The sequence below is a fragment of the Mya arenaria genome, chromosome 14, assembly GCF_026914265.1.
Source record: "Mya arenaria isolate MELC-2E11 chromosome 14, ASM2691426v1".
Classification (NCBI taxonomy): Eukaryota; Metazoa; Mollusca; class Bivalvia; order Myida; family Myidae; genus Mya; species Mya arenaria.
Genome location: NC_069135.1, coordinates 53,026,617 through 53,128,729, shown reverse-complemented (window position 1 = coordinate 53,128,729; position 102,113 = coordinate 53,026,617). Strand labels below are relative to the sequence as shown.

Here is a 102,113-nt window from a genome sequence, read left to right as displayed (position 1 = left end):
TTTAGCAAACTACAATTTCCGACCGCCGACTTTTATTACATAAAATAAAAAGGGTTGTAAGTTATGCGTTTTGACCCGGTCAATTGTATTTGATTCGACAGGATTTTTGCAGAATCGGATTTCATGAGGCGTAAGCCGAGTGAAATAAAAATCTTCAAAATCCCACGAGAGTCTATTACGACACTCCGGATCAAAACACATTTACTAAAACCCTTTTTATTGTATACATTACTTGTTAAGATACATGTTTTCATATCAAATGTATTTTTAATGACGGACTATTTTGTTTTATGACGTCATTTAAACATCGCACAACGATACTTAATTGTTTATGTCGTGACGTAAGAATAGTGGAATACGGTCGCATTGCACTGGAGTGTAATGCACCAGTCAATTGTAACCACGCCCCCCCCCCAGGTCCGGGGAATAGCGGAGACTTTGACTTTCGGCCCAGCCAACCCCGGCTAAAATCCCCGCCAAAGGACAAACAGATGGTAAAATCCCCGCCAACCCGGCTAAAATCCCCGCCAAAGGACGAACAGATGGTAAAATCCCCGCCAAATTCCCCGCTATATTTAAAGCGAAGACAAAACCACCGCATTCACCCGGCACTGCGGGGCCACCTGAAAGGTAAAAACACGGCCCATTTCCCCGGCTATACCCAGTATACCCCAGGACCTGTGGGGGGCGTGGTTACAATTGACTGGTGCATAATACGGACTACCATATTTTGCGATATGTATTGCGTGTTGATTTATGATGTTCAGCAGTGATTCTATCTACGAACTACGTGATGTTTAATATCAATGATATCAATGGGGGGGGGGGGCTCTTTATAGTTCTTGTAGTTCAGTATTTAAAGTTTGGTCAATTGCAGGAACATGTATTTGATACAATGAATGGGGTAATTACCAGTTTGGTGGATTTACCTTTATGTTGAAATAGTTTTAACACTGGAAGGAAGTTCCACTTGGCTGCTTACTGAAGTTCATGCGGGGTTTCCATAAACCTGGATAATTAACCTGGATATTATTTTATTCAACATACTTTTGTTGTGCAGAGTACGCCGAGTTCCAGACTCGGATTCCATACAAAAAATGTCGACGTGGAGTGGTAAGCTTGGGTGATTATTGTCTGAATCCAAAGACACTGGTTTGCCATCCTAAAAACTAAATTCTATTAAAATAAAGAATTCAGTTCCATCATTTTTTAAGATCACACAGAAAATGAGCATCCGATCAATAGTCGGGTTGTGAGGGCCAAGCGGTTGATTATGAAGGACTTTTTTCATACATGGAACAGAAGTGACCTGGTCCGCCCGGGAATCGAACTAGGACAACCCGGGTTCGATTCCCGGGCGGACCAGGTCACTTCAGTTGTGATTGGTTATGAAATCCTTTCTACGACCATTCGCACTGTTCCACTGCCCCTGGCATGGACAGATGTTGTTAGTTCCTTGCAGAGGTGAAGCCACCTAGTACTGGTTAACCGCCAAATAGTCTGCCAAAAATAGGTGTGCGGTGGCCAAGTTAAACTGTCACTCTGGGACCCTTCAATGTGCTCACGCCGGGACCCGGAGTATAAACTACTAACACCACCACCACCCGTGGGGCATTTATAGGTATGGTTGCTTATGTCGTACACGCTCTACGATTGCTAGATTCATGAACTTTTTATGTATAGATCAGCTGTGAATTCTGCACCTTTCTTTCAAATTAAACTCGGTATCCGTTATAGGAATAATTATTTTCGACATTTATTCATCTTTTTAGTACATTAAAACAATTGTAGTATTTGTGCTTAATCATTTTGGGGAGTAAGAGTGAATCTTTAATTAAAGATAGATAGATGGTATTCAGAACGTCCTACATGGTTCAGGGGAAATAACTGCTGATAATAAAATATCTAAAAAATGTTATCTGTTGCGTTTATTATCTTTAAAACTGTTGTCTGCTGCAAGTTAAAAATGGAAAATTAACAAATTAGCACCATTTTACGAAAATCAAGAACAGAAATGGTAAGGTATTAGTTGCAAAGAAACTTATTACGAACCTTTTATCTCAAATGATCATCTGCTTACATAAAAACTCTAACATTTTTCTGGAAATTGTATACATTGACATAATTGATTTCGGACAATGTTATCACGATGTCAGACCAAAATAAACCAAAAAATAACTAAATATAATCTAATAATTCTAAGAAAATGTTACCAACACATGATTACATTACATAGTTACCATGAGTTAAGACCGTCCAATGGTGATTATCAATCAAAATTTAAATTTGGATTCCCCTAATGCTAATAATTGATTAAAATAACTAATCATCTAAAACACGACTTTAGGAGTCATTAATAATTAACTTAGAAGCTGCTTAACAACATCCTGTCGTCAAAAGTAAAATGATATAACCCATGTTTGGCATGCACTAATTGGTCAAGAAAAAGCAAGCAAGTAATTGTACATGACAGATTTTTTTTACGGTTTTTGATATGGCAAATCCTACAAATTGTTTTGTACCAAAAGTGGGTAGTTATTCCAGTCAGAATTCCGTGTTAAAGCATATTGCATTCATAAAATATCATAAAAACAAGAAATATTACTAGATAATGTTATTTTATATCAGTTCCATACATAAAAAATAAATATATATAAATAAGTGTCCCTGAAAACCTGCACAATATTTACTCCATTTATATTTTCATGGACAAAATCACACAGTACACTCCTTGTGGAACTACCACTTTCCGTTCTTCTCATCGGATTTTCATCATCGCGAACACGAAATCCAATTTACCCAAATCTGCATTCCTCGGCGTTTTCACCCTCATATATCCGCTTTTTTGATTTGACTGCTTACATCTTACATCTTTAAGCAGGCAGTCACTTTAACGTCTGTATAAAAGCTTCGGTTAGTGACACTAGTGTTGGGAATCGGTTGCAATTTTACTATCGATGATCAATTCCACTCAAGTAACCAATTATCGATAGTACAATCGGTTTTTAAAATACTAGATAGTACCTGAGTTGTAGTTTTATTCATGTACAGTATTAAACTCTTAATCATTATATGCATATACCTTATGTCTATGATTGAAGCTATTAAGTGTTGTTGTATAAAAAATAGTTCATTTTATTGCTCATTGTGGCGTTCATCAGCCATTTTGTTAAAGATAACATCTGAACACTTACTAATTTTTTTATATATTTTTTTTTTCGTTGATCGATTATAACTAAATACTATCAATTGTTGCCAATTTCAGGCCCAAGCAATCGATTTTCGATTATAATCGATCATCGGAACATCACTAAGTAACACATTTGCTTTTTATTTCAAAATATCCAATGGCTCCAGCCCTTGTGCAATTCTTATTTGTTTGGATTGAAGCTGTAAGCCAAAAGAAAGATGTGTTTTTTTTACATTGATGAAATTGGGTAGTTGAATGGTTTGCTCATTGAAATGAAACTTGATGAAAAATCAAAATTTTAGACTGATGTAAGGTATCATTCCATTTTGTAAATTACAGTGGTGTAAGTAAACAGCTTAACCCTTACTTTCAGAAACCATGAGTTGTTTTGGAGGCCTTATGAAGGAGTATGACCGGGTGTCACTGGACAGGTTTGATGGCAGGAATCTCCAGTCCACGGTCTACTTTCTCTCCCATCTGCATGAAGGTACAGAACTATTTAGCTCCTTTCGAAACATTTTAACAAATTAAAATGATTTTGACATGATTTTTCCTTTCTAATTCAGTGTCCAACTTTTTACCAAACAATGAAAAAATCTTCATTTTTGGTGACGAATGTAATGTGATATAAAAAATAATCTAAAAGTCCTTGCCATTTAATACAATTTTTTTTTTTAAACTTGTTACAGAGAAGTTAAGTTTGCCTAAGCCTTGTTTTATAACTTTTCCTAAACTGTTATGGTTTCATAAATGTTTGTATGAAATGGCAACTTATGTAAGATCCTATATATTTAAGCTATATGAGACAGTACTCATTTTTTCAGCGATCATATTGTATGCTCTCATTTTTTAACAAGTAAATCTAACTAGTAATATTATTTTTTTCAAAACAAATGGATTTTTTCCCTCATACGACACAGCTATGGTAATAACACTTTGAATTATATAAGTGGTCATAACGCAATTCTTAACTGTCTCGATCTTACAATATTTGGTTCTTAGCTCGATGATAAGATGGCTTCCATGTGTTTTCAAAATGAACTCAAAAAAACTGAAATTCACTATAATGACTAAACAAACAAGCTTTTCTTCAACTGGATTTATTTTTCCACATTAACATTCAAATTAACTTGTTCAAATCATAATTAAAATTAAATTAATGTCTTCTGTTGATACATGTTTTAGCAGATGTACATATAATTAATTTATCATACAAATGAATATATATATAATAACAAGTCATGATACAACATAAGCACTGTTCATGTTTCTTGTATTGTTATTTGGTCATGTATTCACATGGACTCTATCATTAAGATTTATTTTTGTCAAGTATGTAATTGTTCTTGTTTTGTATTTTTCAGATCATACGAAGGGACTGGGTGTGCCAATATTGTTCAAACGATTAAAATCCAAGTAAGTGGACCAATTGACTCCCCATTTCATTGTTCTTTACTTGTAATTCTTAAGAACTGTATTGGTAGCTCATCTGTTTTTCAAAATAAGAAGTCACTGTATTGTCATAGCCTTTGTTTCGTTGTCATCGGCGTTCAACTAGTTGAACAAAAGTATCAAAGTAAAAACCTCTTGAAACTCCTGCTTTTGAAGAATATTAACAGGATATGATTGCATTTAAAAATACCTGTGCTACAGTATTTTTGTTAGGGTTACAAAAAAAAGACTAACTATATTGGCCAAAATTGCAGTTATCATTGGTGTTTTTGCATTTGTTATTTTGTTTTCAGTAAAGACATATTCCTATACTGCTCAGAGGTGACACAGGTTCTGCTGCTGGCCAGCCAGAAGTACAGACATCTCAAGCCATATATTGTAAGTCAATCAATGTTTGAGACTCTTAAACTTTTATTTCACTATTCGCTTCCAAAAATCTTAATTATAAGAAACATATTTTGTGATTCTTTAACTTCGGCAGATTAAAAAAAAAATCATCTGACAAAATCCCCATCAGACAAAATCCCCCCTCAAGTTTTACAGGGGCAGAATCCCCAAAATCCCCACATATGATAACTTTTCTTTCAATTTTCTGATAAATTTTACTGAACACTTTAATCCATTTGTCCAATTACCCAAACATGTTTGAAAAAGGCTTGTCCCTGTAGTTTTCATTGTACAATCAAAACATCTACACACAATAGGTGATTTTTTATCTTTCAGAAAAGTTTGCCCATCAACACCCCAACAATGATAGAAATTCCAGATCCTCTATATGAACATGTAAGTAGCTTTGCCTCTTAGAGTTTAAAATTGCCGAGTTGTGTCGCGGACCATGACAGACCATCCAGGACTATCTTGGACTGTCTAGGATTGTCCTGGATAAGCCAGGACCCAACCTGGATCCAACATGAATCGGCCAAATTTCAGTCTGGGACAGTCCTGGAGGTCTGTATGGCTGGTATTTAACCCATAGTTATGTAAGATTTATTTCATGTCGCAATGAAGGATGAAGTTTTACATTTATTATAAGCTCTATAGAACTTGTTAGCAACAAACAGGTCTTTTTCAGGACTACTTGTGTGTTTTTTTATAATAATTGTAAACTAGGTAATTTTAAAAATTGAATTTGATATTTAACTTGTGATTCTGCTTTTAATTATGCATTAAATGTAATCTAAAAGACATCCTTTGCAAGTTAAGTAATAATGAGACTTTGGAGAAAATAGAGAGAAGGTACTTTAAAAGTACTTTTTTTTTTCGGATATTGAAAAATGGAACAAATTTTCATTTGTACAGTTGTTTTTTTAATGTGCAATGTACATGTGGTAAAGAACCATTTTACCATTCCTTGGTGATAACCAGTTCCTTTTATCAATAAAGCTTAAAGTGGGGATCAAACTCGAAACCCTCTGATTCAAAGTCTGGTACGAAAACAACTTTGCCATTGCCCACCGATAAAGTAAGTGACCTATGACTTGACTGTGAGTCTGTCAGATGCAAGTCAAACTCCATTTGTATAATCAAATGTATGGACTGAATTTTCAGAATACGACGATTACAGTCACGCTACTTCCAGCCTTCCACTGTCCTGGCAGTGTCATGTAAGTATTGATGCATAATAAGGCCAAAAAATAGATTTGTTTCTGGTTACCAAACTAACTGTTTTTATTTTGCACCAACTTTAAAAAAAGGACTGCTTAAAATGAAACAGAAAATCTCTTGCAGCAAAAAATTTGGTATCCAAAAACATAGTGAGGTATATGTGTTATAAATGTCAACATACCAAAAAACTAGATCTTTAAAAAAAGGGTGTTGATTGGACTTGTCTTTGGGCAATGATAAGAACAATATTCAATATGCCCCCAGCTATGTCTTTGAATGAGAGTACTTTTTTTGCTTTTTGCGGTTATGTGAACACATCTGACAGGATAATGTCCGGACACGAGGACATTTGATCTAAAGTTTGCTCGCAAAAAATGTTTGGCATTGAAAAACCTCCAATAAAAATGCCAATCCGAGTTTGCAGATTTAAATTCTAAGTAAAAGTACCGTATATCACAAAATAAGGAAAATTTGGATGTAAACAAAATAAATTCTGCGCTTCCAATAAATATGTGCTGGCACAATTTTTATATATATATATATATATATATATATATATATTTAAGTTTGGCAAATTTGACAAACGATTGCTTAACTTGTGGCTTAAATTGAAATATTACATGAGCATTATTGATTTTTTCTCCTACTTACCTTAAAAGAATCATCGTATTGCAGGTTTTTGTTGGAGGGGGATGAAGGAACGGTTCTCTACACAGGCGACTTCCGATGGGAACACTTTCACATGGAGCACATGCATCATCTCAGATCTGGAGAGGGGTAAGGGTTACCTTGAATTAAAAATAGCTTAGTATTCAGTGCCAGTAATAGGCATACAGGGACTTCCAATAGGAACACTTAAAGTTGCACTCTCACAGATTGACCAGTTTGACAACTTTCTTAAAAAAAAAATCTTTGAATGAGCCAATGTTTGCATAAGTGTCTGGAAACCAGTAATAAAAGATTGCTGACAAAAGATCTGATCACAGTTTTATCATATTCATGTTGGAAAATTGATATCTTATGGCTAAAAGTGTTACAAAGGCTTTAAGAAAAATGGAATTTTTCGACAGTTACCCCAAACCATTAAGATCTGTTCTGTTGTTAGTTAACTTTTTGACTGAATTGAAGGCATTGGTGCTAAAATCAGCTGATTCTGAGACAAAAACTACAAAAATATGTCCAAAACTGTCAATCTGAGAGTGCAGCTTAAATATTGAACATAACTATGCACTTCATGATCTCCATCACGGCTCTTGAGAAAGGTAAGGTATGTTGTACTATAGATAGCATATTGGGTAATAGAAATAGGGAGACTTCGATAGGAACACTTTAATATTGAACATATGCGTCATCACTTTGTGTTAAACTAAAAAATATGTGAATTCATTATGGCTTGAAAAGTAAATGGCCTGTTTATGGTTGCAAAATGTTAAATTCAGTTGTAAAATATGTAATATGATGAAAAAATAAAATTAGTATTTTTCACTGTTTTGAAATTTTATCCCGCTCTCAGTTCAGAATCAAATGTCATTGCGCACAGGGCTGAAAAACAATTTCAATGATGTCATTACTAAAATGATGTAACAAGCGCATACATATTGCCAGGCATGTTTTCCTAAAAGAGTGTAATTAAATGACTTTTGACTCCAATTTTAGTCATATAATAAAAAGAAAAAAGTTTCAGTGCTAGGCCACTCGTGAGATATATCTTTTGGTGCTCACTTGGTGAAATATATTATGATCTTACACTGAATAAAAAATGATTATCCTCTATATGTCTGATAGCAGTTAGAATCACTGACCGTGTTCATTTTCGATTTTCAGATAATTTTCTTAAGCAAAAGTACTTGAAGTGAGAATTATATCCATAGTGAATTGAGAAATATATCCATAGAGAATTGAGAATTATATCCATAGCAAAGATTACCATAACACCCTGCGCTCAGCTAGTTTATAGCATGTGGTAAAAATAGATTCCTGTCACATGACTATCCCAATTTTTTGCGCGGAGATAAACATTCTTCAATAGCACTTTAAATTATTATTACATTTTTTCTTCATATCTGTTCATATTTAAAAAAAAAATCCTGACAACTTTTAAACAGTTTTAGAATGCATTTATAGAGAACTAATTATAAATTAAATTATTAAAAAATAAAGTTAAAATTTTGACATTGGTCATTCTACTAGTTTAAGTGTGTTAAACTATCTGTGTTAATAAAGATATCATTGCATTTATCAGTCTATTCACTTTGGTATCTCCATATCCAATGACAGTAAAATAAAATAAATACAAATTTATATGGATAAAGATAGCATATAGGTGGAAAAACCCAATGCCTGTCTTGGGTTTCCCACAGTTTTCCTATTTTTGTCAGCTGTTCTTGCTTAAAGGGGCATTGCTGCTTTGGCATTTATATTAAGGAATAGAAAAATAATAACAGCTCTTGAATCCTTCTCATTGTCTAACTACCTAATACTAGTAATAGCAAAAAGTGCTGAAATGAAAAATATATATATATTTTTTTTTTTGTCTTCTGACTACACACAACAGTTTTACCAACAATAACAATAAACATTCAAATGTTGATTGCTTTTGATTCAATTTTTAACTGCAATTATTTTTCTTACAAACAACACTCTGAAAGTTACTGTGTACAGTGGTGTGATGAAATCAGTACCTAGGTTTAAATCCTACTCACGGCTGGAGTTTTAACTTTCTATTTTATTTTCTTATTTGCCTCTTTTATCATTATTTTATCATTATATTTATAATTTATTAAATTAAGTTCATGTCTAAACTTAATACCTTGATTTTTTTGTAGAAATTTTCAGATTTGAATACATAAAAATCCCAGCATGTTGTGGGCCTTTAATACCTCTATGTTGAATGGAAATCCAGCAAAATTGCCCTACTGAATATACATGCAATGTCGATATTTATTGCGACTTCGTTTGATACAATCTTTTTCGAATATTTTCTACCCATAAGTTTTTCTTGTCTCTTAATTCTCAGAAGCAAGGTTGTTTCAAGTTCATTTAGTTAAAAAATCAGCAAAAATTATTTTTAATTTTGATGTAATTTTTATTTCTCAATTTACAGTTAGTCAAACACAAACCGTCAGTTTATGTAACTTGTGCGACTGCTTGATTTATTCATTTTCAAAATGCCAAGGAAAAAGAAGGCTGGCCAGTTCACGGTATATATATGAATGACTGGATACTCACTATTGGATGGTCCGGAGAGAACTGGTTATCTATGAAAGACAATGCCCCCCAGTTCTCACCATTCGACCATCTGTTTTGATTTTGTTAATTTGAAAGTTTTTAATATAATAATCTATTGCTTTAAATCTCTATATTGATTTTTTTTTATTCTTTTATTATTATTTTTAATGTTATCATTATTATTATTATTATTATTATTATTATTATAACTACTCTATTTTTTTTAATAATTATATTTGTTATTATTATTCTGAAGTGTTTATTTTGTTATTATTATTTTTAAGTGCGTCATGTTATCGGAGTAAATAATTTTTGATTGTAGCTCCAATTTGTTTATTTTGTTTATTTATGACTATATTAAATATAAAACGAGCAAAAGCAGTGATTCCTGCAAGCTCCCGGCTTGTCAGTTATAACTCTATAACAATTTCATTTTTTATTAACCTTTTAAAATCCTTTCAGAAGTCACTTGGATGCATTTCAGTTTTTGTATATTTTCCTAAATTATTGTTGTTTTTATGAAGATGGATGAAATTCCAACCGGTTTTCATCTACTTCCAGTAGATCATTCTATAACAAATTGTTAACATTGTGTTCAAGTTGCATACATAAGATTTAAATGGCTGAGACTTATATTTGAAAAAATTGTACAGACAAATATGGAAACCCACAGATATAATATTGTCTGACATTGCGTGGATATTTAGCGATGCTTGGCTGATTGTAAACTGCTTATTTCAACTGTTGATGTTGTTTTTTGTGTGTAGTGAATTAAAAAAAGTTCAGCTTTTTCTGCCTCTAGAATATTAAAAATACACCAAAATTATCCTATATAATGATATATTTTTCATGCTATAACTTATAGTAAAACCACGAAAAACCATTAGCAAATGAAAAATGAGTGACTGCTAGGTTTATTCATTTTCCCATTACCATGCTTCAACAAAGCTGGCGAGTTCAGACTATACATATGAAGGACGGGATACACACTATTGGATGGTCCGGAGAGACACTGGTTATCTAAGAACGACTATGCCCCCCAGTCCTCACCATTCGACCATCTGTTTTGGTGTTTATTCATTAATCATAATTTTTATTATTATTATTCTTATTAATTTTATTATTATAATTATAATAATAATTATTATTATTGTTATTATTATTCAATTGTGTTAATAACTTTCAATCTCAGGCCATATTGGTTATAATCCTGTAATGATTTGAAAATAAGTGTATAAAGGTTTTTTCAGGGAAACTGTGCAGAAGTCACTTGGAATGAAAAAAAAAATCTATATTTTTTTATTTTATTTTTTAACTTAATGCAATCTTTCTTTTTTTTTAATTTAATTCCAGTAGAGTTTTTGGTCTGATAATGCATTGTTTATATTGTATTGAAGTTACATGTATTAGCTTTTTATGGCTAAGACCTAGATTTGAAAAAATTGTATGGCCGATATATGGAATCCCAGATACAATATTGTCTGACATGAATACTTATGTTGCGTGGATTTTTAGCGATGCTTGGCTGAATATAAACCACTTATTTCAACTGTAGGTGTTGTTTTTGTGTGTACTTAATTAAATAATGTTCAGCTTTTCCAACCTCTTGAATATGAAAAGATATGCCAATATTATCCTATATAATGATATATTTTTCATGTATTACTTAAAACTTAAACTACGAAAAACCATTAGCAAATGTAAAATGAGTGACTGCTAGGTTTATTCATTTCCCAAATACCATGCTTAAACAAAACTGGCGAGTTCAGACTATATATATGAGGGACGGGATACACACTATTGGATGGTCCGGAGAGACACTGGTTATCTAAGAACGACTATGCCCCCCAGTCCTCACCATTCGACCATCTGTTTTGGTGTTTTATTTATTAATTATTATTTTTATTGTTATCATTGATTATTATTTTTATTATTATTATTATTATTATTATTATTATTTATATTTTATTAATATTGTTATTATTATTTTTATAATTATTATTATTATTAAAATTATCATTTTTTTAATTATAATTATTATTTAGTAATTATTATTATTTTGACTATTATGATGATCATGATGATTATTATTATTATTATTATTATTATTATTATTATTATTATTATTATTATTATTATTATTGTTGTTATTATTATTATCATTATTTTTATAAACTTATTGAGCCAAAGTTATTTTACAGGCATGTATAGTGTATACTAGATTTTTTCAGCTTTGTATCAAAACTCAAAATGAGGTGTCTTGAAACATTGTCCAGTTTCTTTTATTGGCATTGCTACCCTCTCCATCATGTCAGACAAATTTAGCATGCACGGTTACAGTTCATATAACAATATTTGTTGTAGAATTAACTTCAGATATGCAACAATCATCCAACTGTAAATGTGTTATAATGTTTCTTCGTTGGTAGCCCAGACTGTGTTTTTTTTCTGGCAAATATAAAAATCTAAAGTTAATTTATAATCTTAAATATGTTAGATATTTAAATACAACTTGGTACAAATTTTGCCATAGACAATTGGCACCAGTTAAGTAAAGCCCACAACTCCGGCTTTAATAGTTGTAGAGTTACGCCCCTTTTTTGACTGAAAAACAACAACATACAAGCATAAGTTCACTCTCTGTTGCTCTGTTGATATATATAGAGTTACGCCCCTTTTTTGACTGAAAAACAACAACGTAACAAGCATTGGTTCACTCTCTGTTGCTCTGTTGATATATATATATATATATATATATATATATATAAGGTTTTATAATAAAGTACAAGGCCAGATAAATTATTCAGACATGCAATATATGGGTTCCCAGCATTGTATCATTGTATTTTTAGTATAAGCTAGGTTAACCCATTCAAGTGCTATATTTAGAATTCAATATCATATGGACATATTTCAGTAAAATTTGCATGGGTTGATTATCAGACAAACTAATGAGTATGCAAATATTTTGTTTAGTTTATTTGGGGCATGATTGTTGACATTTTGTCACTAAATTAATAAATAAATAGTATCACCTTTCCTTATAGTATCACCTTTCCTTTGGTTGGTAACTTGTACCTTGCCTTTAAAAATGAGTATTTCAAATGTAAGTATTGTAGCCCCTCTTAGAATTTCATTTATTTTATACTTATAATACTCATTTTTTAAGGGAATAAATTCATACTTAAGGTTTAGGTTTCAAGGTTTATTAAAACTCATGGCTTGGTTATAAGCATAAGAGTTGTAAAATAAAACATATTAACAAATAAAGTGAAGTAAATACCAAATTAACTTAATAGTACATGTTCTAAAGTCAAAACAAAACATCAAATATCAAAACATCAAATGTAAGTTTATACTACTTTTCACTATTAAATCTTATTTCTTAGAGGAAATGACTGAGCAGAGCATTATAAAATCAACATTTATTGGAATCCCAGAACAGATTGTGGATTTTCCAGCCAGTTGCTATTTTTATCACTTTAAGTATTCAAATATGTCTTCGTATGAAGATTTTTTTGTAGCATTATTGCTATGAATCACAACATAGATTCTTATTCAGAAAATGACTTCATGGAGAATTTGCTTCTAAGCTGGCAGAGTTTTATTACAATTTGTCTTTTTTGATTGTCACAATGAAGAAAACAAGTGTCCTGTAAGGTTTCCTGTTTATCGATATGCAAATATAAGGTTCCAAGGTTTGCAAAAACAATGAAGAACAGCATATATATATCAAGATGTCGTTCATACTATCGGTGGTCCGAAGAGTGCTGGTTACCTATGTCACACATACCCCCAGCTCTCACCATTTGTCCACCTTTTTGCCCCCCCCCCTCAACATCCCTACCCCCTTCTCTGTCCCTCCATCTCTCTTTGGCACCCTCCCCCTCTCATTTTTACAAATAAAGCTGGTTGTTAATATACCACACCACACCACAACTCTCCATTGAGAGAAACCTTTTTTTAATGACTTTAGAGGCAGTTAAGGCCATTGACTTGTCTAATATATTTCTTCTAAGAAATATTTTTTTAATGCTAGTGTAAAATAATTGCATATGACATATACTCATCACTGTTTGTCTCATAAAAAATGAAGTGATTTAAATAGAAGTCTAAATAAAATACTTCTGGACGAAGAAAAAGGTATAAAAGATTCTATGGTCATTAATCAATATCTCCTGGTCTAATGTCAAAATCCCCTGGAATTTTGAACAAGAATGTCAAATTCCCCTGAAAATTTTAATAAAAGCATCAAAATTCCCTGAATTTCTTAACAACAATGTCAAATCCCCTGAAAGTTTGCACAAAAATGTCTAAATCCCCTAAAATTTTGAACAAAAATGTTAAAATCCCCTGAAATTTTAAACAAAAATGTCAAAATCCCCTGAAATATTTAACAAAAATGTCTAAATCCCCGGAAATGATCTCCAGAAATATGGCATGTATGGAATAAAGCATTCTCATTCATCAGAGGTTTGATCATGATAAATTTATGCATATAAGCATCATCACACTGGTGAACGAGAATGGAAATAAAGGGGCTAGGATGTAAAAAAAAAACCTACACACATCTAAAATGTTCAGAGGAAAATGCTTAAAAAGTTTTTTAGTAATCATATTTTTTATAAATATATTAAACATTTATACTATTGTAGGATGCAAATCTCTCTTTTGTAGAATAAATTGTGTTAAAAATACAAATATTGATTCAAATTCATCAGTGTTGGTCTTGGCAGGGTGGTTTTCAATATTCAACTTAAGTCAATCTTATGGGCATACATCATTGACTTTTTTCATTCTATTGGTCAGTTATTAATAACAAGTAATCAGATTAGCTACATCGTTCTTAGATCCAATGAAGAACAATATTGAAGACCAGTCCAGGGCAGCAATGAAAACAGGTTGTCGTAAAATCATTTTGTGACTACCAATATTTTTATCTTATGGAATCCCACAATATTTGTACTATTAAAATAGAACACAGTTGTGAAATCCAATACATATCTATTTATATATTAACTGATGTTTTTCCCTTGAATATTATTAAATAGAACTTAAAACATAAATGCATTGTAGAATTTAATTGATATTTAATTAGATCAGCACATCAGTGATTATTTGACTATAATTTCATGAAATTTATCATATAAACAATGTTTTGATTGGTTAACTTTTCCTTAACATTACTGAAAAATAGTGACTAACTTTTTAGTTTATCGGGTATGCAAATGTTCGAAAGCAGTCTACGATGTTCGTTGCAACTTGGGTGTTTATGTATGAAAATATAATAATCATTGTTGGGTGGTCCGAACAGCTGCTGGTTACCTATTTCAATACCCCCCAGCACTATTCATTAGTCCACCTTTTTGCTGGCAAAATCATTTTCTTTTTCAATTAATATTTTGATTGAAGTGTGTGTGGGGGTGGGGGCTGCTGGGGGGGGGGGGCCTTTATTCATTAAGATTTCTAGGACCAATATCCTACCTAGGTGTGATTTTAACAGTGCAGTTACTGCAATACTACTGTTTATATTGCTCTGTAGGAGAAGTGACTTGATGGAAATGCCCCCCCCCCCCCCCCCCCTAAAAATAAATAAATAATAATAATAATAATAATTAAATAATGATAAAAATAGGTAAATAATTGAATAAATAAAAACATAAATAAATAAAAATATAATATAAACGAATGAATGAATGATGATATAACCACTAAAAAGGTAGACTTATATTATATTTGAGTTTATGTATGGGTTGTTATTTTCATCAGTTTGGGTGATGGTATGAAATTTTGATATTATTTTTAAAAATAAATGACTTATCAAACATAATGCTTAAAGAACTTAAACATTAGATAATATTGATTAAAAGAATTATAACCATTTGATCTATAGAACAATTTATCAAAAAAATGCTATAATCATATCCTTCATTCATCAGTGGAAATCGATGCTTGCCATGAATACTAATTGTAGTAAAATCGTGAAATTGAAAACCATTTGGAATCCCAAGAACTTGTACCATAATAGAAAACTTTCGGAAATCCAACAAGTATCTATTAAATACTCATTTACGTTTTCCCATCAATATTATAAAAAAGAACTTAAAACATAAATGCATTGTAGAATTTCAGTGATATTTGATTAAATCACCACATCAGTGATTATTTTACTAGAATTTCATGAAATTTATCTTATATACATGGTTTTGATTGATTAACTTTTCCTTAACATTACTGAAAAATAGTGACTAACTTTTTGGTTTATAGGGTATGCAAATGTACGAAAGCAGTCTACGACATTCATCGCAACTGTTGTATATATGTATGAAAATATAATAATCATAGTTGGGTGGTCCGAACAGCTGCTGGTTACCTATGATAATACCCCCCAGCACTATTCATTAGTCCACCTTTTTGTTTTTTTCAAAATATGGAGTTCTTTTTATTAAAAGAATTGATGTACCCTTTTCTTTTTCTTTTTTTGTTCTTAAGCATTAATCATATGCTTTGATCAATTCCTTAAGCTGAGTGGGTTAGGTTTGAAATCCTTGATACAGTGGGAGTAGTCTAGTGATATATTTAAGGTGTCTTACATTGATGGATGCTGAATCCAGCATCACCAGTTGTCATAGCCTCTTTAAAATTACCCCTGCCCTGAGTTTAGTTAATGCAACAGTCAATTGTAACCACGGCCCCTCCAGGTACGGGCAATAGCGGGGACTTTGACTTTCGGTCCAGCCAACCCCAGGTCAAATCCCCAACCTGTGGAGACTAACTTATGGTTAAATACCTGCCAAATGCCCCCACATCCCAGGGACCCTAGGTAAGGCACATTCCCCGCTCTATTATGCGCAAAGAGAAAATACCACTGCATTCACCCGGCACTGTGGGGCCACCTGGAAGGTAAAAACACGGCCCATTTCCCCGGCTATCCACGGTATACCCCCTGACCTGGGTGGGCCGTGGTTATTGAATAGTGACTGAACAGTTGGTCAGAAAAGCTAACTATTTGATTTGTTTCCCTGTTACATCGCAGGGCATATACTGCAAGGGGGTGGGTGTGTGTGTGTGTGGGGGGGGGGGGGTCACAATGGTTAGCATTTGCTGAATCTAGGGCTGTATATCGCTTGCTTTCAATCCATAAACCAGACTAGAGCAATTCATATCAGCTTACAACCGTAAATAAACCTAGAGAACAATTCCCCTGTAGCCATATTAAAATCTTTTGCTGACTATTAAGAAATCTGAAGTGGAAGAGGGGAGTAGATTTATTCCATTTAATGAGTTAAATTTGCAGGAATTAATCCCAAATGCCAATGCAAAAAAATGGTTAACTGCTTTTCCCACTATAAAATCATAACATTGTTTGGAATCCCACAATTTTTTGTACTATTGTAAAATCCAATATTGATCTATTTATATAAATCTATTTATATTCTACTTTTTGTTTTTCCCATTAATATCATGAAATAGAACTTAAAACATAACTGCATTGTAGAAGTTCTGTCATATTCAAATTAATCATCACATTAGTGTATATTTGACTTTAATTTGAGGAACTTTGTTTTTTAAACAGTGTATTGATTGGATTAACATTTCTACTTTAGCACTGACAGCTATTGACGGAAGTTGATAAATTATGCAAATGTTTAAAACCAAATCATGATGTTTATTGAAACTTGTGTGTATATGTATGAAGTCATGATAATCATTATTGGGTGGTCCGAACAGCTGCTGGTTACCTATTTCAATACCCCCCAGCACTACTCATTAGTCCACTCTTTTGTCTGCAAAATATGGAAAATACTTTTTATTAAAAAAAGTGGCGTAGGCTCTTTTTACTGCTTTTTGAAATCATATGCTGTGGTAAATTCCTTAAGTTATGGGATTAAGGTTAAAATACTTGTCAACATATTGAAGTACTTTTTATCAAAAAAATTGTCATTGGCTTTTTTTCTGTTTTGTTTTTTTGAAACATAAATCATAAGCTTTTGATAATTTTTAAATTTGAGCGGGTTATGGTTAGGGTTACTGTGAGAGTGGTTTAGTGATATATTTCAGGAGTTCGTTTCTCAGGTTGTTGGTTTAAGCCTCGACCAGCATTAAAGTTCTGTTAGCCTTTTTAACATGGCTGTTGCCCGGAGTTCAGTTAAAGCTAACAGTGTTGCTCATTTTAGCTTACTGTTTTGTTTTGTATTCCTGCAAGCGGAGAAAATATGCACAAAATTTAGCCTCAAACACCTTAAGTTATTATGTACTGAACCCAGGGGTTGATTTCTGGAAACTTCTTAAATCTACGAGTATTATCATACAATTAGGCTAAGCTTACTATTTTTGTTCTTCTAAAGTTTTTGAAATAGTGACTTTTTTGGAAATTTTCACTGTTTATTGAAGTTATTTGTCTGATGATCATGAAAAATAGGTTTTCATTTAAAAAAAAAAAACAGGATAAAGTAAGGAATTTTGCTAAATGAAATAACCTACTTTAGTCTGTTAAGTAAAAAAAAACTGGACAAATCAGGGCATGAGCTGTACTGTTGCCAATTTAATTAAAACTTGGATAAAATATATTTAGTCTGATGTGCACTTTTAAATGATATTATATTTTATAATTAATATTAGAAATTTTTTGACAATAAACATTTTGGTTTACATTGACCAAACCAAAAATTTAACCCATTTTATACAACAGTTTTACTGTTTGCTGGTTTTCCCTTTTGAAAAAGACTTGAGTGATTTATATCATTGTACAACTGTCTTACATTAAGCAAAAATAAACAAGTTTATCCAACTTGAGAACAATTGCTCTGTCATGATATTAAAAACCTTCACTCAAAATTAAGAAAATGGTAAAGAGGAAGAGCATCAGGCAAATCATTATTGTGATATATTGCAATACGCAATATATTATGTCAGATTTAGCTTGGAATCCCACAATTTTGTACTTTACTAAAATCCAATATCTATCTATTTATAGATAAACTTTTATGTTTTCCCTTGATTATATTGAAAAAGAAATTAAAACATAACTGCATTGTAGAAGTTCTGTCATATTCAAATTAATCATCACATTAGTGTATATTTGACTTTAATTTGAGGAACTTTGTTTTTTAAACAGTGTATTGATTGGGTTACCATGTCTACTTTAGCACTAAAAGCTAGTGACGGAAGTTGATAAATTATGCAAATGTTTAAAACCATATCACAATGTTTATTGAAACTTGTGTGTATATGTATGAAGTCATGATAATTATTATTGGGTGGTCCGAACAGCTGCTGGTTACCTATTTCAATACCCCCCAGCACTATTCATTAGTCCACCTTTTTGTTATCAAAATATGGAGAATACTCTTTACTCAAATTTTGTCATATATATGCTTTTCTTCTCTGTTTTTCAAACATAAATCATGACCTTTAGTTAATTCCTAAATTTGACCTGGTAAGGGTCGCAATGCTTAAGAGGATGAGAGTGGTTTAGTGATATATGTGATAATATAAAGTCAGTTGGCCTCTTACCTAAAAGGTTGTGAGTTGAAGCCTCACAAAGGGGTCACCTTGAATCAAGTTTGTTACCTATGAAATACTGTACACCCATCACTTATCATTAGTCCACCTTCTTACTTGCAAAATCATTTAATTACTTAATTTAAACTTACTTCTTTTTATATTATTTTTTGGGGTGTGTGTGGGGGGGGGCGAGACAATTACATGGAGAAAACTTGGAGTTTAATACCAATGAGACATTTCTCACAGTGCAGATACTACATTTCTTCTGTTAAAAATCTCCTAGGTATACAATTGCTCCTAGAAGTCTTTATAGAAATGCCCCCCACCCCAGCCATTGACATATCATATTCAGTTTTGTTCTTACTTTTCTCTTTATATTCTGATTGGTTAGATTAATTATATGGATGATGTATAGTCAATTATAGATGCATGTAATGATATAAGATAATAATTAGCATTCAATATATTTTAAATAAATGAGATAAAACACCAGGCTGTTAAAAGTTTGCATCTTTAAAAAAAATGTAATACAATAAAACACTTGTTGAATACTAGCTGGGCTATTGAACATGATTTGATAAATTCACTAGCAGGAAGTCATATTGACCTTTGCTACATCTAGCTAGGGAATATCTGATTTTATTAAATGGCTCACTTGTCAATAATTGTACAATATTGCAGGTTATATTCATTTATAGTTAAATAAAAAAAATTGGTAAATGAAATTTGGTTTTATTTGTAAAAATGAATGCCTTTTCTAATATGGTTTTGCCAGAAGGTTAAAACATTATGTAATATTGATAAAAATGATTAAAACCAGTTGATTTATGGCCCAATTTATCAGAAAAATGCTATAATCATACTTCGTTCATAATGTTAATAAAGCTGGACATAAAAGTACAATTTGTAGTACATTTTTCTTACGGAATCCCAAAATCTTAAAATAGAACACTTTTGTAAATTCCATAAATGGTATCTATTTATATGCTACTTGATGGTTTCCTTTGGATAAAGTAGAACTTAAAACATAACTGCATTGTAGAAGTTCTGTCATATTCAAATAAATCAGAACATAAGTGTGTATTTGACTTTAATTTGAGGGACTTTGTTTTTTAAACAGTGTATTGATTGGGTTAACATGTCTTCTTTAGCACAGACAGCTGTTGACGGAAGTTGATAAATTATGCAAATGTTTAAACCAAACTACGATGTTTTGTGAAACTTGTGTGTATATGTATGAAGTCATGATTAGCATAGTTGGGTGGTCCGAACAGCTGCTGGTTACCTATGAAATCTATACCCCCCAGCACTAATCATTAGTCCATCTTTTTGTTTGAAAAACATAGTATATTTTATTCAAGAATTTTTAAGCATAAATTATTTGCTTTGGTTAATTCCTTAAGTTATGGGGTAAGGGTCAAAATATGGAAAGTACTTCTTATCAAAAAAAATTCATAGGCTTTTTTAGTTCTTTTTTTTAAAACATACCCCCTGGTAAATCATATGCTTTGGATAATTTCTAAATTTGATGGGGTTATGGTTAGGGTTAGATTCTTTGAGAGGATGGGAGTGGTCTAGTGATATATTTCTGGGGTCCGCTTCTCAGCTAGCCGGTTGTTGGTTCGAGCCTCAACCCCGCAAGAGTTCTCTTACCCTCTTTTAACAAGACACTTATCCGGAGTTCAGTTAAAGCTAACAGCGTTGCTCATGTTAGCTTACTGTTTTGTTTTGTATACCAGCAAGCAGAGAACAAATTCACAAAATTTAGCATCAAACGCCTAAAGTTATTCTGTACTGAGCCCAGGGGTCAATTTGTGGAAACTTTTTAATTCTATTATCACACAATTAAGGTAAGCTCACTGTTTTTGTTCTTCTAAAGTTTTTGAAATAGTTACTTTTTTGGAAAAAAAAATACAGTCTATTGGAGTTATTTGTCTGATTATCACGAAAAATAAGTTTTCCTTTAAAAAACAACAACAGGATAAAGTAAGGAATTTTGCTAAATGAAATAACCTACTTTAGTCTGTTAAGTAAAAAAAAAATTTGGACAAATCAGGGCATGAGCTTTACTGCTGCTAATTTAATTAAAACTTGGATAAAATATCTTTAGTCTGATGTGCACTTTTAAATGATATTATATTTTATTATTAATATTTTATTTTTTTTGACAATAAACATTTTGGTTTACATTGACCAAACCAAAAATTTAACACATTTCATACAACAGTTTTACTGTTTGCTGGTTCCCCCCCATGAAAAAGACTTGAGTGATTTATATCATTGAACAACTGTCTTACATTAAGCAAAAATAAATAAGTTTATCCAACTTCAGAACAATTACTCTGTAGTGAAATTAAAAACCATCACTCAAAATTAAGAAATTGGTAAAGGGGAGAGCATCAGGCAAATCATTATTGTGTTTTTATGCTATACGCAATAAATATGTCAGATTTGGCTTGGAATCCCACAATTTTGTACTTTTCTAAAATCCAATATCTATCTATTTATAGATAAACTTTTATGTTTTCCCTTGATTATATTGAAATAGGACTTAAAACATAACTGCATTGTAGAAGTTCTGTCATATTCAAATAAATCAGAACATAAGTGTATATTTGACTTTAATTTGAGGGACTTTTTTTTTTAAAACAGTGTATTGATTGGGTTTACATTTCTTCTTCAGCACAGAAAGCTATTGACGGAAGTTGATAAATTATGCAAATGTTTAAAACCATATCATGATGTTTGTTGAAACTTATGTGTATATGTATGAAGACATGATAATCATCATTGGGTGGTCCGAACAGCTGCTGGTTACCTATTTCAATACCCCCCAGCACTATTCATTAGTCCACCTTTTTGTTATCAAAATATGGAGAATACTCTTAACTCAAATTTTGTCATATGCTTTTCTTTTCTGTTTTTCAAACATAAATCATGACCTTTAGTTAATTCCTAAATTTGACCTGGTAAGGGTCGCAATGCTTGTGAGGATGAGAGTGGTTTAGTGATATATATGATAATATAAAGTCAGTTGGCCTCTTACCTAAAAGGTTGTGAGTTGAAGCCTCACAAAGGGGTCACCTTGAATCAAGTTTGTTACCTATGAAATACTGTACACCCATCACTAATCATTAGTCCACCTTCTTACTTGCGAAATCATTTAATTATTTAATTTAAACTTACTTCTTTTTATATTATTTTTTGGGGTGTTGGGGGGGGGGGGGGGCGAGACAATTACATGGAGAAAACTTGGAGTTTAATACCAATGAGACATTTATCACAGTCCAGATACTGCATTTCTTCTGTTAAAAATCTCCTAGGTATACAATTGCTCCTAGAAGTCTTTATAGAAATGCCCCCCACCCCAGCCATTGACATATCATATTCAGTTTTGTTCTTACTTTTCTCTTTATATTCTGATTGGTTAGATTAATTATATGGATGATTTATAGTGAATTATAGATGCATGTAATGATATAAGACAATAATTAGCATTCAACATATTTTAAATAAATGAGATAAAACACGAGGCCGTTAGAAGTTTGCATCTTTAAAATAAATTGTAATACTATAAAACACTTGTTGACTACTAGCTGGGCTATTGAATATGATATGATATATTCACTAGCAGGAAGTCATATTGACCTTTGCTGCATCTAGCTAGGGAATAACTAATTCTATTAAATGGCTCACTTCTCAATAATTGTTCAATATTGCAGGTTATATTCATTTATAGTTAAATTAAAGAAATGGTAAATGAAATTTGGTTTTATTTGTAAAAATAAATGCCTTTTCTAATATGGTTTTGCCAGAAGGTTAAAAAATTATGTAATATTGATTAAAATGATTAAAACCAGTTGATTTATGGCCTAATTTATCAGAAAAATGCTATATTCATACTTCGTTCATTAATGTTATTAAAGCTGGACATAAAAGTACAATTTGTAGTACATTTTTCTAACGGAATCCCAAAATCTTAAAATAGAACACTTTTGTAAATTCCATAAATGGTATCTATTTATATGCTTCTTGATGGTTTTATATGGATAAAACAGAACTTAAAACATAACTCCATTGTAGAAGGTCTGTCATTTAAATTAATCATCACATTAGTGTATATTTGACTTTAATTTGAGAGACTTTGTTTTATAAACAGTGTATTGATTGAGTTAGCATTTCTACTTTAGCACAGACAGCTATTGACGGAAGTTGATAAATAATGCAAATGTTTAGAACCAAACTATGATGTTTATTGAAACATGTGTGTATATGTATGAAGGTATGATTAGCATTATTGTGTGGTCCGAACAGCTGCTGGTTACCTATGAAATCTATACCCCCCAGCACTATTCATTAGTCCACCTTTTGTCATCAAAATATGGAGAATACTCTTTACTCAAATTTTGTCATATGCTTTTCCTCTCTGTTTTTCAAACATAAATCATGACCTTAAGTTAATCCATATATATATAAAGTGTCGGCCTCTCACCCAAAAGGTTGTTGGTTCAGGCAAAAGGTTGTTGGTTCAGGCCTCACAAAGGGGTCACCTTGAATCAAGTTTGCTACCTTTAAAATACTGCACTTATCATTTTTCCACCTTTTTTTCTTGCAAAATCATTTAATTTTGTCTTGCTCCATTTTTTTTCTGGGGGGGGGGGGCAATTACATGAAGAAAACTAAGAGCAGTTTCGTATCGGTGAGATATTATTCACAGTGCAAATACTGCATTTCTTCTGTTAAGATTTTAACTTGCTCCTAGGAGTCTTGATAGAAATGCCCCCCCCCCCCCCCATCTCCAAAAAAAAAAAAAAATGATTAAAAAAAATAATGATTTTAATAGTAAATTGGTGGACTTCTGATGTCTTATTATATGACCTATGAACAGATAGACTTTGATCGGTTCAGACAGCCAACGACGAAGCAAAGTTGATATCATATTCGGTTTATCTTAAGTTTTCTCTTCATTAATGCTTATTGATTAGATTTAGTATATGGATGATTTAAGGTGAATTATAGAACCATGTAATGATATTAAGATAATAATTAGCATTTAACATATTTTAAATAAACGAGGTAAAACACAAGGCTGTTCAGTGTTTGCATCTTTAAAATGAATTGTAATGCAATATAACACTTGTTGACTTTAAACTGGGCTATTGAATTTGATTTGATAATTTTTATATTCACTAGCAGGAAGTCTTTTTTTTATGGCAGGAAGTCATATTGACCTTGGCTGCGCCTTGGTGAATATCAGATTATATTAAATTGTTCACTTGTCAATAATTGTACAATATTGCAGTTTATATTCATTTATAGTTAAATAAAAAAAAATGGTAAATGAAATTTGGTTTTATTTGTAAAAATGAATGCCTTTTTCTTATATGGTTTTGCCTAAAAGGTTAAAACATTATGTAACATTGATAAAAAAGATTAAAACCAGTTGATTTATAGACCATTTTATCAGAAAAATGCTATAATCATACTTCGTTCATAATGTTAATAAAGCTGGACATAAAAGTACAATTTGTAGTACATTTTTCTTACGGAATCCCAAAATCTTAAAATAGAACACTTTTGTAAATTCCATAAATGGTATCTATTTATATGCTACTTGATGGTTTCCTTTGGATAAAGTAGAACTTAAAACATAACTGCATTGTAGAAGTTCTGTCATATTCAAATAAATCAGAACATAAGTGTGTATTTGACTTTAATTTGAGGGACTTTGTTTTTTAAACAGTGTATTGATTGGGTTAACATGTCTTCTTTAGCACAGACAGCTGTTGACGGAAGTTGATAAATTATGCAAAATAATGTTTAAACCAAACTACGATGTTTTGTGAAACTTGTGTGTATATATATGAAGTCATGATTAGCATAGTTGGGTGGTCCGAACAGCTGCTGGTTACCTATGAAATCTATACCCCCCAGCACTAATCATTAGTCCATCTTTTTGTTTGAAAAACATAGTATTTTTTATTAAAGAATTTTTAAGCATAAATTATTTGCTTTGGTTAATTCCTTAAGTTATGGGGTAAGGGTCAAAATATGGAAAGTACTTCTTATCAAAAAAAATTCATAGGCTTTTTTTTGTTCTTTTTTTTTAAACATACCCCCTGGTAAATCATATGCTTTGGATAATTTCTAAATTTGATGGGGTTATGGTTAGGGTTAGATTCTTTGAGAGGATGGGAGTGGTCTAGTGATATATTTCTGGGGTCCGCTTCTCAGCTAGCCGGTTGTTGGTTCGAGCCTCAACCCCGCAAGAGTTCTCTTACCCTCTTTTAACAAGACACTTATCCGGAGTTCAGTTAAAGCTAACAGCGTTGCTCATGTTAGCTTACTGTTTTGTTTTGTATACCAGCAAGCAGAGAACAAATTCACAAAATTTAGCATCAAACGCCTAAAGTTATTCTGTACTGAGCCCAGGGGTCAATTTGTGGAAACTTTTTAATTCTATTATCACACAATTAAGGTAAGCTCACTGTTTTTGTTCTTCTAAAGTTTTTGAAATAGTTACTTTTTTGGGAAAAAAAATACAGTCTATTGGAGTTATTTGTCTGATTATCACGAAAAATAAGTTTTCCTTTAAAAAACAACAACAGGATAAAGTAAGGAATTTTGCTAAATGAAATAACCTACTTTAGTCTGTTAAGTAAAAAAAAAATTGGACAAATCAGGGCATGAGCTTTACTGCTGCTAATTTAATTAAAACTTGGATAAAATATCTTTAGTCTGATGTGCACTTTTAAATGATATTATATTTTATAATTAATATAATTTTTTTTTGACAATAAACATTTTGGTTTACATTGACCAAACCAAAAATTTAACACATTTTATACAACAGTTTTACTGTTTGCTGGTTTCCCCCCATGAAAAAGACTTGAGTGATTTATATCATTGAACAACTGTCTTACATTAAGCAAAAATAAATAAGTTTATCCAACTTCAGAACAATTACTCTGTAGTGAAATTAAAAACCATCACTCAAAATTAAGAAATTGGTAAAGGGGAGAGCATCAGGCAAATCATTATTGTGTTTTTATGCTATACGCAATAAATATGTCCGATTTGGCTTGGAATCCCACAATTTTGTACTTTTCTAAAATCCAATATCTATCTATTTATAGATAAACTTTTATGTTTTCCCTTGATTATATTGAAATAGGACTTAAAACATAACTGCATTGTAGAAGTTCTGTCATATTCAAATAAATCAGAACATAAGTGTATATTTGACTTTAATTTGAGGGACTTTTTTTTTAAACAGTGTATTGATTGGGTTTACATTTCTTTTTCAGCACAGAAAGCTATTGACGGAAGTTGATAAATTATGCAAATGTTTAAAACCATATCATGATGTTTGTTGAAACTTATGTGTATATGTATGAAGACATGATAATCATTATTGGGTGGTCCGAACAGCTGCTGGTTACCTATTTCAATACCCCCAGCACTATTCATTAGTCCACCTTTTTGTTATCAAAATATGGAGAATACTCTTAACTCAAATTTTGTCATATGCTTTTCTTTTCTGTTTTTCAAACATAAATCATGACCTTTAGTTAATTCCTAAATTTGACCTGGTAAGGGTCGCAATGCTTGTGAGGATGAGAGTGGTTTAGTGATATATATGATAATATAAAGTCAGTTGGCCTCTTACCTAAAAGGTTGTGAGTTGAAGCCTCACAAAGGGGTCACCTTGAATCAAGTTTGTTACCTATGAAATACTGTACACCCATCACTAATCATTAGTCCACCTTCTTACTTGCGAAATCATTTAATTATTTAATTTAAACTTACTTCTTTTTATATTATTTTTTGGGGTGTTGGGGGGGGGGCGAGACAATTACATGGAGAAAACTTGGAGTTTAATACCAATGAGACATTTATCACAGTCCAGATACTGCATTTCTTCTGTTAAAAATCTCCTAGGTATACAATTGCTCCTAGAAGTCTTTATAGAAATGCCCCCCCCCACCCCAGCCATTGACATATCATATTCAGTTTTGTTCTTACTTTTCTCTTTATATTCTGATTGGTTAGATTAATTATATGGATGATTTATAGTGAATTATAGATGCATGTAATGATATAAGACAATAATTAGCATTCAACATATTTTAAATAAATGAGATAAAACACGAGGCCGTTAGAAGTTTGCATCTTTAAAATAAATTGTAATACGATAAAACACTTGTTGACTACTAGCTGGGCTATTGAATATGATATGATATATTCACTAGCAGGAAGTCATATTGACCTTTGCTGCATCTAGCTAGGGAATAACTAATTCTATTAAATGGCTCACTTCTCAATAATTGTTCAATATTGCAGGTTATATTCATTTATAGTTAAATAAAAAAAATTGGTAAATGAAATTTGGTTTTATTTGTAAAAATGAATGCCTTTTCTAATATGGTTTTGCCAGAAGGTTAAAAAATTATGTAATATTGATTAAAATGATTAAAACCAGTTGATTTATGGCCTAATTTATCAGAAAAATGCTATATTCATACTTCGTTCATTAATGTTAATAAAGCTGGACATAAAAGTACAATTTGTAGTACATTTTTCTTACGGAATCCCAAAATCTTAAAATAGAACACTTTTGTAAATTCCATAAATGGTATCTATTTATATGCTTCTTGATGGTTTTATATGGATAAAACAGAACTTAAAACATAACTCCATTGTAGAAGTTCTGTCATATTCAAATTAATCATCACATTAGTGTATATTTGACTTTAATTTGAGAGACTTTGTTTTATAAACAGTGTATTGATTGAGTTAGCATTTCTACTTTAGCACAGACAGCTATTGACGGAAGTTGATAAATAATGCAAATGTTTAGAACCAAACTATGATGTTTATTGAAACATGTGTGTATATGTATGAAGGTATGATTAGCATTATTGTGTGGTCCGAACAGCTGCTGGTTACCTATGAAATCTATACCCCCCAGCACTATTCATTAGTCCACCTTTTGTCATCAAAATATGGAGAATACTCTTTACTCAAATTTTGTCATATGCTTTTCTTCTCTGTTTTTCAAACATAAATCATGACCTTAAGTTAATCCATATATATATAAAGTGTCGGCCTCTCACCCAAAAGGTTGTTGGTTCAGGCAAAAGGTTGTTGGTTCAGGCCTCACAAAGGGGTCACCTTGAATCAAGTTTGCTACCTATAAAATACTGCACTTATCATTTTTCCACCTTTTTTTCTTGCAAAATCATTTAATTTTGTCTTGCTCCATTTTTTTGTGGGGGGGGGGGGGGCAATTACATGAAGAAAACTAAGAGCAGTTTCGTATCGGTGAGATATTATTCACAGTGCAAATACTGCATTTCTTCTGTTAAGATTTTAACTTGCTCCTAGGAGTCTTGATAGAAATGCCCCCCCCCCCCATCTCCAAAAAAAAAAAAAAAATGATTAAAAAAAATAATGATTTTAATAGTAAATTGGTGGACTTCTGATGTCTTATTATATGACCTATGAACAGATAGTCTTTGATCGGTTCAGACAGCCAACGACGAAGCAAAGTTGATATCATATTCGGTTTATCTTAAGTTTTCTCTTCATTAATGCTTATTGATTAGATTTAGTATATGGATGATTTAAGGTGAATTATAGAACCATGTAAAGATATTAAGATAATAATTAGCATTTAACATATTTTAAATAAACGAGGTAAAACACAAGGCTGTTCAGTGTTTGCATCTTTAAAATGAATTGTAATGCAATATAATACTTGTTGACTTTAAACTGGGCTATTGAATTTGATTTGATAATTTTTATATTCACTAGCAGGAAGTCTTTTTTATGGCAGGAAGTCATATTGACCTTGGCTGCGCCTTGGTGAATATCAGATTATATTAAATTGTTCACTTGTCAATAATTGTACAATATTGCAGTTTATATTCATTTATAGTTAAATAAAAAAAATTGGTAAATGAAATTTGGTTTTATTTGTAAAAATGAATGCCTTTTTCTTATATGGTTTTGCCTAAAAGGTTAAAACATTATGTAACATTGATAAAAAAGATTAAAACCAGTTGATTTATAGACCATTTTATCAGAAAAATGCTATAACCATACTTTGTTATCAACATTATTCAAGCTGGCCATAAACATGCTATTTGTAAGACTGTTTCTTTTGGAATCCCAAAATCTTAAAATAGAAAACTTTTGTAAATTCCATAAATGGTATCTATTTATATGCTTCTTGATGGTTTCCTTTGGATAAAGTAGAACTTAAAACATAACTGCATTGCAGAAGTTCTGTCATATTCAAATTAATCATCACATTAGTGTATATTTGACTTTAATTTGAGGGACTTTGTTTTATAAACAGTGTATTGATTGGGTTAACATGTCTTCTTTAGCACAGACAGCTGTTGACGGAAGTTGATAAATTATGCAAATGTTTAAAACCATATCATGATGTTTATTGAAACTTGTGTGTATATGTATGAAGACATGATAATCATTATTGGGTGGTCCGAACAGCTGCTGGTTACCTATGAAATCAAGACCCCCCAGCACTAATCATTAGTCCACCTTTTTACTGCAAACATTTGTAGTACATAATTATGCAATGATTTTGGGTTGGGTTGGGTGGGGTGGGGTGGGGCGGGGCAATTTTGTCCAAGTCCAAATAATGACTAATTTATCTGTTTTTGTCATAGACTGCAATTATTTAAAGTTTTTCTGAAATATTTAGGTTAAAATTGTTGGTTAATTCCCAGTTTGTATAGGGTTACTACTGTAGGTTTAGAAGTTAAAACCCTTAAAAAAATATTATCTTTAATGGTAATATTAAAAACTCATTTAGTATTAGGGCCTTTTTGCTCATCGCAGTGTTTCGGGGTGGGGGAGGGGCGGATATTTATCTCCTATGGTTTAATACATGATCCGAGTTAGCAATCTTGGCCAACACAACTTTTATATAAGATATAATAATCTTTTAAAGAGAGCATTTTGCCCAATATTTAGATGACTTAAATTAAAATCTTAATGATTAAGAATGGGTAGAGTGAGCATAGCGATCAAGCCCTTCTTAATGATTAAGATTTAATTCAGGTCATCTAACTGACTTAGATTACAACCTCATTGGCTGACACATTGTCAACGCAAAATCTGATGAAGGCATTGTATATCAGATGAGTGGCAGTGGGTGGACCTTTAAACACAAAGAGAAAGTTGAAATTTTTAATGATTAAGCTTAGTACTAATGATTGCCTATCTGCAATTTCATTGGTTTTAAATGTAGGTTGTATTCCACTGTTTATTAGTGTAACTAAAACTCAAGTAAAAAACTTTATTAAAAAGCTCTGCTTTCTGTTTTAATCTGTTTCAATATACATGTATCATGTACATGTATATAATAATATATAAAATATTGTTGCAATCTGATGTTTAATATATTTATACGTTGAATAAAGTATGTTTAAACTAAGCTGACTTAGTTCATGATAAAATTACCTTTGGCAAAGAACCTTGCTTCATGTAAAAAATATCCAACACAAAATATTAGTGTTATACTTTGCCCATTGTTTATTGCAGTGGTTGAAATTAACACAAGCCCACAAGCCCTGCACTGGTAAACTGTTGTCCGGGCTTGCTTAAATTCTGAATTTTATACAGCAGGGTTTGTTCAAAAACTCGATGCCGAGCAATAGTATAAGAATTCAGGCTTGTTCATCCAATTGTCTAATTTTGATGGCTGTTATTGTAAAACTTCATAATACCAATATTTGATTGCTTTTCTTTCCAGGGTGAAGAAAATCAAAAGCTTGTACATAGACACAACATTCTGTACGCCAGATACTTTACACATTCCTAGTCGACATCATTGCATTGACGCGGTGTACGAGCTGGTGCGAGAATGGACGCTACTGAGTCCGCAACACGTCGTGTACATCTACCTGAGGGCACAGTATGGTCACGAACCATTGCTGAATGCCGTGGCTGCCAGGTTGAATAAGAAGGTATTGTAATGCAACCAATATCAATGGAGCACTCAACAGTCTTGAAGAAAATTCTTTCTTTTTGAATAAATCGGGATCCAAGTTGCATTATAATGAGAATTGCAATTTACTTAAATTGACATTTGTATCTAAAATCAATACATATGTATAACAAACATAAATTTTGAGTGATAAACATTTAACTACTTACTATATAATGCATTTATGGAAAATATTAATTACTGATAACAAGATTGTAACCTTGTATTTAATAGCTAAAAATGCACAAACATTAATTGACTGGTGGGTGGGTCCTTAAAGGTTTACAGTGACCAACTGTCATCTCATAAGGTAGAAATACCATGTTTTCTGCACCTTTCTTATAAATTAAACACGGTTTCCTTAAAAAAACAAACATTTTTAGCTCTACTGGCTTATGCGATGGTAATGTGTACGTAGTATGTGCATCCGTGCGTCCGTGCGGTCGTGCGTCCGTGCGGTCGTGCGTCTGTAAGCAATTGCTTGTGAACACGATACAGTCTTCAGTTTTGATTGTATCTCGATGAAACTTGTACAGTATCTAGATATCCATTAGAGCTCGGTTCCTTTCGAAAACCAGCCAGATCTGCCCATGCATGCCTAGATTATGGCCCTTGATAGTATAAAAAAATGCTATTGTGTAAACAATTGGTTGTGAACACGATACAGTCTTCAGTTTTGATTATTATATCTCGATGAAACTTGTACAGTATCTAGATATCCATTAGAGCTTGGTTCCTTTCGAAAACCAGCAAGATCCGCCCATGAATGCCTAGATTATGGGCCATGAAAGTTTTAAAGAAATGCTTTCTATTTTTAGTCAGGTCTGCATGAGCGAATTCTATTTTTAGCCAAGTTTACATGTATATGTTAATTCAAGTCTAGAGTTAAGGGAGACAATTTGCAAGTCTAGGATTTTGAGAGACAATTTGCTTTTTGCTTCTGCAGTTGATTTTGTGAAAAACTCTGCCTTGTTCTTGTTGAAAGCCCAAAAGCCATTTTTTAGCTTTAAGTTCTGTAGTTTGCACATTCATCTTAACAAAATTGGTTGTGAGTGTTTAAGTTATGCACCTGGTGTCATTACTGGCCACACCCAGGGTTCACAGGTTTGGTAAACATAAATCTGGAAAGGTTTGAAAATCTTTTTGTGTGTTCGTGCATCCATCTCAGCACAATTGATTGTGAATGTTTGTTCAAATTGATCAATGTTGTCCTAGGATGCCCTTGACTTTGACCTTTTGACCAACTTTTTTTAACTTTTAAAACTACAGAAAATTTTACTATGAGTACAGTTTTGAAAGCATTTTTTTTGTCAGATGACTTTTACTTGGCACATATTAAAGTAGTTCATGCAACTAATCTGCTTACAATACTTTCTGGGCTCAGATGTTGAACGTGCTACGTTTTCAGGTAACCCAAACACAAAACATAAACTATATGTCTGTTGCCTTTTACCCATACATACATGCTCTGGATTGATATGACCAGTAGAGCCAGTAGAGCATAGGCCCTTTTGGGCCTCTTGTTTCAATATTTATTCATCCTTTTCTGTAAATTAAACAATTGTATTAATGTGGTACATCTTATTTGGAAGTAAGAGTGCATCTTTAATCTGAGACCGAAAAATTAAAAGTGTCAAAACTTACAATCTGTGAGAGTGCAGCTTTTAAAGTATGGTTTTCATATTCTGGCACCGTTGTAAAGCGGCATACATGCCATATCCCTCGGCGGGGGGGAAAATCCCCCGGAATTCCAACCCATCCCCTGGTCCAAATCCCCTGGAATATTTTTTTTTTTTTTTTTTTTTTTTTTCCAAAACTTGCTTAAGGTTGACAGTGGAAAGCATCAATAATATTATGAGTGTGAAATTCCATGAAGGGCCATGATGACTAAGTCCAAAAATTATTGTAATTTGAGTGTATTTCTGTATTAATTCTTATATTATAAATGCAGATATTGCGTAAGTTTTCGCTGCGTAAAAATCCCCTGGTGTAATATCAAAATCCCCTGAAATTCAGACCAAAATCCCCTGGGAAGCCTCCCAGAAATATGGCATGTATGAAGCGGTGATCTGCTTTAAGAATACACAGATTAAACTATAAATATAGTTAATAGCCTTTTGGCAATTGTGAATATTTTCTGATGAATGCAACTTCTTCGGATATGTTCGGATTGCAAATTGTCACAACAATATACATATAATTTGAAAATTGTTCATCTTGCTATTGTTTATATTGTGTCAGCAGGCCCCAAAAAACTGAAGTCAACATGTAAGAAAGTGTTAATTAATGATATGTTTAATGTATGGTTGTCATTAGTGTTTCAATTTTATGTTTAAAAGTGATTTGAAGTGATTCCTTTTTTCCGCGTTATTGTGACATAATATGGTAGACTGTTTCATGACTGGGTCATACTTTTTACAGAATGAGTGAGAAAGAATTACTTTAAGGTTTGATTAAATGAGATGAAGTTTTTTTTTAACAATTCTTGTTTGAATGAAATAATCAGTTATTAGTATAAAAATTAGTAATGAATTGTGTGACTGATATCATTACCGTATCAGGGGATATGAATGCAGTTGGGCTGGTTAAAATGCACATGGAGTCCTTTGGACTCAACACACTTTAACCAACCCAACTGCATTCATACCCTAATAATGACATTAATCATGTTATTCATTCCTTAAAATACTGCAAGATACGTTTAATATCATAATTTAAATTGATTGGGGGGAATCTTGTCCGCCAATTAAAAAAATGGTGGGAGACTTTGTCAAGGGATTTGGCAAATATTTCTTCGATATGAATATAAGTTTTAACCTTTTCTTTTTGCTTTCAGGTTCATGTCAGTGGCCATAAATTTGAAGTGTATGAGAATATTATCGAGTTTGCTGGGAACTTCACCAACAAAGGGCGTGGAACTCAAATCCATGCATGTGACAAAAATGTGAGATGCTAAACTATTTTAAAAAGGAAGTAAACTAATGAAGACATTATTGTTGAAGGCTTTTGTCTATTCTCTGTTGTAAACAGGAACTTCATACAATAAAGAGTTTTTTTGACAATACACCGTTTGCTTTATGATAATACTTGTCTTAATGAAAGGAAAATGCATAAAAATTATTTTAATCGTATTTTACAGGGAAGCCAATTTTCCTCTTTTCAGCTGATTTCCTCTTTTTTGGCCACAAAACTTAAAAACTAAAATTGTTGCCTTTTGTCTCATCTATACATGTATATAGTGTGACGGAGATACTTCTATTTCGTACTAGTTTCCTCTTTTACAATTTTGCATTGGAATCCCTGATTTTACTGCATATAAATAAGTATACTTTTAATATGTTTTAAACACATTCCTTTTGTAAATATTATGCTATGATTTTTGTGTAGTACATAAAACGTAGCATAATGTATAGGAAAGGATTGAGCCACACCTTTTTACAAAGTTAAAAATCAACCCTACCTATTTACATAAGAATTGAAATAATTTTATGTGTTCTTGACGTTACCAGTGCATACTTATTTTGCTATGATGCTAGAATCTTCTTTCAAAAAACCAATTATTTCCTTTATGTTTACAGTGCACAGTAGAAGTTGATGGCTCGATCATCAGTTGTAAGGACCAGCATGACCCGGACAAGGTCCTTGTTATTCTTCCCACGACGATGTATTTCACTCAGTACCAGCACATAACGCTTGACAAGATGATCAAGGTAATATAATTTTAATTACATATTCATTAAAATAGGAATAAAGTGAATAATAATTCCTTTATAACTCAGGCTCTTCCATTACTCCATGAAGATATAATTGATCTCAAGGTGAAGGTCAAAGGTCAAAGGTTCGAGCCATAGATTTCTTGTCTGCTCCGTATCTTCAAAATCCATTCAAGGATTTTCATGAAACTTGGGTAAAATGTTCACCTTATCGAGACGACATGCAGAACCTACTATCCAGGTGTGCCAGCTCAATGTCAAGGTCAAAGTTTAGAGAAATAGATTTCATTTCGGGTCCATATCTCATAAACCCATGAAAGATTTTCTTGAAGCAGATGTCCAATGTTCACCTCAGAGACATCACACCCTCAATCTGCTCCATATCTCCTAACGTCAAATGTCATCGACGGAATGAGACAAGCATGAGGGGGAGACATAAGTTTCTAAAAACAACTATCTAGTATTGATAAATGAATTTATGATTTGCTTTTGTTGATACGATTAGAGTGAAAATTTATCTTTTTCAGAAAATGGGAGACAACTTCTACAGAGCCTGCTACTCGTTCCATTCCTCTTATACTGAAGTGAAGGATTTATTGTCTTACTTAAAACCGGATGCAGTTTTTTCCAATGTTAAAACACTGGCTGATGCAACTTTAGCTGAGGTTTGTGGTAACTTGCTTGGTATTAATTTCATCATGATTTCATTTTAATATTAATTTGTGGTAAGCCTTGATGTTCATAAATTTCAACAGCGTAGTTTTATAGTTTGAGCAAGATGTATATTTTATTTGAAATTATTTTGTTTGACTAAATTGAAGTTCCTATTCTGTCGTAAGCATTTCTTGGTTGTATAAACAGGTATTCACTTTGTTTATCAAAATGCATAGCAATATCTAGCACTATATCTTGATTTTTGGATCCATTTGTAGAACTTTTTTTTTTTTTGCCTTAGCTCGATTGTGACGAAAGCTGATAGCTTAGACAAGCAATCCCTATCAAGTCTGTTTCCTGATTAAAAACATGTACTAGTGTCCTTTTTTAGAGTCCATGAGAAAGTACTCTCAGGTAGGGATCAAACCCACAACCTCTTTGATGAGAGGCAGACAGCTATACCACTAGATTAGTCTTACATGAACCCACAACTTCTTGGGTGAGAGGCAGCCATTTATACCACTAACCTAGTCTAACCGTATGGAGGCTCAAACTTACAAACTCTTAGGTCAGAGGCAGACAGCTACACCACTACACCTGGTGGGGCTCAAACCCACAACCTTTTGGTTGAGAGGCAGTAAGCCATACCATTTGACCAGTCTCACCCTGGTGGGGCTTGAACCTACAACTTCTTGGCTGAGAGGCAGACAGCTATACCGCTAGACTGCTATACCGGTCTCACCCTGGTGGGGCTTGAACCTACAACTTCTTAGCTGAGAGGCAGACAGCTATACCGCTAGACCGCTATACCAGTCTCACCCTGGTGGGGCTTGAACCTACAACTTCTTGGCTGAGAGGCAGACAGCTATACCGCTAGACTGCTATACCAGTCTCACCCTGGTGGGGCTTGAACCTACAACTTCTTGGCTGAGAGGCAGACAGCTATACCGCTAGACTGCTATATCAGTCTCACCCTGGTGGGGCTTGAACCTACAACTTCTTGGCTGGGAGGCAGACAGCTATACCGCTAGACTGCTATACCAGTCTCACCCTGGTGGGGCTTGAACCTACAACTTCTTGGCTGAGAGGCAGACAGCTATACCGCTAGACTGCTATACCAGTCTCACCCTGGTGGGGCTTGAACCTACAACTTCTTGGCTGGGAGGCAGACAGCTATACCGCTAGACTGCTATACCGGTCTCACCCTGTTGGGGCTTGAACCTACAACTTCTTGGCTGAGACGCAGACAGCTATACCGCTAGACTGCTATACCAGTCTCACCCTGGTGGGGCTTGAACCTACAACTTCTTGGCTGAGAGGCAGACAGCTATACCGCTAGACTGCTATACCGGTCTCACCCTGGTGGGGCTTGAACCTACAACTTCTTGGCTGGGAGGCAGACAGCTATACCGCTAGACTGCTATACCAGTCTCACCCTTTCTAATAATAGAATTTGACTTTTCACTTTTAGACCCAGCAAAGACTCACAGAAATGCTGTCAGATTGTAAGAACTCAGAATCTGCTGATGTTGATGTTGCCATGGAAACTAAAGAACTAGGGACCTTAAAGACCGTTGGTCGCAAAGCTGCTCAAAAGAGGAAAACGAGAGGTTCTTTTATTTCTTTTATTGCTTCTTTAGTCCATTTTAAGTTTTCTCTATTAAGGAAAAGAAAAAATGTTGGGTTGTTGTAACTTTGGCGCTATTTTTTTTACTTGGTGCCAATGTTGTAAAAAGAATGTTGCTTGCAAAATAAACCTGTTTTAGGGTTGATTAGTGATGTACCGATGATTGATTATAATTGAAAATTGTATCCAATCAGCAAGTTGTATTTCTTCTTTCTTCTTATTATTTGCGTTAACAACATTTAACAATTTCCAACATCTTATATAAGCATTATTACGGATTACAAGTTATTCTACGAGAATAAAACTATAATTACATGGGTGAAAGTTTTCCGTAGGGGGTGGGGGGGATGTACCCCATACCCCATCATCAACATCGCGGTTTACTCAAAATTGCGTTGCCATAAGTGATAAATTTCTGTGGGGGTATGAGCCAAACGTTTCCGAAAATAGTCGTTTCTTGTCGTAAAAAAGCATTATCATTCCGATGTTCTCCGAAAACCTCGGCAGTTTCCGCGCCAACAAAAACTTGGATGGCGGAAAAAGATGGTTTTCGCCGAATATTTAGTATCCTGTACGAGTTTTACAACATACCGCAAATTGGAGGCAAAAATAAACAAAGAAATAAATTGAAATACTGCTGTCAAAATTGAACAATGAAGTTTCTACCCTCAGGGTTTAATACTAAAGAGCTTAAACAGCCTGCGAAAAACAAATGGAGGTGACAAAAGCTGCCAGAAATATCAAAAATATACAACATAGATTTGATTGAATAAAGGTCAGGAAAGGTTTTGAAATGTGTTTTAAAATGCTTAATTCCGGGAGCTTCCGGGGGCCTCTGGCCCCCAGCATCATTTTTCAGTTTTTGGAAAATTTCCAATTTTCACCCATGTTATTAAGGTATTGTCAAAAACCGATTGTATAATGGATAATTGGTTACTTGAGTGGAGTCAGAATAAGTTAGCCCCCCATCTGAGGTAATAATTCATTAACCGTTAGTAATGTTGTAAGCCATAAAACATTAATTTTTTGAACGGAAATATGAAAATCTGCAATCTGATCTTTTGTCAGCAATATTATATCATTGGTTTGCAAATATTTAGGTAAAAATTTGCTCTTTCGAAGACAAAAAAATAAAAAAAGTTGTTAAAATGGTCAATCTGTGAGAGTGCAGCTTTAAGTTTTTGACAATTTTTTTCTTGCAATTGTATTATCTGGTGTCTAGTCCCTTTAATATCAGAATGTTCCCAAATCTTCAACATTCTAATGTCATCAAGTATCTTCTGACATTGACCCCACACATTTAATAAATGATTTTGTACATCATATGTTTTGAATTCATGTAATATAAATGTATTTATATTCTATGACTACATGTATGTGTACCTTGTGGGTGGGTATACGTCAAATAAAACTATGTTCTTTTCTGTTCTGTTCAGCTCAAATAGTTGTCAAATTATGCTTTTTAAGTAACAGCATTTGTACAACAGTCTGTGCTTTTATCATATGAAGCATTATTGGATGGTAATTTACAGAGAATTTTCTATTTCCTTGCAGTTTCAACCAGTGAATCAGAGAGCCTTGACTTTGGTACTCCGGTAAAGCAAACTAGACAGTCCCTCAGTCAGCCAGAAAGTCCCTCCCCCTCCGTGACAGCTAGACGAGGGAAGGGGCGGGGCAGAGGTCGTGGCAAAGCTGAGTCTCAGGGTACAGTGGCAACAAGGAGAAGCACGAGGAGGTCAGCGGTAGCTGCAGCTTCGTTAGAGTCAGAAGAAGTTAGCCCCCCTTCTGAGGTAATGATTCATTTGAATTCCCATTTGAACCTGAGCCTAACAAAACACGTGTTTGTTTAGGCTAGTTTGTTTTTCATACTCCCGCTAGCGAAGTGGGGGCTATATAGGAATCTTGCATGTCGCCACGTCTGTCTATCAGTCTGTCTCGTATTTATCAAATGCGGAGCGTTCTCGGATATTATTTCTGATTACTTAGCCAGACTGGCATTCAAACCCTGGACCAAATCTTCCCCTCAATAGTGTCTAGATTTGTAATGCAACATACACCTCTTCAAATTTAGAAATTTGTTCTAAGATCTCAGAGGGTTTTAATATTTATTTGCTTTAAAGGGCTTGTGGCTTAAAATGCTAGCATTCACAGTCCCACAATCTGGACATATAGTATATTTGCCCCCAAAAATCCTACTAACCCTTTCTAGTATTTTGGTGATGAAAAAAGTAAAGTTATTGTCAAAGTTTTGGTGATGTTGATAACATTATTATGCAAAAACCTTATCCTTGGTCAGAAATAATCAATCTTTAAGGAAAACTAGTTATCTTGGGCAAAGACGTTACCCAGTCATTTTACTCGAGCCACTTGAGAGAGATCGCCCTTTAATTATAGAAAATACATTGAATAGGTCTTGTTGGATCAGTTGCTTTAGAAGCTTTTTTCTCCCAGATAAGTAGATCCAATAATTTAACCATGCTAGATATTCTTATCTTGCCCACGGGCGAAGATAAAATGCCCGTATGGAACTCCTTTTTAACGGTCATCACATTATAATTACCTCCCTTGTTGAAGACTGTCGTCTGAAGCATCATGGAAACCTTGTGTTGTGGCAATATTTAGAACGCTAATTAATTATTTCTCGCTTCAAATGTCACTATGAAACAGTTTTTACGCACATTTCAAGAAATAATGCGCCACTCTCCTCCGAACTATTTTAAGATCGAATTGACTGTTTACATAACCGAATCACTGCACGCATATTCATGACAACCACGTGCTATCGCATATCCATACGCAATTATTTTCACTAAGCACAAAAGAGTTCCAGCAATAAATACATTTTTACTTAATTTTGTTTAACTGAGGTGGGAGAAAAAGCATCTACCATAGCCGCTCGTGTAAGATAGTTTCATCCCGACCCTTGCACAGGGTGTTTTGCGGAAACTCGGTAAACCTCGTTTCCGCAAAACACCCTATGCTCGGGTCGGAATGAACCTATCTTACACTCTCGGCCATGGAAGATACTTATAGTCTACTCATTATCAATTTTTATCAGTATGTGTTTGTGTGGCAGGTTTGATTACCATCCATGTGGCCTCATTCACTCAAGAGTTATGACCCTTGAATTGGCAAAAGCTGTATTTACAGTGTCTGCTCTATACATGTCTAAACGTCCAACCAATTATCACCAAACTAGGTACGCTTAAATTAGGGAAGGGCGTTTTTTGTGACAGTTTGCTCTTCTGTACATTATGAAATAAAAGGGTATGGAAGAAAAAATAAAAAATAGCACCCTACTAAATTAGTTAGCCACCACTCAAATGTGGGTCGGTAGAGCTATGCAAGTTATTTCTTAATTGTGGCCTTACACTAAAACCTTTTACGAGTATTAAATAATATTGTCACCTAAATGCAAGAAATCAATAAATGATTCTATTTATAGTTATTGAGTTATTGCACTAGCTTGACATTGTAATGGTTGTCATTATTACAACATTACCATGACTCAAATGCAGCAACATAATTAATATCTTATAGCCAGGGCTTCAAAAAATATTGACAAGTTGTCGGTCTGGAACGATTTTGACCAAGCCGGACCGATATCATTAACAGGAAATGGGTTAAAAAATTGGTGTGAAATTTGTTTTAGCTATATGATTTTTATCAATAATGATGATATAAACATCACATAATGCAAATGAATTACCATATATTAGTACCTATTTTTATTTCTATTGATATACCATGAGGGGCTGACAAAGTATCATGATATGGCATTACATTTTTTTGGCAACAATACCTATCCATTATATCTTCTATTGTAGACCACCCCAAAGAAGAAAGGAAAAACTGTGGACCGATCACCGACCCCTGACCTGTTCCCTACCCCCATGAAGAGTGAACACAGTGAAATAAGTGAACCGCATTCCTCATATGATGGAAGTTTTAGGAGTGATAGCGAGCTTGACCTGCTGTCCAGTCAAAAAAGCTTACAACAGACTAGGTACGTTTTTCAGAGAGTATTTGTATTTCGAAATTGGAATTGATGATGATGGTTTAAAACAATTCTAATTTTTAACATCAATGTTTCAGTGAGGTTCCCAGCTGGTCTGTAGGCAGTTTCCTGGCTGCTGTGAGTTCCAGCAGCGAAGATGACACCACCGCCCACCGAGTGTGTGTGCTTGATGATGATGAACAAGGGGATGAAGACTTTGAAGATGTCAGCCAGGTGGATGGTTTGGTCGAGGACGATGAAGAAGAGTTGGACTTGGAGGCTATTGTAAGTATTTATTTTGAGGTTAATAGGTCAAAGGTCACAATGGTGATGATCTTTAGTAGAAAAATCATGAGTGATACATCTGATTTGTGAGATTTGGGTAATTGGATGATTTGTAGCCACATTGCTTATATAAATGATCTTTGGCTAGGCTTGGATAATCTTACCTTTACTGAGCAGGTTAAAACAAAATGGTTTCTGCTCAATAACTTAATCTATTGTTGATGATCAGTAATGAAGTTGGTGTGTAGGTAGCTTATGTGAAAAGGGAGCTTGGGATTGATTTTCAGGGGTCAGGGTCAAGGTCACAATTACTGAAAACAGAAAAATGTTTTCTGCCCAATAACTTAAGCTATCATTAATGGACAGTTATAGTTGGTGTAGGAAACTTATGTGAAAAGGTAGCTTTGGATTGCTTTTGAGGGGGTCAGGGTCAAGGTCAAAGTCACTATTACTTAAAAAAGAAAATGTTTTCTGCCCAATAATTTAAGCTTGCATTGATGGATAGTGATGAAAGTTGGTTTGTAGGTAGCTTATGTAAAAAGTGAGCTTGGGGTTGCTTTTGTGGGGGTCAGGGTCAATGTCAAGGTTACTGTTACTATAAGTAGAAAAATGGTTTCCGCCCATCAACTTTAGTTAGAATTGAAGGAAACTAACATATGAGATACTTAACTTCAGTAAGTTAAAGTTTCATCTCTTTTTGATAAAAATGAAGATAAAGGCTGCTTCTTTTTCCCTACTCTTGCAAGAAATTAACTGGCTATAATTTCTGATTGCCCTTATTAAAAAGCAGATTCCGTCGCATTGCAGCACTTCTAGTTTCGTGACTATACTGGAATAGGTCTGCTCCCCACTAAAACCAGTTTGTTTTTTATACTCCTATGTTTTTTTTCTGCAATTTAGGTATCAAAGTTAAAAATGGTAATTGTTTTCTGGGACAAGCCAAAACAAAGCCACAAATTGGTCATAAAAATCACTGCCACCCCACTTGATTTTTATCAATCCTGTAAATTGTTCTCTGTTTTAAACATTCTATCATTTGGAGCCTTTATTAAATCATCCTGTGATGGATGTTACTGTATACGTTTGGGATTTGTTTGAATGGTTTCAAGGTTTATTATATATTTAATAATACCTAAGGACATGCTCTGACTTATGATCATGTTTACTCGGTAGGTATGGCCTTTCATGTCATAACATGTACTTTTGCATATCACTTGGTATGACTTATGCTTAAATTTATTCATACCTTGTTAAAAACTGATCTTTCTTTAAAAAAGTATATCTGCTTAAACTTAAGTATTGGATTTTTTTTTTATCTTTTGAATATTGGACTGTTTTTCAGAATACCATGTCTGAAGCTATAGCTGAAAAGACTACTGAGACACAATCTTCTGATTCTGCAAATGGGGCATCACCAAACATCGCAGTTGAAAGAATAGAAACTGATGATTCTATAAAGGTAAATTTAGGCAAAGCAGAACCTGATAGTGATGCTACAGGGCAAAAGATTGAAGAAACTGTAAAGGACGATCAAATTCTTGAAATAGAACAAAATATTAAAGAACATGTTGCTAGTAGCAGTAATGAAGAAATAACTAAAAGGACACAAAAACAGAAAAAAAAATGTGATGGAAAAAATGAAGATGGTTATGAAAATAGAGAGACTACTGAGCATGGGCTTGACAAACCAAGTGAAGTTAACGCGACGGGTGCTTCTGGGAAGTCAAAAACAAACGATGTGTTATCAGATAAGAAAGCAGAAACTCTCGAACAGATGAATGAATACAGCTGTGACTTATTTACAGATGAGAACCATTCCATTGCAAATAACAGTGAACATAAGGTGAAAGACACACTTGTAATAACTGCAGTTTCTGATTATGATAATGGTAATATGAAACCCAATGAGGGTAACAACAGTGGAAAAATTGAAATTCAAAATAGTTCAGAAAGTAGCACACAGGAATTAACTCCGAACTTAACATTACATTGTTCAGAAAATAGTGCTATAACAATATCTAGCGGTGTATCCACTTTGTCTCAGAAAATTAACTCTCCTGGTCAGTTGGAGGATGATAATGCTATTATTATTAACATTGAAAGTGATTCACAAGATTCTGTAGATGGTATTGACAAAAATGAGTCTGACAATATTAATAAAGAAGTCACTGTTGTTAATGTAGTAACAGAGGCAGAGAGTAGAGAGAAAGATGATGCATCAAACAAGAAAGAAGTTGCTAGAATTTCTAAGAAAATTGAATCAAATGATGTTCCTACAGGTATTGTTGAAGTGAAAGAAGCTGCTGAATCATTAACTGTCACAATAGACGTACGTCCAGACCAAGATGGAGGAAATGCTCTTAATGTTGATTTGGAAAATAGTAAAGACAATGGTGTTGAATTAGTAAATTTGGAAAAAGATGAAAGTACTGTTCCATTAGAAGTCAGTTTACAAGAAAGTGCCAGTGATGATTTAAAACATAAAGTAGATGATGTTGCAAATGAAAAAGAAATAAAAGAAAACTTGAAGGAAAAAGAAATTAAGGAAGAAAAACAAGATGATGATGCTGTAATTGAAATCGTAGATTTAACTGGTGATGATTTTGGAGTTGATAGACATGCTATTAATACTCCACTTTCAGGAAAGAAACCTATCAAAATTTCATTTGGTAAAAGCAAAGATCAAATAATGAAAGCAAAACAAGCTAAAGAGACAAACAAGAAGATCGTTGTTGAAGAAGTCATTGAAAGCTCAGATTCGGATACTGAATGGTTGTCTTGTTCTAGAGGAAAAGAAACTGATGCAAAGAAGCCCAGTTTAAAAAGAACAAGAAGAAAGGATAAACATTATTACAAAGAGAAACAACACTCCAAGAAATCTGAACAAATGGAAGAAACAGCAAAGGTTTTAACTGAAGAAGAGGTGAGAAAGCAGAAGGAAATTGAAGAATTGAAAGAGATTGAGAGGCAAGCTGTTGGATTTATGTTAGAAACAGACAGTGAATCTGATATAGAATCATCTGATCCAGAAAGTCCACCAAGTCAAGCTCTCTATGATGATTATGTGGAGCTAAGTAGTGGGGATGATGGTGAAAAAGATGGGGGTGTTGGTGGAAACAGTAATTCAAGAAATGGAAGATCAGGGTTAGATAGAAGTGGTACCTCAGGTGACCATGGATCAAACAATGGGACAAACTCAGGAGATGGAGGATGGTTGAATACAAAGAGATGTGGTGGAAATCAGACAAGAAATTCTGAGAATTATGTTGAAAATGTTCATGTATCAGAAGTCAGTCCTAATACTTCAGACAATGTAGATGAGGGTTTGCAAGACACTGATGTTGCTTTGATGGCAGGCTTGATTGAACCTTGCTATGATGCTAGTAGTGTGATGGAAAGCACTATTAATGAAAAAACACCATTTAAAGAAAACATAAATAAGCAACCAGAAGACACTAATGTTGTCAATGATAATGCAGAAACCATACAAAACGAAACCATTGCTTCTCCTTTGAATGATTTTAAACAGTCTCATGATGAAAATGTCAATGAAGAAATAAGCACAAGTGCACATTCTGAATTTGAAGAAATTAACACGGTTTCAATACCAGGATTTGGTGATATACCAGAATCTGACATTGTGCAAGAAAACATTGAGATTGAGAACATGGTAGAAGATAATTCATTGTGTGAAAGTCTGGTTCAACATACAGGTGAAATAAGTAGAAATGGGAAAGATGCCTTGTCTGAAAGTGAAAACACACAAAACGCTGTAGTACATGGTGACGAAGTAAATCTTATTCCTAATATTGATAAGGCCAAAACTGATGAAAAGGTAACAGAGGAAGACAACCAAAATGTAGCCGCTGTTATAGATGATGAAAATATAACTGATAAGGAAACAGTATTAGAAACAATTGAGAATAAAAAAGAAACATCACCTTTGGTTTCAAAGATCAATGAAGCTCGTGAATCCTCAGACGTCGTTGAAGTGGATGCATGTGATGATAAACAACAAGAAAAACAAAGTAAAACTGGAAAGAAATGGTCAAGTCTACAGATGGTCAAACAAATAGAAAAGCAAAATATAATTGAAAAGGAATGTTCAAGCATTGACAAGATTTTAGAAGATCAATCTTGTTTTGATCCGTCACAGCCACTCCCACCTGGTATGGAGGAGCTACCTCCATTGGTTTCTAAGAATGCACAAAAAAGTAATGCAATTGAACAGTTTCATGACAGTTTCTTTAACTTTAAAAAGATCGAGAAGAAAAATGCTGCGATGGCAGCACAAGAAAATAACCCTGTTGATGATGATAATGGTAACAAGGAAGCAAAAGATGCAGAACAATGGGAAAGAAATGTTGATGAAGATGATGATGTGATTGTAGTTGAAATGGACTTGGATATAGGAAACGAAAGTGAAAGAAGTCGGAAAAAGAAGATAAATAGAAGTAGATCTAAAAGTAGATCTAGCTATAGTCGGAGCAGGTCTAGAAGTAGAGGAAAGTATAGAAGGAGATACTCTAGAAGTAGAAGTAGAAACAGATATAGAGATCGTTCGGGCTCTGAAAGTAGTTCAGAAATGGGAATATCAAGAACAAGAAGAAGCAGAAGGGAACAAACGAAATCAGGAGAATACAACAAGCAATCAAGAAGTGGAAACGAAGAAAGATATCAGAGAACAAGCACTGATATTTCAGACAAGCCGAACTGGTCAAGCATATATAGAGGACATTTCTGTAAGAAACGGAAATTATATATCAATAAGATTAATTCTAAACATAAAAGTTTACAAAGATATGGAAAATATAGTAAAACTTTTCAATCAGACTATGAATATCAAAACACGAATAAAAACCAAACAAACACAGCTCCTGGGTTGAATAGATTTCCCCCAAAACAAAACCGAGCACAGCGGCCATCCGAGTCTACTTACAACCAACACCAATTTGGACCCACGCCTCAAGACAATATCCAACAAAATGAAAGTCCATTGTCTATTCAATACTATATGCAGCATCCACCACCTTCTGGCAATCCTCTTCCGAATCATGAAAGCGTTTCTCAAGGAATGTATTCGGAACAACAAAACCGTCCTTTCCCCGCATCTTCAAACATTACTGCCCCTGCAAATTTTGACATTTCCAAACTTAAAGCAACAATTCTTTCATTAACTGGATTAGCATCAAGTTCAGCAAGTGCGGCATCAGCAGTACCAATCGCAACTTCTGAAAAATTTACTAAAGAGACATGGGGATTAAATAAGGCAGAGAAAGTCAATCCAGCCGCGAAAACTAATATATTCAACAAATTTAAATGTTCATTCAGACCCTTAGAGGCTGGTCAGGAAGGCATGGTAGAAGACATGAAGGAGTCTAGTTACATCACAAAAACGTCTACACTTTTCACCGGGCCGCTAGTTTCACCAGTAGTGACTGAGGCGCATACAGTTGCAGGTGCTATCAATGTTTCAGGACTTACCGAATCGTTGCCGCAGTTGATAAATCAGTTGCAGAGCGTACAAAAGCTCATAGAAAATGTAAAGCAGGGAGAATCGCATACTCCAAGAAGTCAGACTTATGGCGACAGGCCGTATGACCAAAGAGATCCTCATTATGAGGATAGGGCATACGATCGAAGGGAGCCTTATTTTGGGAGAGAATATCACCATGGACCAGAAATTGAGCGCTTTGAAGGAATTAGAAGGGACAGGCCCCACTATCCGCCAGACCCTTATGAAAGATCAAGGCGTCCTGAAGAGTATGATAGACCTCAGCCCTATGGGGAACCGAGGTCGTATGGCCAAAGTAGAGAGTATGACACATTCGGTCCAGAACCAAGATTACGTGACCATAATTCAAGATATCCTGAAAGCGATCCGTATTATGCAGATAGATATCCTCCCGAATCTGCAGTCCCTGACAGATACAACCCAATCGCCCCGCCCTTTGGTCCAGGTAATCCCCCACCCCCGACCCGACCACTTCCGCTAAGGGATGACCCATATGCCCCATCTCGACCTCTTCCCCTCAGGGGTGACCCCTATCCCCCTCCACCTAGAAGAGGGGATCCTGGGTACAGTCAACACTATGGGGTAGGTGAGAGAGACCCTTACTACAGATGAACTGACTAGGAAAGTTTAGTTTGCCTAGTTATCTTGGATGAAAAATGGAAATGGCAATTACTAAACATATCGTATGGAATGTGAGGGGCGGGGCAAAGTGGGCTACTGTAGATTTCATTGGTTGCATAAGGGCTGAATTATATTCCTGTGTTGTCTGGGTTTATTGTTGAAGCTGGACCAGATATGGACATAGCAGACAATGAAATATTTTTAAGAAAAAAATGGATTTTCATTTTTTAAAAAAATCATGTTAACGAACTGTGATAATATCATTTTTGTTAAAGAAATCGTAACAAAATAAATAAAATAATCAAAATATCAGCTGTATATTATTTCTTGGTTGAAATTTTTGAGAAAAAAAACAACAAGAAAAAGACTTTTAAAATTATTTTAAAGGATATCAAACATTATAAATCATATAATTAAACTATGATGGTATGTTAAGCTTCGATCATAATAGCTTGATGTGATCATTATTTTGATTGCTTGTTGTAGATCTAGTATGATAGTAGGGTAATGGCATTTGGCCCTTGCCTTGTGTCTCTAAAGAGGGTTTATTTTTGAATTGTCAACTACTGGGCTTGTCCCAGTATTTTTCATTGTATTATTGTAAATAAAATTGGAAGAATTGTGCATTTGCGGTTTTTAATGATTTTATCTCGAACGGTATTTTTGTATAAATATCATCTGAAATTATTTGATGACGAATGCATGAGATGTTATGTATGTCGAACATTTATAATGTTAACACTATTCATGAAAAGGTTAACAGGTTTGTATTGTTTATATATTTTATATACCATGTATGCTTTAGTATTGTGTATTAAAGCGATTGAAAACAATTTGAATAAAATTTATTGCATAGTTGTGTTGTAAATATGTAGACTCTTCCTATATTAAACATGTATGAAAAAAATATTAAAAAATATGCCTGTGTTTCTTATCCTTCTTTGTGTTTGAAATACATAAATGTTGTTGTTTTTGAAAACTATAATTTTGAAATTCTTGTCGTTGTTGCGCAATTGATTGTAAATATGCATTTATTCATTAAAAGGTAGTGTTTCAGCATATAACGCTTACATGAATTATGCTTTGATATAATTTCTATAATGTTTTAAGTATACATAGGTACTATGTCAACTATGTTGACATTTAAAGCGAAATATATTTACATCTACTCCGAAATAGGCTTACATTTTCTTCGAAATATGTTGATGTTTACTGCGAAAGGCCACATTAAAGAACATCGTTCAAGCCTTACTGTTTTCTAGACAAATCCTATTAAAACATTTGTTAAGAATAATATTATGAAATATAAGAGCCGGCTTGGTTGTTCGCCTATAATATTGTTTGCTCTTTTTGTTTGCTTTTAATCTTGTTTGTTCATGAATTACGATGCGTCTCTGCTTTTGTTTGTGTTTTGCATTTTGTTGTCTTTGATTTTGAACTATGAATAAACAACTGAATTATGAATAAACGAATTTCCGCTGATTTGTGTCTTAGTGAAACTTTTCTGCATTGTATCAACGTTTGTTAAGAATGTAATAAAGTAGCTTTAAAAGAATAAGTTCGTGTTTTATTCTTTTTCCTGTACACTGTTACAAAAGGTAATCATGTGCTCGTGTAAAAGAAATATCACATTGAGGTTGGTATTGATGTCGAATCATATAACTTGTCGTTTGAAACAAGGTATACCCCAACGATGTTGGGTACTAGGGTCGTTGAATGCCCGATGTCAACAAAATTGGTTTGATAACTCTAGATGCCATAGCTTTGGTTCAAAATCAACTGAACTTGGTAAGAGTGTTTCGCTCTAAAAATAAGTCTAGTTCGAAATTGGAAAGTGTAGGGTCATATAGAAGGTCACGGAGTCAAATCAAATATAAAAAAACTCGATAACACTCGGTGCCACAGTTTTTGCCCAAAGTGAAAGAAACTGGATCAGAATATTGTCTTCTAAAATCTAGCTCAAATAAACAAAAATAATTTAACAGTCTAAAAAGCTATTGTAAATACGCTTTTTTCCATTTAAGATACTTTTACTAGGGTCAGGCATCGAAACAATTATAATTGTGAAATGTGAACAAGATGCTTGTTACAATGATCAAATATCATCAAAGGTAAGAAACAAGAGTTCTATTGTAAACAGTTATTGTCGAGTTATGGGTCATTCGGGGTTCAAATTTAGATCACTATATGTAGGTCAACTCAAACATGTTAACGGTCTTGGTGCCACAGTTGGTCCCAAATCAATCCATTTGGACTTGGTATGTTTTTCCAGTTCAAATTTGATCTTGGTTTATGTGCGGTCAAATAGTAAATCACTTGGGTAAACCAAAGAAAAATGTTTTAAACCTCTTCGGGCCACAGTTGCATATAACAAGAAACCATATACACAGTGAAAAGTTTGATGACATACTTTTGCGGAAGCCTTGCACGTGCTTAATACAATGACGATGGACAAGTTCTAACTTTCTCATGTCATTTGCCGAGTGCTAATTCCACATTTCACATCCATATAGCGCTTTTGGAAGGTTTTGACACTGGTATATTGTCCTCAATGTTATAGTTCTGAACTTTTCAGGACAAATGCCACTACTACAAATGCTGAAGTAAGTCCCTCTTAGCTTAATACACGCTTCGTGCATTGATTGTGTGGCAGATAGATGTTCATCACATACAACACACAGGTGCATGTATTTACTAACGGCAGAAACTAAAATCTGACCAAGTGAACATGTTTGCTGTGGTCTGGTAATGCTGCTTGAGAAATTACACACAACGACTGAGCATTTAATTGGGTTGTAAAAATACCGCCACCGTCTAGAATAGTCCCAACAGATGTCTAGCATGTTATCCAATCCCGTTTTAGGAAAAGACACCATCAAGATCAGCTAGTTGGATTCGGGTGCAAGCAGCTCCCCTCCCCCCTCCCCTCCCTCCAAGTGGGAAAATATTTAACTTGAACACTTATTTTGATTGCATTCTTGGCTATTATAAAAGCATTTAAGAACACACTATTATTTCAAAATAGAAGTGATATAAGGTTTTTCCAAGTAAAAAGGAGGAGAAATTAGGCACCTTGCAAAAAAGATAGGAACAGTTTGTATAGTAGGAATAGTAGACCCACTTGAAAGCCTGGACTCACTGACGGTCATCAACATGTAACACACCTGAAAGATGAAATTATTGTCTCTCTAAGTGACGTGCAAAACTCTTGGCGGTCAATTTTACTGGACGTTACTCATGGTAGAACCTTGTAATGTCCAGATCAATTATACCGGACGGAATTCATGGTAGAACATTATCAGGTTCAGCGGGCATATTTCATGGCAGAACCTTGCCATGTCGTAGTCAATTACACCGGACATAATGGTAGGAATAACAATGTCAAGGTCGTTCACCGAACATAACTCATAGTAGAATCTTGCAATTTTGTGGTCATTTTCACAGGACATTAGTCATAGTAGAACCTTGTCATTTTGTGGTCAATTTCACAGGATATTACTCGTGGTAGAACCTTGCCATTTTGTGGTCATTTTCACAGGACATCACTAATGGTAGAACCTTGATAGGTCGTGGTCAATTTCCTGGGACTATCTCAGTGTAGAAACTTTCCATGTCCAGGTAAGTTACACCGGACTGAAATCATGGTAGACCCTTGTCCGGTCTTGGTTAATTTCAGGAAACATTACTCATGGTAGAACCTTGTCATTTTGTGGTCAATTTCACGGGACATAACTCATAGTAGGACCTTGCCAAGTCTTGGTTATTTTCACGAAAAATGACTCATGGTAGAACCTTGCCACGTCGTGGTCAAATTTACAGGCCTAACTCATGGTAGAACCTTGTCAGGTCGCGCTCAATTTCGTTGGACATCACTCATGGTAAAACCTTGTTATGGCCAGGTTAATTTCACCAGACATAACTCATTGTAAAACGTTGCTCTTTTGCGATCAATTTCACAAGACATTACTCATGGTAAAACCTTGTTATGTTCAGGTTAATTTCACCAGACAAATCATTGTAAAAATGTGCTCTTTGTGATCAATTTCACAGGACATTACACAAGGTAGAACCTTGCCATTTTATGGTCAATTTCACAGGACATTACTCAAGGTAGAACCTTGCCATTTTATGGTCAATTTCACGGGACATTACTCATGGTAGAACCTTGCCGTTTTGGTCAATTTCACAGGACATTACTCATGGTAGAGCCTTGCCGTTTTGTTGTCAATTTCACAGGACATTACTCATGGTAGAAACTTGCCATTTTGTGGCCTGTTTTACAAGACATTACTCATGGTAGAACCTTGTCATTTTGTGGTCAATTTCACAGGACATAACCCATGGTAGAACCTTGCCGTTTTGTGGTCAAATTCACATGATATTACCCATGGTAGAACCTTGCCATTTTGTGGTCAATTTCACAGGACATTACCCATGGTAGAACCTTGCCATTTTGTGGTCAATTTCACAGGACATTACCCATGGTAGAACCTTGCCATTTTGTGGTCAATTTCACAGGACATTATCCATGGTAGAACCTTGCCGTTTTGTGGTCAATTTTACAGGACATAACTCATGGTAGAACCTTGCCGTTTTGTGGCCTATCTTACAGGACATTACTCGTGGTAGAACCTTGCCATTTTGTGGTCAATTTCACAGGACATTATCCATGGTAGAACCTTGCCGTTTTGTGGTCAATTTTACAGGACATAACTCATGGTAGAACCTTGCCGTTTTGTGGCCTATCTTACAGGACATTACTCGTGGTAGAACCTCGCCATTTTGTGGTAAATTTCACAGGACATTACTCATGGTAGAACCTTGCCGTTTTGTGGCCTATTTTACAGGACATTACTCATGGTAGAACGTTGCTATTTTATTGTTAATTTCACAGGATATTACTCATGGTAAAACCTTGCCGTTTTGTGGTCAATTTCACAGGACATAACTCATGGTAGAACGTTGCCCTTTTTTGGTCAATTTCACAGGACATTAACCATGGTAGAACCTTGCCATTTCGGTTGTCAATTTCACAGGACATTACTCATGGTAGAACCTTGCCGTTTTGTGGTCAATTTCACAGGACATTACTCGTGGTAGAACCTTGCCATTTTTGTGGTAAATTTTACAGGACATTACCCATGGTAGAACGTTGCTATTTTGTGGTTAATTTCACAGGACATTACTCATGGTAAAAACTTGCCATTTTTGTGGCCAATTTCAAAGGACATTACTCATGGTAGAACCTTGACATTTTTGTGGTCAATTTCATTTTCACTGGCCATTACTCATGGTAGAATCTTGATAGGTCGTTGTCAATTTTACAGGACATTACTCATGGTAGAATGTTGCTATTTTGTGGTTAATTTCACAGGAAATTACTCATGGTAAAAACTTGCCATTTTTGTGGTCAATTTCAAAGGACATTACTCATGGTAGAACCTTGACAGTTTTGTGGTCAATTTCATTTTCACTGGCCATTACTCATGGTAGAACCTTGCCATTTTGTGGCCAATTTCACAGGACATTACTCATGGTAGAAACTTGCCGTTTTGTGATCAATTTCACAGGACATTACTCATGGTAGAAACTTGCCGTTTTGTGATCAATTTTACAGGACATTACTCATGGTAGAACCTTGCCGTTTTGTGGTCAATTTCACAGGACATTACGCATGGTAGAAACTTGCCATTTTGTGGTCAGTTTTACAGGACATTACTTATGGTAGAACGTTGCTATTTTTGGTCAATTTCACAGGACATTTCTCATGGTAGAACCTTGCCGTTTTGAGTTCAATTTCACAGGACATAACTCATGGTAGAACCTCGCCGGTTTGTGGTCAATTTCACAGGACATAACTCATGGTAGAACCTTGACGTTTTTTGGTCAATTTCACGGGACATAACTCATAGTAGGACCTTGCCAGTTTTAGTTAATTTCACGATACATAACTCATGGTAGAACCTTGCCAGGTCGCGGTTAAATATACCGGACTTTGCCAGGTCGCGGTTAAATATACCGGACTTGATTCATGGTAGAACCTTGCCAGGTCGCGGTTAATTTTACCGGACTTTACTCATGGTAGAACCTTGCAAGGTCGCGGTTAATTTCACCGGACTTAATTCATGGTAGAACCTTGCCAGGTCGCGGTTAATTTCACCAGAGTTAACTCATGGTAGACCCTTGCCAGGTCGCGGTCAATTTTACCGGACTTATCTTATGGTAGAACCTTGCCAGGTCGCGGTTAATTTCACCGGACTTACCTCATGGTAGAACCTTGACATGTAGTGGTCAATTTCACCGGACTTAACTCATAGTAGGACCTTGCCATGTCGAGATCAAATTCACAGGACGTAACTCATGGTAGAGCCTTGCCAGGTCGCGGTCAATTTTGTTGGACATACATTATTGTCATTGGCATTATAATTATTTGTAGGGATGAAAACCGGATAGCAAATTGGTATTCGGATATTCGTATCAACTATCCGAATACTATCCGGATACTCGTATGAAATTGTTGTCTAAGAATGTGTACACCTTGTTATGTAACGTTTACCCTCTACTATGTACACCCTTTATCATATCATATGAAATAATAGTACACTTCAGATGGTATCCGTCGTAAGCTTGATGTGTTTTTACTAATCTGTTTTACGTCATTATCGTTTTAAGTCGTAAACAAATACGTTACATCCATTGTGCGTCATATAAATGTGTCAAAATATAGGCATACCAATGAGTTTTCTAGAATAATGTACATGTGCCCTTGGGATGTTTGTAAATGACGATACTCTGTAATGTACTGATTTAACACTTTTAATTCACCTCAATATTCGTTATTGACTTATTGTTCATTTCATTTCCTTGTCATTTCAGAATTCAAAAAAGAGAGAAGACGTGAATACAGATGATTTCATTCATTTAATTTTTACCTACATGCCTTTATTTAGACACAAACGTGTACAAACATAATAACATGTAATAACATGCAAATACATTAATTATAAAAATAATATACATACTACATACTTAGAACTAGACGCACTAAACGTGAGTAGTTACAAAACGTTCTTGCATTTACATGCAGTTATTTACTTTTCAGTATTCATCAATTATTCACACAGTTCCGAATACACTATGCTTTCATTAACAATGGCAATCACTGTTCATCATATCTCACACAGTGTCACACTTCACAGAACGCATGTTCTTGTTTAGGAACAAGATAGCATCAACAATGTCACTGTTAAGTCTGTTGCGCAACTTGTTCAGAACAAGCCCGGCGGACGAAAATACGCACTCCGATGGCACAGATGTAGCGGGAACCGCGAGGACGCTACGGGCCACGTGCGCGACCTTCGGAAAACGGTTCTCGTTGCGCCGCCACCACTTGAGGGCTGGTGTTGCATCATCCATCTTCTCGGCAAGGTACAACTGTAGATCGTCCTCCACCGATGACTCCGGGAATGTGACCATGAACTCAAGCCGTGGTCGCTTAGCAGGTGTGGCACAGTCACCGTCATCGCGCGAGCTGACCTTGAGCGGGACATCGTCAAGGCGGCCCTCCAGCATGGTGTGTGTCCTTCGTCGTAGCTGCCTGGGCAGGAAGCTTAACTTCTTATATCGAGGGTCCAGAAGTGAGGCGAGCATCGGGAGGGACTCGGCAGTTTCATCTCGTCCTGGCTGGAACCTCTCCGTCATCTCATCCCGGAGAGTGGTCTTCATCGAGGCGACCAGCGCTGTGTCATTGTTGCAGGGCTGCAACACTGTCCCAACCAAACTATACACGATGGGAAACATCTCCCCGATGGATACGTCCTTGTCCTTACTCATGAAGGTGGTCACGTGGGTGAACGGCCCAAGGACTGTGGATATGTCGGCAACGATGCCCCACTCGCCGTCTCTCAGAAGGAGATCGCGGTCGGCCTTCTTCGTGACGTCATCGTCAAGCATGATGTCAGTGACCACCCGGCGTAGCTTCTCGAGGCGGCTACACATCAGCTGCGTGGAATTCCACCTCGTGGGGACGTCCTGGATGAGTGCCAGTGTCGTTGAGTGCTTGAAATGCCCTACCAGCTTTCGACACTTGCCCAGGACCTTGGAGACAGAAGGAAGTTCGAGGACTGGCTTGATGCAGAGCTGGAGGGTGTGGGCGAAGCAGGAGTGGTCTCCCCACTCTGGAAAGAGTGTGCTGGCCTTCTGTATGTTGCGGGCGTTGTCATGGACGCAGCATTCCACCTTGCCCGTGAGACCGAACTACCTTACGCATTCTTGTAGGCGGGACGCGATGTTCTCGGCTGTGTGACGCTCTGGCATTGCTCTGGTCATCAAGACGTCCGAATGGAGGATCCATTCGGCGTCAAGGTAGTGGGCTGTCACGGTGATAAAACTCTCGGTAGAGTTGGACGTCCACGTGTCTGTCGTGAGGGAGACAGACGTCGCCTTCTCGAGCCGGGAGATGAGGTTGGAGCGTTCGTCTGCGTACCTCTTCTCAACCCTCGCACGAACTGTCGGCCGGGTAGGTACCTCAAATATATCATAGTTATAAAAGTTGCTTCATTATCCTGTACCGGAATCGTACAAAAGCCTACCATTATCATATGGATCGTCCCTATTGTTCGTTTCGGCTATTTGAAAATAGATCTTACCGGGATAAATCATAGATTTGGTCAACATGAATTTCCAAAAGCTTTGGTACTGGCTGGTCAAGGGTTCAAAATAAGATCAATAATTCAATCGATTTTACAAGTAACACGCTTTCACCATTCGGAACTCCTCGGCCATTTTTATCGCAAACAACCTCGGATGTATTTTGTCTGTTTACAATGTTAGAAATCGGGTAGTTTTAAGTCCGCTGCAGCTAGATGGCGTACTAATTTATTTTAGCAGTTAAACTTAAGTGACTTAACTCTTGGGAATCTTAATTATGTTTGCATAAGACACTTCACTGGTAATCAAATTAAACTTATAGCAACAAATACAAGCTAATACACTACATTTAATTAGTTCTTTAATTCAAAATTTTACGAACTACTTTTACTGATGTACTGTCATACATGTACATCTGAGGTTGTTTTCGATAAAAATGGCCGTGGAGTTCCGAATGACGCTTTCCCGTGAGGAGTTGTGTTTTCATGATCACTCTTGCTCTCTATGTTCTGTAACTGGAAATCGTGTTGCATTTGAAATGATTGGTCATTAAATATGGATTGATTGTAATTATAATGTCTTACTCAATGTGTTGTCCATTTAAGGAAAAGTATATAAATGACTGCAGGTTCACCCATAACTATTAAGAGACCGCAATTTGGCCCATAACTTGTTATGAAAAGAGCCCATTGCAGGTTCACCCATAAGTATAAAGGGAGAGACTGCAGGTTCACCCAGTACAATAGAGACTGCATGTTCACCCATAATTAGAGAGAGAGAGAGAGAGAGAGAGAGAGAGAGAGAGAGAGAGAGGGAGAGGGAGGGAGGGGGAGGGAGGGAGGGAGGGAGGAGAGAGACTGCAGGTTCACTCATAACTAAAAAGAGAGGGACTGCAGGTTCACCAGAACTATAGAGACTGCAGGTTCACCCATAACTATAAAGAGAGAGACTGCAGGTTCACCCATAACTATAGAGACTGCAGGTTCACCCAAAACTATAAAGAGCTTGCAGGTTCACCCATAACTATAAAGAGAGAGACTGCAGGTTCACCCATAACTATAAAGACTGCAGGTTCACCCAAAACTATAAAGAGAGAGACTGCAGGTTCACCCATAACTATAGAGCTTGCAGGTTCACCCATAACTATAGGGAGAGACTGCAGGTTCACCCATAACTATAAAGAGACTGCAGGTTTATCCATAACTATAGAGACTGCAGGTTCACCCAAAACTATAAAGAGCATGCAGGTTCACCCATAACTATAGAGACTGCAGGTTCACCCAAAACTATAAAGAGCTTGCAGGTTCACCCATAACTATAGGGAGAGACTGCAGGTTCACCCATAACTATAGGGAGAGACTGCAGGTTCACCCATAACTATAGGGAGAGACTGCAGGTTCACCCATAACTATAGGGAGAGACTGCAGGTTCACCCATAACTATAGGGAGAGACTGCAGGTTCACCCATAACTATAGGGAGAGACTGCAGGTTCACCCATAACTATAAAGAGACTGCAGGTTTATCCATAACTATGAAGATAGACTGCAGGTTCATCCATTACTATAAAGAGACTGCAGGTTTACCCATAACTATAAAGAGACTGCAGGTTCACTCATAACTACAAAGAGAGCACATTGCAGGTTCACCAATAACCAGAGATAGTCAGAATACTATAGAATACTACTTTTTCATAATATAAAAATTCATACATGTACAGCGATCCCATTGGTAGTCATATCAACACAGACACTAAATACTGTTACGAAAAACAACCCAATTTATATACTTGTTTTTATTTTATGTTTTTTTTTTATTATGCTCTATCTGTACAAAGAGTACAATAATAACAGGATGAAGTAGTTCAGTAGTAATCACAGTGATGTTTTCTAGTTAAACAATTCATATAGGTAAATTTTCTAATTGACCAGTTGGGTCCTTATTTAAAAATGTTTGCTTGGGGTAACCCTACCCACAATTGCTTGGGGTAACCCTACCCACAATTGCTTGGGGTAACCCTACCCACGATTGCTTGGGGTAACCCTACCCACAATTGCTTGGGGTAACCCTACCCACAATTGCTTGGGGTAACCCTACCCACAATTGCTTGGAGTAACCCTAACCACAATTGCTTGGGGTAACCCTACCCACAATTGCTTGGGGTAACCCTACCCACAATTGCTTGGGGTAACCCTACCCACAATTGCTTGGGGTAACCCTACCCACAATTGCTTGGGGTAACCCTACCCACAATTGCTTGGGGTAACCCTACCCACAATTGCTTGGGGTAACCCTACCCACAATTTTGAGAATGTGACGGTAAGTAAGGATTGTTTTCTGTAGTATGCATCTTTTGGCTATTAAATCCCTTGTAGAAAATATGCAATTATTGAAAACGGGCAGGCCAAAACATTTATTAGGCTGGGCTGAGTTGGTCAGGTAGCCGCAAACAAAGATGTTTTTAAGGATAGCCTTCAAGTATGGATTAAATCAAACACAGTGTTGTTTTCAAGTTCACAACTCATACAAGTTAAATGTACTTAATTAAACATCATTTTAACCTGTTGGGGAATAATTCATTATAGGAAGAGTTTGACAAGTAGGGGTATGCTTCAAGTTTTTAAGTTCATAATTAAGGCATCCACTTCCTTATATTATATCATCTCGGCTTACCCTAATTGATATTATTTAGTTTGACAAAAAGTAAACAATCTATCTTAATCTTTGATCAACTGAAAACATAATACTAGTGTAGCTTAATAAATAAATGATCAGGGTAGATTCATCCAAAATATACTTGTTATAAAGATGGATAAATTGACACAGATAAAATTTTGCAAAACTTTAAAAAAAAATTGAAATCTGTGTTCTCTGCAATTTCACAATTTTTTACCTTATCTACAAAATGTTATACCATTTTTGTCCTAATAGACGCTCATCTACAAAAAATGTAATATCATGTTTGCCCTTATAGGTGCCCCTGTACATGTCCCCTTTAAGACCACCTTGCATCAAGAATATTGTCTGCATATATCAGTAAACAATGATGGAATGATTATTACTACTGCAACCTCTTTAAAAGTAGTGCACCATGATATTGGTTTTTAGTTGGCAAAATTACTCACAAATAGACTGCCTTACAACAAAATAAGCTTTAATATTTTGAGGTTTTGAATCAGAATTAGCATTATTAAGGGCATAGAATCAATGAAAATGCCCAGGAAAATACCACAGTGCATCTATTAGGGTATGTGCCTCAATAAGAACAAATACGGTAACTCCGTTTTTATAAATTATATAAAGGCAGTGGCAAAAATCTTGCAGTAAACCCTCTATATTCAAAGAGCGCTAGCTATAATCTAAAAGAATAAAATGTAATAAAACTTATCACAACAGAAATTCACAACAACAGATGATAATAATAATAACAATAGGCCTTTAAACTGGTCAATTCTATGGCTGAATATTTTAAACCTCGATTTGAAGTTTCAGTACAGGAAAACCCCATAAACATGACAGCTTGTCTATCAAAATATTTGTTGGGCAATTTTATTATGCAGGCAAATACAGCCCATCAACAATTACGGCTCAAACAATTTTATTGCCCAGTTTGTTATACCGCAAAGATTGGCAGATGATAGAGATCAGTTTGAAAAACATTATGAATCAAATTAGGGCCGTATGTTCAGCCATTCATTTTGGTATAGTCTTTCAATCTGGTCCATATCATCTCCCAATTTGGAAGGTATAATCGAAGGGCAGTATTAGCTATTGGCCGTATTTTCCATCATTCAGGATTTTGTAGTACGGCATTTTGTTCCACACCTGTTAAATTCGGACATAAGAATATCGTAGGTGAAAAATACTTTTCTGATTTAAAGGTGGAGAATTCAGGATAAAATATTCCAACAATACAATTACCATTTTCACACTTCACAACAATAAAAATATACAAATAATGTCTTTAGAAGGTAAAAAAATAACAATGACAATATAAGAACACAGCTTGTGAGCACAAACAGTACATCAGGATATTTCACATCGTCAGAACCCAATCTTTATTATTCTGATTACTCTACAGAATGTTCTGTGGGAAAGGGTTACCCTAACCCTAACCTTAACCCAGCTAGGGAAGTTGGTAATGCATGAATATTCATAATCAAATAAACTTCTGGGCTATTTCCACATTGCATGATGTGTGTCTCAGGCATCCAATCAAATGACCTGATTTCACCTCATTAATATTCATGAGTATGAGGTCTCTGCAGTATATTTTTCAAGGGTATTTATTGGAGTTGTACATTATGAATTAAATGGGTTCTGAGGATGGATTTTATCAATGACACAACTATGTATAACTCGTATTTCTAATCACATGTCTGACTTTAACAATACATTGAGGGTTGCCATTCAATAAATACAAATGTCATATTGTATATTCTTACGATAAAACAATATACAACATGAAGTCATGTTCAATATGAGAGATCATACCATTCTACTACACAAGTTCTATCAATATTTTGGGGGAAACAATGAAAGAAAATCGAGCAATGAAAAACTGGCAAAAACCATCTGGCCCCAACTTCTTAAGTCCCTTATAACAGGATTAAGCTTAGCTCACTATTCTTGTTTTTCTATAATTAGTATTGAATTTATTTCTTTAAGACTGTTAAGACTTTAAAAAGTAATTATCTTTATAAAAATCCCAATAAACCAGTTTTTAATTACCAAAATCAAATTTAAGTATGTATTTTGGCTAATTGAAATAAGCTACTTAAGCCTATTGACCTCAAGAAGTTTCGAGAAATTGGGGCCTGGTTTACAAAAATATGTAATGCGTATTTAGCAATTATTTTTGTTCTATAATCAAGCAAGTTCAAAACAGTTTTGTTTTGAAATTCTCCATAATATTTGGTTTGAATAGATATATTAATATAATATGTAGCACCACAAACAAGATGAAAAGGCAAAATGAACACAATTTTGTCAAGTGAAGGACTAGAAATATAGGGTTTTTTTTCACTAGGAGTGATTTCCATGAGAGAATAAAAACTGTCCAAAATCTCTCCTAGGTGCAAAAATTCTCCTAGGATTTCTGCGGAAACTGCTTCTTAAAAAAGGTCCATGACATCAGGAACATCGCTAAACAAGTGGCCATAGATATAAAGCTCCTTAATAGGGAAATTTGTGAAAAAGTTCTTATGGAGGGTATCTAAAATATTCATTATTAAAAATTCACAATTTTTCACTCAGTTAAAAATAAATTACTAAGGGTACAACATTTCCTGGTTTAATACGAATACGGACGGCCCCTGTATTGATGTGCAGGCCAGGTGTGCTGGGGCTGGGAATGGTCATGCTCTCCCATGAATTTTGTTACAGCACGATGATCTTACATGATTTTTCACCTTCATCTTGGAATAAAACAAATAAAAGCAAAAAAAAAATGCTTAAATTTTTAAATGCTATTTTTTTACTATTTAAAAATACCATTCTTTGAAAAATCTTGTGCTGGCCCAGGACTTAAGTGCCTACATGGAGCTACACCAGATGATATGTTGACTTCATGAGAAATAAAGGTGAGAAAATGAGAATGATGTAATGCTGAAGAAATCAAGACTAGAAATAAATTGTGAAAACATAACTGAATTATGAATTATAAGATAATTTTCTAGATTACGTGAAACCATTAGTTTACGCAACAAAACATTATAACACTGAAATCTAGAATAGATTTAAAACAATGTCTCAGTTTAATAGTACTTAATTATTAAATAAATACTTTCAGAAATAAGATATACATATAATTTTGTACATGTCTCTATTGTGGTGAACCTATAATTCATTTTCTTTACAATTTATAAAGATCCTCAACACATTTCATAAAACACATAAAAGAATTGAGAAATTTAACTATGCCAAATAAGAATTTTAAATGTACAATTATTGCATTGGAAATGTTTTAAGAAACTTACATATTTTTGAAGTCAAATAAAGCATTAAGAAATAAAACTGATATTTTATTCACAACCTTCAAACAATTCCAACTTTAATAAACTACACAGAATTTTAAGGTAAGCCATCCATCATTTATTAAAAAGGTTTCATTTCAAAAGAACAAAACGTTTTATAAATAAAACAACATTTTATTTTTATATTTTCAAGTTTTCACCAAGAGCTTTTGTTCATAGATGCATGAAGATATTTAAGAAGTTTTGTTGAATTACCTCCCTTTAATACATCATATCATAATAATAGTGTCATTATGGGGAAAATAATAGAATGATTAATATAAATTAAACCTAGAATTAATCTTGATGGTAGTATCTAAAATGAATTAGATCATTTCTGAATCCTAATGATGGATGCCTTACTTTAAATAGTTATAATTGATTTTTTTCAGACCTGACAAAAATAGAAGTATTTTTATAAATGCACAAATACTGAATTGAAAAATAACAATAGTGTAAATAGAATATAAGCAAATAAATGCATTAACAACCCTGAATAACATATAACTTTCAATATTTTCTACACCCTTCAAAAATAAACGGAGCGCCACAAATCACACACCAACCCTTGTCTTTAGTTGTTTTTTTCATTCAAAAAAGGGGCATAACTCAAAAACCATTCAATCCAGAGCTATGGGCCATGGTGTACATCATGGTGTATTGTGTCTGTCATAATTTGTACCAAATTTCAATTGAATATCTTAAAAAGTTGTTGAGGTTTGATTTTTTTCAAATGACGGCAACGACACCGAGGTCGCCTTTTTTGCAGAAAAACATGCAATCTGAAAATCTTAAAAAATCTTAATTCCAAATACACAAGACATAGTAAATGGCAAGTATAAGCTAAATACTTTACAACGCCCAGAAGGATTTTAAAAAAACTGAATTTACAACCTAGAAAAAGATCTAAATGAACAACTGCACGTAGGAATATGTTTGTAATAAACCATGAAATATTACCCAACAAAAAGGCTAATAAATATACACAGGGGTCTTAAGAAATATCTTCTATTTCAGCAGGTAAATAATATAATGCACTGGCTTCATTAAAAACACAAAATCACAGTAAAATGATGTCTTAATTTTGCAAAAGAAAATAAACTTCCGAATTACTGGTAAATGGCCTACGTGTATTTGTTCCTTTTAACAATTTATAAACCATCGAACATGATGCTTTGTAAGTTTATCATTGTAGAGATTGATTTAAAAGATAATAATATTAAATCTGCACCAAAAAATCATATTTGTAAGTTATTTCTCAACTTAAAGATAACACAAAAATAATCTTGCATCTCTATTTTAAAAGCTATAATCTTCATGTGCAAGTTTAGTAACAGGAAGATAAATAATATGAATTTAGTACAAAAAAATCACAATATCATTCACAACAAAAATATAAATAATTTCTGACATTTTCAATGGCAATCTTTATATGGATCATGGAAATTTTCAATATGGCAATCTTTTTAAAGCTGCTCTCTCTCAGATTGACAGTTTTGACATTTTATTTTATTTTTGTCTCAGAATAAGCTGATTTTGGTATCAATGCCTTTAATTCAGTCATAAGAGAATATGAACAGATCTCAATTGTTTTAGAAAATGCCATAATTTTTATTTTTTCTTATCGCTTTTAGCCATAAATTATCAATTTTCGAATAAATATGATCTGATCTTTTGTCTGCAGTCTTGTATCACTGGTTTCCATACATTTTCGAAAAAATTGGTTAATTCCAAGATAAAAAATAAAAAAGACGTCAAAACAGTCAATCGGTGAGAGTGCAGCTTTAAGGATCATGGAAATTTTAAATGGCAATTTTTTTTACAGATCACGTAGCTAACACGAACTGAAGTCCCAGAGTTTCACTGTTTTATCGTAAGAACCGGAGACGATAATGAAGTCATTAAACTGCAAGCACGTAACCCCGTCTGTGTGATTTCGTAACGTCACTAGTCGCTTTCCAGTTTCCAAGTTCCAAACCTGTAAAAGTTCACTTTGACATTATCACATACATTTAACAGTCATAAATCATTCTTGACCAATATTTGTTTTTAAAGCAAACCATAAATAAAGTGTTCCTATCTTGAGAATAAAGTAGGTAGTAAGAATGTCATCAATCATAAACAGCTGACAAGTAATGCTTTTTAGTTTTGATCAACAAGTCAAAATTTAGGGGCAGAAATAACAAATTTATACACTTCTATTTGGGAAAGTTATAACATAGTTATACACTGATACCTGAGGAAGACATAACAAATTTATTAACTACTATTGGGGAAGGGTACATGTATAACCAATTTATTAACTACTATTTGGGGAAGGGTACATGTATAACCAATTTATACACTACTATTTGGGGAAGGGTACATGTATAACCAATTTATACACTACTATTTGGGAAGGGTACATGTAAAACCAATTTATACACTACTATTTGGGAAGGGTACATGTATAACCAATTTATACACTACTATTTGGGGAAGGGTACATGTATAACCAATTTATACACTACTATTTGGGAAGGGTACATGTATAACCATTTTATACACTACCATTTGGGAAAGGTACATGTATAACCAATTTATACACTACTATTTGGGGAAGGGTACATGTATAACCAATTTATACACTACTATTTGGGGAAGGGTACATGTAAAACCAATTTATACACTACTATTGGGGAAGGGTACATGTAAAACCAATTTATACACTACTATTTGGGGAAGGGTACATGTAAAACCAATTTATACACTACTATTTGGGGAAGGGTACATGTAAAACCAATTTATACAGTACTATTGGGGAAGGGTACATGTAAAACCAATTTATACACTACTATTTGGGGAAGGGTACATGTAAAACCAATTTATACAGTACTATTGGGGAAGGGTACATGTAAAACCAATTTATACACTACTATTTGGGGAAGGGTACATGTAAAACCAATTTATACACTACTATTTGGGGAAGGGTACATGTAAAACCAATTTATACACTACTATTTGGGGAAGGGTACATGTAAAACCAATTTATACAGTACTATTGGGGAAGGGTACATGTAAAACCAATTTATACACTACTATTTGGGGAAGGGTACATGTAAAACCAATTTATACACTACTATTTGGGAAGGGTACATGTATAACCAATTTATACACTACTATTTGGGGAAGGGTACATGTATAACCAATTTATACACTACTATTTGGGAAGGGTACATGTATAACCAATTTATACACTACTATTTGGGGAAGGGTACATGTAAAACCAATTTATACACTACTATTTGGGAAGGGTACATGTATAACCAATTTATACACTACTATTTGGGGAAGGGTACATGTATAACCAATTTATACACTACTATTTGGGGAAGGGTACATGTATAACCAATTTATACACTACTATTTGGGAAGGGTACATGTAAAACCAATTTATACACTACTTATTTGGGAAGGGTACATGTATAACCAATTTATACCCTACTATTTGGGGAAGGGTACATGTATAACCAATTTATACACTACTATTGGGGAAGGGTACATGTAAAACCAATTTATACACTACTATTTGGGTAAGGGTACATGTAAAACCAATTTATACACTACTATTGGGGAAGGGTACATGTATAACCAATTTATACACTACTATTTGGGGAAGGGTACATGTATAACCAATTTATACACTACTATTTGGGAAGGGTACATGTAAAACCAATTTATACACTACTATTGGGGAAGGGTACATGTATAACCAATTTATACACTACTATTGGGGAAGGGTACATGTATAACCAATTTATACACTACTATTTGGGGAAGGGTACATGTATAACCAATTTATACACTACTATTTGGGAAGGGTACATGTATAACCAATTTATACACTACTATTGGGGAAGGGTACATGTATAACCAATTTATACACTACTATTGGGGAAGGGTACATGTATAACCAATTTATACACTACTATTTGGGAAGGGTACATGTATAACCAATTTATACACTACTATTTGGGGAAGGGTACATGTATAACCAATTTATACACTACTATTTGGGAAGGGTACATGTATAACCAATTTATACACTACTATTGGGGAAGGGTACATGTATAACCAATTTATACACTACTATTTGGGAAGGGTACATGTATAACCAATTTATACACTACTATTTGGGGAAGGGTACATGTATAACCAATTTATACACTACTATTTGGGAAGGGTACATGTATAACCAATTTATACACTACTATTGGGGAAGGGTACATGTATAACCAATTTATACACTACTATTGGGGAAGGGTATATGTAAAACCAATTTATACACTACTATTGGGGAAGGGTACATGTAAAACCAATTTATAAACTACTATTTATTTATACAAAAAATCATAACAATCCTATGTCCATTTCTAACTTCCAGCAAGCCCAAAAAGCATATTACCAGTGCAGGGTGGCTTTTGCCTATTTTAACTTCTGCAGTTACAGTATGTCTAATCCACAAACCTTGATAGTTTTATCATCTGCCGCACTGACAAGACGCCAGCTGTCTGCCTGCAAGCAGCGAACAACCCCAGTGTGACCTTCGGCAGCCTTCCAATCGATCGTGTTGATACACTCGCCGGAATGAACATCCCAAAACTTCAGGTTACAGTCAAGGGACCCGCTGACAATTCTCGTAGCATCAAACTGTAGGCAAGTGACAGCATCTTGGTGCCCATTCAGAGTCATGATGCATGCTCCTTGGTAGTTCCAGACCTTTGCGATAAATCAATTCATTTTATTATAAGCTTTTTGGTGAAATATCATGTTATTTCCCTGCTTTATTCTCACTGCAATGAAATCATCAATTTTGATATTTTATGCTCTTTTTAAGGATTGATTCTTACTTTTTGTGTATGCATGCAGTACAAGTCCATGAGGTGTGCTAGTGCTTCATAGAACACTTGCTAAATCGCACCTAGAGTTCATACTGCATAAACACATGTAAAAATAAGATTGATGTTTTCCCATTCTCATTACATTATTTTTTGGGGTAATAATGATTTTGGTTGTAATTATTTTTCAAATAAGTTATCGAGGTTTTTTAATTAATGTTTTACATAAGCTTGACCCAGGTCTTTCCTGCAAAACTACTGACGTCACAATTTAACAAAAGGTCAACTGGTTCAATGAAAATGAATGCATTTTATCTATACAGAAAATTAAGTATTACTGTAAAAAATATATTTTGATTCCGATTTTGCTTTAATTATGCTTGGTTGAATATTTTTAAATAATGTCACAAGAATGACATCACAACATTATGATTTTTACACAAATTTCCCATTCATGCCAATTAAATTGACAGTTTTATACAATTCTAGCGTAAAAAACCCAGAACAAGCGTTTAATTTTGATGCAAGATGGACATTTATACACAAACCACAGAAAATGAAACAATCTCAAATATTAATTGCCTTTGTGTTCAATAAATGTGGTGAAATAAATATTGATCTTACACTGTTAGAAAACAAATATCGTCTATATAGAATTTGATTATTTTAAATATATATCAGGGGTTCTAACACCTTATAATTGTCAATCTTATAAAACAGCCAGGTTTGTTTGTGTATGAGGGATTTATGCCCAAAAACAGGGCAAAGGGGCTTATACTCCTTTCCGAATTGATATCAAGTCCTTTATATTCATTCATGTTACTTCCTAGGTACTGTTTTTGATGCAAATGTGGATGAGGAAAAATCTATTCTTACAACTGTACAGAAGTCTGCAGTTAAAAGCTCTCAATCTTGATTCTAGAATTAATCCTGAACTTTAGAACCCTGGCTATATATAAACCTTGGTTTTAGAAAATAAATATCAGATAAATTATGTCATTGTTAATTTAAATTTTATAGTGGTATGTTACCCAAGATAAGTACATTAGGGTACAGGCTTAAATTTCTCAAAACAAAGTTAAATCCCTTATAACAGGATAATTGAACAGTCTGTTTGGCAAGTTGTTATATTATGATTAGAAGTGATCAAAAATAGCCCAAATCATTAAGCCTGAATAAAACCTATACTTCTTAATAAATATGGGTTTATTAATAAGTTTATATATTTGGGCATGTGGGTTTTTATGTAAAAGTATTTCATAGTACTTTGACTTGTTCATGAGAATCTGAATTTTGATAAGTACCTTGATTGTCTTGTCGCAAGACCCAGAAACAACCTTCGTGTCATTAAAATGAACACACAACACGGCAGCATGGTGTCCTCTGAAATGAAAATAAACATTCCTTATCTTCAATTCCATTGTAAGCGAAGAGGTTAGCACACTCGCTTCACACCTAGATGAGATTGATTCCTGGCCTGGAGGTAAGAGAGTTTGGTTTGTTGTCACCAAGCAAAACAAGTGGGGTTCTTCCGGCTTCTCTGGACCACACTTTTGTGAAATATCGTGCCAATGAGAGTGATAAATAATTATAATGTTGTAATAACTTGTTTCGAAATCACTGTAGAATAAATAAGTTAATACTTTAACTTCAATTGTTCTCAAAATTGTCCTGTTTCCATGCTACAAGACATACAAATAGAGTCCCACGTAGACAGCACATACGCTTGTTGATTTTCTCAAAGTGACGAGGGGCCATAACTCAAAAACTATTAAAGTGTGAGTTTAAGGAACCCGTGAATGAGGCTAAACTACCAAAGTCATTGTGCTATGGCATTGCTGCTATACAATATTTATGTACATCTGAAATATTTCTTTGAAACACTTATAATTGTTATGTATATTTGTAAGTGTTACCAGCGAGCGCCTTAATCCCTGGTAGCACATAATATGTTTTGGGGAGAATAAAAGAGACTACATTGGAGTCTCAAAAAGGATAAAAAGGCCGCAGGAAGGGGCTTTGCTGCACATATTGTCTCTTGCAACAAGAAATTTAATTTTAAGTTTTTTAAATAATGGCCGAGGTAAAATATTTTGAGCTGCTACAACGAGCACTCGAATGATGACAACTGAGAATATTACAATTCCATATGTTTGTTTTTTTCAAAACTATGGACAGCAGAAAAGCTCATAGTTTAATTTGCATCGCATTTCATTCCCACACATTCTGTTAATGGATGAAATGGGATCAATTCCGCTCCCACATCAAGCTTCACAGCTCGAAGTCTAGACTACACTCACTGTTTGCAGTAGGGCATCCACAGACATGTCACTTGATGTAATAAATATCGTGGGCTTATTTCCACACGGCCACAAGTTGACTGTTGAAGTTTTGAGAAAAACAGCTTCAAAGTTTTTAATTTGAACACTTGGTAACACAATATCAGACTTGGAGCTTTGTGAAACTCTGATTTACCTTTTTTATGATACTTCCACATAGATATTATAAACATCATTGGGTAGATTTTTTCCAGACAATTCAAACGGTACCAATATCTCAATATTTTCAAAAAGTAACTTATGCCCATGTAGAAGTAAGCCGAAGGTATGTATCTTGATTATAAATTTGGGCTACAAAGATGAAAAAGATTTCATCCATTACTTGTGGCCTTGAAAACATAGAAGGTCACAAGAAATGGAAGAGATCTTTTACATTGTTGTCGCCCAAATTTAGGAATAAAAAAGTTCATTTTAATAATAATATGTGCGAAAATTTTTCTTCAATTTAGGGGTCATTCAGACTCACTAAAAATAGATTAATCTTTGAATAGTCCAGAGATTTTTTTTTGAAAACCCATATATTCTTACTGATTGTGAACAGTTGTAGGTTTAAGACCCCCTTGGATAAAATCCCCCACCAGTTCTCCAATAGGTGGGCAATATCCCTCAATCTTTGTTATTGCTTCAGAGTAGAAGTATTGCAAAACAAGAGCTGTCGTAAGACAGCGCGCTCGACTTCACCGCTTTGACTAGGAAGTGAATACAATAACAATGTAATATTCCCACGTTTGGTCTATTTATGTCAAACCTAACTAAAATTATTCAATACATAAGGTAACTTTGATGCTGTTCTCCCACCACCCGAAAAATGACGCAAGTCATTCAAATAACTTGATTTCCCATGAAATGTGGTAAAGAATATACAAATATGCCTTTCAAAAGAAATTAAAATAATAAAAAAAAATTCAAGGGCCATATAGTATAGCCCTCCTTGTTTTTCCTTGGTAAAAAACTGGTTAAGAATGTAAAAATGTGCCTGTCAAAAGAAATTTAAAAAAAAAAAAAAAAAAATCGAGGGACATAATTTGTATTTAGGGTTAAAATGGAGTTATGTTTCTTGTTGTAAGATGGTCGTAAATAATTTTGAATTTTATTAAGTGCATTGAATGAAAGGTATAGAAGTTTTTTTTATTAAAATGTCAACTTGCCCTTAACTTTTACTTGCCTAAAACTTTAACCTAAGTCAATCAGGGGCCATAACTTGTATTAAGGATATGGAGTTATGTAACCTCATTGTGTGATGGTCCTGAACAACTGTGTGAAGTATTAAGTCAATTGAACGAAGGGTATAGAAGTTATTTATGAATATCCCAACCTGCCCTAAAACTTTAACCTAAATTTCTTAGACAATCAGGGGCCATAATCTGCGTAAAGAATAATATGGAGTTATCTAACCTCATCATGCGATGGCCCTGAACAACTGTGTGAAGTATTAACTCAATTGAATGAAAGGTATTGGACTTATAAGTGAACATCCCAACTTGCCCTAAAACTTTAACGCCGACGCCGGGGCGAGTAGTATAGCCCAACTATTCTTCGAATAGTCGAGCTAAAAATGTAAAAAAAGGACAAAATAATAAATCTTTAAGGGTCAAAGAGGGTGAAGCAGCCAGCCGCAGAATCCAAACTGGCTTTAGAAGCCCTTTTGATGCCTCTCCTGACTTCAAATTTGAAACAAACTGAGTGTCAATACCAACAACAAGTAAAGTCACAACAAACAGCAACCTTTTAAGTTCTTTTAATCAGTTGAAAAAAAAAAACAATAAAAAAGATTTTTGGTCCCTGAAGGCATTAGATACTCAGAAATGAGCAGACAAATCACATTCCTGTTGTCTGTCTTCTATTGACAACAAAAATAAGTATATTCTTACCTCAAAGTCATGGTGCATCTGCCGGTGTAGAGATCCCAGATTTTCAATGTCTTGTCATATGAGCCACTGATCACTTTAACATCGTCCACCTGTATCAAACGGAAGAACGTACAAAATCAAAACCTCCATATATTTTAAAAAACCTTAGCTCTTACTCCCGGGAATAAATCTTATGATTGTGATAGCTAATATAAGCAACATTTTTTTGCAGATAATACCAATTGATTAACACTATATTTTAGCCTGAATAGTTCAACTCCTCAATCGTAATTCAGACTATCCGGAAATGGTAATCTTTGTAGCAATTTTTGTGGAAACTTTCATATATTTTTAAAATCCACTGATGTGACTCCAGGCAAGATATCCAGATTATTTATGATCCCTATAATTCTTTTTGCAGAAACCACCAGTTGTTTTATAGTTTTTGGTAACAGAAAAATCTCAAGAAGGAACAATTGCATAAAAAAAAGAAGAAAAAAAATTCCGACTTTAACCTACCCTGTTTTTTGTGGCATGAGACAAAAAACCAACCCTATATTTACACATGTTACAGGAAAATTTTATTTATTTTTCAATATCCGTATTCAGTATTTTTAGATTTCAGAAGTAATTGTCATATTAATCCAACAAACTTTTGAATCTTAAAAAGTGTATTAACCCCGCTAATAACAGTCGAAACATGTTGGCTCAATAGCGCTTTGCTTCATTTCCTTGTTGGCTCAAACTTGATGTAAAGGATCAATTTTAATTCACTCTATGTAAGTCCGGTGTATGTATGGCTGGTCCCTGGGATATTGAGCAAACATGTTTCAACTCGTGGTTAGCGCATTCCCTTTTCATCTAGGGGACCCGGGTTTGTTCCCAGCTTGGGTGCATGTGAGTTTGGTTTGTGGTCACCAACCCAGACAAGTGGGTATCCTCCAGGTACTCCGGTTTCCCCCACAACACAAAACCATACTCTCGCATAAAATCGTGCCAACAAGAGTGATAAATATAATGTTGTAATAACTTGTTTCACAACCATTGTAAAATAAATAAGTTTAAATCAAGTTTCAACTGAATTATTAGAATGAAAACAAAAAAGATTTTACCTGCAGGCATCGCACTGTGTCAGAATGCCCTGTCATGGTAACTTTGCAAGCTATACTTGACCAGCTTTCCTGTGTAGATAAATCCCACACCTGCAAATTCAACACAGTATTAAAAAGCTTTTACTCCAAAAAACCTTTGCCCTAGATTGTATTAAATGTCCAACAAAGGCACGTTGATGCCATGATGATCAACAGGTCAAATTGCCGACATATGACATTGTCACCAACGTCAAATAGTGTCTATACTGACCATTGAGTTAAGGTATAACACACCAATAGACCACCTACCTGTATATCCATTGACCAGCCTATTACCCTCAAGGTGTAGACATCTCATAGTACTACTGTGGCCAACAAGTTTTTGGACTGACCACTGGTCAGTTTAGGTATAACACACCAATAGACCACCTACCTTGATCATACAGACTGTAGATCCAATGACCAGTCTGTAGATCCCCAAGGTGTAGACATTTCACAATGCCTTTGTGGCCAAATTATTCTTGTACTGACCACTGTTTAGTTATGGAATGATAATACACAAATTGACCACCTACCTTGATCATACAGTCTGTAGATCCACTGACCAGCCTGTTGCCCTCAATGTGTATACATCTAACAGTGCCACTGCGGCCAACAAGTGTTTGGACTGACCATTGGTCAGTTATGGTTTGATAACACACAAATAGACCATCTACCTTGATCATACAGTCTGTAGATCCACTGACCAGGTTGTTGCCCTCAATGTGTAGACACCTTACAGTGCTTTTGTGGCAAACTTATTTTTGGACTGACTGACCACTGGTCAGTTTAAGTATGGTAGCACACAAATAGACCACCTACCTTGATCATACAGTCTGTAGATCCACTGACCAGCCTGTTGCCCTCAAGATGTAGACATCTAACAGTCCCACTGTGACCAACAAGTGTTTGGACTGACCACTGAGCATTTGTGCGGATATTCCAAACCTGAAATATTTACGGACAAAATTAAGGCAATGTTTGCAGAAACTATTTTATTACAATGGGAAGATTGTTCAGAACTTTTTGTTTTAGTTAACAATGTTATTAACTTCATCGTTGTTAACTTTTAAACATGAAATATCTTTTAAAATTGAAATATGTCTTGATATGTTCATATATTTTAATCAAACCAGTACAGCTGAAATAGTTGGCTCAAATCTTATTTAAAATACCACAGATCACAAGAGTTTCCATTAAAACTTACAGAGCCGAAACAATTTGAAAATAAATAGCGATGATGTTTACAGCATTGTGTACATTAACAAAGTTTGGCCCAATGTTGACTAAAGTTACTGTGTGTCATAACATCTGTAAACAACTATGCTTACACTTTGAAGTGTAATGTATAACATGCATTTATAGCATCTATGGTTTTAGCTTAAGAGATGGATGGAGACAAGAATATGCACCCTCCTGCCATCATAGAATTAATTGCTGAAGATAAATGAATTATTTCTTTCGTTTTGATTAAAACTAAAAATATGATTATAAAATCTTAAAAACTTTATGATTTTTACACATTTAGCAGTTCCAACTTAATATATAAACTTCTTAAGCAGAATTCCAAACATTTTCAGTGAAATTCATAATGTTCAAATTCTTCACAGCCTGACACAATGTGCCTTTTTCTCCCTAAGCACCCTGTCCCTTTTCTGCAGCGCTCTGCCCTTTTTAAAACCTGGATTAAACCCTAGCATCAGATTTTGATAATAATGGAAAGTTTCAAGAATGCAATAAAAAGCATCATTCACATAATTGCATACGGAAAGAAAAATCTGATCGACTTGCATGCTATGCTGCTTCAAGGCATATCTCACTACTATTTGTTTTCCTACTAAATCTCAAATTTCTGCATAAATCATTATTTTATGACAAGATCAAACACAGCCAACGAATTTTGTTTTATATAGAAATTACATTGACATTAATACTGATAAACTTCCTTTCATTTTTTCGCAAAATCAAGTTAAAGAATTTAGTGTAATGACATAAGATACTTAAACTTGTTTGTGCTGAATATATTTTGAGAAATCGCTGCCCGATGTTTGAACTCATCATAAAAACAAATATATTCAAAGACATACTATAGGACAATTTGCTCATTCCCTAAATATCAAACAAATTTCCTGTTATTCCAAAACAACTTAATCCTTGTCTGACATTTCATGGTCTCTTATTGGAAGATATTGGCTACATAAATTGAAACTAGACAGTCCTAAGAAAGCCAATTTAGTCCTATTCTGTTTGAGGTGTCAGATACACAAATCATGATATCACTTTGTAATGTGAATTTTTTTATTTCTGGAGATATCATTTTGGTAACATTTGAAAGGGTTTTATTTGCCAAAAAAACAAACAAAAATTATACCTGAAATGATATGGCAAACAAGTCTATTTATTCATTTATTTTATTTCCTTATTTATTCATTTTTAGCCTTTAAAGATTGCTAAATTAGTCATTTCAAGTCAGATTTCAGTTAAAATTAAGAGCCGATTATATATATATATATATATATATATACACCACACATACTGTAATAATCTCATGCATAATCAATTTTTTTCTCATTAATAAAACCTAAATTTTACCTATTGGCTTTGAGTTAAGTTTAAACTTTATAATATTTAACGATTGTGAATAAAGTTAAATTAACTTATGCTAAGTCACTCTCATTGGGGCGATATTGCGCAGGAGTGTTGTTTTGTGGGGTTAACCGGAGAACCCAGAGAAAACCCACCTGTCTGGCGATGATGACCTCTTACCAAACTCACATACGCCCAGATCAGGAATCAAACCCAGGATACCTTGGTGAGAAGCGAGTGTGCTAACCACTGCACTAAACAGACAACCCTAGCATGTTTTGGGGTCTGATACCTGAACCATTTATAACTCTTACAGTACTCTTAACTGTTAAAGAAAATTAATAGGTTCGTAACCACATAAATGAAAACACTGCTTTCTGTTGAAGGGAAGTGGAGAATTTTTTTAATTCTACATAATGTGTAAATTATACTAAACTAGATTTCTGCGAATCAGATGTGTACCTTGTTTGAATGGCTTGTCATTTTTACAGTAAAGGTCACCATGACCTTTGACCTTAAAATCAAATGTGGCAATTTATCTACTGTTCAGGACCAATGTGCATACCAAGTTTGATGACTCTACCAGCCAGTCTTACAAATTTTACAGTCAAACCTGGTTAGATAAACACCTGTATTAATTGGCCACCTGTATTATCAGGCCACTCCAAATTCCTTTGGTACCTTTTTACTATTTAAAGTACTTGCATTAAGCGGTCAACTGTCGAACGCGGCTGCAGCCACTAATATTTGATCCCATGGAGCCATTTTGACACTAATCAATGGCAACTAATTCCCTGTCACTGACACATCCATTAATAAATTCTCATGCTGTGATAAACAATTAGATCGAGTGTTTTCCAATACACAGCTATAATCATATGGAAGTCTACTGAAAAATTTGACAGCCTCGGAAATGTCAGTTATTCGATCAAAATGCGAATTACATCACACGATTGCCCCCACATGTTATCTCATTGAGGATATTTTATTAATAACTCATCGGCGACACGGACATCAACAACAACAGACAAAGTAATTCATAAGTGTCTGCCATGCTTTGCAGCATAATGGTACCTTGATAGTTTTATCTGACGACCCACTGACTATTCGAGTGTCATCAAACTGCACGCAGGATATTCCTTGCGAGTGCCCTTCAAACGTGCGGACTGTACATCGTCCTTTCAGCCAGTTGTTTCTCAGGCGGTAACGCTCAGCAAACACTTTCTTCCACTGAAAGGTTGAAACAGATATCTTCAAAGTGAGTGAAAATGCATTGAAATTTTATATATTATTACAATACTTTTCACTATACAAGATGTAAATAGTTTTTTTTTATAATTTTGGTCTAAATATGTGAAGCCCTATCAGGGCTTTTAAGCTTTCAAATATTCCATGGCCTAATTGTACATCAGATTCCGTTAGTCTATTTATAGAAAAATTCCTGCAGAAGACATAAGTTAATTTCCATGACATTTTGTACATTTTTATTCCATAGAAATCTTTTGATGTATTGTCAGGTTATTGACATTCAGTTCCAAATGATATTGAAATGTGAAAGGTTATAATTATAATCGATATCATCTGGCTTAAAAGCTGCACTCTCGCAGATTGAACGTTTTGACAACTTTTTTATTTTTTGTCTTGGAACGAGCCAATTTTTGCCAAAATTCATGGAAACCAGTTAAATAAGACTGCTGACAAAAAATTAGATCGCAGATTTATATATATTTAAGTTCAAAAATTGATGTTTTATGCATTTTTCTCAAACCGTTACCAACAGTTTAGGCCATAAAACATTAATTTTCGAACGAAAATATGAAAATCTACGATCTGATTTTTTGTCAGCAATCTTATATCATTGATTTGCAGATATTTACGCAAATTTTTCTCTTTCCGAGACAAAAAATAAAAAGTTGTAAAAATGGTAAATCTGTGAGAGTGCAGCTTTAAGCACCACAAAATGAGCTTGAAAAAGAAAAAAACTATTTGGAAGTTTTAGGTTATAATTATTGTTTTGCAATGAATAATAACCAGGAAAGAAGATTTGTAGATTTAACTATCAGTCTTCTTTATTTATTTAAATATTACAAAAACGTTTAAATTTTCTTCGAGAATGATTTCCCACTAGATATAAATAAAACCTCTTTTAACGATGCCAGCCATCAATACTTGAATGCTTTAGGTGATCCATAAATTGGCGGATGACTATATTTCAGATTGCGACAGAATATTTTAGAAATAAGATACTTAATATCATTTGAGTTGAATTATGTTATAGTTAGATGGAATGAAGCAAAATCTTTATAATTAAGATTGGGCGGAGTGAACGTAGCCACCCATGTAATTTGGAATTCTTAATGATTTAGCCTAGTTCTTAATGATTGCCTCTCTAAAATTTCATTGGCTGAAAATGCAGGTTGTATTCTAAGTTACGTAATCAAATATGACTTCCAAAATGTTAAAGTTACGCTTACAGAATAAATTTTAGATTGATCTTCTTTATCATCATGACTCGACCAGAATTTTTCATTTTTCCAGTAATAATTTCCATCTTTAATTATTAAAGAGTTATGGGAGTGTTTAAAATGAGTATTGTCTCTTGTATACCAAGTTTTATTCAAATACCTGAAACCCTTTTGTGTTGTTAGCTCTTATTATAAGCGCTCAAAGAACAGATCCTATCCAGTTACAAACGAGCTGTTTGTGCTCTCCCTTTCCTAGAATTGAGTGATATTTTGATTCTGGTCTTTGCCAATAGTGTCTGCATCTAAATGAAACCAATGTCTGGAGGCTTATCCATTCCCACTCTTTTTTATTGGTTATGTACCATATTTTTACCAAACGGTGCTCTCGAAAATCAGGTCATAGATTATGAAAAGAGGGTACCCATGTGGTAGTCAAAAGTAACACTATGCCTTAGCAACTACATTGTCGGCAATAATGATACTTTCTTCCGTAATACTTCAGTTCCTTGTGAAACTGCCTCATAAAAAATTCATGATTATAAGAGATTCCTAGCCGAATCACCCACGTTATGCAACAAAGCATATTGCAGTAGTGTATCTGGGATTTCCGACAATGAAGCAACTTTGGACCTGATACAACATTTCCTGAGTCCCACTCTTCTCCACCCACCTGTATACTGCCATGTGACATGTGACTTATGACTTGTTTATGCTCCGCCGCTTTACACAGCCGCCATTTTGGCTGACAACAAAACCGTCGCCATAGCGACTGCTCTTCAGACAACTGGCTCCATACTTTACAGACTTGGCACGCGCGACACAGACTGACTGGAAAAAAAAAATGTTAAAAAAAATATCAGAAATTGCAACATAACATCAGTGCAATCCTTTAAAACATAAATATTGTAGCTAATATGAGGATTGATGATGCAGTAAGGTGAAATATTTATTAATTTTTGTGCGATTTTCACAAACAATATTGTCTGCAGGAGATTTGTTTTCAATTAGTTTCAATTTGTGTCTGTTTCATTAACAATTAAAGCACACATTATGATATTTAACCAGAGCTGAATCCAGGATTTAATGTTTAACGGGGCGGGGAGTAACCTTTTGACCTGCGCCCCTCCCTCAGAAACAAAATTTATATGGTAAACAGTGTTGGCAAGGGGGTTTGGCAAGGGGGTTTGGGGGTAGAACATTTATCACTTTCTTGTCCTAAAAGGAGCTTTTGGGGGGTATTTTATTCCTATTTTTCCTTACATTGAAATTTAAAGTAAACTTGGACAATTTTGAGGGGGTTGGGACACACCAGGTGCAACCCCATACCCCCTACATAACCTTTGTTTTGAACATCGATAAGAGAAAGGATGAAAAGTGGAAAAGTGTGTACATTTTTAACAGTGAGAAAAACTCTTGAAGTAAAATGTACTAGAGTGACAAACCTGGATCAAGGTAGGAGAGTATCTTAGTTGCTTGGTTTGTGGGCAGCCAGGTTAGAAGGTCCTGGCAGTTTGGTGGGCAGCCATGGTGGAGATTGGCCTCCATCTTGACCGACAGCAGATGAAGCTGGGGCAGCTCACAACCCATCTGTAAAGTAGATCATAGACTGGTTAACAATTGTGCAGGTGTAACTGGGCAACTCACAACCCATCTGTAAATGATATCATATAGACTGGTTAACAACTGCGCAGATGTACCTGGGGCAGCTCACAACCTATCTGTAAATGATATTATATAGACTGGTTAACAACTGCACAGATGTACCTGGGGCAGCTCACAACCGTTCTGTAAATGATATTATATAGACTGGTTAACAACTGCACAGATGTACCTGGGGCAGCTCACAACCCATCTGTAAATGATATTATATAGACTGGTTAACAACTGCACAGATGTACCTGGGGCAGCTCACAACCCATCTGTAAATGATATTATATAGACTGGTTAACAACTGCACAGATGTACCTGGGGCAGCTCACAACCCTTCTGTAAATGATATTATATAGACTGGTTAACAACTGCACAGATGTACCTGGGGCAGCTCACAACCTATCTGTAAATGATAATATATAGACTGGTTAACAACTGCACAGATGTACCTGGGGCAGCTCACAACCCATCTGTAAATGATATCATATAGACTGGTTAACAACTGCACAGATGTACCTGGGGCAGATCACAACCTATCTGTAAATGATATTATATAGACTGGTTAACAACTGCACAGATGTACCTGGGGCAGCTCACAACCCATCTGTAAATGATATTATATAGACTGGTTAACAACTGCACAGATGTAACTGGGGCAGCTCACAACCCTTCTGTAAATGATATTATATAGACTGGTCAACAACTGCACAGATGTACCTGGGGCAGCTCACAACCTATCTGTAAATGATAATATATAGACTGGTTAACAACTGCACAGATGTACCTGGGGCAGCTCACAACCCATCTGTAAATGATATCATATAGACTGGTTAACAACTGCACAGATGTACCTGGGGCAGCTCACAACCCTTCTGTAAATGATATTATATAGACTGGTTAACAACTGCACAGATGTACCTGGGGCAGATCACAACCTATCTGTAAATGATATTATATAGACTGGTTAACAACTGCACAGATGTACCTGGGGCAGCTCACAACCCTTCTGTAAATGATATTATATAGACTGGTTAACAACTGCACAGATGTACCTGGGGCAGCTCACAACCGTTCTGTAAATGATATTATATAGACTGGTTAACAACTGCACAGATGTACCTGGGGCAGCTCACAACCCATCTGTAAATGATATCATATAGACTGGTTAACAACTGCACAGATGTACCTGGGGCAGCTCACAACCTATCTGTAAATGATATTATATAGACTGGTTAACAACTGCACAGATGTACCTGGGGCAGCTCACAACCGTTCTGTAAATGATATTATATAGACTGGTTAACAACTGTGCATATGTAGCTGGGACAACTCACAATCCATATGTAGTTACTATCATATAGACTGGTTAACAACTGTGCATATATAAAATGGAGCAGCTCACAACCCATCTGTAAATAATATCATAGACTGGTTAACAATTGTGCATGTGTAGCTGGGCAACTCACAACTCAACTGTAAATTATATCATATTGACTGGTTAACAAATGTGCAGATATAAAATGGAGCAGCTCACAAGCCATCAGTTTTTAACCGTCTCTGTGGCCTTGTGGTTAAGGCGTCCGCCTACGAAGCGGGAGGTCGTGGGTTCGATCCCGGGCCGCGTCATACCGAAAGACATTAAAAGCTGGTACAAGTAGCTCCAAATGCCTGGTGCTCGGCATTCAAAGGATAGTGCTTGGAAAAGTGGTGTACTCAGTACTGGTTCAACCCAGGAATGTTGTATCCCATGTATCGGTGCTTTACACCGAGCACATTAAAGAACCCAGAGGTCTCTTCGCAAAGAGCTAGGGTATTGCACCCGGATCTCTTGTATCTCACTCTGTTTCTTCAAGTCTTCCAATGTCTGGATTTGACTGCGAATTGCTGTCACTTCTATCTCGTGTCACTTATGGCATTTAAACACAATTTAAGTCATGATGGCGTCACGGCCGGGTCAAGCCATAATGCAGCCAATGGGCGCGGGCAGACCTTAATAAAACTCAAATAAACAAACAAAAAGCCATCTGTAAATAATATCATAGACTGGTTAACAATTGTGCAGGTGTAGCTGGGGCAACTCACAACCCATCTGTAAATGATATCATAGACTGGTTTACAGCCATGCAGGTGTAGCTGGTGCAAATGAACATCAATCTGTTAGTTATATCACATAGACTGGCAATTAGCAATACAAGTGTAGCTGAGGAAACTCAAAACCTGTCTGTAACATATATCATGCATATAGTCTGTTTAACAAGCATGCAGTTTGAAACTGCTATTTCAGAAAAATGATAGAATGATAAGGCCTAAAATTTTATCAAAATAGTGTCAAATGCTTAACTTTACTAAATTATTAAAATCTTATACTTCTAACTATTCTGTAATCCAACAAGAACGTGCACACAACTATAGACTTACAAGCAATTCCTTCAGCATGAGATTTTTCTGTTCATCGTTGAAGTCTGAAAACCAACGCACCATTGTCTGAAAAATATATAAAATACAAAATATAAAAATACACATTGAGAAATATGATAAATGACAGTACTTCATCCTTTTTTTTTCAAAGAGCAGGGGACCATTTCATCAAGAGTCCTCGGAGCAAATTTGTACCTAGGTGTGATTTTGTTCAAAGTGCAGGTCAGGCCGTTTCTCAGGAATCCTACAAGAAAATCTTTAAATTTTCTTTAAAGACCATGGAGCCATTCCATTCAAAATTGAAGAGTGATTTTTTTCAAAGAACAGGGAGTCATTTCAGCAAGATAAGGGTAAATCTGTACCCAGGAGCAATTTTCTTTAAAGACCATGGAGCCATTTGATCTAAAATTCTAAGAACAAATTTTTACCTAAGAGTGATTTTCTTCAAAGGACAGAAGGCTGTTTCATTAGGAGTCCTAGGAGCTAATTTGTACCTAGGAGGGATTTTCTTCAAAGAACAGGAGGCTGTTTTGTCAGGAATCCTAGGAGCTAATTTGTACCTAGGAGGGATTTTCTTCAAAGAACAGGAGGCTGTTTTGTAAGGAATCCAAGGAGCTAATTTGTACCTGGATGTGATTTTCTTCGAAGAATAGGAGGCTGTTTTGTCAGGAATCCTAGGAGCAAATTTGTACCTAGGTGTGATTTTCTTCGAAGAGCAGGAGGCTGTTTAACCAGGTATCCTAGGAGCTAATTTGTACCTAGGTAGTCTAGGAGTGATTCTTCAAAGTCAACAGGGGGCTATTTCAGCAAGAGGAAATATGTACCAAGGCGTGATTTTCTTCATAGAACAAGGAGCCATTTCATCAAGATTTGTAGGAGCAAATTTGTTTATGTAAAGTATGACTGTTGAACTAAATTGATTCCCTAAACAACAGAAAAAGAGCAGTTATCTGTACAGTACAACTGAAGAATATCTGTCATAGGAAATAAATTACTGATGGAAATGCACCCTGATGCCTTCCGATGCGCTAGAAAAGAGCAGTTTCCAAACATAATGATTCATCTTCATTAATCAGCGAGAGTGATAAATGAATTATTATAATAGGGAGGACTTTTACGCTGCCATCCATTCGTATTATCTGATAATTGTGTTCTGGGTGAAATTAATGGGTGAGAAGTACAAGGCTTAGAGTACCTTACAAACCGCTATTCCCATAGAAGTAAGGCCATGCCAATTTAATTTTTATGTTTAAAGGGATAATTAACGACCCAAAATTCCAATCCTAACAAAGTTCTGCCTTCATAGAATTATATGAGTAAGAATGTCAAATATTTCTTTGTTTTTATCAAAACTTTTAATAAGAACATAAATACATACAACCTTAATATGTATAAGTAACATACTTGGCAACTGAAACCTTGTAAAAGTTCACTAGTCTAAGTCCAGAATTATAAATATTCTGATTTTCCAAAGCTAATCCTCCGGTACAATCAAAATATTGTTTTAATATATACACACATGTTATTTCCGAAACAATAGAGTCTGATTGGTCTGTTACATGAATTTCAATAGCTCAAAATTCACTTTTTATTTGTACCGGCATGGGAAAATCCAGTTATGTGAATTCCGGGCTATATCTAATAAACACCATTCCCAGCATTGTTTGTCAAATTAATAATATTAAGTTCTTCACAGCCCGATTCAATGTGCCCTTTTCTCCCTTAGCACCCAGAGTGCCCCTCTTTTGCAGCACCCTGCCCTTTTCAAACCTGGTGAAAACCCTACTATAAGAGATTATTTTTTCTACGACACTGTATGTCTTCTCATGCAGGTTTTGGAAATGCAGCGGGTTTTTTTAAGTTTTAGGGATTGGTGGCGGGGCCCTTTGATAGGGGAAAATTAGCATTATTTTGGCAAAAAAGGAAAAGAACACTATCATGATTCATATAATGTTCAACTTGTTTTCAAACTTTTTTTTCGACAAAGCTATCAACCTATTTATAAATGGCACTAAAATGTTACATTTGCTGTTAAGAATTTCAATGTTCATCATTTTTTAAACATTTTTTAAGGATTTTTTTTAGTAGGGGAAAAAAATGTACTTTTTCAGCAGGGGAATAGGGCCGAATTTCAGCCCCAAAACGAACACTGAAATCTGACGCTAAACATTGAATCTATTTGTTATGTCCTACTTCTAAGAGACTCATTAATTATTTACCGGAAATACAAAATCATATAACAAGGCAGGAGAGCTCAATACCTCAGCCAAAGGCTTGTCAAGATACCATCATCCTGTTTTTTCTAGCCTCCCTGATAACTTTCTACACCCCAACCCATTTGTTGATATTCTTTAATTGTTACCTTGATAATGTCTACAAGCATCTGAACAGAAAAACTACAATGGTTGAATCATTAAGTAACATTAGAAATCTGACAGGGTGAGAAAATTGCAAGGTTACTGGTACAAACATAATCCTCTTGCAATGAGGGTTTGGTTATTTAATACTAATCTATTTGAGTTTGATTGTGAAGACAATTGAAAGCTACATGTATTATGATTTACTCTCAAATCAGTTTACTGGGTTAAACCCAGTAATGGTGTCCTATTGAGAAGCCATGTTTCTAGAAAGTACCCCTAATTTGAACACACAACCTCTTGGGTGTGACGGGACACCTTGACCACTAATAGACCCCACAACCTCTTGGGTGGGATGTGGACACTTATATTTTAAACTAGACCATGTATAGAACACACAACCTCGTGGATGAGATGTGGACACTTTTACCACTAGACCACAGATAGAACACACAACCTCGTGGGTGAGATGTGGACACTTTTACCACTAGAACACAGATAGAACCCACAACCTCGTGGGTGAGATGTGGACACTTTTACCACTAGACCACAGATAGAACACACAACCTCGTGGGTGAGATGTGCACACTTTTACCACTAGACCACTGATAGAACCCACAACCTCGTGGGTGAGAGGCGGACACTTATAAAAACTAGACCACGGATAGAACACACAACCTCGTAGGTGAGAGGCGGACACCTTTACCACTAGACCACAGATAGAACCCACAACCTCGTGGGTGAGATGTGGACACTTTTACCACTAGAACACTGATAGAACCCACAACCTCGTGGGTGAGATGTGGACACTTTTACCACTTGACCACAGATAGAACACACAACCTCGTGGGTGAGATGTGGACACTTTTACCACTAGACCACAGATAGAACCCACAACCTCGTGGGTGAGATGTGGACACTTTTACCACTAGCCCACTGATAGAACACATAACCTCGTGGGTGAGATGTGGACACTGTTACCACTAGCCCACTGATAGAACCCACAACCTCGTGGGTGAGATGTGGACACTTTTACCACTAGACCACAGATAGAACCCACAACCTCATGGGTGAGATGTGGACACTTTTACCACTAGCCCACAGATAGAACCCACAATCTTGTGGGTTAGATGTGGACACTTTTACCACTATACCACAGATAGAACCCATTACATCGTGGGTGAGATGTGGACACTTTAGTCATTTAAATAAGCCATTGGCAATATTGTTAAATTTGGATGCCTAGTGACCCCTTATAGCTTTGGTATCATTTGATTCTATATTGCATAGAGATAAAATAAAATCTCCAAAGTCATTAAGGGCCGAAATCAGCCTACTTCCCAAATGCCAAAAATGACAGCAATTCCTAATTTGCTCCATAAGATGTCCCAAAATTGTGAGAAAAAGTCTAATTTAAATCTCAGGGCCTTTTTACCCTTTTTTGACGTAACCGAGGCTAATTCCCCAGGGGCCAGACCCTGTTTATTTCCGCAAAATAGCCTCTGAAATTCCCCAACAAAAGGGCTACATATGGTGTCTTCCCCATCACTGGTAAAATGGCCCTGAATTTAATTAAACAAGAAGATTTATGCAAATGATTAAAATAACATTATTCCCTCTTTGACTATTTCCCTTTTATTGGAGCTATTTCCCTTTTATTGGAGTTATTTCTCATTTTAATGGTATAAATCACTAAAATTGTCTCGATCCAGAAGTTTTTCTGAAAAAGCCCTACTGGACAGTGTATTCTTTTTCTAATTATAGTTTTTCACTGGTCAGATGTATAATAATAACTAAATATTATCTAAAATACCTTATTTTCATTAATTTGATGTAATATATACATGTATACAGTTAAAGCTTGCTATGTCAAACTCTGTTATTACAATGTTCTGGTCATGTCAAACATTTTTTTCGATTATTTTTGGTTTAATTATACACCTACATGTATATATTTCAGTTATATTGAATGTTCTTTATCTCAAAGTATTTTCTGAGCTCCCAACGACTTTGACATAGCGAGTTTTGACTGTACTTTAATGATCAACTCCCTTCTTCAAATTTGACTATTAAAATGTTTATGTTAAAAAATAACATTAAGTGAATGTAATATATACTAATGGCCAAAAGTCTTGTCCGGTCTACAAAAACTACAATATCCAAAAGTCTTGTCCAGTCCACAAAAACTACAATATCTGTTTTGTTTTATATCGCACACTCATAAATTTGTTATCGATGGAAAAAGGACATTAATATGCATTCAATGAAAAAAGAGTTTTGAAATTTGATCCAGTTCTGCCGGTACAGTTACATGTAGTAATGTGTTGAAAATTGGCATTGAGGATTTGCAAGGCACAAATGAAAACCATACCGAACACGACTTTTGGCCATTAGTATATACACGTTAATGTTAAACACTTTTTTTAAAATCCAACAATGAACATTTTAGGAAATCAAATATGTTAAGAATTGACTTAATTAGATAGCATTTAAGAGTTATGGAAGGGTGCTGCACCCTGTCCTATTTAGTAGCACCCTTCTGCCCTTATGGAGACCAGCATGGAAAACCTTCCGACCTTCATAGAATTAAATGCTCAAGATAATCTAATATTTCTTTAGTCTTGATTTAAACTTCAAATATGATTAAAAATTAATATTTGACTTTTGAAACCTTCAATTGAGTATAATTCCTAATATTTTCTGTAAAATTTTAAATGTTCAAATTTTCAAAGCCTGACAAAATGAGCCCCTTTCTCCTTAAGCACCCTGTCCCTTTTCTGCATCAACTTGGCTAAAACTCTACAAGATGGTCACCATTTAGCTAAAATCATGAGTCAGAGTGTAAAGCATAAAATTTAAGTAATTTAACCCTTAGGCTGCTGATGGCGATTTTAAAGGCTTTGCAAACAACTTGGAACCAGACCAGACGCTGAGTAACTCGGTGCCTGGTCAGGTTCCAAGCTGTTTGCCACTCAGTCAATATATCCCCAAAGTTTTAAGTAAATTGAAAGAAATTTAGAATAAACCAGACGACATTTTCGAGCAGAAGACAATTTACCCAGCATGCAAAGGGTTAATACACTTACTTTGACCCTTTCTTTAAATGTCAGTGGATTAACTCCATCCATGGAGTTCAAGGGGTCTATGGAATTGTTTAGCGATTTATCGTAACTCCGTGCCGAGGATGAGGAACTCTGTCGAGTCAATGTCAAACTGGGTAAATGAGATTTTTGTTTCACAAGCATTTGTGTCTTGAGATTTTTTTTGTTCGATCCTACAGCAGAATCTTCATCGCTGTCGCTTGAATAGTCACTTCGACGATACTTGTAATGGTTACCACGGTGTTTGCTAAAATGTCCCCAGGACTCTATGGCCGTCGGACTGGGTAGTTGTTGTGTTTCTTTGTTTGTCGAGACCTGGCAGTCAGCCCCGTCCGATAATTTCTTACAAATAAAATTGTGTACAGGGCAACCTTGCGAGTGCCGATTTTGAGAATGATTACTACGACAACTGCAGCAGGCACCACAATGACAGTCGCAAGTCTCGCCATCGAGTTCTTTAAGTTCTGACGGGAGTGACGTCCCTTTGTTTAGAGCAATTTTTTCACTTCCCGTCCGTCGGAACGAAAATATTTGTCCGGGATTTGAATCATCACTGTCTGGACTGCTATTCTCTCTTTCTGTGTTCTGATTGACCAATTTCAAAGTGTGGTCATGATGACGTCGATGGTGTTTCTGATGTGAACGTCTACTGACAGGCCCAGAAGTGACACTAATATTTGACGTTGTCATGTCGCTGTAGTAAGCATCATCAGTGGAGTCCATTCTAGCTAAACTGTTCACACAACCTTCGGTAGAAATTGATTCTTTCATTAGGGTAATATAAAAATCTTCACAACCAACGAATGATAAATGAAACTGTTTTAAACTATGCCATCACAACACTCATCGTTTGCACATTTTATGCAATTTCATCCCATATTTTGAGTTCAACTGTTCATTTAGTTTCTCGTCTTCTTCCATAATTGCTGGCCTGCTGAAAATAGAATAAATATAATCAATTAAACCAAATGTTGCGCAATCATCGGCATCATTCAAAGTGCATGAGACAATTTATGTTTTATCAATGAATGAAATTTCAACACTAAATGGTCTTGAACGGCAGCATCACATCTGAAATTAATGTAACGATCATGCCAGAAGTGAGTTATAATGGAAAGCCATTTAAAGCAGCAATCTCACAGATTGGCCTTTTTGATAACTTTTAACATTTTTTGTTTTGGAATGAACAAATGTTTGCTTAAATGTCTGGAAAACAGTGATACAAGTTTGCTGACAAAAGATCAGATTGCTGTTTTTCATATTTACGTTTGATTATGATTTATAGCTAAATGCATTACTAACGCTTTAAGGAGAAAAAAAATCGGCAGTTTCCAAAACAAGTGAGAACGGTTCTATTGTGAGTTAACTTATATGAATGAATTAAATTTAATACCAATGTCAGCTGATTCTGAGACAAAAACTAAAATATTGTCAAAACTGTCAATCTGTGAGAGAGCAGTTTTAAATTCTTGGTCTGTAATTGGAACTTGTACCATATTTAAGATTTTCTCCTTTGATTAAGTCCACATATAAACTCCCATATCGGAATGTAAAAAAGTAGAAGGAGTTGAATTATTTAATCGTTTAATCATTTAATAACTAGCATGTTGATTAATATCAACAATATTCATGCATAATTCATTCTACAACAGATGAAATTAACATAAAAAAAGTTCCAGGAATGAAGTTAAAAAAAGACGATAATCCACCGATATCTTGGTCACGGTTCACTTCTATTTTTCAATGATAAAAGACAACAACATATTAGCCAACAAATTATTAAACCACAAATTGTATCACGTTTTTTCAGACTTAATAACCCATAAAACAAAAATATCGAGAGGAGAACTATCAGTAGGCATTATTTTATTCCGGCCAACTGCGTGCTATGTCCCCATCACATTATCGAAACAACATCACATCTTTAAATAAACACTAGACAAAAATATTTCCATAAAAGCTGCAGTCTTCACACATTTCATGACAAAATTAGAGTTTTGAAATACAATCCCGTGCAACAGAAACGCTGAGCGTGACCATATGATACTATCGTCACCTCTCTCTAGGGTATAGTGGTCTGCAGTATAGCGGAGAAGGTATTACTTAACCATAGTGCTACAATTATCCCCTTGGAAAATCACTTTTATGACACCATTCGACACTTTGCTAAAAGCAATGTGACACATCAAAAGTTTGTCTGTAATCCAATATTCATGAACCAACGAAATGTTTACAATACTTGTATGATTCTAGTGGTTTCTTCTCTGCAGGGAAAACGACATTCATATCGTACGAACTGCACAGCATTAATGATAATGACTTCATAAAAAAAATAGAACCAGGAACATAATATGCTTTATTTTTTTTTTCAATCAAAAAACTAAGAGCACTTCCATTTAAATTAGGGATGGAAACCAGATACCGAATTGGTATCCGGATATTCGTATCAAGTATTCGAATACTATCCGGATACTCGTATCAAATTGTTTTCATAATAAGTAAATTTCCTATTATATGTCACCCACCTTCTGTTATTTGACATAATTGTCCACTTAATTTATAATTCGTCATATGGCAATTTCACTTTTTCATTTATTCTTTCTCAGTCTTAATAATTTATAATGTTATAATCAAAGCTAAACAACTCATTTTACGTCATAAAACTCATGATGAATACCACATAAACACCTCGCGAATATGATAGTCACTTCGGCCGAGGTGGTTGCTTGGTTACTGCCACGTGCTTTCGAGTTTGATATTTATCAGCAGGTTTCTTGTTTAAACACGCTTTGATGATTTGATAGTCGATTGTAATTTTATTTCATTACATTGTTTGATTTAATGCAATACCTACAATTTCTGCAGTGTTTTGTAATGAAGGATATAATTGCGGAAAAGATAAGAAGACAAAAAGACGATCTGATTTTTCTTTATTTACATGTGTGTACTTTTTTTATTTATTAATAAACTAAACATGTTTACATATCGTATGAAAAATATGAAATAAGTATTTTATTGAAAAGTGAAAAGATAAACAAATTTGTTTTTGTATTTATTGTTCAGATGGCAATAATTTCTTCATGCATATTCATAAAAAATATGATTGGTCATTAATAGCTTTGATTGCACGACCCTTATCTTGTGATTAGACGATCAATTCCTACGGATTAATGATCAATCCGTTTAATATCAACTAGTGCCAATTAGTGTCAATAAAATCATAAAACAACACATGCCATTGTAAACAAGGTCATAGAACTTCACAGGGTGCTGCACAAGGACACAATATCACGCCTTGTGCAAACACCCAATTAGCAGACGATTTGTGACACATACCCGCTTCACGACAGACACTGTTGATCACCTGAAATATTTCATCTGAAAAGTTTTATAACAATTGCTATGTCTCTGCTAAGCTATTTCATTGAAATTTTAATTCTTAACGAATATTCGAATACCCATTTTGGTATCCGAATACTCGGATATTCGCTTCCATCCCTAATTTAAATTAAAGAGCACTTCCATTATAAATCAAAGAGTGCTTCCATTGAAATCAAAGAGTGCTTCCAGGAAAGCAAAGAGTACTTTCATTGAAATCAAAGAGCACTTCCATTAAAATCAAACAGCACTTCCATTAAAATCAAACAGCGCTTCCATTGAAATCAAAGAGTGCTTCCATTAAAATCAAAGAGTGCTTCCATTAAAATCAAAGAGTGCTTCCATTGAAATCAAAGAGTGCTTCCATTAAAATCAAAGAGTGCTTCCATTGAAATCAAAGAGCGCTTCCAATAAAATCAAAGAGTGCTTCCATTGAAATGAAAGAGCACTTCCATTGAAATCATGTTAAAGGGACTTGCTCATAATATGTCAAATGCACTTTTTTGTAAGAGTGCTGAAACTAAAATAAGTGATACCAAAAGCCAAAACCCTTCAGCAAATGTTGATATTTGCTCAAAAATTGTCTTTGAAGATCACAATTTTCATTACAGTTGATAACACTAATGGTCACTTAATAATGGCTTTGCTGTTGCGTGATTGTTTGATTGACATTATCACATTGTTATCAATGTATTGTTAAAAGGTCAAAATTTCCATCACATTTCAATACCAGAGAGTTAAATAAGTGTTTTCATATGCATTACAGAGAAAACTAATTTTTGGTCCAAAAACAAAAGCGAGTTCCTTTAGGTTTGAATAATTACGTTTTTACCAAGAGTTTGTTAAAATATAGGGGCTATGTTCTTTAAGAAACAAATAAATACAATTGCTATATAATCATAGAAAAAAAATTGTTTATTACCTCCCTTTAATAAATAATATCATTATAGTATATTATAATATTGATGTTAATACCTAAAATGCACATATTTGCATCCTCATGATGGATGGCTTGTAAACCTGAAATGCACAAACACATCTTTGCATCCTAATGATGGATGACTTACCTTAAATGCACTAACACATCTTTGCATCCTACTGATGGATGACTTACCTTAAATGCACTTCCACGTCTCTGCATCCTAATGATGGATGACTTACCTTAAATGCACTAACACATCTTTGCATCCTAATGATGGATGACTTACCTGAAATGCACTAACACATCTTTGCATCCTACTGATGGATGACTTACCTTAAATGCACTAACACATCTTTGCATCCTAATGATGGATGACTTACCTTAAATGCACTAACACATCTTTGCATCCTAATGATGGATGACTTACCTTAAATGCACTAACACATCTTTGCATCCTAATGATGGATGACTTACCTTAAATGCACTAACACATCTTTGCATCCTAATGATGGATGACTTACCTTAAATGCACTAACACATCTTTGCATCCTAATGATGGATGACTTACCTGAAATCCACAAACACATCTTTGCATCCTAATGATGGATGACTTACCTGAAATGCACAAACACATCTTTGCATCCTAATGATGGATGGCTTACCTGAAATGCACAAACACACCTTTGCATCCTAATGATGGATGACTTACCTTAAATGCACTTACACACCTTTACGTCCAATTGATGGATGACTTAACTTAAATGCACAAACACATCTTTGCATCCTAAAGATGGACAGCCTACCTTAAATGCACTAACACATCTTTGCATCCTTATGGATGGCTAACCTTAAAGGACTCACTCACAAATTTTATGTTTATAATGAGTTTGTATTGAAATTGAGTAATTTTACTTACTATTATGAACCAAGACCGAAACTCCAACTGGCAGATATTTAATATTAAAATTGTACAGAATTTTGTAAATCCAAGCTCAAGATAAAACCTTACACACACTTTCCAGCAAAATAGAGCATTTTAGTAGAGCTTTTATTTGATAATGTTTGATCATTGAAACAAGCATTTCGCTCACATATCACACACACAAAAAAATAACTTGCCTGACCCTATATATCCTGAACGAATCCGTTTAAGAGTACAATCGTCCTTGACAAAAAAATAACACACATAAAATTATACAACCTGTTGGGATTTACAAAAAACATGTGAGAGTCCTGGATATACCAAACAATGGTATTGATTTAACGTAATATCCCTAGATTTCCCTGGCAAATGTGCGGTAACAAAATATTTAATATGGTCTCCATATATAATTACTACTGTTGCCATGGAAACTAAATCCAAAGAAAACCACAGAATTTTCTTTGTAATTTAATATCAAGACATTTTGTCACTGGCGTTGACATATAAGAGATTTAAATAAGAATCCTACAGGGTGTTAATTTGTTAGTTGTTGTTTTTGGGGAGGTTTCTTAACACATTTTACATAATTGTTTGATGAGTATAAGACAAGTAATTTTTCAATAATGGGCTGATTGTTCAGAACTATGTTAAAGGTTAACAACGATATTTAAATGGCAGCATTGTTAACTTTAAAAGGTGAACTGGTTTATGAAGTGCTCATATATTTGAATTAAACAAGTACAACTGAAGCAGTTGTCTCCAATTTTGTTAGAAATAGTGCAGATCACAAATGTATCCACTAAAATTCAGGGGCAGTAAGCCAGTAACGATTTTATACGTATAATAGGCCCCAAATCGGGGTGAAGCACCCTAAGGCACAAGCAAAACTGGCCCTTTTGAGGGCTTTCCTGACTTTAAATTTGAAACTGGAGGTCTATATTAACAAAAATTCAAGTACTGTAACAACAAAAAGCGACCAGTTATTTTTTTTAACATGTTAAAAAATAACAAAATTTGTTTGGTTTCTAGAGTCATTAGATCTGCGGATAACCGTGGAAATATCACATCCCTGCTTTTATACAAAAGCTTAAGATCATTTAAAGCTGAATTCTCACAGATTTACCTTTTTGACATTTTTTTTGGCTTGGAATTCGCAAATTTTTGTGTTTGACCCACCAGTGATATAAGACTGCTGACAAAAGATCAGATCACAGATTTTCATAATTCAATTTTTGAAAACTATAATGAAAACATGTGACCTAATTTTTTTGTCAGCAGTCATAATCATATCACTGGTTTCCATGCATTTTTGCAAAAATTGGTTCGTTCCAAGACAAAAAATTTTATGAAAGTTGTTAAAACATTTCATCTGAGACCGTGCACGTTTAAGGGCAGATTTTATTGTGTCCAACTGTGTTGTCAATAAGAACTGACTGCCAGCCAAAATAGATGGTTCAAATTTCAAATAAATAAGTGAATTTAAAGTACAATAAGTTGTACATGTACCGTAGCTGGCCAGTTACTTACTACTTGAGACGGTTCAACTGAAACTTATTGTGAGAACTGGTCAAAGGCAAATATAATGACTGAGTTTGATAAACAATCTAATGAAACGTCAATTATACATACAGTTGGACGGAAAAGAGGAAACCTCTATATATAGTTTGTCAAAAACTGCTAAACCAATCAAATTGCTCTGGCCATAGACCACGAGGGGGACTATCAAGAGTGCCGCAGAGCGAGCGAGCGCCAATGCTAATTTGTTGTTGCTGGTTTTTTCGGTCCAACAAGGGGTACTGTTCCTGGCAAACATGTATACTGTTTTATTTTAATATCTCAAACCTTTTTTTTTTATTACGGACACAATTAAAGTTTTTGCACAAGAACGATGTCAACACCAAAGCTATCACAAAACCTTGACTACTAATACCTCTTCGAAAAACGGACAAGCCAATGAATTGTGTTCCTTCAAAGAAACTTTCTGTCTTAAATATTCAACATTCGGGATCAAATGACTTTATTATAGGGTTTTAGGCAGAATTTAGACAGGGTTCTACAGAAGAGGGCAGATTTTATGAAGCTGTAAAGAATTTTGGCATTATGAATTTGAAAGAAAATGTGAGGAAATGTGTTTAGTTGAATTTATATTAGATTCAACTACCAAATATCATTTAATTAATATGTTAAGATTGCATGTACCAGTAGTTATAAGCATATTATATGTTTAAATCAAAACAATGTAAACATTTTAATCTTAAGCTTTTAATTCTGTGAGGGCAGCAGGGTGTCCATGCTGGACTCCATGAGGACAGAAGGGTGTCTATCAAAAACTACAGGGTGCAGCACCATTCCATAACTCTTTGGCTTAAACCCTATCTTTGGTTCTGTTTCAATGACAACCATTCCATAACTCTTTGGCTTAAACCCTATCTTTGGTTCTGTTTCAATGACAACCATTCCATAACTCTTTGGCTTAAACCCTATCTTTGGTTCTGTTTCAATGACAACCATTCCATAACTCTTTGGCTTAAACCCTATCTTTGATTCTGTTTCAATGACAACCATTCCATAACTCTTTGGCTTAAACCCTATCTTTGGTTCTGTTTCAATGACAACCATTCCATAACTCTTTGGCTTAAACCCTATCTTTGGTTCTGTTTCAATGACAACCATTCCATAACTCTTTGGCTTAAACCCTATCTTTGGTTCTGTTTCAATGACAACCATTCCATAACTCTTTGGCTTAAACCCTATCTTTGGTTCTGTTTCAATGACAACCATTCCATAACTCTTTGGCTTAAACCCTATCTTTGGTTCTGTTTCAATGACATTTTTGCCATTGGAGCCATCAAACGCATAACATTGAAGTCCAGACTTAAAACATTTATGCAGACCTCATGTTTAAACAGATGCATGCAGGATTTTTTTCTAGGCATCTGACAGTTGAAATATTTTTACCCATATCAAATTTTGACAAGTCAGTCAAGGTTAAAGCCATAAAATTCTCCCAATAATCCCCAGGAGGGTTATAACTCCATAATCATAAAAGACAACAAAATGAGATTAATCATTCAAAAGCGCTCATTTGCCCTTAATTGCAAATATTTCCTGAAATTGCATGATGATGCAATGAAATACATTCCAATCCCTCCCACACACACCGGACAAAACCCCCATACCAATATTTGCAGTTTTAAAGGTCATTTATGATAGAAAGTGTTAAGGTTTGTTTGGTATTTCTGTTTATTCAAATGTTACAACGTTTCTTCTCAAAAGCAACGTAAAAGATAGTTGATCACTCAGGATAGAGTTTTTTTCCATCTTTGAAAAGAATGTTTGAGAGGAGAGTGTTTTGTCTTACACCTGGGTGAAGCCGGGGTTGTATTTGCAAAAAGGGAATGGACAATACCAGGTTTTATCTACATGCATTTTTTCATGATATTTCATTAAAAAAAAAAAAAAACATGTTTGTGTGATTTTTTTATATAAATTATTGATATTTCATCAAATTTATGAAAATCAGAAAGTGAATCCTCTTTCCATGTATCATGTAATATATATTGTACCATATCATTTTTTTTGCAAAACAGGACAGTTTAAACAAGCAATTAATAATTGATTGCAAGTAAGTAGAAAAAGAAGAGAAAATCTCCCTGATTATGGGAATGCTTGATTGGACAAAGCTGCATGACCAATAAAACTTACATGTATATAAAAGTAATATTTTAATGAATTATAAAACAACAGATTGTTAGGCTTAAAAATATTTTTATCTAAGTTTAGGGCAACAATCTCAAAAAAAAAATGCTGGCTAGTGTAGGGATGAGTCAAGACAAGAATGCAAGTCGAGAATGAATATCAAGTCATACCAAGTAGTGAAAGCTTATAATGTCTTTTCAGTATCTGGTGTATTAAATAATTAATACTTTTTTATTGTTATCAGCACCAAATGCTCAACAACAACTAAAAATCAGGAAATCAAGGGTCGAAAACACCTCAAATGCAATTATCAATATTTCCCAATAGGAATGATTATTATCAATATTGTTTAAAATGTACCTGTTTACATGTTTTTTGTGAAATCAATCATTGCTTACTTCCTTTATATGTATTATAATTTATAGTAATGTTGTGTCACTTTAACTGTTCTGTGAACTAAATAAATGCATATACATGTAATATTCATGAGAACATCCTAGATTTACCTGTAGGAGAACTCAAAAAGTATAAGAAGAGCAGCAGATGAAATAATCCTTGTTTTAGATTATAGAATGTAAATATAGCTTCAATGTAGATCAACACCAGGGTAGGTAATTTTGGTGTAGAATTGTCTTCAGGGTAGAATATTGACAATGACGAGTTCCCTGTAAGACCACCAGTGTGCTAAGGAAGTCTTGATAATTTTGACAATGAAGATATCAGCTGAGAGTGATGCTGTTCATGAGTAACGTGGTGATCATACAGAAGTACCAATGTTATGGTGTCCAAGACTTAACTTGCCTCATAGAGACATTGCACACCCATTGTCATAGTCTTCTAAGAGCCTTTGTCTGATTGTCAACAGCACTGATTATGTCCCCATCATCACTGTACAGAACTTCACTGTGACGCTAACATGTTACTACCATAAATTTCTGTAGAATTTGAGGAATGTTGCACCTTTCTAATTTAAACAAGGTGAGAAATGGCACACTTATCACCTCATTTTATATTTACAAAATGACCAATTGATTTCTTAACAGTTAGAAATTAACTGAGGGAAAGGTTATGAAATGACTGGATCCCAGTTAAGTAAACCAGGGAGATAGTCTAAAATAATAGACGTGTGTTATACGGGATTCTTCCAATCCCTAACGTCTAAACGGGAATGTGCAAAAAACGGGGGTGTTTTAAAAATATTGAAATTGTTTTAAGTGAAGTATTTTATGGTTGAAATTGATCATAAAGAGTTATATTCATATTTTACCATGTAAGTGAAATGTTATTTTGCACTAAACAAGCATTTAATGCATTAAAACAAGTTGTTTACCTTTCCAATAAAACGAAAGTTGACTGACACAGAAAACAATTATGCGAAGGGGAACAACTCGATACAATCGTAACAACTCGGCCTCCTCCGACAAAGCTTCGAGATAGACCTCGTTATACAATCGCCATGGCCGAAATGTTCCGAGCGATTTAAAACTGTGCCCTAAAGCCTTGCAGGTGCCCTTCATGTATACATCGTTATGTTTTGACAGAATGAAATGAAGAAAAGCCGTCAAATTCATTATTATAAGTTGGATATTTAATTTTTGTGTACGGAACTAATATAAAATAACATTATCTGGTAATATTTCTTGTTTTTATGATATTTTATAGACGCTATATGCTTTAACCCGGAATCCTGATCGGAACAACTACCCACTTTTGATACTAAACAATTTGTACGTGAAGGATTTGCCATATCAAAAATCTAAAAAAAAATCCGTCAACGTACAATTATTTGGACTACCAGGGAGAGAGTGACCAGCCACCAGGCGACATGTTCAGATTTATATATACATTTAGATTTTAATGTCGTGATAATTATAAACACAGGTATTTAAAATACCTCCCTGCTCCAGAAACAGAATTTACCTTAAGCATAAAGTGTGTTTATTTAAAAAAATTATCTTCTCAAAATCAGCTGATGACAACATATAGTTGTAGCCAAATTTCCATCCTGATGTTCTATTTGAAACATTCAATATATAGAACAACATTTGATTTTAACAATTAAAGAATAATCTCAGTTATAAGTTCCAAATGAAACACAAAACAATTAAAATTATTTCGTAAAAATTACCTGTCAAAACATCAAATTGTAAATGGCGATAAAATCAGAGGTACCACAAATGAACGCTGAAAAACCTATGCCCTATGTTAGAGTTCCTAAATAACGTCATAGCGGTGCGTGGTGATACGGGAATCCAGGTAAGGGTACTAAATAACACAACGCAGATTTATCTGTCTTTTACTGTATCTGATTTTGCCATTGTTAAAGTAACCTTGATTTTTGGACATTCCCTGATGATATATAAATGCATTTGTTTTAAACTAATCACAATGTTTGGGTAATATGATATCACAAAATACAATATTTGTTGACATTATCGTTATTAACCCCTTCCCCAATCGCATACCAAATTCTCCCTCATTTTCAATGCGAATCTTGTAAATCAAGTTCAATATTTTATTTTCTGAAGGCCACCGGCCCAAGACAACAAATATTTATATTTCAAATTTGCAATAGAAACCATGTTAACATCGGTTAAACATGTACATTATGATACAAACACAATTACAAAAAAAGAAAAGAAATAGAAAAGAAATAATCAAGGAAGTACAACTCGGACTACAAGTTTGAATGTGTAGCATGCATCAAATACCTTTTCGAAACGAAATAGATGGGACTTGAAGAGTGCACATTGTAATAACATACCATACACGAACATATAACACACATAAATTCAGAATATGCAATAACTTGCATCCCAACTGTATTTTAAGTTGTCGAGGCAGCCACGGCCACGCATGTCTGTAGTTGATCTAGTGGTACCCGCCAATGGTCAATCAAACCTAGGCCATGCACACATCCCAACGTAAATCAAATGATATTAAACATTTATTAGTTTGCTTACACATAATTGCCAATTCTTTAGTCTCGCATCATGACTGCCCACCAACGGTGAACCACTGGAGTCACAGATACTCATTTAAAAGTCGCCAAAATGTGGCTTTACATATTTCTACATGCATATATAAGTGTTGTTGTTTTTCCTTTTCGAAAAAAGTCTTACGTTCCAACTGAATTTCAGTTTGTAGCACTGCCTGTCTATACAATTATATTTAACTTAAAACTGTTCGTTTCATTGTTCCCTTTTAAGTTAAAATTTTATAGCACTACATTATTGAACCTGTTAGTTACTACTGTATATGTTTATATATAATTAAACGTGTTGCCAATAAATATAGTTAAACGTGCTTGTCAATCGGTTAAACAAAGCATTTTTACATTGAACTTTTGCACAGATGGTTAGGCAAATATATATTAATTGCTAGATTTTCATCCATTTTTTATTAAAATGGGGGCGCGGGGGACATTTAATTTTACATGACTTTTTCACCGTTGAAAATGTGTTCATGCTCTTTTTTATTGCATAATGGACCATACACTTGTGTACCGCCCAATCTGGATCAGTCAGACTCCGTACCTCAAACAGTTTTAAAGTCACATCATGGGTGGGTGTGTAAGCTTATTTATACTCGCACTCGGGCCTTGCCCATTCGGCGAGTGCTCCGTTAAGAATGTTAGTCATTTTAGGTTTTTGGAGCAATGTGCACAGACAGAATGTAACCCTGGTTAGAGCTACCCTGGTTCTTTAACGTGCACCAGTGTATAGCACTGTCACACGGGACCCCCATTTAACGTCCCTCCCGGAAGACGATTAGTTTTTTTTAGTGATGCGACGGGGGATCGAACTTGCGACCCCTGGATTGATAGTCAAGTGTGTTTCCTCAAGACCACGGATCCGACACATCATGAAGTGGCATTCGCAGTTTAAACAGTTAGTCCGTTGCGGTCTGTTAATGATATATGGCACACTCAAAGATGCTATATAGATTCCAGTGGCAGTCTCACAGCTCAAAATTAAGTGGTTAAAGCGCAGGCCAAAATATTACAAAAAATCATTGATTCTAAACAATTATTCAAGTACCTTCGTTCACCCTACAATGAGTTTTTTTTTAAATATTGACAAACATGTTTTTATCAAGACATTTTATGAAAAAATGTTTTTTATGTGATTTGACTTAAGTTTTTTTTGTGATATTTGGGCCAGTGATCACGTAAGTAATTTGTTTTGAAACAAGCCACTAAAAGTGAGGTGGTCTGTACATGTACTTTCGATTTATTTATTTTGTTTGTTCAGCAAATAAATCATATTACATAGCCAGTGTTTCAGTCCACGATTGTTCCAGTAATGTTGGCACCCATACTATAATGAACAATTCTATAGTTTACCCAGAATGCATGTTTAAACTTTTGAGTCGATGCAAAATGTGCCATAAAAATATGTGAAACATTCAAACAATCAGGACCATTTTTAATAAATAAATTCTTCATGCAATGCCTCTTACTAAATTATTCATAAAAAATGCATGTACAGTTATTAATGTGCCTTCAGTCTTGATTTCAAGGCAATGTTTGCGGCTGTTACAAGACTAAACGATCAAATATGTATGAGAAAAATCACATAAATAAAACCCATTAGTGGCGACATTCTAAATTGTTTTGCAGGCGAGCATGGATTGGAGCTTTGTTAACACTGCAACTATTCAATGCAAGCAGTAGTTCAAGTCCAATAGTCCTTAATATAAAAGTATGCAAACATAGATCGCCACACTTAAACTAGACGGCTATATTTTATGAGGTAATTGAAAGTGCAAAAATCTCTTGTTTTCTTTTCGTAAATCAAAGGGACATTACTCAACAATTATAAATCCAAATTGCTGTACATGTCTGTGCACTTTTTCATATCTTCAACTAGTTTTATGTTAGATATACTGTTACCTCTCATTATCTTCGGTCGTCATCGTATTGACTTTGACAACAAGTGTACCAAATTTCATTTGAATATCTTGAACGAATTGAGTATTAAATGGCTGAGGTTCAAGATTTGGCGCTCATATTGTTCTAAAGGCAACCATGGATTGGAGCTGGGTTAACACTGCCACTATTCAATGCAAGCAGACGTAAGTCCATAAGTCCACTTTCATTTTTGAATATCTGCATATCGCCTCAATGAGGACAACATCTGTACCAAGTTATATGGTAATCCATCAAAGCAAAAGTAAGTTATAGCGCGGGCACGAGCATGTGTACTCTGACCTTTATATGTCTTGTTTGACCTTGACCTTTGTGGTATGGGCCCGGGTCAAGGTCACTGCACATCATCTTAATGAGGACAACATTTGCACCACATTATATGGTAATCAATCAGTGCATAAGTTAGTTATAGCGGGACACAAGCATATGTACTCCACAAGCATGTGTACTCTGACCTTTAAATGTCTCGCGTGACCTTGACCTTTGAGATATGGACCTCGGTTAAGGTCATTGGACATGGTCCATAGTCAAGTTATATGGTAAGCCTTCAATGCATAAGTAAGTTATAGCCCTGACACGAACTGTTTAGGACAGACAGATGGTCAAAGTGCATTCATATAACCTCCCCCCCCCACCCCCGCTCCGTAGCTGGGGATTAACAAGATAGTCAATCAAAGCGCTGAAAGCGCTGCAAGACTGTCGGTGACGTAACTGAAGCAAGCAAACACTACCGCAAAGTTCTTTCAAATGAAACGTGATCAAATGATGGACACTCTTTAAGGTAGATGAAGAAGGATAAATGTGATTATAATAAGCACAAATATATTGGCCCTACTTAATCATGTATCCAATGGCCTACAAGATTCTTAATTCAAATTTCCTAATTTTGAACCGCTTTAAATTAGTTAAATGCATATTCATTATGTTAAAATTGCTTCAATTTATGACGACGCTTATAACAGTTTCAGTAAGCAATTACATTCCATCATTTCATTAGGGTCTGTTGAAGCCAATGTCTTTAAAATGCAAATACAATACAAACTATACCCAAGATTCAAGGGACATAATAAAAATATAACTTTAAAATGATGCTCTTTCGAGCCTAAAAATGCCTCCCAGAACTTCTATCAACAGAGTCCACATATCTACAAAATTTGTGCTGGAGTTACTTTCTTTGATATAAAAGTGAAAACAAATCTCCATGGTGCTGTGGCATCATACCATGAAAAAAACTAATATCTTTAAAATTTGTTTTCTAGTTTGTTTTTATTATAAAAGTGTTGATAAATCTGCATGGTGCTGAAGAAAAAAAACTAATGTCTTAAATTTCAAACCTGCAGCATTAATTAGCGCCATGTTGTCAAGAATATCTGGACAATTGAATGAAATATGCATGGACCGAAATGACAGCTGGT

The 102,113-nt window shown here is 34.7% G+C and overlaps 3 protein-coding genes across 3 annotated transcripts; 1 reads left to right on the top strand and 2 right to left on the bottom strand.

Moving 5' to 3' along the window:
• The first annotated feature begins 1,934 nt into the window (after positions 1-1,934).
• Positions 1,935-47,722, top strand: LOC128217634 (uncharacterized). Its single transcript, XM_052924901.1, has 16 exons — positions 1,935-2,017; positions 3,564-3,677; positions 4,555-4,606; positions 4,936-5,020; positions 5,366-5,425; positions 6,191-6,246; positions 6,923-7,024; positions 30,768-30,981; positions 33,838-33,945; positions 34,580-34,711; positions 35,242-35,379; positions 36,840-36,978; positions 38,550-38,785; positions 40,823-41,001; positions 41,091-41,277; positions 42,620-47,722. Exons 2-16 carry the CDS (start codon positions 3,569-3,571, stop codon positions 47,402-47,404), a joined length of 6,582 nt encoding a protein of 2,193 aa, XP_052780861.1. The 5' UTR covers positions 1,935-2,017; positions 3,564-3,568; the 3' UTR covers positions 47,405-47,722.
• Positions 47,723-54,589: 6,867 nt separating this feature from the next.
• Positions 54,590-56,197, bottom strand: LOC128216243 (E3 SUMO-protein ligase ZBED1-like). Its single transcript, XM_052922813.1, has 3 exons — positions 56,177-56,197; positions 55,679-55,939; positions 54,590-55,552 (listed from the first exon to the last, which is right to left on the bottom strand). The coding sequence occupies exons 1-3, from the start codon at positions 56,195-56,197 to the stop codon at positions 54,590-54,592; spliced, it is 1,245 nt and encodes a 414-aa protein (XP_052778773.1).
• Positions 56,198-57,867: 1,670 nt separating this feature from the next.
• On the bottom strand, positions 57,868-97,947 carry LOC128218185 (uncharacterized). Its single transcript, XM_052925767.1, has 12 exons — positions 97,897-97,947; positions 86,833-87,781; positions 81,390-81,455; positions 78,764-78,908; positions 77,992-78,149; positions 75,931-76,086; positions 73,093-73,218; positions 72,253-72,342; positions 71,162-71,250; positions 68,256-68,334; positions 66,581-66,832; positions 57,868-64,052 (listed from the first exon to the last, which is right to left on the bottom strand). Exons 2-12 carry the CDS (start codon positions 87,616-87,618, stop codon positions 63,909-63,911), a joined length of 2,091 nt encoding a protein of 696 aa, XP_052781727.1. The 5' UTR covers positions 87,619-87,781; positions 97,897-97,947; the 3' UTR covers positions 57,868-63,908.
• Between the last annotated feature and the right edge of the window lie 4,166 nt (positions 97,948-102,113).

Coding starts and splice junctions, on each gene's coding strand:
- LOC128216243 (XM_052922813.1), bottom strand. CDS start 56,197: ATGGCCGAGGAGTTCCGAATG. Junction 55,940..56,176: donor TGGCCGAGGAGTTCCGAATG/GTGAAAGCGTGT, acceptor GATATATTTGAG/GTACCTACCCGGCCGACAGT. Junction 55,553..55,678: donor CGTCCCGCCTACAAGAATGC/GTAAGGTAGTTC, acceptor CACACCCTCCAG/CTCTGCATCAAGCCAGTCCT.
- LOC128218185 (XM_052925767.1), bottom strand. CDS start 87,618: ATGAAAGAATCAATTTCTACCGAAGGTTGTGTGAACAGTTTAGCTAGA. Junction 81,456..86,832: donor CATTTAAAGAAAGGGTCAAA/GTAAGTGTATTA, acceptor TATATTTTTCAG/ACAATGGTGCGTTGGTTTTC. Junction 71,251..72,252: donor ACACAGTGCGATGCCTGCAG/GTAAAATCTTTT, acceptor CGTTTGATACAG/GTGGACGATGTTAAAGTGAT.
- LOC128217634 (XM_052924901.1), top strand. CDS start 3,569: ATGAGTTGTTTTGGAGGCCTTATGAAGGAGTATGACCGGGTGTCACTG. Junction 4,607..4,935: donor TTCAAACGATTAAAATCCAA/GTAAGTGGACCA, acceptor TTTTGTTTTCAG/TAAAGACATATTCCTATACT. Junction 36,979..38,549: donor TCAAAAGAGGAAAACGAGAG/GTTCTTTTATTT, acceptor ATTTCCTTGCAG/TTTCAACCAGTGAATCAGAG.